Raw genomic sequence first — 139,627 nt, 5'->3', positions numbered from 1 at the left:
CATGGTTATGCTAGGCAAGATCTGCTTGGACAGGAAATAGGTTGGATCTAGTCTTTTTAGAATGCAAAAGTGAGAAAAAAGATAAAGAAGTTACAACACCAAGAGAAATACTTAAGAGCATATGATTAAAGTTTATCAAATATGTAATGCTAGCAACTGTAATAAAGACACTCATTTTTAAGATGCAAAAAACCAACACTTCCTGTCTTACCTGAATTAGTTTGGAGAATGAGAGGCTTGTGCGTGAGGACGGCAAGTTCTGTTCGACTGCCACCCACTTCTTACAGCCAAGTGAATTCAGACAGCCAAGAAATAAATACGGTGCCCTTGTTCTACGTACTTAAAAGCTAGTGGGCAGTTCAATATCCAATGAGTGCTTTTGATAGGCTACATAAAAAAGATTGCATCGGCTTCTGTATACTAGGCTCGTATATTTAGTTGTACAGTTGCTGTCTGCCTCTCTCTAAACTCACACAATTTACTTGCAAGTAGATTTGTATTTACAAAAAAACCCCAACATTAAAATTCACACATATGCATTGTTTGTGCAGCTTCCTGAGGGATGATAATAGTTTTTAATACATAAGATAATTGGAATATAATTTCCCTGGAAATCTATTAAGAGACCTTCTGTATGAATGATAATTTAGTAATATATCTTGGCTGTACTGCCTTACTGGATAATCAGAATAGTAGCTTTTTGTAAAAGCCAACAAAAAAAAGCTAGTATGATAAAGCAGTTTTAATGCATTTTAGACAAAGGTCAAAAAAAACCTTCATGGAATAAATGCACTCAGGCTAAACCACAGCCAAATGCTGAAAGGAGGTAATTTTCTTCAATTCTTTTTTCTCCTGAAAATAAGGGTTTACTTCCTGTAAATAACCATTTATTCTGCTAGATATGTTTTCAGAATTCATGTCAAATGAATGTGCTAGCTGTAAAACGCTCAGCTCTAAAACGAGATGTTATTGGTTTCCAGAAACTGTTAATGTTTAGAGTTTAATTGTTGCTTTTAGAACATAGTAAAGCCACACCAAACGATGGAAGGGACGTTGTTACCAGCAAAACGTTTTTCAGCTGTGTAACCCAAGAATTCTCAGGCTGTGATGCCTGTAGCTCAGTAATAATTTAGTTGCTTCACTGGAAGTAAATGAGATTCCACCATGGCTGCGTGCTATCTCCTGTATATTTGTGCAGTCTAGCATAGAGATGGGTGCTTCCAATGCTCTTGCCGTCTCCAAAGACAGGAGGGTGGAAAGCAGATCTGTCTACTCCTGTGCACAGGAGTAGACTCTGGCCTGCTGATTCTGGCACTGAGATACAACACCATCCTTCCACAGTGGTAATACTCGAGCAATATTCAGGAGTCCTAGGGATGTCAGTAAATAGATTCCTCTACTGGTTCACCAAACCGACCCATTTTCAGCTGAGCCCATACTAAGTGGTTTATAAGAAAAGGGACAACCCCTATTGCAGGCTCCCCCTCACACTCCAGAGCTTCAGAGAACATAATGTTTGCATTTTATTCAAGTGCGGCTTCCTATCACTTACTGAAGGAGCTGTTCTTAGCAGGGATGCGCAGATGACGCAGTATATAGCATAGAATATGTCTGTCCATTGCATTTGACTTTGGTATCAGAACATTCTCAACCATTTAATACAAGGGAAAGTTACTTGCATGCACATTCGTATACATATGTATCATCCATATCATTACAACGAAAAGTAGTCTTGGTTATTTTTAATTGTATTTTGATGTTTGGAATCTTCACAGTTGAGTTTTTTCAAGTTGCCCTTGAGCAAAAGCAAAAAGCTTCCCCCCCCCCCCCCCCCCCCCCCCCCCCCCCCCCCCCCCCCCCCGACTTGAGCAGAACCACTGTCTGAACCACTCATTCTTTCAAGTTAAATGCAATGACTCAGTTTATCTTGTGAAAAAGAAACAAAGCAAAGAACCATTCAAGCTAATCAAACTGCCAACTTTCCAACTGGCCTTAGTGCCACTGACCTGACAAAATCTCTCTGCAGGGGAGGAAACATTCATCACATGTTCAGTGGGATTTCTCTTTGCAGATTCCTTGGCAAGCAGTTTCTGCTGGTACACATATAACCATTCTGGCTGGATGAGTTGTTCTTTGTGAAACAGCACAACCCAAAACCCCATTATTCTGATGCATCCTTTTGTCTCCGCATCCTGATTGTCCACCAGAAAATGTGAAGCTGTATGTCTAGAAAGCCCAAGAGGGAGTAGGCAGGGTGAGCCTGCCTCTCTATGCTAAGGAGATCTCTTAAATGCTGTATTTGGGACAGAAGTCAGACAGTGTATCACAACTCTATACTAGAATCGCTCACTCTTGCTGAAATAGTGATTGCAAGTGTAAGTTAGGATAGAGCCCTTTATATAGTTTGAGCGAAGTGATGCTTGCAGTTTTCTCTGTGTTTGAACTATGAAAAATGAGCTAAAAACTAATGTGGGTAGAGCAGGTTTTGTATTTATCATCTGAAGTTTCATTGTATTTCTGTTGCATAAATCACAGAAAAACATGAGAGACATCAGTTTAGCTAAGCATTTGATTTAAAACACTTGTAGGTGTTGAGTTAAACTGTTCATGTTACTCATCTTTCATATCAGCAACCTTTTCTCCCTGTAAGAAACCTCTCTTGGTCTCTAATGGCTATGACTACATTACTGTTCCGGTTTTGAGCATTAACACAGTTTTGAAAAAAATCCCTGGTTAGCCTCATTTACGGTGTGTAGAGTCAATGTACAGAGGGGTGTTATGCTTGCAAACCGGACTTTTTTCAGAGGAAAGTGCCCAGAAGCTCTGCCCCAGTGCACTCTGACCCTTTATGGTGGCATAAAAACCTGAGCCAGCAGTTGGTTATTTGGACAGATTTTAACAGATGTGGTGAGGACTTTTAGTCTGTGGGACCTGACTAGTCTGAAATAAAATCCCCTGAAATCCATATAATATAATACAATACTGCTTCAGCACCTACTGCTTTTATTTATTAATCTGCTTTTGTTGTGCAGAATTACTTAGACGATGTCGACATAATCTATGAGTTTTAGAAAGAATCATGTGACAAAACAGAACAAGTGAAATGAATGTTTCTCTGTCTTGCATAAGCTATTGTATTTTCAGCTTTAGAGCACCAGGACCTAGATGTACTTGGAAGTAGACTTAAGCAAGGTGCCAGCAACCAAACCCGTTTGTTTAAACACTGACCTAGCAAGCTTTCAGGCTATAGGCAAAGAACATCGCAGTGCTTTTTGGGAAAATCGTGTGAAACTTGATGGACTCAGTTTTTTACTATATCTGGGCAAAATACATGGCTTCAAAGCATTTTCATGTTGAGTTTTAATGTTACGCTAATCCAAAAGTGAAAGAGGAAAAAATATTACAGTTTATTGTTCTCTGTAAGTCAGGAAAGCCGGAACATTTGTCTAAGTCCTCTACAAATAAACACTGCTATACTAAGGAGTTATTCTGAGAGTCAAGCCATCTTTTAGATTTGTGTATTTCTAATTAAAATCTCCAATTCACAACGTCTACTTCCAGCTATAATTTGATCTAGGAATTCCAAGGCAAGTTAGGCTCTTTTTCAAATATCTGCATTCACCAGCAGCTGTGATTCATTTCTTATTTTCCCAAGGATTCTCAGTCCAGTGTCTTAGTGAGTAAGATGACAGCCACTGACATGTAGCAATCCCAGAGGTGATGAGCAGGCTACAATAGAACTTACGCAGTCAGCCAGCAGCTGTTTTTAAGGCTGGCCTATCAGATCATCCTTGAGAATGATCAGACCTTGGAAATAAATGATCAAGTAGTTTCACTGGTTCTCCAGGGACTGGTTTTGTTCAGGGGCTCCAGAACGTGCTGGTCAAAATATTGGCATGCACTTGAAGGCAAGACAGCGTTCTTCTTCTGGAGAGTCCTAGAGCATGACCACTAAAAAGACATTTTCTGTGGTGTCAAAGAACATTCCTAAAAATCAGACTTCTTGCTTTTGGAAAGGTAGCTGGTCCAAAGTGAAAGTCTGTTTTTTAAAAAATCGTTCAAGACAGCTTTCCAAGACCTTAGTCATCAGTCACAAAGCTAAACACTAAGCTCTGTTTTCTGCCCTGTGGTTTTGCTGGACTTTGCTTAGTCATATTAATCTGTTGTAGAGAAAAACAAATCGATACCCCATTCCATGTTTTTTCCTGTCGCCTTCCCTTGTTATCTTGGGTTTACTACACGCAATAAGGACAGTATTTTGGAAACCCTCTTTCATATTTAATCACTAAGAAAATGCTCAGTTTTAATAATAATTTAATACTTTGAGAACCAGGTAAGCTTCATATAGGCCACTAAGTACAAATAAAAACTAGCCAAATGGCTGATCTTGAACTCTTAGACCAGGGTTTGCAGGAAAGATTACTTCCATACCAATTGCAGCTGACTACACGTTTTACAAACTTTTGCCCAGTGTCTACCTTACAAGCAATATTTATGAAGAACAGAATAATGGCAAAACTTAAAAAGCAACACCAGTGTGCAAAATAACTGAAAAGAGGCAGTTTTGCACCTTTGAAAACAGGCAAAGAACAAATAAAACCTGAGTTCAGAGCTATGGGAGGGGAGGCAAATCTCTTACCTGGATAGCTTTTTGACAGGAATGTTCAGCTCTGGTTTTGCACGTTGGAATGAATGAAAGTCTTCAGTCAGGCATTGCTCTATTTGCATAAAGGATAATTATTAGCTAAATATTCCTCAAGGGAAGAAGGGGTAGTTAGGGAGTTTTGAGCTTGCTGCATGGTAGTGTGTTGTCACTTGTACCTCTCCGAAAACTTGGATATATATGCAGCACTCGCTGAGGATTTGAGTTTAAATAATGTGTAAGATTATTAATTAACTAACGCTGATCCAAAAATTGTGCTGAGTTCAGGCTAGCACATCTCTGACCTTTGAAGCTGTTTCTCATCTGAGATTTGATCTGATTTATGCATCCTCGTGTAGCATTAGCTTTTGATTTTACATATTCAAAGTGTAAGAATAGAACTGTAGCCTTGCCTGAGATCTGTGCATTTTGCAGGCTGGAATAAGTACTGTTCTGCTCAGCGCATAGGATGAGACTGCTGGAGGTCAGAGTTCCATTCCTACACGTCAGCGCATTCAGATCACAAGATCACTGTTGCTTCTGTGCAAACTGAAGACTGTAAAATGTAGACAGATCAGCAGGACAAAGACTGACTTTCTGTTCATTCTTTGTGAGGTATATAAATGACCAAGTCCCCTCTCTGTTACCTTAGCTCTCTGGATAGGTGTAGACCTATCCAAATGACAAATAATCATCCATCTCCTCTTCTTGACAAAGGTGATAGGTAATCTTTAATGGTTACTAAGCAGTGTAGATTAACAGATTGGACATTCAGGAACTGCATTCAGTTGGCCTACAAGCTAAGGGATGAGGGGATGTCTGTGTTTCTCAGCCAAGGAAGAACATGAACATGCATGCAATAAGAATCTGAGATGGGAGGTGCGGGGCCTGAAAAAGGCCCTTTTTGCTGGATAGACAAAGATGGTTCCTCCTTCCCTGCCAGCAGGAGTGCTTGCAGGGGGATGCAGTGCACAAGCATGTTTACAGAGGGCCAGGTTCCAACATCGTCTTTTATCCCAGTGCAAAAAGTTGTTTGTTGCTCTTTAAAAATAAAAAGAAAGCATGAAAATTATGGAAATGAAAAGTCAAAACACCAGCATGAGGGTGGAACAGAAAGGGAAGCACATCTCACCTCTGTGATGCTAAACTAGTCATGGATTCTTAAAACTACTGGCTGTTACCAAGAACTCAAACTTGGTGACAGTAGTTGTGACATTCTAATCCCAAAAGCTAAAGAAGGTCATTTAAGTCTTACTAAAATCTTCTTTCTTGCTTCTTCCCTGTAGAAAGTCTTGTCAAGCATTCCTGTCCCTTTGCCATTCCCAACGTAGATCTTAGAATAAAAGGGAAGCAGTAGTGCACTTAACCTGCATCATGAATTTTGCACACTGGTGGCAGTAAGATAGTGTGTCTCTTTGGTCTTGTGCACCACAGAATAGAAAATGGCTTTATTGTTTCTGTTAATTTCTTTTCAGGCCTGCGGTATTTCTTTCTTGAAGATAAAGTGACTTAAATGCAGTCTCTCAAATCTGTCCTTTCATCCATTTTACTGCCTAATTCTTAGAACCAAGAGTCATCTTCTCTAATGACCTCTTAAAATGTGCATGCCATCTGCTTCAGGACCAAAGTAAGCTTGCGTACTCTGTTCTCCTTTACAACATGTTTCCAATATTTGGAAACTCTGCAACTTCTAGTATTTGCAATCCAGGAATTTGCAGAATAATTGGGTTGTGCCCCACTTCACATTTTTTTGAAAGAGACCTCTCTGCATTTTTCTCCAACAGCACTTTTCCCAATATCAGGCTCCTAAGAGTACTACAGGATGTTGAGGTTATCACTTGACCCCTACCATATAGTCAGTTGTAACTTTGTTTTGCCTCAAGCTAGCCTAGAAATAACACTTTCTGAAATTTTAAAAGAAAGAAATTTTCAATCAAAATTTTTGAAATATGTCAACACTATTTAGGCACAACACCATTCAAGTGAGGCTAAATATCTCTGGACAGGACAATTCCATGTGGGGAAAAAAGTGACAAAATGAAGCAGTCTCTTATTCTGTCTCTAGGAGTTGTGAAAATAATCTAGTTTTGAAGAAACTACATTTTATAATGAACAAACTTTACTTAACTTACAGAAGTACTGACAGCAGAAAGTTCATCAGTGCTTTTATTACGGAGATGCTAGTTCACACTCCATAGCATGAAGCCATTCATCAAGGCTTCAGTCTAACAATAATTCTGAGTGGGCAGCTTCTGGCATCCTGGTTGAGTTCCACTGACACTAACAAAGCAGGACTAAGTTCTAAAAGGACTGCCTTTCCATGTCAAATGCTCAATTGTGTATTTAAGAAACAATGGTAGTTGGCCAAAATAACCAAAAGACATGCTACAATGAAACACCTATCTTTAAGAATAGAAACTACATTAAAAAAAAAGATGACCATTGACCGGTAATTGAGAGTTTACAGATGGTTTTCCTTTGTGTGACTTACTATTTAGCCTTACGAACAGATGCCTAATATTAACTGGATTAAGAAAGGTTAAAAGCGAACTCTACCTGAGGATATTTATGGAGTAAATGCTGTAAAGAGATAAAATATGTTTGGCTTTGTTGACACATTTACTTGAGGATTTCAGAAGATTTCAGAACAATTCACAACATTACTACATACAATTCATATCTGGTAACCTAATTACATACTTAAAAAAATAATGCTAAATTAGTCATACAGGGAATGTTAATCATAGAATCATAGAATCATAGTTAACAGTGTTTGTTTACTGGGCTACAATCAATAACATCAGATCTTCAAAAGCACATAGTGCAAATGTAATAGCCTTGTTCTTCCTTCTGTGCAAGCATTTGAAGTTCATAAATTCAGTGAATTATAAAAAATACTTAAGCCTAGTGTCTGCATTATTTAAAATGCCCTCAAGCCTCAGTTAGTCTACAATTTACCTTTATACCAGAGCAACCAGGTGATGTGCCTAAAAAGCACACATTGGGTTGCTATTTAATAGGAAAGATGGGAGCACTAAAAATAAGCATCCACTCTTTTAAAAGGCCCTATGTGCCACGCCTAACTTTCCTTCTCTAGCTGTGGCAAGTGTCCAGTGCAGCTGAAAATGATGTGTATATGGGAAAATGATGTGTATACGGATGTGTATGGGGAAAGCATGTTATTGATTAGCTTTTTTTTTTTAAAAAAAATCTTCTGTAGTCCCTGCTGCAGGAGAAACTCTGAGATCTGCAAAGTTTAGTGCAAATGTATATATTCAAAACTGAGTAACACTGTCCTTTACTATGCATCCCTCCTTCTGTTTCCCACTACAAAGGTAGAACGGATTGATTAGCACTTACCAAAGGCACAAAGTAGCTGCAGTAGTTCCACAAGAGATTTCTTATCAGCACACAGTAGCACAGTTCCTCAGGAGCACAGCTTTCTACAAGAGTAGATTAGAAATTCTGTCGTGATATAGTCTTGGACAGTTTGGGTCTGTCCAATGATATTACTCCAATGGTGTTTACAGTGAGATAACATAAATAAATAGTAGCAATGGAAAAAATCTTTGTCCTGTAGAATGTAATCACACTGTAGAGTGTAATCTAAGATAAGCTTAAAATCATTACATTATAGGGGCTGGTAATCTCTGCCTTCTTACTCATCCCTGCTATTCTCTTTTAATAGAGCCAGTTGCACTATGTGGAGATCAAATAGAAGTGCAGTCCTCACTTAGCTTTAACAGTTTCAGGGGTTTTGTATACTTACTTCAATTAGACAAAAGAATACTCTGATGTGTTAAATGGGATTAGGATAGGCAGTGCGTGGAACTGTCCTTACACACAGTGTTGAGCTGTCCATGGTCATTAATGGAGTTGTGTCCTTTGAAAAAGGATTTTTATTAAAATACATCATGGAAGGGGCTTGGCTAGTAAATCTTATGTCTAGGAAGACTTTACGTACCTTCGGCTGCCATTGAGCGTAAAATGTCTGAGCTTGTCTGCCTCATAAACAAAACTGCCTGTTGTTTCATCCCTAAACAGCCGGAACTGTGGAACCAAAGCCTGCTTATTGACTGGTTTAGGATGAATGTTACTACTGATATTTGTAAATCTTAGAGGCAAATTTGCTGTAGCAAGGATAGTCTCTCAGGAATACTGAAGCTTCTTCACCCATTCCTTGCATTCATGTGTAGTCTTAACTGGATATTCAAAACCTATTTCTGTGTGCAAAGAAAATAGAGGATTTCTTACTGCATTGTGAGGTAAATTTTCATGTTTCATAAGCACAGAATATAATGCACTTTTATAGTGAAAAGGGAGGTATTTTTCATATTAGTGGAAGTTGTTTGGGATGGGGGAAGAAAGAAGAAAAAAGGGTTATACATGAACATGAAGACCATGGAGTGGAAGAGCTATCACTGCCATATTTAATAATACATCACTAGCCTGAATTGTAATGTCAAAACCAGGTTCGGAATAGAATTATCGGCTCTCAGTTTGAAGAGACGTGTACGTTTGCATCCCATTGAAAACTGTCTATAAATGCAATTGGTTAGTTTTACCGTCTTAATTGTAAGAGGTTTTGCTATATTTTACATTCAAGAGCCAAGAGCAGACACTGGGATGCCATTTAAAGAGCTGCTCTTTCCAGATTGGGTTATAGTGCTCATTTGTCAGTTCTGAAGTATTCAGAAACCACTCATCACAAAATTCTGCAAGATTAAGAGCAAGACAGTGGATGACATATTCATTGTGCCTTTTCACCGTCATAAGTTATTAAACATCAGTAAATTAGGAAATGAACTTGGTATCATTTAGTGAAGACCTCTTCTATTTTTTGTTTTGCAAATAAGTGATATATTCAAGTTGGACATACAGTTGCCTGTGGGCACGCAAGGACTGATATAGAAAGACACACCTGCAAGTACATCTGCCATGCAAATAGATCCAGGAGCAGCTGGACTCTGTCAGACACCATGTGCTATCTGTACTTTAGACATTAGAGAAGTACATCAGCTAAGAAGACTAACTGCAAATCTTCACACCTTCAGTATTTATCTCCGTGTTTTTCTTTTCTTAGACTGTTTGTAAGTTGCCCCTTTACATGCTCCTCAATACAGATCTCACCAAGTGGAAACAAGTTTTGAGAACCATAAGATGGAAAAACTTAAACACCTGATAAAAGTAGCATGCTGTGCATTAATGCAAAATTTCAGGTCCAGTTACAGCATGTGAGTGGAACCTATGAGCAACCTGAGTGCTTGCAAGATGTACAGAGCAGACTAAGTAGAGCATTGCTGAATTTGGTTCTTGTTGCTTATTTGGCAGCAGGGAGAACAATCATTCCAACTCCTTGTTGTGATATTATACAACAGTAAATAAGCTATGTCCTATGCTATAGTAGGATTCACATACTTTTGAACTGTATTTTCACATACAGCTAACAGGCAAAAGAATAGAAGGAGCATGAACAGAAAATAAAGATGTAAAAATGAAGGAGTGACAATAACAGTACTGTGAAATGAAACCAGTAAGTCAAATAAGTACCATGGAGACTCGTTACTGAAGGTGCAGTATTAGGCTGGGTGCTTGAATTAGAATGCTGGATGCATACAGAGAACGGTTTTGCTGCTGCTTGGAAAGAAAAGTTCAGTGACAGCTTTCCCAGGCAGTGCCAAAAGGAGTTACGTGCTTGAAGCAAGCTAGTTTTAGCACTTGGTCATCATTCCTGTTCCTTGTGCATCTGAAAAGTCACGCTTTAATCTTCATTATGGATTTAGTCTCCCTATCGCCTCTTTCCAAAACGTCTGCTTATAGATGACATTATTTGGAGTTCCATCGTCAAGGGCAGCATAAAACCACAATGAACATTTTATTTGTAGCCGTGTGTTATGCAGGAGGAAATCACTTCCATACATCAAACTCAATCAGAAAGAAAGGTGTCCTCTAGCAGCTCAGCTCACATATAGTGACTGAGCCTACCTTTCCATCACTGACTGAGCCTTTAAATTTGTAGTGAAGAATCAGTCAAAAAGCATTTTCTGCTACTGGATTTGCCTTATCATTATTTGATTACCTCCCTTTGTAAATGAATGTAGACACAACAGATCTCAACAAGGGATCACAACAAGATCTCACAACAGTCTAAATTATCCATGCCTAGATGATCTGATTGGATATGTTTGCATGTCTGGAGAGGCCAGATACTAAAATACCTTATGCCTTTGCCTAAATTGCTATGCTTTCGTAGCCTGTTTCCCCTTTTACATCTTATATTTGTTTTAAAAAGGGGAATTGGGGGGGAAGAGACACAACAGTCTTAACAATATTTTCCTAGCAAGCTAACTCACCTCGGTACAGGAAGCTGTTGATGCTTTGTCTGCCTCTCTCTCTCTTCCCCCACACACAGCACGCTCATTGCTGAAAGAAGGACTGAGACTGTGCTCACAAAAGCAGGCTGAGTAAGAAATGGAAAATAATAGGCCGTGATTAGCATCAGCTTGAAAGCATTCATTGTTTGCTTGCACTTCTGTGCATGTGAGTTCTAGCCACATCACAAGGATTTTGTGAGTAGCTTCACAAGGTAAAGGTCAAATAACGCTGATTTCAAAGAGGAAAGAAGCTAATTGAGATGCTGTATAAATCAAAGTCAATTCTATTTTTATATATTTAAAAAAATGAAAAGATTCAGCTGAATGCACAGCCTCCTGGCTGGCTTGTAGAACAGGCAGTGATTTCCAATAAATAACAGATGTCGTATTTTGCATTTGTGAAGCCAGTTTGTTCCTAAACCACAAAGATTCATACCCATCCTTCTTTTTGCGCATGTATCATGCTGGTTGGTTGTATGGATGGATTAACTGTGACAAGCTGTGACATCAGCAAGGGCTGGATGCTGCCTGGCTGTGTGGTTTTGTAATGCATCCTCCTATTATTGCTGGACTGACTCATTCACGCTGTAGAATGCGTGAATTATGCACAGTATGGGCCCAGCATGGACTGAAGTCTTCGGCATTGTGCTTCTGTGCAGAAGCTGTGCCATAATTGTAAAGCAAGCAGATTTTCAATCCCCGCTTACACAAATGATATAGCTAGAAGCAAATGCAGAGAAGTATTAATGCTAATAAATAAACCCAGAAGTGATAAAATATGCCAGTTCTTTAGCATGGGTGCAGTAGTCTTTGGCCTTGCAACTTTGAAAAAGCCTCTGAATGAGGTTTTTGGTCTGCAAAGCATGTGTGAAAAGCACAGGCTGTGTTTTGCCTGGGGACTGCCAGGGAGGAAGAATCAGTGTTCATGAACGTGCAAAAGGTCAAGCAATTGTGTGGTTTTTGGGATATGGGGATTTCATGGAAGGGAGCCAATTTACCATACCTGTAATAATCATAGGAAGCAAGAGCGAGTGGAGCAAGAACATGGTAGAAGCAGCTCTGGTGTGAATGAGTCCTGTATTGTCAGCTTCCACTGAATTCAGAAGGGGGAAGTGTTGTTTATTAATAACCCAGGAGCCTGCTGATTTCATAGTTATTCATTAATGATCTTGTGCTTAAACCTGAAGTACCAATCTAGTAGGATTTTTTTGGTTGACATTGAGGAAACCTGGATCAATAACTGCTGAGAAGGCAGCCTCTGGAAAGGTGAATGCTAATGAGGGCTATTCTGCCCTTCATGTACTCTGAGGTATCATTTGCGTAGTGCTCACAGTCCCTTAGGACCTCCTTTTAAGGTCTGGAGGTTTTTAAAGTACTCAGCAGAACAAGAAGCCTATGTAGACAATTGGTGGTTTTGGAGCAAACAAGCTCTTTGTTACAGCCTGAACCTTTAAACTGGCTTCATTTCATTCCTCATAGCTGCAAAAGTAAGTAAAAACCAAAGAGGCAGGATCCTTTTGTGTTGTAAGAGGGACTTGGAGAGCAACAACTTGCCCTCTTGGAAAAGATAAACTTGTGACATTTCCTGTCCAGAGCTTTTGACCTTCCATCTTGAAGATGCTGTTCTCACAGCTTACATGCTTCACTGTTACTTCAACAGCCTGCTCTCCTGGCTAAAGAAATAAGACAGTTACTTCTGAAGACAGTTCCTTCTGGAGGACCTGGTAGCAGCAAGAGTTTGAACTGACATAGTTTATCAGTGTTTGTTCCTGCAGCTTTCCAGTGAACATCTTGGCTTTGGACACTGAGCTCTTCTCCCGGTTAGATGGGCACTTATGTCTATTCTGGAGTTTTACGATCCCTAAAATGGCATCACGGACTCTAGAAGGGCGGTAAGCAATTCCTTGGGACACTGTATCTAAGGATGCTCCTGATAGTAGTCACCTGCTGCAACAACTGTTTACTCTTGATTTACTCTTGAGAGGGGGAATTTAATTATCATGCATATTTACACTTATCAGAACAACAGTGACTGTGTTACCATTGGTCCACATCCTGGCACCATGGCCAAGAGAGTGTATGTTTGCAGGAACTGGCTTACAAGGCCAGACAAAGATGGTCTGGCACACAGCTAAACATCTCTATCAAATTAATAGTGGTATGTAATATGATCATTATCTCAGCAGACACCATAGCAGGGTACTATCTTAGACTGCACTTTCACTTCTAAGACTGTAACACAGAAAACCTGCGATGGAGCCGGGTCTTTTTTAGGTGGCTCCGTCATGGAGTGCACCTTTCAAGTCTGAGGTTGGCCAATACCCTGCTGAAAAAATTTGTTTACTGTTAAGTTGTCATTGCACTTCTCTTCTGCCAACACCTTGTGCCAGTTTTCTGTTCCTATTTCTTGGCTGCATTTGCCACTAGGCGAGCAGTCTTTCCCAGCAGAAGCTCCCAGTGAGGATGTGAGCAGGCTCTGCTGCCTTTGGAGTGGTGTTAGCCAGCCACTATGGCCAATCTACCAGAAGAGAGGCTGTTCTCAGACATTGGTGAAAGCAAGCCAGATTGTGTTAGCTTCTGATGTGTGTGGTAACTGTGTCCACCAGAAATGCAAAGGGAGGCCTCATGAGCTGAGTGAGAATGTCAGGATGAGAAAGGCACTACTCCAGTATATAGATGTTTCCTGATCATATCAATCCTAGGCCAGACAAAGCTCTCTTCAATAGAATAGCTCTGTTGATGGTTACCCTACATGTTACCTTTGAGTTCCTAAATGGGCTGTGACCTACTGACAGGGGTCAGCCACAAGGCTTCCTATCCCAGGAAATTTTGTTCAGTACATTACGATAAAGTTTGATAAAGTTAGCTAGACATGTTATCAGAGATTCAATACTTGACTGAAGATTACCCGGAACTGAAACACTCCCTGCCTGTGTTTTTCTTGCTCTCTTCTCTGTAGATAAGATATTTGGTCCAATGTCTGTGTGTGCACTTGCTTTCCAGGGCGTGCAACTATATTCCTGGACAGGATCAGCCCAGGAGAGAAGAGATGCAGCAGATGCTGGGCACAGGAGGGAAGCTGTAGCTGTAGGCTAAGGAGCAGTATCCACAGCTGTGCTAACTGGAGCAGATCTGGCTGCGATGCAGGGTGCTGACAGCCAAAGCTAGCTTACCCCTGCCCTCCCAAGAGATTAAGTTCATGAATGGGAGTAGGCTGAAAGTGGCATGGATAAGAAGCACGACATGATTATCTTACAACACTTTGGCAAGCTATCCAGTAGCTGCTTATGCACCTGAAAAGAATTTCCCACTGGAAAAACCTTACTCCAGTAAAGGGAGGCAGTGGAAAGCTGTTAACATGGGCCTGTAACCTTTGACTCAGCAAAGGATGGCCCACAAAGCAAGCCTTTGCAAGGAAGAGAGCAGTAAGATTTTGTGACAGCCAGTGCACTCCCCTCTGTACTCATCACTGCTCTTCATGTTCACAGCACGGCTGTTGCTCTAAAGAGACAGCACATACAAATGGGTCTGGAACTGAGACCATGACAAAGACTGGAAAGACACCTCACCAGCAGGCAGCAGTCTCTGGCTCATAGCAGCCTCAGGGCTGGGGCTTATAAGGGCATTAGTGCCAGGATGCCAGTAAACGTGCTTTAGTGTAATGGCTTGTTATGACTGAAGATGAGAAAGGCCTTATCCGGCAAGTCTCCCAGAAAAAGCCCAGTTGAGGAACATTTGAAAGCCAGGCACAGACTGGACAGTGATTGCCACTCCACATCAGAAATACCCAACAGCACATGATGAACAATCCCAGTCTGGCAAGCACTCAAATGAAATGACAAGGACATAGTCTTCTGCATGTTCATAAATGAAGACAGTGGTGTCTAGAAACCATGCCTTAAGGGCAGAGAGATCAGAAGAGGAGCAAGCAAAAAAACGGTAGAAGACTGTAAAAGTCTGTGAGCTTGCTACCAGGGGCCCAATCATAGGTATGCAATGCTGCACCAGCAGGTCCTAGGTCAGATGTACAAAGCTGTTTTGAACAACTTTGACAATGTCAAGTGAATTTATCCTGGGTCAGGGATTTACCTTGTCACATGCCTGTAACAGTTTTGATATGGTCTTCAGTGTCCTAAAATTACATTTGTAGCACTCCTGGTAACAGCCTGACAGTTGAGCCAATCTTCCCCTTGCAGAATGTTTGTAAATAATACTAGCTTGTGAGGTTTCTGCTGTGCCTCACGTGCATGGCAGTCAGCATGGCTTCCAGACACTGCATGGCATGCAACCCAAATTCTAGTAATCCTGTATAGATTATAAAAAAAAGCATCAATTTCACATCAGAAAAATAGTATGGGTAAGGATAAGATCAAGATCTGAGAAAGCAGCAATCCTATTAGTCAAGTAATCATTTTATTAATAGGAGCATACTGCCTAATCCATTTGCAAGCAAGAAAAGATTCTCATAAAGTGACAGATCAGCCAGAAGATGTAAGAAGTGCCTCTACACCTACAAACATAACACAGGGTCTCATGTGCCGTCACTTCAGTCATGGCTAGCAATGGCATTCTGTTTTAAATGTTTTACTTCATTGATACAGGAGGAAAAATGTAGATGTGCTGGGATCTTAAGTGTACATGCATCAGATAGAAGGCCTTATTTACCCATATGTTCTCACATAGTACTATGTAGACCTTAGACTGGAATCAGGAAGACACTAATTCCTTTGCTATTATCTAAATGGCATTACGAAGTTTTTACAAGACAGTAGAGTTAATCATTCTTACGCTCACTGACTGTAAGTGTGCATGTAAGCAAATATTTCAATAGAACACAGGGTACAACTGGAAATAGTTAATGGATCTGAGGGAGCAGAGCTACCTTTTGCAACAAAATATTTGTCTTTGAACTTTGGAATAGGACTGTCCGACTTTTTTTTTAACCTCTGTCTAAGCCAAAAAACCCCCCTAGTTCCAAATGGCCATTCTTTAGTTCAACAGTAACTTCTAAAATGCTCTTATGGATACTAAAGTAAATAAATATCTTTCTGCTATTTGATTCTTTCACAGCTGCACCATTTGACTCTGGCAGGAACTGCAAGCCCATCAGTGGCTGCAGACATGACAATTTCTGTCAAGGTCATAGGACATACTTTAAAAGAGAAAAGCCAGCTTCAGGTCTTTGGTAAAAGAGTGTGACCATGCTGGGGCTAAGATTGCGTGCTTGGTTACATCACAGGTGGAGCTGGTACAGTGGATATGGCTTACATTACATCTGTTTTGCCTGTCCTGTTTTCCTCTTTTAGATCATAGTCATAGATGCTGATGGCACTTTGTCCTCTTCGGGTTGCACAGTTCCCTTCTTTATTCACTAGGCAATTCTGTCAGCCCTTCTTAATCCTCTGAGAACTTCAGGATTGCTATTACAGGTTCTTCACTGGAACCTTCCCTTGGCAAGAAAGCACAGAGGAAGAGCCTTAATCTAAAAGGCTCAGAAATGCATGGGAAGACACAGAAAGAAAGACGTTCTGGGTCTCAGCACAGAGCCCAGCATTGATTTAAGAGATCTGCTGACTGCCCCATTCTCACTTTTTATCCTGTGTGCCCAGCGTGCCTTGCTAGCACTGATCAGTTACAGGAACTGTAAGTGATTGTCTCTTCCCCTTCCATCATACCTAGGACATTGCATCTGCAGTTCACTTGTACAGCTTTCCACCCAAGTAGAGGCAAGGTGCCTAGGAAGGAGCAGGCAAGACAGCAGAGCCAGAGTTCAGGCGGCACTGTACCAGAGAAATTAGGTGTAGTGCTCTGGCAAGGCTGGAGAAATCAGCTTTGAGAAGCACTGGCAAGACCCTCATCAGCCCTCCTGTATGACCAGGACTGGACTTACCTCAAGGGTGCTTACAAAGCCTTTTGCTCAGGGCATACTGAGGTCAGAATTTGGGCACTAGGCCAAGGCTTGTGGCTTGGGCCAAATGGCAGTAAGTCACGCTACCAGAATATTGTCAACAGAAGTTCATTTTTAATTCCTATTTGGCACTTCATACTGGCAAAACTTCTCCCGCCCTGTCAGATTTCACTTAAATCAGGCCAGAAGTCCAGAAGTTATGGGAAATCATACACTGACCTACATATTACATTATATTTGTTTTCACTGGGTATCAGGCAAGAAAAGCATTTCAGGAATTCAAAGCATATCTTTAAATGTATCATAGATAAATTGCAAATGCCAGTTTTCATCCCCTGGGTAAAAGAACTCCAGTGTTCCCATGCAGATGCATGCCCAAATTTTACTACCTGTGCTCCTGCAAGGTTCACTGACACAAAGGGATGCATCATGGGGCTACTCCTAAGTCTTTGAACACATGTATTCAAAGCTGGGTAAAAGGATTGCAGCCTGAGATCCTGGGAGCACGGGAGAAATAGTAAGCAAATGCTAACGCTTGAGGCTAAAACAATGAAGTAAAAATTACAGACATTGTGTGTATAAATTCAGCATTCTTTGGCAGATATAAAGTTATTTCTCAGCTGGACCTAAACCCATAAGAAGCGCTACTAAGAAAGCTGTATTATATATTGCAAATTAACAGAACATTAAGAAAGACAGCATATGAGACAAGGTGGAAACCAGCTGGCCTAGCAGTAGGTAATCAAATGGAAACTGAAAAAACAGCTTAGCCGAAAAAAGTCTAGGTAAATTTCACTTCAGCAAAGAGTTAGAAGTCTTAATATTCTGTTAAAAACTCAAAATCCAGCAAGCAAATTCATTATATTGCTCCTGTTGCTGCTGCTGGAATAGGAGAAGGGCATGGATTGGACAAGAAACATGACTCGCTTATGGTGAATACACGTTACTTTAGAGGAAGGAAGTTTGTGTACAGTTCCAAGAACCCTGGTTGCATGTAAATTTTGAGAGCCAAAAGAAGGCAGCCATCTGACCCGTTATCTGCAACCAAGTGCCACCTTTGCTATAATATTTACATTTGTGCTTTTTATTACCTGTATTATTCAGAGTGATGAATGGGAAAAATCACTACAATTTTACTGCCTTGGATAACCTTATGGATCGCCTGTGGGAAAATAAGCTAATTCCAGGTAAGGGCAGCTCCCTGCCTCCACAACTTGCTACATCTGTTTGCCCATATTGTGCAATCACCAGAAAATTCATAGAGAGCTTTGCCAAAGCTAATTTTGATAAAAATTCATTCTTTTCCTACTTGCCTTTACTTTATGTCTATGTAAATGTAAACAGTGTGAGCAAAACACTATTACGGCAATTAAGACAACACAAATGGTTTTACATTGCTTTCAACAACAGTTCGAGATGTATGAATTCGGAAATGAGATCTCTTGAAGAGGAGAAAGCTTTGCGCCCATTAACATGTACCTAAAAGGGCCAGAGAAGCAGATACTCAAGGTGTAGCTTCCCTTGAATTTCTGCAAACATCTACTTTTTAAAGTTCCCTCTGATCCCTGAGTTTATGATGGTAAGTATTAGTATTGATTACTATAGTCATTGACAAGTAACAAGTGTGAGCAACCTCAAATCTGAAATATTCCTGGTGGGGACATGTAGAAACAGGAAAGAAAGCCTATTTAATGATGCTTCTTCATTAACAAGTTTGTTTCAGGTAATGCAATAATCCCTTTGTTAATCAAAAGGAGATAGCATTCACAAAAAAAGGAGACCAATGTTTTGTGTCTTTTTTAGGATTTGAATTGATGGGGAATCCGTCAGGATATTTTTTAGATTTTGAAGATAAAGAACAGGTAGTAAGATGGAGAAACTTAATTACACTTCTGGCCAGCAGATACATAGGTAAGTTCCGAAAAAAAAAAAGAAGAAGAAGAAAAAAAGCCCTGTTATTTATTCTATTGTAATCCCTTCTAACTACCTTAAAAAGTTCTGTGTATTGTGATCAATTTCATGACTCTGGATTTCAGCACAGAACAGGAAAAAACCCATGCCAGAACAGGCAATGGGATAATAGCCCCTTTTTTTGCTGATCCATGACCAACATCCTGAATGAGTAGTGTGTTCTGGGTAGCACATTTGGCCTGCCTCTGAGGACTGACTTTTAACTTCCTTATGTTGTTGCGGTTGTAAACTACCGGCTTGCACTAGGACATGATAACCTGAATACTTCCAGCATGCCAGCTTCAGATATCTCTAATGAGACAGAAGCCTCAACCTGCATTAAGGCTAGGTGAGTGCCCTAACCACAAGGCTGTAATTCACATCACCTCCCTCTTACCTTTCATCTTTTTCAAATATTGCTGCATTTCATCGAAAATGAGAGATCATTTTGAAACTACCAAAATCACATTTCCCTCATTATTAAAAATAGGTAATACTTATACCCTGTTGTAGCTCTGGATGTTGAACCTCACCTGCAGCCCCAATTGATAAGATTGTCTGGATCAGTGACTAATTGATAGGATTGTCTGAATACACAGCTCACTGATAAATGAGGCCTCTCCTACAGATAGGTACGGATTGGAGCATGTTGCTAAATGGAATTTTGAAACGTGGAATGAACCAGACCACCACGACTTTGACAATGTGTCTATGACAGTGAAAGGTAAGCATGTTTTGGAGCACTTACTAGTGTAGTAAAGTGAGTCGGCTGGGTGGGGTGGGTGGAGGGGTGACAGTGAGAAAGGAGAGATGCTGGCAAAGAAATAACATAGATATAGGAGAGATAAGGAATGTGAAAGGTATACCTAGTCTGTTTTGCTAAGGTCATTTTACTGACTACACTTTGTTCCCTGCTTGGACATCAGTATAAATACAGGGATAGTAGAACAGGGAAAACAGAACAGGAGTTACACTAAGAAGATGGAGTTCATTATTTGGATGTAAAGTGAGGTTACTGGGGGCAAGGGGCTGAAGGGTGGAGTAAGAGGAAAAATGTTCACTGACAGATGCATGCTTTGGGAACCTGTCCTCACAAGACCTTTGGAAGAACCTTGTGAATGCAGCTGAGGTTTTGATGTCTTCTTGTGTTGTCAGTGCATAGGAAAGAGTAGCCCCAGTTTGTGAGGTCCTGCCAATAAATGCAATAATAGAGTTATAACATCTCCCTGTAGTTTTAGATCAAGATTCTATTTTGAGTTATCATCTTTGATGTATGCATCTGCTTGGACTTCAGGGTTTCTCAACTATTATGATGCTTGCTCAGAAGGATTAAGAGCAGCCAGTCCTCTACTAAAATTTGGAGGGCCTGGGGATTCCTTCCACCCCTTACCCAAGTCACCCATATGCTGGAGTCTTCTGTGTCATTGCTACAATGGAACCAACTTCTTCACAGGGGAGACTGGTGTAAGGCTGGACTACATCTCTCTCCATAAGAAGGTCAGTCCAAGATTTCAGTTTAAGGCTATTTTTTTAATCAGTTCAATCCAAGTTACATTTTATTCTGATTTATGAAGTTGATTTCCAGATGAGTGTCCAGCCTGTAGGAGGAAGCATGGCTACTTATTCTAACGAAACTTTGAAGATGTTCAGTTGCAAGACTTCAACTCAAAGCAAATTTGCCTTTGCTTAATTCCCAGGGGGAAACAACTCCTCTGCCTCTTTTCCATTTTATATTCTAGGAGGAGCTCATGCAAACAGCACGTGCTGTAATGGATTAGGTAAAAATACTAATACTGTCTGGCCCACAGCTCCTCAGGGACTCCAGGAACATGTTTTCCGAATACGTTTATGTCTGTATGTTATGTCTGTGTGTTTGCTCACTTTCACTAAGCAGATATGAAATATTGTTGCAGGGAGGTGGGAGTTCTCTCTACATCTTGCAACAAGAAGTAGAAGCAGTTGAACAAATTCAGAAGCTGTTTCCAAATTTTGCTTCTGTTGCCATATACAACGATGAAGCAGATCCAATGGTTGGATGGTCCACTCCACAACTGTGGCGAGCTGATGTGACCTATGCAGCTATGGTTGTAAAGGTAACTCAGTTCATTGACAGTCTTGTCACAGTAGGGTCTCCTGATGTGTTAATGCAGTTGCAAAAGTAGACTTACAGTCAATTTTTAAGAAGCTACTCAGAATAATAGATCCAACAAAAGGAGAGCTCCCTATTGATACAGCTGGGGTTTCCCTGAACAGTATGTTTTCAGTAGCTTTATTTAGTTTGTATTAGTTTTCTTGATCTTCCCTTCAAAAAAAAAGACAACTGAGAATTAGCCTTCCATGTGTTGGAGAATGTGTCAGATATTGTATGCAGTCCCCTAGTTAGGTCCACCTGGTAAGACTATACCCACACATCCTCTCTCCATGTAATACTACTGCTATCATCTCACTACTGCTGGCTATCAGCTCACTTATGTGAGACATTATTTCACAGCTCCTTTATAAGTTTATCTCATCAAGAGACATCAGGTATAATTAAGAAGTCCCTTGAGCTCTCAGCATAAGCCCATTCTTTGATTTTCGATAATGACTGTACACGTGGTCTTATTAATTACTGCTAGTAATTACTGCTGTTGATCAGAAAAGCAGAGGGATAAGAGAATGCTCAGTCCTGCCCCTGCAGGAATTGTAGCCTGGCCCCAGAACAAGCTCGGCTCTTGCCCCTGCATAGCAATAGTTCCCCTGGCAAGCCTGTTGCTTTGTGAGCCACTACCTTATACAGCATCCAGAGTCCAAGCGCTCCTGCGCAAAGTAGTAATTCCCAAACCTGGGAGCATGTATGTCACCCACAAAAAAAGATACATCTTACCAGCTGCTCCTGTGGAGACAAAGGCTCCCAGCTCCTTTAGGCTGCATACAGAAGCAGTCTTCTCCAAAGCAACAAGTCACTGACTGCATTACAGGGAGTTTGTGAGAGCAAACAACAGTGTTTATAATGACATGGTGATGTGAAGGGAGGAAAAAAGACACATCCAACAGAAAATTAACACTTGGGTGGATAGGAGCTGGAGCCCTGTGTTCCTTCAGGGACACAATTACGAGACCTTTTCAGTTATCAGCCTTCTGAAGTTCTGTTTGATTCTGATACTTAGGCACAATCTGGTAAACAGAGAGCTTGGGAGCTCTGACATTTTGCAGGAAAGTAGCACAGCAACCGGTGAAATACTGGGAGAACTAATTCCATGTTAGCACCAAGTGGGTAAAATGACTCATTGAGGAACAGAATCCAGAACCAGCTCCCAGACACTCATGTAATGGGTACAAAGTAGCTCCAGAATTGGAGAACCATTTAGATTTAATTCAGATGGTAAATCCAGATTACTAATTTAATATTCAAGACAGAGGAGCATCATTTGTACTGCAGCAGCCAAGGAAATATATTCAGAATTTATGCAGAGTACTAGTAATAGTTATTCAGAGACTTTTTACTGGCAAAACTGTGTGGATACTTCAAATTTTCCAGTGATTAATGTATCATCTGAAGAATAGTTTCTCCAAGAGTTGTGAAGAACAATTTAGTTCTTCAGACTTTTCTAAATGGCAGAGTGACAGCTCTTTTCAAGAAGCTGTAGAGATTTTTAAAAAATACAGACATTGTGTGTTTGTTGGATTTTCTCCAGGGTGAAGTTCCATCTTCTCTCTGACTTTGCAGGTAATCATCCAGCATCAAAACCTGCTCATTTCCAAAGCAAATAACACCATCAACTACACACTGCTGAGTAATGACAATGCCTTCTTGAGCTACTACCCCCATTACTTCACACAGCGGACTCTGACAGCACGTTTTCAGATGAACAATACAAAGCCACCGCATGTCCAGATGGTGCGGAAACCAGTGCTGACTGTCATGGGCTTGCTGGCACTGCTAGGTATAGTAACCACTGATTAAAGAGCACATCAATAACCTCTTCTACCTAGAAGCTTCCTGCCTAAGAGAGATTATTCCAGCCATCTCACCATTGATAAAACCAGGATTTCTCCTACCCTCTGTTTACCAGCTGTGTTAAGAAAATGAAACTTCATTTCCTCTGAGAAATTAATAGCTCAGGAGGTGTTCCTGACAGTCTGTTATCCATTTGATTTAATTTGCTGCTTTGTTTATACCCTCTGTATGCCAACCATTCCTTTTTTGTTGACTGGTACTTCCCTCTTGTACCATCACATCAGGCTGCAAATGTCTTTAAGAAATCCCCACAGCTGGAAGACCCATGCAGCATACTAAAGGATGATCCTAATTCACTGTGACATGCTTAGATGTTGCTAGCTGAACTGCTAAGCATAAGAACTGCTGTAGTATGTGCATGCTCCGCTGTTGTAAAATAAGCCTGACTGAATGCTATACCTGGTAAAATAAGCTAGAACGTAGTTCAACCTATAGATTCCCATCTTTTAACTCTTCCTGTATCAGAAGTTGATACAGGACTGACTAGCAGTGATGCTTACAGAGTTGTCACATTTTTTAAAGGAGAAAAGCAGATTTTTGCAGAAGTGAACAGCAGTGAAGGCGAAAGCACTCAAAACAGCACAATTGGTGTCCTGGCATCTGTGCACACCCCAAGTGAGATGCAACCTTCAGACTGTTGGCAAGCTACTCTACTGATGTATTCAAGTGAGGATAACAGGACTTCATCCAACATCAGCACTGTCACAGTGAACGCCACCCACTTCCCCAAACATAGAGGTAAACAAACATCATGTAGGCAGCTCACATAATTGGTCTTTAGGATAGAACATCTGCTGAAACACTTCTGCTGAGTTGCCTTTCGTTGCAAGAGTGAGTTTCATTTGCTAACTTTCTCTCTCATCTTTTGGGCACTCCCAGATTTTCTGAGATATGATGGTGCTCTGTTAGGAGAAGTTCTTTCCTAATGCTTGCACTTTGGCTGTGCCTTTAATGGCAGCTACAAGTGCTTCCTTTTTGGAAAGCTATTAATCTCAGTGTCCTTGGCTGGATATTGCCAAGGATGACTGGGATGACTCCAAGACAGCCAACATGACCACATGATTACACAGCTGATGCAGTTGTCCAACAAATGTATGCAGCACCTGTGCAAAAAATAACAGGGTTTCAATTCTGGTTATGGAAGTAATAGCTTGAAATTTAAACTTGGCAAATATAAATTGTAGAGCCTTGTAAGAGTGCTAGCCTCATGACTTTCCAGTGGAAGCCAGGCTCCGAAGTGCCAAAATCACTTTTGAGAAGGTAGACTTAAACACCTTCTGATAAATTTATTCTTGTTAATCTTTAAATCCAAGTAAAGAGTTTACTCTCTTTCATTTGTGTTCCTAAAGAGCTGGTGTATGTGACATATTACCTGGATAACAACCAAACCAATCCTTACCTGAAGTGGAAAAAGCTAGGAAGCCCTGACTTTCCTTCCCCAGAACAGTTCCAGCAAATAAGGGATGCTGAGGTATGACCATGTGTTTGCTTGAAGTGTTGTATGGGTAAAGTGCTTGTGAATTGGTTAACTACAGCTAAAGAGACAAGAAATCAGCTCAGGTAGTCAAAATTTCCGTAGCCCAGAGTCACGCACATCTCGTATACGTATGAAAATGCACTTGCAGTCACGAAGAGAAATGTAGCTGATACACAACTGATACCTTTGCATTTATGTTATACAAGAGACTAAGTGTAGATGACCAACTTCTTTGCTACTGGCCTAACCTTAACTAGGGAGGCAGAGTTGCTCCAGAACAAGTTCCACCTTCTCTCTGAAACTTCAGTGAGCTTTGACACCCTTTCTGTTCTGTCTCCCCAAGTAAGTCACATGCGCCTGTATATATTACAGAAGGGCCAAATTGCTGCATTAGAGAGTTGAAATGAACCCCCCTCAATAACAGAACACAAACAGCTTCCTGAGGTGGAAACTACCTAGTGCAACTTCAGAAGACACTTGCCTGCAGTCTCCCCTCATCCTCACCAGTTCTGAATGCACTCCAGAGGGGACTGAGGAGTAAGTCCTCTCTGAGGATTCTTCCCTACTGAGAAAAGCCATGCCCAGATTACTTACTGTATGTGAGAATATGTGAGCAGCCTGTCACTTTAGCTCCCTCTCTCATAGTTCCCCTACACGTTCAGACCCACGAGTTAAAGTAAAGGAGGCCACTTTTATCCCCTTCGGGGCCCATAGACAGTAATTGCTTTCTGACTTTGGTGTACAGTGCTATGTGTTCTCTTCCCGCTCACCATAACCCACTATTGCTAAGGCCTGTGAGATACTGTAGGAGCCATCAGATCTTCCTTCAACAGGGCAGCAGCAAGGTTTTAGATACTCTTGGCCATCTGGTGAAACCTCATCCTCAGAGACCAGCTGAATGGCTGTTGTAGCTGGCAATAGCTTTCACTGCACACTGGGAATCCATAGCTAAGAGACAGGGGTGTGGTTTGTAAAGACCACCAGGCTGAAAGGCATCCGTGACAGATTGTGCCTAAAGGGCATTTGTGATCAACCCAGTTTGTGAGATGGACAAACCTTCTGTTTCCTGAAGAGCTGGAAAACAGGCGAGATGATAGAAAAGTCTCCCAGCTTGAAAACTTTGATGGCTGTAAGCCACTTATCAGCACCAACTCTATTGGAAATTTACACTCCCGAAGTCTGTCACTTTACAGTCACTTTACAGTCACTTTACACTGATGTAACAGTTGGCCTTTAGGTGCTGTAATGAATGATTATTCACAACACTTCTCTTTGGCTCCACAGGACCCAGTGGTAACAGGCCCATTCCCACTTCCTGAAGGTGGCATCCTGACACTGAAGCAAGACCTTCCCATTCCCTCAGTCTTTCTTATCCACATCTGTGCAAGACCCAGATCTGTTCCTAATCAAGTATGTGTTGTATTCTACTGTCAGATTCACCAAATTAGAAACTCCTTCCTGCTTTAAGTCTCACTAAGAAGAGCTGGACTAGCATTTGGGCCTATTTCTTCTCTCCTTTGATGAGAAGGCTCTCCAAGGCATAATTCAAGATAAAGCATTCCACAGCAAGTGATAAGAGCCATCACTGAGATAAATGCAAGTTTATCCATGGTGAGAAAATAATAATGGAAAGTGCAGTATCTTTTTAAAAATCACATCATGTGCTACCAGGCTTGACAACAGCTCTCCAGTTAATAATTGATAGCTAAAAATAAAATGGAATCATGGCTGTTGTAGATTAGACATCTGTATCTGCTCATTCAGTCCCATCCATGTTCATAGCGGTGCCCAGAGCCTCTGAAGGTCCCCTGCAAGGTTGACAGCTTGGAGACATAGGCTACAAAGCCACAGAACCAGGAATTCTGTTTTTTCCCACCATCTCAATGGAAAGAATCAAAGCAAATAATTAGTAAGGAAGGATGAACACAGAAATCTGACCTGGCTGATTGGTTTGTACAGTTTTCTTACATGAGCATGTGTCTTTGGACAGGTGACTGGTGTTCGTTTGATCCCTCTCACAAAGGGGCAGGTCATTGTGTTGTGGGATGATGGCTGTGTAAATTCAAAGTAAGTAGCTTTTAGAATAAAATGGGTATAATTGAGTTACCAGCACATTACACCCTAAGTTGCCACCAGTCCTACAAAGTGAAATGAGTTCACAAATTAATGACCACTTGCTCCTTGAGAGATGCTACAATGCATTTGTCTGACAAAATGAACTGTAGGACCTGCATGCAGTAAATATGGAGAGCAACCCTGACTAATTTGTGATCTGAGCAAGGGAATCTGCCTGTTGCTCAGCAGCATCCAATGGCATTTTTGAGGGACTTGCCTTCAGCATAGCAGACAGGAAGATCCATGGTAAAAGTTATATTAGCAGCAGGTGCCTAGGTGGGATCTTGCACATCCCTCTAAGGGGTATGAGCTGGAAGAGAAAAGCTCCAGTTCCTTGTTCCAGCAAGTTGTACTAGACTGGAAGCCCTCTGTAGGTGAACTGTCAGAGGCAATCCAGTGTACATCCAGACTCCCTCTGGAAGCACTGACTCAGCTGCTTTTCAAGCCAGTCTCCCTAGACTCTTCAGCCTTGATAACCCTGGTTTGGGAGTAAAGATGCCTAACAGTTTGTGATGCTGCAAGTACCCGGTATAGCAAGTCAGTCTGAGTGTTCTTCTGTGGGCTGTTGGATCCGTGGTTCTTCCTAATCCTGACAATGCATGCCATCCTACATTTGGTAGGAATGAGTCAGCTAATATTTCCTATTTTTGGCCTTCTTTGTTGAAATGGCCCTGAGATTAGGATTTGATTGCTCACTGCATTATCAGTTCTGTTTACGGAGCTGTCTGGTTTTCTTTTCTAGATGTATAAAGACGTTTGAAGTGGAGTTCTCACCAGATGGAAAAGCATACCAGCGGATTAATGCCAAAGACACAATATTCACTCTCTGGGTCTACAGTTCAGGTAAGGCAAGAATACGCATATTATGTAATCTGTCATGTTAATAGTGCCACTCATGAATGTGTGAAACATCATTTAGTAACTACTGAAGGTATGTAGCTTGCTAGTGACATACACTCCCATCACAAATAAGAGCACATCCCTTCCTTTAGGACCACGTTCTCAGTGAAAGCCTTATTCTCAAGGACAAGCACTAATTGACAAATAGTCATGAGGACATTATTAGTAGTATTCCCATGAGTAAATTCCTTGTCACAGAAGCCAAAGTTGCCCAGATGCAGGCCTGGCAAGCTCCCTGAGAGGCAAAGCAGCACTTTTGTCTCTGTTTGTGGCTGGTGTAGAAGCATACGAAAACGAGAACAAAAAAAATTGCTCCACATGACCAGAGCTTGGTGTTGTGCTCTTCTAGTAGACTCACAGCAAGGCAAGTCTGAGGTTTGGGCTCAGTCCCACAGGTATTGGCCATGCCTTTGCCTAAATTTGTATAATGCTCTTGGGTTAGGGCAGTAGGAGCAAACTGCTTGGTAACACTTGCTTTGTACCACTGAGTCTTGAGGTGTTAGACTGCCTAAGGCTATGGCATCAACACACAAATAAGTGGGAGGTGACGTCCACCTTTCATGGAGGGGTTGGTTGTCTTGCGTTTATTGTGTTCTGAGCTGCTCCAGGGGAAGGTCGCAATTCTGCTCTCATTGTGGTCACCTGTCCCTGTTCCCATACCCTTTTATGACTTGGCAATCTTAAGCTACTGAGGTGCTCCCTCGTAAGAACAGGAGAGGTCCTCCTGTAGGACAGTTTGTCCTGGCTATCTGAACACCTAGCCAAGGAGAGACCCCTCTCTGCTGTTTCCTAGAGCTTTCTCTTTAGCCCTGACTAGCTGCCTAAGTTTTAGATGTTTCACATTAGAGGGCAGCGAGTTTCATCTTTGTCAAAACACAAAGCTTCTCCCAGAGCCTGTGGTCATTTCTCCTCAAGTACAGCCTGGATGCCATAGAAACATACCCAGATGAAAAACTCTGAAGGCAGGTAGTGATGTTTTCTTTGGGTATTTTTTTGTTGGTTTTTTGGCTTTTTTAACCGAATGTGGTCTAAGCCACAATGTAACAGTCCAACAAATATTACTAATAAGCACTGATCAGAGCTGTCTGAAGCACAGACAGAACTTGCCTCAAAGTGATACTAATAAAGAGCAATTCAGAGAGATTTTTGCCAGAAACACAGGCTCCTCTTAGCCTGAGAAAGGCTTAGCATCAGCAGTGGGTGCATAATAATGTTCAGAGCTATTATTGCAATGTAAAGGCCACACAGGTAAGCAAAGACTGTAAATCATGGCTAAGGCAAATCTCTGAAATTAGGATTCATTATCATCTAGTGCTGCACATCTGGGGAACCTACCAGATTTAATCGTTTGTTTCAAAAACAAAAAAGAAAAGACTGCTTGAAAAAATCTCACTTCTCAGCAGCCTTTATTGCTAGGTACTTCCTTCTCACTGATTATTTCTAGCATTCTTTTTCTTTTGGAAAAAAAAAATTAAGTACTAAAGCACACATAAAAATCAAGTAAATAGATGAGAAAAAAACATTTATATTGCTTATGAGGTTAAAGACTCTGTTAGTGAAGGCTGTGTTCTTCGAACTGGATCAAGGATGAAAACCAGCAGAGCCACAGAACAACTCACATACCTTTGGAGCAAGTGGTGCTGCTTCTTGAGTTGATCAGAGGGTTTTCAGTCAGCCTGCATGCTTCTTGTTCTGCTTCTTTATTGATCCTGTCCCCACATAACCTGTTCCAAAGGCACAATTCAGGGAGAAAAGTAAGTCAGAAAAAAGGAAATTACTAGTTGTGGGTTGCAGAAGATGTCACAGCCACAGTCGTAGCTGTACTTGCAAATCCTAATGAGGAGAGAGGAAGTCCTTGGTGCAACAAAGAAAAAGAGCCAGTACTTGGCCATGAGGAATTTATAATAATTTTTAGTTAGACAGGCACAGACACACTTACATAGGGTGCAGAACTGATTTCACCACTTCCCCAGCCCATTCCACAAACCTGCATTTGATAGGAGTAGTGTCTGCTCCACATCCTCCAAGCACCACAGGTGTCAGCCTTTCACAGTGACCATTTCTAACCTTTTCATTTGCAGGAAGCTCAGTCTCCGGCTTTTACAGAGTGCGTGCCATTGACTACTGGGGCAAGGCAGGCCTGTCCTCTCTTCCTGTGGAGTATGTTGAAGCTTTCAAGTGACTCTGAAGAGTGGCGCCTCACTTGGTGACTGAGTGGTGTATGCTCCCTGCAAATGACAACTCCCTACAAAAATAAACTCCTCCCAAGCTGAGGAGGGAGTATCGAAAGGACCTGATGAAGCAAGTTAGGAATGCAAGTTAGAAGCAACTGCGCATATTAACTCTTCAGAGCTCAAAAGACATCGTTATCAAACAGCCACAACTGACAACCCAACTGGTACAATTGTAAGAGGCTGCTGTAGAACTGGGATTCAGCTTTGTAACTAGGAATTATGGAAATAAATATTTATTATTCCCTATTTTATACTGAGCTAATGGCCAGGACAAGCAAAGATTTATAGAGGTCACAAACTGCAGCAGGAACAGGACCATTGCTTCACTGTATGAGTGAGGATGGCAGCAGAGGCACAAGGAGAACGTGCCTGGGAGTGAACTGCCTGCCTCAGCTGCCAGACTGTCTTGACATAATGGTTTGATGGAAAAGTGCACAGCAATCAGACACATCCAAAGCATGAAGTGAAGAATCTCTACTTCCCCGCTGGTTAGTAACACATGTTCCAGTGGGTTATTTCAGAGCACTTGCTATGTCTTCAGGTGTATGAGGTGGTTCACCCTCTCACAGAGGGGTTTCCACCCAGCTCTCCCTGCATTTGTGGCTGCTATTTGGATGCCAGAGCTATTCCCCTCACACAGGCAGAGCAATGGGTAGCAGCTCATCCTCAGAGGGGAAGAAGGCACAGGAAGCTCTAGCCTCCAAACTTCCCTGCCTTTTCTGCTTTCTGCTTTTGCCCAAGTCACCTGTTGGCACTGTGGCCATCAGCCACTGCCTCTTTGTGGTGGAGGCTCTAACCCTGAAACCTCCTCTTTCTCTCCATTTCTGTCACCTGGCCTGGCCTTCTACAGCCCTTACAGCTAATGTCTCTCCCCAGCATGCCTCCCCTGTCAGACTGTAAGTGACGTGAGGTTTGGCTTTGGGTGGCCAGGAGAAAGCTGAAATGCTAGTTAGAGCCTTTTGTGTTTTCATATTATAGGAGAGCACACTCTTGAATGTAACAAACAGGGCTGCTACTGACAACCAGTTAGGAAATGAACCAAGAACAGTTTGAGCTTCTGTGCTTTGCAAAGCATGTGCACAAGCGTGTGATAGCCCCAGACCATAGGCTGCAGAACACCCTTGGCTGTCCTTGCAGCTGCCACACACTTTATGTAACAGCAAAGTTCCCTGAAATTGCAGGGGTGTTTTTTTTACTCTCCCCTTTTCACAACTGGCACAGTTTGAACTATGCCTTTACAATGCTTGTAGAGGGAAGGATAATGCCAGTGAAAACAGCTGGGGTGTTTTCCATAAGAAGAGCAACTTTGTCGCACAAACAAATCCCCTACTGTTCTCTTTGCTGACATCAGCCACCTCACCAACATAGCAACAAAGACTGCATATTTGATGAAACATTCAGGTCTCAGACAAAAAAAACAAGTTTGCACAGTAGGAGAGAGCTAAACTACCTCAAATGGCCTCACTTTTACAGCACAGAAAAGAAACATACAAAAAGTCAGTATATATGAGAAGAGGCCTTGTATCTCCTTACCTTCTGGTTACTTGTTCATGTGCTTATGCTGAAAGTTAGCCTTTAAAGATTCATTTTGTCGCAGAATTCAGATGAAATATTTCTTGCCTCACTGAAGTTTGAATAAGGAACACTTGTCACATCCTAATCTGCCAATTCCTTGCCCGTAAAGGCTTGTGCAGAACAGAAAAGGGCCATTGGAGCCTACTTAATTGATAACTTTCTCAGTTTCAAAAAAGTTAGTGAGAAGTTCTACTTGGATGGAGATAGTAAAAATACATTTCAAAGCTGTTATAACTGCCTCTCAGTGAAGAATCAGAATACGCAATTAAATAAAATCTAGCAGTTAAGACATACTGTTTTGCCGGTATGGGGTGAAACCACAGGAAAAATGACTTTTAGAAATATTCAAGTATAGGTCCTTGAGAGATTTCAGTGCGTCTGAAGCAGGGGAAGATACAGGAGCTTGAGAGGACCGTTTACCCTGATAGGATGTCCTATTTGAGTAGCCTTCTGCTTTAAAATTTTCCCACACCGGCAATCAGAATATAGCAGTCTCTATCAAACCAAGGACCATGCACTAGTTACAGGTGTTTCAAAAAAAATGAAGCATAGCTATCGTGAAGAGTATTGATTTTGCTACACAGGGATGTAGTAGAAAATGTATAGGTGTGCAAATTGTGAAAAATAGAAGATCAAAAATCACTGCCCTGCTTTATTTAGCAGACAAACTTAAATTACACCTCACACAAGTAAGGTCAGTAATGGCATATATGAGGCAAATGATGCAGAGCTGATGAGTCCTGGTGGAACGTTTGGCTTTTGCGAAGGTGCAGAACAGAGAATGGTGATTCACTTACTCTTTCACTGTATTGAAGTCTGTCCCTATGGCAAGTGATTTCCTTTAGGGCAAGTTAGCATCTTTTAGCAGATTTTAGGCTGCGAGTTCTGCTGGCCCAGGATTTCTTCTTCTCAGCGGTGACAGACATGAGGCTTGCAGCTGCCTCTTTGTAGTGGTTTGTATGGTTTTGTCATGCTTACTTTTTTTGTCTTGTTCAAAAGCAAAGTAAAAGTGCTGTTTTCTTTAAAGTTTCAAGGTAAAATTTCATACATTATTGTATTGCTTATTGAAGGCACAAAAAAGCAGAAATTTTATCTGCAAGGGCAGAGCTTAACATGTTGTAGATGCAAATAAAATCCAGTTTCTTAGGGTCAAGTCCAGCCACTTTGCTCTTCAAGCAACAGCTTCTGAGGCTATGTAACAGTTTTGCAACTGTGTTTGTTAAAATGAATGCTAGGGAAAAACCTTTCAAAGGAGTGTTTTATATTGTCTAATTGTGTATATATTGCATTTTTTACCATCTTTTGTGCTACCCAATAAAACCAGTTTTTAATCTTTCGCATCAACCCTGTAAAAACAGGATCTGATCATTGTGTTCTGGAAACTGCTCAAAACTCTTGTGTCAACAACTTAATCTTTGGAAGTAAAGCCTGTTCTCAAGATATAAAAGATAGCTTGATTGGTGCAAGTTCCAACGTTACATAAAAAAGAAGCATGAAGGGAGTGTGACCATAAGAAATTTAAAGGCTGAAGTAGGAACTTAAATGCATAGATTGCCTCAGTTACCATAGCCCAGGGAAAACTGGTCTAACACAACATGTATCGTAGCATCTGATCTCAGGACTTGCAGTGTCCTTGCTGGGAGGAGGTTCACTGGCATGTGAAGGACAATATCCTTGCGGGGTTCCTCCTGCTGTTGCACAGTCTTAGCCTTTCTGCCAGCACTAAAGGACCTTCTGAGGACAAAACAACAGTCCTTTTCATTCGTAAACAGCTTTTTCTTTTCTCTTGTTAGTGGAAAGTTTGTGCAGGACAGAGATTATGACTTAGGACCTATAGATGCATTTAAAACGAGGAATAATAGACTGGTTCTCATCAGCCAGCTCAAACAGCAGACTGAAGTGTGTCTGCCTCTAGACGTACCCTAGATGCTTTTATGTTGAACTCAATGGAATAACAAGAGAAGTGTAAATCAGATCAGAATACACTCGTAGCTGCCTGCCCTATGCTACCTCGTCTTTCGCATTTCGTGCAGTCAGTGGAGAGAAATGGATATGAGCTAACTCCCATCTGTTTATTAACTCACGAGATCCTTTGATGAGGGCCTGCATGCAGTCCTGATGGGAATATGTTCCCGCAGTTCCTCCAAGAACAAGGCAGATTCCTGGGGCATGTATAACTCCGTGGTGTATTCTCCCAGAATCACCACTACCCTCCTACGAACCTGGAGGCACAACCTTGTGTGGCTGAGGAGGGATTTCACTGCCTAACTCATCTGGCCAGACTATACCAAGGACAATAAGGATGCACTTGGTCCTGCATGTAGATCCTTCTTGCTAGAACTCCCATCTGCTCTGGTCATACAGTTAATAATAACCATAGACATTAAAAATCCCACTTCTCTAGGACTGGTAGTATTGGTCTGAATGTCCTGGCCAAAGGCCAGGCTCCTTCAGCTAAGGGTTAGCGTTGTCTAATCACTTGTGATACAAGTCCTAAGTTCACAGATCTCCACCCCAATACTTCCTCATGGGAGAGGGAGGCAAGTGGTGAACATTCAATCAATGTACTGACCTTGCACTTAGTCCAGCACAAAAGGCTGATATTTTTTCTACACTCAGTAGTCTCTGTCTGTGTGGGGTTTTGTGTGCATTGCCTGCTGCTGCTCTTCTGTTTATGTCCTTAGCTTTAGATGGTAGTTCACCGTCTTGTTCCCATCAGGGTAGCTTTCCCTAGACCAGAAGAGCAAGGAACATCTTTATTCAATGCTGGCTGAGAGCCTTAGGAGTCCCACCTGGAAATCCTGGGAAATGCAAGCTTGAGAGACTTCCCTGCATCCCTGGGATAATGTCTCTGGCATTGGTGAAGAGTCTTTTGTCAGTGGTTTTTAATGCTCCTTCCAACAGATGCAGTAGACAGATAATCATTGGACACTGTAGATAAGATTGTGCAAGCATCATGCAGAAGCTGTTTTATAGTGTAGTGCTCTGAAGGTCTTCACTCAATATTAGCCTTATGCCGCATACCTTTTGAAAGCCTCAGGAGCGGGCACTGTTCAGCTTGGTCTTCCCTCTATGCTTGGTAATCATGACTTGTAAAAATTTGTGTTGCTGACAAACTGCAGGGTTCAGCAGGGTGCTGGGGGTGTTCTGGACTGGTAGTTTTGTTCATAGGAAACATTGAAAGTGAATGTGATTTTACTAAGCAAGCAGTGGGAAATATATGTCAAAAAATGCTGACTCGGGTTACCTTTTTTCTGCATGGAGTTGTCTAGATACTATTCTTTTGGTTCCCTCTATCTATGAAGTTCTTGGACCTGTCAGTTCTGTATCTTTCTATACCTCTGTATCTTTCTATACCTCTCAGATACTGGAGGCTGGATTGTGAAGGCAGTGGGGAGTAAATTACTGCTTATGCCATTAGAAATGCAAGTAACTGCTCATTTAAAGCGATGTCCCAGTGTTATTGAAAGGAACATCTGCTTTATTGCATTTGTGATTCAGGGGCTAGTTAAAAATACTCTGTGCAGACTTTTCAGTATTCAGATGTACCAGAAATAACCACAAGATACTACCAGGCAGCAAGGATCACGCTATCATCAGCCTCATCTCAGAGCTGTTCAAGAGGATTTCTTAACTTCAGAATTTAAATAGAAATGTAGGTGGGAGAGGTACGTTGTGTATGCCAGGGCCTTGCAGGGACCCGCAAGCCTTCGTTGCTTTGCGCAGCCTCACCTGGGACCTCCACCCACCTTCCATGGTCCACAAACCCTCTTCAGCTCAGCCCAGGCCCCTGCCCCCTTGGGAGCCTTGCTGCAGGTAGCTCTGCCTCTGAACCGCTCTCCAGTCCTGTTTCTGGCTGGAGCTACCTCGCAGGCATGCCTGTGCCCTGCCCTGTGCCTTGCTGCCCTTGCTTGCTGGCTGAACTTCCCAGGTGAACCCCAGACCTACCCTGTCACCATGTGTTTGTCTGATGATCATCGCTGTCAGGGGACCTGTCCTTGTCACCACCCCTGCCCTGCTCCCCCTGCTTGGTGATGGGGAGGGACATTGCTCCGCCTGTGCTGGGGCCACCCTTGGCTGCCATCTCACCTCCCCTCAGTGAGCAGCCCTGCTCTTCCTGCTCCTTGACAGGACAGCAGGTAACAAAAAGCAGTTCCAGAGGTTTTTTTTTTAAAAACTTTTATTGACAAATGCCACGTTAGGTATTCTCTTGAAAATTCAAATATCGATACTGTATTACACACAGTTTACAAAAACTCCAACATTTTCATGTGTTTTTCAGGAAAAACACACTAGTCCATACTATGATTTTCTTTTTTTATTAGCTGAGTGGCAACTTCAAGACCAAGAGGTCTGGTTTCTGTGCTTAAGGATAGGATCAGAAGTGTACTTTCAGCAGGCCCCTGGAAAGAAAGAAAAGTAAACTTTAGTCCTTCTAAGTAAATTTGCGAAGTGCTTTAACAGCCTTTTAGTCTTCAGTGAAGCCGTAGCTAGGCTTCCTAAGGTACTTCTGAATCACAGTACAAGATTAGGATGGAAGGGTGCAGAAGTTGCCGTTTGCATCGCTCTCTGTCTGTTGGCATAGCACTTGCGCAGCCTTTGCTAGTCCCAGCTAGCAATGAGTTTTCAGCTTATGTGAGCACCTAGGCGTGAGCCCACAAACCAACTACCCTTCCTCTGCTACAGTAAGCAATACGGAGGGGCATGGGACAGGGATTCCCATACCAGTCCCATAACCTTGGATGATGCCAGCACCTGCTCTGTAGTGGAGGACTGGCTCACACAACGATGTGCTGTTCAGAAGGTTTTAGCTGCTGTTTCTTGTCCAGCAGCGCAGAATGCGTGTTACTGTGCAGTCCCCCAGTGCAGGTCCTCAGGCCTGGCTCAGTGAAGGGCCAATCTCCACGCAGGCCAGTGTGTGTGTGAAGGGTGTGGGCACTCAGCTGCCAACAAAGAGGAATTTCTGCCTCCAGCATAGCCCTAAAAAATTATCTGCCTATCTCATGGACAGCATATGAGCTAGAAGATCAGCTCCCATGCCTCCAGAAAAAAAGTTCTCTCAAAATGGGCTTTAGACATACTCTGTTCACATGTATGTGATGCAACTGCTGACTCGCACTGCCAGCAGACAGTCAGAACTGCTGCTCAGAGCCCCTTGTCTCTGCTACTCAGACTGCCCAGGACACAAATCATGGTGGAGCTAAGAAGAGTGAGGGTGCTCCTTCCTGGAGGCAGCTTCTCCTCCTTTCCTTGAGGACAGTGCATAGACCTAAGGTAAGATGCTGTTATCCAGGTGGCAAGACAAGCATTTCCAAGTGCAGAAACACCAGGTGGTTACACTCATCCCTATCCTATCTATTAGAGTAACAAAGCTGATCTTCCTTTGGTAGTGTGCCAGCTTCAGCACACAGGATTCCTATAAGGGCAAACTTAAGGCTGCAGAACCACCCTCTAACAGGCTCTCTCCCTTGTGTGGACTTCCCTTTCCAGCTATTTTCTTATTAGATATAACATTTAAAATAAGTTGCTAAAAGAGTACAACTTAGTTTGCTACGGTTCTGTCGCATTTACAGCAAATGCGATCACCTACTCTACAAGCTGCCAGCGCAGCCATTTCAGTGAGTGTGCTACTTAGTCCGAAGTACCTGACTGAAGCACAGGCTGGAACTGGCCAGACATGCAGATTTCTTCCTGCTTCTGACGTACAATGCGCTGAATAGCTGGGGGGAGGCCACGGGGGTTGCGTGAGAAGATCAGGGAGTAGCCATCATCACAGGAGCCGTCCTCCTTGAGACTGCGGCAGGCATAGGTAATGGCATAGTTATCATAGTCGGTGTCAATCACCCAGTAGTTGTCCCCTGAAACATCAGCACACATGTGTTTGTCACGGTGGGCAAAACAGAGCAGAGGTGGACCTAGTCATCCTGCAGGTTGACGCCTCACTTCAGCACGTGGCAGGGATAGCTTCCCAAAGGATCTAAAGTCACCTCCCACATCCCGCTTACCTCCACAGCATGAAGTGAAGAATTGGGACAAGCACAGGGCATCTTGAGACCATGTTGTTCCCCATGATGCTCAGTGCATTTTCACCTTTGGTTTCTTAGGCTAGAAGTATTAGGAGGACTAGGACTTTCCAGGTTTTCAATGACAAAAAGTTGCTTTATGTTTCTCGCTCAAGCATGGGGGGTGGGGCATACAGATGAAATTTTGGCCATACAGATTACATTTCCTATACAAGAAGCCTCAGCAAAACATGCTCCTGTTTTCCAGCCTTGCTCAACTAAGTGCATTTTGGTGTGACTTCTGCCAGTACTAAGTGAATCTACTTCTTTCTTATGCATTAGCAGGCCAAATCCTGCCCAGCTTCCACAGCTGGAGTCCCACAGCTATGGGAGACTCAGGCACAAAGTATGGGGTGTGCAGGGTGCATAACTGAGGTTCAGCACGAGCAGTTTCTGCAAGGAGGACTTCAGTTAACAGCTCCATTTTGTGGAGTACAGCTGTGTCTGTCCGAGAACTGCACCTTGCTGCTGGAGTGCAGATGTGGGTCCACGTGTTGCCTCCCATTAGCTATGAGGAGTACAAGGATGACTGACCCTCAGCGCCTTTATAATGCCCACTGCAGGGCCCAGGAAATAGTGCTTCCCTAGGTTCAGCACCCCACTTGGCTGTACAAAATCTATGCGTGTGGACCATTGCCTCATGTGGCTGCATCCTCCCTGTTAATATATATGGTGTATAGGTGGGGTCTCTGGGGAGTCTCTCGATCCTGCCCCTTCTGTGGAGATAAAAAGCACTGCTTGGAGAAAGCATCTCCCCAAAAAAGGATCCTTTGTCTCTGCTTGGAGCAATCTGAGCTCAACTGTTTTTCCTGCTCATATACTGAAACACACAAATCTGGGCAGCTGTAAGCTATCGACCAGCACTGGGGGGCTGGAGAAGTTCACTCACCACCGCTGGAGAGGTAGCTGGCCAGGCCCTGGTAAGTCATGTACATTTTTGCTGGAGTGGTTGGGTCAGGTACTGTATACTGAGCAGCCATGTCGGCACAGATCACCCAGAACCTGCAATGAGATCCATGAGACTGAAGGTAAAACCCTGCAGCCTGTGAGCTTCAAATAGGTGTCCCTCACTCAGGACTCGGGCAAGAACGAGGCTACGGTTTGGCACAACTGCCTCAGGCATGGGCATGGCCTTTCTTAGTGCAACGTCACTGTTTGTCATTAAGTAATACAAACCTGTGACATCCCCCCATCACTGACAGTGCATTGCTGCTGCCTGGTCCCCTCCTCTGCTGTGCACCTACGCCGCAGCTGGTGCAGTGCCCTGACCCTCCTTCAGCTCAGCAGGCTTTGTACCACCCATTTCTGTACAAGCAGACAGCCACCAAGGAAAATGATAGGCGTTTCTTGGCTCCCTGCTAGCAGTTTGCAGAGTGAGCTGACCTGCATTTGGGCTCATTTGGGCTCATTTGGTGTGTCCCCGGGCGGAGGTGGGGAGTTGGCTCTCCTCTCTCTAACCCTTCCTAGCGCTATTGGCATAGGGATGTCTGTTACAAGCACGGAAATAATTACAGCCACTCTGCTGTCCAAGCTAGTTAAAGGCCTTCACACAGGCTGTGGGAACCCTGTAGGTGCCTGAACAGCCTATCTTCATTGTCCATTTCTTCTAATGCCCTGCTCTGGTTGGCATCTGTTTGCTTTGAATACCACCTGTGTCTTAGCACAGTTTGTCAAGTGTTACCTGGATTTGTGAAACAGTGGAAGGGTCTTCATTCCCTTCCTTGCACAGGCTGTGCTTCCCCTTTACCCTGCCATTGCAGAAATAAATTCCCAGCAGCCTTGAGACCCCACTTCGTTTCTGAAGAGTCTTTTCAGTAATCTTTCCACCCACACTGTGTGGCATGCCTGCAAAGCTTCATTTGCCCCATCCCAAAATATCCTGGACTCCTGTGCTGTTAAGACTTATAAGGTTCATAGCCACCTGCTCTATTCTATTATTCATGCAGTTAGACAGGTTTTGGTAGTTAATGCACAACAGAACTACTGTTAGCCTACTGGAAGCCCCAGATTTTCTTTTCTACACCGTGTTAGCCTACTGGAAGCCCCAGATTTTCTTTTCTACACCCAGAAAGCTATTTAATCCCTTTACATGCTGTAATTCCTTATAGTAGCCATGACCAATAGGCAAAACTCTTAAGCTTCCTTCCATCTGCCTATTCAGGCATCTCAATGGCATCCAAGAGTTAACCACGTGTTTTCCTTAGAAGTCCATCCAACACTGTGTTGAAAGATCTGTGAAAGTAATGCTCACTTACACTCCTTTCCTTCCCCTGAACCTCTCAGTGAAATGAGAGCTGTCCTGCCCTTGCAGCCCTGCAGGCTTCGCTAGCGCCTCTCACTTGATTGCAATTAATTTACCTAACTGCTCAGTCATTCAAGATTTGACTTTATAATTGACTTTATGCAGTAGTTTTGTGACGGACCCAGACCAAAGCCAGGCTGAGAAGTAACCCAGGACTCAAAAGTGTTTAACCTCTGGCTTCTAATATATTACCTTGATTGAGCTTCCCTTTTTGATGAAGAAAACCGGGTTGTGTTGTGTGCTCAGGATAGATCACCATCCATGTCTCCCTCCTCTAGTACCTCATGGCAGCAGCTAGAGCTGAAAGTCAAGAGGACTCACCCAAAAAGCTTCACTCGGCCTTTGGAAGACGCTGTCATTGTGCCATCTTCCTCCACGGTGTATTCAGCAGAGATGTTGTCCTGAAGGAAAAGGCCTTCTGGATCCTTCTTGGCCAGGGCATACCATTTCCCTGCATACTAACATGAAAGACTATTAGTATCTGGATTAATCACCATGGCAAGATTAGCACAAAAGCTTTTTTGTAAACATAGTGCCCTTCTAACTACCCATTGCCTGGCCTATGGAGAAAGTCTGAGTGTGGGTGGGTATGTAGCACACTGGTCCTGCTACGCTGGCTGATGAACCCTTGCCTCTGTGCCAGGAGGAGTGGGTCTAGCAGCTCTGGACTTCTGTGTGCATGTACTTGTCGTCATGTGAGAGGTTCCTGTCACAGTGACCGCACACCGAAAGCTTCTCCCATCCTGAGATGCCTGCTGGAAGTCAGGCTGGTTCTTCCCCGTTCCTGTTCAGGCCCCTGCTTTCCTGCGGAAGGTGCCATCAACAGTACCAAATTGCGGCCACAAAGACCTTAGCAAGCTGGCTGGAGACACTCTTGTGGCTGCCGGGGGCCACAGTTGATCTCTGATGGTGAAAAGGGTCTACCTAGCGAAGCAGAAAGCGATGACTCTGTGCACTATGGAGAAGAAAGGATGTGCTGGGGAGACTAGCAGCAGGGGGAAGTGAAATGAGATTAAGGGGAAGAAAATTTCTAGGAAAAAAATGGGTCCCTGAAAATGTACAAGCAGTATCCAGTAAAATGAAAACAAGATCTAAACACGTGACTGAGCGACAGGAAAGCTCTCAAAAGTTAACATTATTAGTAGAAATATTGAGGAAAGCAGAACTTAGCTGTGTTAAATTTGATTCTTCAGTGAAGCTAATGAGATCTGTTTGGCAAGTTACATGCTTAAGCCTGAAACAGAGTCCGTAATTCCCAAATACAGGAGCCTGAGAAAAACTTTGACTTTTTAAAACTGGGATGTTCCCAAAGCTCTCCCCAGACATGGGTTTGTTTCCAGCAAAGCCCATCTTGTATAGAGGAAGTGCTGGCCCCACCCCAGCTGCAGCTGGAAGTGATGTTTGCTGAGGGACAGTCAAAATAGGTACTGGCACACCTGTTTGGACCTTCCAACACCAAGTTATCCCTGATTTCCTCCTCAGAGGCAGGCAGATTAAATGCTGTGTTTAAACAAGAGTCAGTCTGTGTTCAGAATATCCAACTAGATGAATTTTCAGTTTGCTATGACTCCCAAGAATGGCTGGTGGTGGATGCAAGTCCCCCAGGGCATGTGTTTGGGCTTTCTCTCTGATGGGGATCTAAATTGTTTCATTCACGGGACCACTCAAAGCTGAGATCTGTACTGAGCTGCCAGCTAACAGAAAATGACGTCTAATAAAACAACATTCCTGACTTTCAAGGCTGTTTTTTCCATAATGCTCAGAAGGTTAAACAGTAGTGAGAAAAGCAAACTACAGAAATAATGTCTGAGAGACAGCATACAAAAGGAGTTAACTTCTTGGTGAGGAACCCCTTTAGATTAACACAACCCATAACCTGGAAAAACAGTTTATATATGAAGCTTCTTCACATATACTGTTGAAGTAACCATAATTACCCTTTTTGGATCAAAATTGTCTTTCACAGAGAAAGACTCCACTGCACAGGTCTGAGCTAGGCTATATTCAACAGTGGAGAAGATCGAGGCCAGGAAAACATACTGTGCGTATTTCATTCTGCAAGACAAAAGCAAATGTGGAGTTTTATTTCATGCAGTAGGTGTGGGTAGCTAGTGCTGTGCCTACAGATACATTCCCCTCATTTTAAAACTAGTTTCTTTCCATGCTGAGTAGACTACCAACTCCTCCACCGAGAAACCACTGGGTCATTGTGGTGCCTAAATCCAGCCAAAACTGAGCATCAATGGCAATTACTTTGCAAGAATATTTTGCTTGCCAGTAGTAGTATTGCAGTTCATGATATTTTTACATTATAAATCAAGCCAGACTCTGGATAAGGTTAGTAAGAATTGGTAAAAATTTGAAATTTTTTGAATTTTTGTTTTCACAAGAAGAATAATGTTCTGATGAGCTCTGGTAAAGCACTGTAGGTTGTAAGGATGTTGTTTCTAATTATTTAATGGTGAGTGTCCGCTTTGCTTTCAAGCCAGCAAAGCTGTGTTCTTTATGACCAGTTCCCATCACCAAAACAGGCTCTTCCTAGCTGCCTACTCTAATGGCGAAATACATCTTGGTATTGTCTGCCCTCAGACCATTCCCTCTACAAACATGACAAATAATATTCAGTTTCTAGAGGCTTGATCTGCCATTGCAGCACAGCCACAATGTGGCCATGGCTTTATTTGTCTCCTCAGGTATCCCAGCTCATTCGTATCCCAGCATATTTATTTCTCACACTTTGGGAAGAAAGCACCTGCATATACATTCTTGCAGAGTATTTGACCCTGAATACCTGTTCTGATGCCAAGATCAAACACAGTACCTGAAACTTGCCTGCAGCATCCAAGCTGAGCTACCAACCCAGGACTTCCAAACACCCGAGCAGCTACTCTGTTCCCAGCTGCTGCCGTGCACGCTGCACTTCCCTGCTGCAAGAGATGCTAATCTGGCCCACCTCTGCTGAAGAGAGACCTACCTGTTGTGGTAGAGATGTTGGAGATCCCCGAGACTGCTCTGCTTCACTCTTTGGGCTGTGGTCAGCAGGACAGTTTTGTGTCAATTGCCCTCCAGCTGCCTTTAAATAATGAATCTGCAAAGTCACTAATTGGTTATTTTTGCTCGTGTGCCTGAATAAAACGCTTAATCTTGGATAATCCATTATGTAAAAACCAACTGTAATCCTCACACTGGTGGGTCTGACTGCTATACTAGTACAAACACAGCTTTTACATAATGGAAAAAGCTGCCCAGAAAGCTAATAAGTCTGCGGATGTGATTGTGCCACACCTTTGTCTCATTGAAGTCTTTCTGCTTCTAACACGTGTTAGGAGAATAAGCACAGAGCATTAACCAGAGAAACTCATGGACTGTACATACTCATCTACATAGGCACGTGTTCATATTTGACAGCTTGCATGGGGTAGATACATAATTAGCTCTTCCAATGTCTGCATCATCAAACTAAGCTGATCCTTGCAAGAGTTAGAAGGATGTTATGCATTATCTACTGGGGGGAAAAAAAAGTGCAAAAATAAAGATTTTGCCTTCATGTTCACGTCAAAATCTGGAGTCCCCTGTTCACGTCAAAATCTTGGAGTCCCCAGTTCTCCTGTGCAATGAAACATCTTTATACACATTCTTCCCAGCTCATCTTGTCAACGTTTCCAGTTACATAAATACTATAGCTCTCTCCTTCCAAGATGTTCTTCCTAGAAGACTTCCATGGGGATGCAATAAAGCACAAAAAGATGAGAAGGCAGAAGTGGCTAGGAAAACATTTTTGGTGGCAAACCGTGCCTGCCATTCTTACAATTTCCCCAAGTGCCCAAAGAATTTCCCTAACTGCAAAGGTTGCCCAGGTACTCTTTCCACCCAGGCTCATCTGGGAGATTTAAGACATCAGACACTCATCTAGGAGTTGCCAGCACTACCACTTACTTCTCCCACTGGGCTACTGGGTGCTGGGAAGCCTTGGACATACCCACTAGGGATGACACTATAGTTCCTACAGAGTAAGTCCAGGGAGTCCTGAACCTCCTGATACTGATCCAACAATCTGGACATTCAGAGTAAGGCTAAAGCCTTCTGGATGTGTTGGACTTGCTGCAGAGATCACTTACAGCTGCTTGCCCAGGAATTCCTGAACAGAAGCATGCAACCTCACCCCACAGCTGGTGTGAACTGTGTTGCTTTCCAGGCAGCTTGTTTAGGGTTGCCCGTTATCTGGGAGAGACAGTCCTTGCTTGCTGCCAGAGGAAGCTTTGATTTGGGCTCTGTGCAGCTTCCACTTACACTTTAGAGGGAGGCAATGATACTTTGCATGCACATGTCTGGCAGAGGGACTGAGCATACCCTGTTCACACCATCTGCATGGCTTCAAAGGCAACCTGGGCAAGTTGACAGGGGAGTGACTTGCTGTTAACTGGGACAGGAAGGTGAGAGCATTCATGTCAGGCTGGAGGTGACCAGGACCAAGTGCCACATCATGCCCCCTCCACCTGATGGAGGGGCTGGGTTCAGCCTCCATGCCCTCCCCAGCCGTGGTGGGGCCACACCATCACACCCCGTGCTCTTGGCTCTTTATAAGTGGCTTTCTTTGGGGCAGGTGGAGCACTTCGGGGCTGGCCAGTGCTATGCTCAATGGCGTCTTCTTCTCACTGGGCATTTTAGCTGAGTTTATCCAGGAACACCAAGACCTGGAGGTGTGGGGAGATGGCACACACCCAGCTGCTGCAGCGAGGTACGGGCTACTTCGTGTCCTGGGCAAGGTGGATCTACCTTGTCCTGCCTGCACCCCTTGGCCTGATTTTCTAGAAAGATGCCAAACAGTCATTTGCCAACCTAGTCCTTCAGCTACAGCTGTCTCCTCACCATATGTACCATGCTCCAGGGATGAGCAGGGTCCCTGAAAGGATTGCACAGGGCTAGTGGCCTCCAGCACCAAGTGTGAAGATAACCAGCTCTGTTAATTCAGGCACAGCTCGTTACCTATGGCCTTGCGCACACACTGTGCTGCCTACCTTCAGCTCCTCTGGCACACGCTCCTTGTACTTGTGTCTTCTCCACGAGCAGCATTTACTTCATTTAGAAGTGAAATGAAAATCAACAGAAAGCCCATTTAATTTCTTTAAATGCTTGGCCACTTAAATAATGACATAAAAAGTAACTGCTTAAACTGCTTTTTGAGGGCTAGATGCCCACTAGATTTTCAAAGGACTTTCCCCTGACGCTGAATCCAAGTGCAGAAGTGTGCTCTTCCACCCTGACACAGGGATTTGAGAGAGAACAAACTGCAGTATTGTCTGTAAATTAGAAGGGCTTTGAAATACTTATCATTTCATCTGTTTCCAACAAAACAGATTAGTTTATGTCCATGTGAGACATAGGTGACACTCGAAGCCATGCTTAGGTGACCACTTAATCCCCTGGGGATTAGAGACATGCTAATAATAGCTAATCACAGCACAAGATTTTGGTTGGTGACCATAACATCTGTCACTGCATTATTTGCTGTTTCGAGCAAGAAGAAAACAAAATCAAACTAACCTTCATTTTCACAGTATTATGGTAGTTTGTGCTGGGCATAGAAAAGAAAAAGGAGGCATCAAAGCACTGAAGCATATTCCTGGGCCTGTTAAATTTGATGTAACATGAAACGGATCTTATAAAAACAAAGGCGCACTGCAGGGTCTGGTAGTCAAAGAAGATATCCAAGGGCCTGTTCCAGACCTGCTCATCAAAACTGGCTGTTTTTTAACAGAAGAAGTGGCCTGACCAAATAAAACATGTAGTCAGCGTACTGGACTCAGCGCAAGAGTAACTGGTAGTTTCAATGGCCTGCAGTAAAACAGGTATGCAAACGAGATGATTAATCTTATCTTCTGCCCTATCCTATGAAATACAGCAGCAGCAGTTTTGGATTTCCTACCCCTAGCAGCCCCCCTCCTTCTGCTTTATTATCGGAATAAGCATTGGGTAAACTGCTCTGGGAATTACTGCAATTGCACTGCCGGCTCAGATTTAGCAACATATGCTAGCTCAGCAGCCGATGGCACAGTATGAGATCTCTAAATAGCCTCCTGCATCAGGCATTAAGTTCCCTGCTGTCCATCAGGCAATCAAGTTGTGGGCTTGTTTACCAGGGTGCTGGAGAACAACTACATGTAGATGTGTTTTGAGTCGCCCTTGACAGCTATTGTAGTGGTTATTGCACTGTAAGCCGGGAGGATTTCCTGCTCTAGCTTTAGATCTAATTCGTGCTGCTGAGGATGCAGGGCTTCCTTCTGGGGTGTCACACACATGTGCCTGCATTGCTGGAGGACCCGCGTCCCAGTCCCAGGTCTGCCAAGGACTGAGAGGACAGCGATAGTCTGCTCTACTCCCTCACCAGGGCGAGAGGCAGGAGAAATAAGGCTTTCCCATGGTGGCGCACCACATGAAGGCCGTTGGCTAAGAGGTTCTCAATTTCTGTGACTTCTGCTCAGAAATGCTGACCTTTCCCAATGAAGAGAGTGATGCAATACAGATGAAGAGGAAATCCTTTGAAGTTTGTTCCTCTGTGGTTCAAGGGTAAGGTTCTTGGGTGTGTTACATCATTAGATAAAAAAGCATCATAAATAACTGCCTTATGACTTTCAAGGCGCCATTCAAATACCTCACAGCTTTAAATGACATAAACTGAAAGGCAGCTTTCGCTTCTGAAGTATGATAGTGTCATTCTTGGTAAACATATTGACTGACAATTGGTAGAACAGGGGCTCACATGCTCCCGTGCACACAACACATCTCAGACGCAGCCAGACACACGTCCCCCCAGTTCTCAAGCGAAAACAGGAGGCTGCTCAAAGCACGGAGGAGTCGAGGAGCCTCAGCTTCTCTGTCGTGATGGGTAGCCAGGCCGGGAGGAACGGTTTTCTCAGGGCCATTGTCAAGGGCTTGGCAGCAAAACTAAGTTACAGCCTCTCTCCCAAACCCTTCAGCATCTTGCTGCCTTGGCAGCACAGAGGGAATGCAGAGCTGCCTAAAATATCTCCTGAAGTGGGATTTTAACATACAGGGATCTGCCAGCCAAAGAGGCAGATCAGTTTTTGTGCCATCTCCAGGTTTCTGCACAACTGTATGGACGATGGTTGCAGCTTGATCAATGAGCTGCTGGATTTCACTCTCCAGGTCATAACAGTTTCCCTAATGGCCTGTTGCTACTCTGTACCAAAAGACCATCCAGGCCTGAGGCAATCTGATGAAAAAGAGACCTTTTTTTGACCATCAAATAAAGAGGTGGACATTTTGGTTGTTGTTTTCTCGTATTTACTACTAGGCATACTGTTGACATATCTATGTACATATCTAGTATTTACTACTACTGAACTGGTCCATTTGCAGACATTGGCAGTTTATTCACTTTACTTACAACACTTGTTTAAAGATACAATATTTGTCTTTTCATGCCAACCCGCCAGCTCCTGGAGGGCAGAGATCAGCCCTTTCAGCACAGGAAACCTGGAGAGCCTGCCTTTTCAAAGTGGGCAAGGAGGGTGGCATCTGCAAACATGAGGGGAGTTCAGCTGTCTGGGGCTAAGGTCTTTGCACTTGAAAACAGCTGTGGGGTATCTCCATGGCTTGATCCTGTTCTTCTTCCACGGGAAGGCAGGAGGAAGGGATTTGTTCCCTTGACGCAGCCAGTACCTCCTGTCACATTTTGCAGTGAGGTAACAGACCAGAATTTATTTAATCCCTGTTGTTATTCCCAGGATGCCTTCCAAAAACAAGAGGCGCAGAGGGTATGTGAATATCCCTGAAGGTGCAAATCATGCGTGTAGTATTCTAAGTCTGGTTCCTTTTCTGTTCATGCAACAGAAGCAGCTTAACACCAAAAATTTAGGAATAAATCTATAGGCTCTAACTTGTTGCAAAGCAAAATGTAACAGCAGAACATATGTCCTCCATTACATATTGCAGACAGTAAGTGCTGCCTCCAGATTATTGCTCCAGATTACTCCAATGGGATATTTACAGCTCCTTACATGGCATGAATCTCAAGGTGCTTTACAAAAGTGATACTGCTGGCACAGAGCTTGAGTAGTTCTGGATAAGCCAGGATGTCCATGCCAGCCCTGATGATGGACTTCAAAGCTAAAACCAGAAGCACAAATTACCAAAGCCAGGGGAATCTGTATGTGCATGCAGCCAAAGGCCATTAGCCAGGCACCTGGCCTTAGTAAGCATTAGAGGACACAGCTTCCATCTGCAACAGAAGGCGGAAACAGACTAAGGAGCACCTTAGGAGTTTAGGTCAGAGGACCTCTCTGCACTCCACGGAGAGGGCAGTTGTGAACGTGAGGCTGATTAGTGTGTCACAGAGCTAGGGAATAGGCCAAAGGCTTTCACATAAAACTGCATTTCAGCCTTCTATCTCTGCTTCCTCTGTGGGAGAAAAGGATGGACTTCATTATATTGCTCTGGAGAAGGGAAAAGAACTGTGAGGTTTTTTCTAAGCTATCAAAAATGATCAGATTATTATTATTATTTTTTTCACTGAGGATTTTGTTTGTTTATTTTATGCTTTAAACAGCTGATTTCCTTTGAAGCTGCAAGACCTGAGATGATAGAGTAAATCTTCCATGGATAGGAAACTTCACCATTTTCACCATGGCATGCTTCTCATCAGCTGAGGGCACTTACATAGCAGAGCGATTTATTTTACAGAAGGGCCCAGAGGTTCCAGTTGACTCTCAGGGTCCCAAAGTGTTACCACTTCTGTAAACTTGCAACTGGAATACACTTGACCCAAAGACCAAGCTTACATCCACTTCAGACTGAGCAAGAAGCTGGAAACACTGAAAATTGCAGTGTTGCCTCAAAGAGATAGTTACTAATGCCCATAAAAATACCATCACTGCAGCAATCTCTGCTGCAGGAAATGAACATTAAGCATCCCTCTGCTCACAAGGAGAGAAGGAAGAGGAGACATGCTGCAGTGTGCCCAAACACCGTCAAAACCTCTGCAGGACTTAGTGCAGTTCTGTGCCTGCAGCCCCACCACAGGGACCTGTGGCCACTCCTGTTATGACCAGTAAAACACCTCTATGACCAACCCTGTTGCTGATCTCTGGAATATGAGTACTTGCTGCTTCTTTGCTGCAGCCTTGTACCTGCCAATGTTGCACCCCTCTTTACACTGTTCTTCTCTGTGCACTGAGACTACACGGTCTCTCCCAGCTTATTCTCATGATTTCTTGGCTTGACCTCTTCTTACCCATGGTGGCTACGCTCGATACCACACATCTGGTTCCCCAGTTGTTCATAGTAGTCTGTCCTTTTTGTTAAAGCCACTTTCTGTAATTGCATCCCTTTGCCCAGTACTGTCACCTCGTCCTGGCAAGGCCTATCCCCGAGCCACCTCCATCTTTATTATCTCAGTGTGCCATCAGCCTTTTTCTAAACTCACTTGAACATGTATTTCTCTGAGCATCTTCCCAGCCTGGTTTGGTTGTCCTGGAGTAGTTGTGTTGAGAAACATTCAGTATTACCTGTTGCTATCTGAGTAGCCAAAAGAAAACTCTGAAATATTCCCTGTAGGACCCTTTCAGCCTTGATTTCCCCCTACCCAACAGCCCACCTGGCTTGCAGAAATGCTTCTGTCCCCTGGATCTTCCCTGATGAGAGGCCCAAGGACTTTCCTCAATAACCAGTTCCAGAAGCATGGATGGGCATTTTCTGTTGCCTTTTGCCCCATGGTCCTCCTGGCTCATCACCACTCTTTTTAATCACTGTACTCTCCATGCTCTCCATATTCCTTCCCAGTTTTCAGTCCTTGGCTTTTTCCACAGCTTCTTATGGACTCAATAGCCCTTTTCTTCTTCCTCATTACTTTATCATCTCTTCTGCTCTTTCTTTACTTTTGAACTCAGAGTCAGTTTCTCTGCTCCACTCCTTTTCTGCTAAACAATCGTATTCTCTGCCTTTTTTTTTTTTCCCCATTGTGACCATGTTTCCCACAAATCACTTCACTCATCTGGGATGCTGCCCTCTTGTTCTGCAGACATTTGCAAACCTTTTCTTAGAGCATCTTCTCTCCTCTTCATCATTTCCCCCTGACACTGCATGAGCAAACCTGCTTCTGGGTAGATCTGAGCACTTAGATTGTGTTATTAATGTTCCTTGTTAAAGTTTCATGTGTCCTACCATTGTGTTTTCCTTAATTCCACGCCCAGAGTATTTGGGGAAGATGGTTGCAGAAGGAGTGCACATGGTAGAGTTTGGGAAGAGTTTAATGATCTTTTTTGTTCTTCAGATTCACAGGACATTTGACCAACTAAGTAATCTTCTTATTCAAGGTTCAGTGATTTGTGCTAAGAGCTTTGGATACAATCTGTCAATTGAAAGGTAATAAACTCATGTAGTCTTATTGCAGAAATTGCCATTGCTACTGTATTGTAACAATTTTTTTAACTAAGCCATCTCTCCATAAAATTAAGAGGAAGAGAATCTGTGCATGTTTACAACGTCTACAAGGAGGATAAAGACAAGACGGCACACCACCAGGTCTGGTGGACTTACTCAAGGCTCAGGTACACTTCCAGTCCTCTGGCATGGCAAAGATACTTTTTCTCGTAGATGTTTCTCAAAAAACAACAGCCAGACTTGCCAAATCCCAAACTGACTTACGTGCTAGAGTGCAAGGGAAGGGCTGCCACTTTCGGAAACCCAGGACTTGTCCTGGAGCACTGGGCAGTGCAGGTCCGGCCTCTTACACACTACCATTCCCTCGAGTGAAGTACCTCCAGTATAGCAGGTGCTCTTATACCTCCTCTAAACAATACGCAATTATTTAAAAAACAAACAAATAAACAAACCCCCCTGGCATTTATTTTAAAAGTTTGCAAGATTCTGCATTTAGGGAGAGGGTTTTTTTTTCAGAAATAAAATAAAACAATTAACTGAGAGCTAGCCTCACATTAACCTGAAGAGTTATTTTTTGTGTCTTATCAATTTATGGAGCTTGAAAGCATTTTGGCAAGCTAACTCAGCATGCCTATTGATTGTTGCTTACTCAGAACACACTACTATCTAAAGTAAAATTTTATATTTATATGTGTGTCCATAGCACCACCCCCTTTCTGCAACAGCCATTCAGATTCAAATCTCTGACTGTTTCCTGCAATTCACTAATGCAATACTTAAATCAGTATGCTAGGTTTAAAGTAATTCTACAACAGAATTAATAAGAGGAGGACTGATGTTCCCTGCTCATGAGAAGATGGAGCCAACATTCTGGCCAAAATGGAAGCAAAATTTTCTGAGCGGTGTCCAGGTACTAATTTTGACTCTAAAACACATTGCTCACCCTTTGCAATTGAACTGCCAGCAGCACACTTTCTCCTGTTCACAGTAGTGCATGGGATTTATACTTCATTATAAACATTTAATGATCCTGCTACAATTCAGATATCACCTATCCAGTCAGCAAGAAAATAGATCTCTAGCATAACCAGCTACTGCTCAAGCTGCATTTTCTGCAGACCTAGGATTGTCACTAAGCTGTGCTCCTGTGCTCCACTGCTGTATTTCTGTGTAACAGCCAGATTACATTAAGGAAAGTATGCAGCTCAGGCTGCGCTCATGCACACGCCCCAGCTGACACACGTCCCCGTTGCTGCCATCCTGCACCTCTGTCGGGCTCCTGCCAGCCAAGGGCAGGACTCGGCGCTTACCCAGGCTGGGCTGTAGGAGGTTCCCAGTACCTGTTTCTCCAGCCCCTGAGGTCCCTCTGAAGGGCAGCCCTGCCCTCTGCTCCCCCCAATTTGGTACCATCCCCAGACTTGCCTGAGTGCCCTCCGCCCCTCGTCCAGCTCCAACCGCCTTGCCCACGGGTGCCCGCAGGGAGGCTGCAGCAGTTTCCCACCCGCTGGCGGCTCCACTAGCTGGGGCTGCACATGGGGATGGGGCTCCGGCAGTGCCTGGCGTGGGGGGCGAGAGCCCAGGTGGCAGGGTCATGCTGTGGTGCCATCTAAAGGTCCCCGGCCAGCTGTGGAGGTGAAGGAAAGGCCAGAGGAGGATGCTGAGCAAGAGCCCTGAGATTTTGCACGCTAGCCCTCCGTGCGGCAAGAGACAATCTATGCGTGGCTGGAGGAATGGGCTGGACTTTGGGGGCAGAAGAAGACCCTGGCCCAGGAGGGGTGAGTGACACGGCTCTGATCCTCGCTGGGCTCCCATGACTCCAGGCAGGAAAGCTTATTCTTGGATACAAGCAGGTGGCATGAGAATATTACTTGGTAAATCAGATAAGCTGCAATCTCGTTATGCCAACAGATGAGTGAGCCAGAAAGGTTTGAGTGTAGCTGTCAATACAGCATCCTGTAAGGATAATGTCTAATCAAATTAGTCACTTGCAGCTCCCCTCCCCACAGCCTCTTGGTTAGGAGGAAAACATTGTTCCCATGAAGGAGGGGCAAAAGCATCTTCAGACCTAACATCCCCAATGCTTGCCATCACCCTTTCTGCTTTGCAGGCAGTATCTGCACTGTCTGCTTTGGACACAGTCCCATAAATGGCTCTAACAGTACTGCTTCTCTTGGGCAGTATGTTTTGCACCACATCAGCTGGATGATTTTACTTCACAATTGGAATTTTTAGCAGTGTCCATCCTAGGACTGGGGAGATACTGTGATATGAGTTGTTGGGAGGGAAGGAATTTTATTCCCAGAGACTCCAGCTCATTTTCCCAGCCACCAGCCAAGCCTTCAGGGCAGCTTAAGCATTTGAGGTTTCCATTTGAAACACCGTTTAAAGGACATCCACCAACACCCAACAAGGCAGAGGTCTTATGCCAACTCTGCAATTCAGTTTTAAAGCTATTAAAAACAAATGTGTGCAACCACACGTGCTCAGATAGTGTTATGCTGTGTGACACCCTAGTGCAAGTTTCCTAAAATAGTAGCCTCATCCTCCTCCAAAATCCTCCATTCTCTGCCTAAGTCCAATCAAACAGCATTATCCTGTTGCAAGCTTAGACTGTATCCACCTCAGTTATCACTGGTATGCCAGCCATGGCTTTCATAGTTGCCACCTAAGTTTTCCTGAAGGCCTAGGGAACAACTGCAGCCTTTGCACCACACTTTAAATTCTGGGTATGTCAGCCCACCACCCTTCTCCAAGGGGTTTGCTCTGGCACTGCTGGCTCCCTTTTCTCAGTTGATTTAGATTTCCACCCGCCATTCCCACGTGGTTTCAATTGCACTGCAGTTATACAGCCCTGGCTTGGCTTAACCAATATTGCCTCAGTTTCTCCACTTCTGCAGCTATAAACTTCAGTACTTTAGGACCTTTATTCTTTCCCCTTATTAAGGGGAAATCTTCTTGTTAAGTTTCAAATCCTGCATGCAGAGGAAGGAACTGAGCTTGGATCTTTCATACTTTGACCCTGGAGTGTCACTGTTGGACACTGCTTGTTTTTCTTACAAATGTTTCAAAATAAAAACATTTATCTTGAACTGAACACAACATTTCATACCAAACAAAGTGCGAATATCTGGGAGGTTTGGATCCAAAAGAGTGCCAATTTTGATTCAATATGAATAGTTCACTCATTTGCAGTTTTTCACTTCCCAAATCACAACCCAAAACCATGTACAATGATTTGCATACGCCTTAATACAGTCACCAAACCTGTTTATGCCAGCTTATACATAAAGAGTGAAGCCATACAGCCTGGAAAACACCATATGTTACTAAGCCCAAGGGACCTTCTGTTCAGACACAGGGCATCCTGAGTACATCCTCCCACTGTATAGCTCTGTGCTGTGATATCCATTCCATACACAGCCTGATTCCTGGACATTGAAATAATTCAGAGAAGTGGCTATGAGCTCCCAGGAGACCTCCTCTTCTTCCATAGATCTGACCTGGCACAAGGTAAGTAAGTCCACTAGATCAGAAAAACTGCCAGGCCACAGCATGCTAGACCGTAAGAGGAGCTACACTTCACTTTAGACCTTCTTCAAAGTCCAGGTGATAGGAAACTTCATTCTTTTGGGATACCAGAATCCAAAATGCTTTAGTCTCCTGGCAAGTTTTTTAATTGGTTTTATTTTACCCAGTCCTTTTTCCTCCCCATCATTGTGGGATGAAATAAGGCTTGTACTTTACAGTACACTGGAAGGGCCCAGGTTGATACTGGGGTGGAGGCCTTGGAAGGCAGAAGGATGCCTCCAGCTTTCACTGTGCATTGATCGTCAATAAAATTACTCCCATCTGGCAGGTTTACACTGCTGCAAATGAAGTTTTTCCTGGTGTCCAAGCAATGGTTTCCTCACGTATAACTGGCCTGAGAGGCTGTGGACTGTGGGAGGCTGGACCCACAGAAAAATGTGTAGCCCTCCAGCTATAAGAAGTTGTTTGTCCATACCACTTCCAGCAGGCTGGTGTCATTACATGTGCATCACTTCTGACAAGAGGTGTTCACTGGGAAAAAGGATGGTGTCTCTGTTTCCAGGGGTAGCTGAGATAAGGTGAGAGCCCTCTCTTCCCACTGTTGTGGAAGCCCTTTCAGTGCAGATCTGAAATCTCCTGTCCTACATGACTATGGAGAACAGACTGTTCCCTTTTTCTTAGCAGTAGCCTTTTATAAAATCAGGGACTGTTTTGTTTAGAAAAGAGCTCAAAAGAGACATGACAAACCTCAGTCTGTCCTCAGAGGTCACTTTTTCCCACTGTCTTCCAGGTGACACATCTATTTAGTACAACTTGGCATAATCTGTTATACAATAGAAGGTTCATCCTAATGGGTGTACATCTCCTTCTGCCTGGTAGTGTTGACACATGTTCAGCCTGTGATAAGCCCAGATAGTGACTCAGCCCTATGAATTCACCAGGTGACTGTTCTCCACATAAGTAGGGCTTTCCACGCACCCTTGGTGAGTTCTAGTCCTCTTCTCCTGTCCACACCTGTCTGCAATTTAGTTTTAAGATGGTGCTCAAACACATTTACAGACACCTGACCGGGGCTCATACACTGGCTTAATATGCATTTTTCCACCCATCAGTGGAAATACTGAGATGCTCTACATCTAAGACAGCCTCCGCAGAGAATCCTACTCAAGAAGTTCTTACATTTCATTAGTGAGCTGCTAACAACAACTCTTCATCTTCCAAATAGATTTGCCACCACCTTTTAACTATTTCATCTAAGCCCTCACCTTAAAAGACAGAATATCTTGTGTGTCATTTCCTCATGAGTCAAGACCTGTGACAGTCGTCACTTTCCTTCTGTCCACAGACTTCTTACTCTGGCATAGAGGAAATTATGCCAGTATGACAAGTTTGCTCTCGACAAAACCGCACTGGCTGTTACTTATATCCTCTACTTATTTACAGAAACATATTTGTTCCTGTATTTTCTTAGAAGCTAGATTTAAAGCAGTCTGTTGTGGTATTCTCCAGTTCTTCCTTTTTCCTGTTTTGCTGAAAGAATCATTACATCTATCTTTTCCTAGCATTTCAGAACCTCAGAAGATCCTCCATTAATTGTCAGAAAAAGGCAGTAACAGCTCAGAGGTTACTTCACACAACCCTCTAAGCACTCCAGTCCTTCAATACTTTCCTTGATATTCCTACTCTTCCCAATATGATAACAGAAAATGCTCATTGCCCTTCATGTTCCTAATTTAATCTCATTTTGGATCTTGACCTTTCTGACTTTCCATTTTCACTCATTCTTGGTATTTTTATACTCATCGTCAATAATTTCGCCATGCTTACACACTTTCTGTCTGTTTTTCTCTTGCTTAAGATTAACAAAAGCACATAATTTACAAAATGGCCTGTTTTTTCTAGTTTCAAACTCTCATTTCATGGTCTCACTCACCTGAATTGTCTCCCACCTTCAAGTTCTCAGCTAGTTCTTTCCCTTGCCTCCATTCAAAACCAAAGAAAATTTCTTCTTGCTCTTTCTGCCACCCTTTGTACCCAGAAAACTGCTGCAACATGCAAGACCTTGCTGAAAAGCCTGCAACCTGAAGTGTTGCCATCCCTACGGATGTCAGGCAATTAAAATTCCTCACTGCCACCAAGTCCTGTGCTTGGGACAGTTCTGCTTGTTGCTCACAAAAAGGCTTCATCTACCCCCATTCTGGAGACCTGGAGCAGACCCCACCATGCTAGTGCTGAGCAGCTCCATTAGAACACGGATGTTGGAGGCAGTCTATGCACCCCTGGCACACATCACCTCCTCCAAGTCTTCTTGAGCAATAATTCTATTTTAATATCTTGACTATGAGAATTACCAGAGCAAGTCTCTGCCACACTAGCATAAAGGCATCTAAGACATTCAACCACTTGACCCAACAACTTTCCTACTGCATCTCCAGTGATCCAGTGAACTGAAGACGCGAACAGGAGAAAATGGAATTATAAATAATAAATTTGTAGATCTTTGCCTCGGTTTCCAGTTTTACCTGCAATCTTCTGAAAGGATTTCTTTCTTAACTCCCTTCCCCTACACTCCCATGCCTTTGTGTGAGGGTGTTCACCTCCTGTTTCAGGGGTGGACACGGATGGATCAGCAGCTATCTATCTGTTCTGTCATCCCTGCTGATGGGACCCAAGGCCCTCCCCACCTGTCCCCCTCCTGAGCTCCAGACCCACTTGCATAAGCATTTCTAACACTGCCACCACAGCTCCTTCTCTTGTCACCCTCCTCCCAGGCACCCGCATTCACATTTGGACTGGTTAGCACCACTCCTGGCAGTAGTGCCAATGCTCACAGGGACAGGCAGCCTGGACATTTACTCCTTGAGCAGGTGAGCCTTGGTTATCTACCAGCAATGATGTGGTGCATGGGACTTACCCTGTTCCCCACTGATGAAAACCGTTGTACATTGTTTAATTCCCCTGAAGCATAGTGGCCTCCATGGCATTTTGCCTCCCAGCATGACATTGACCCTCACCTGCTGTTTGCACAGCATGGTGGCTTCATTGATGTGAAACAACTTCTGTCCCTCACAGCCATAATTCCCACCCTTTCTGCACTGATAGTGATGAAGGAAATTTTTCTTCCTGGGTGTTTGTGTGGGGTTTTTTTGTCTGCAGGGCTTCCCATGATTCCTCAGTGTTTCAAACCAGCCACCCCAACCTGAAGTTCTCCAGATTCCCTCCTAAAGGGATGACACTAAGAAAGAGGCATGTTTTCCTCTCCTGGTTCATGCTAGCAAGAAGAAAAGGCCACAGACCTTGCAAATTAAGTTCAAATCTTGGACTAAAGCATTCAGGATTGGTGCTTCCATTTGAGAACAGCCCTTACAGCAGCAGACAGAGAACCATGCAATAGTAGAGGGAGCCCTGAAAGAGCAACATTACCTCACTATTTGTGTTCTGACCACTATGCTCTTTTGTGAAGGATGCACTTCCTACTACTGCAGGGAGCTGGGAGAGCAGAAATAATAAGATGCTCACCTTGTTAGCCAAGGATTAAGCCCAAGCAGTATATATTTAATTAGACTTTAAAGAGCTTATTTCAATGTTAGGAGATGCACTTCTTCCCTGTTGCTGCTGCCTCAATATAACTGTTTCAATAAGTGTTCTGCTTATCAAGAGAAAGGAGAGTGTTTTCAGATATTGTGAGTACTCAGTTTTTGTTTGCATTTAGATTAAGAAGAAGAAAGTTGACCCAAAGCTTTTGTAGAGGTCATCTAATCTGTTTGGTTGAGAAGATCTGTCCTCCCACAGACTCACCTTCAGCACTATAAAGGAATACCTCTTCCTGATGACAAGCTCTCTTTGCAGTGTTACCTCACCTTTGGTCATTCTAGAAGCAACACCTTCTATTACAAAAATTTAGGAACTACATTGGAAATTAGAGTGCTATTTGCATAGACCACGTCTTTGGACTACTACCTACCACAAGACCCAGGGCATTCACAATGAGCATTTGTGAAGACGACGTGGAGAAGTTTCTTGATGGCAACCCTGCTTTTGCCAAGCAGTACTTTGACAAGAAACTAAGAACAGAGTCCTGCGATAGCAATGAGAGTGAAATCCTTTTTGAGTTGATCCAAGACATGCAAGAAAGCATCAACATGGAGAAAGTTGTTTTCAAGACCTTGAGAAGAATCAGATCCCTTATTCACGCTGACCGCTGTAGTCTTTTCATGTACAGGCAGAGAAATGGTACTCCTGAACTGGCAACAAGGCTTTTCAACATCCAAGAGGGAAGCACCCTGGAGGAATGCCTGGTCTCCCCAGACTGCGAGATTGTCTATCCATTGGACATAGGCATTGTGGGCTACGTTGCGCAAACCAAGAAAACCATGAACATCAAGGATGTGAGTGAGGTAGGTTTGTAATTTATTCATTCACTCAGTAGAAGAAAGGCTCACATGCTTACTAGTACAAAGGGGTCAAGAGGTAGCAGGGCATCTCAGTGCTTGGTCAAACCTCTTGGGGTGTAATAGCTGTGTAGTGGAAACCAAAGCACCAGTAGCAAGTCTGTAAGTTGCTTCCAGTTTCATTTATGGGGTGAGGTGAAGCTAAGCACATTAATTACACTAGGTGCTAATGCCTGCAAACAAGTGCACTGTAACATCTTGCCTGTCTAATTAAAAAAAAAAAAATAAAAAATCAAAAATCACGTCTAGTCCAGCAGAGAAGAGAGAGTGAGGTACGGTCAGATCTGCACTGAACGCACATGGAAATTCCCACACACATTTCTATTCCATGAGTAACTGGCAAAGAGAGATAAATCCTTTACAGTGAGTCCAGAAAGGGTCTTCCACCACAAATGACATTTGAAAATGTTTGCTGTCTGATGAAGCTTGGGCCAAGGGCATTGAGAAGCATTTTTATCAACCGGAGGGAGTGGACCTCAGAGCAGGTGGGTTAACTGCAACCTGTGTATGGATGATCTTCATCAGAAGCAGCAAGAGACAAACTTTGACCAAAAAAACTCTTTCAGCAAACACTACACACTGCAATACCAGGAGGGATCCAAGGAATTTTAATGTTTTATTTTTATGCCTTCATGACAATATTTACCGCCCATACTCCTGGGTTGAATCATGTAAACCTGAGTGGCAGCAATGACAATCTGCTTGTTCTAATCATAGGTATAAAACTAAAATCCATGTGACCCAGATATAGCATTTGGGATTACTCCATCTATTGTTTGCTAGTTACAAAGAGACCATCTGTTTATCCATCCATTTGTTGCTCAATACGGGCATATCCAAATGCTTCAGCAAAAATTTCCTTATCCTCCACATACTGAGACATTTATTTGGTTTTGCAACCATTTGGGAGAGGGGAAGCATCAGAATGTGACTTAAACTTTTTAAAGCTCTCTGGCTTCAGACATTTCTCCAAGAATATGGAAGGATTTCAGTGCTGCGAGCCAAGTGCTGCACTCCAACTCTAGTGCTTTCAGGCATTGCCATAAGGCAATTCCTTTGAAGGAGACCCAGAGACTAAATGCTTGGTCTACTCTAACTGGCAGGAAAGGCCAGCAGTGGGGGAAGTATGGGGAGAAGGTGCCTTAGGGAGCGATTATTCTTTCCGGTGCAGCCTTCTGAATACGATCAGAGCTGTGGGGCTTTTTCTAACCCAACTAGAAGGACTTGTAGCTGACAAGTTATTCGGCTAAGCAGGGAGAAGATCTTGGGTGAGCAAGACCATCCTTGCACTCCCTATTGGCAGGTGATGATGGTGTCAATAAGGCCAGGTGCAGGCGACGTGATGGGCCATCTGCCTTCCCCGCACTACCCTTTCTCTGCTTTGTTTTCTTTTGGGATGGGGGGCAGTGACATTCACATAAGGAACAACTGGACGGGTTCCCTTTGTGCTGCCCCTACAGCATGACCTAGCGCTCTCCCAGTGGTTTGAATGGTGATTCCCTCATGGGCGATGCCCTGGGCAGCCCAGTCCATAGCGGTGCTATCTGCACATTGCAACCGCTGCCAAAATGCTCCTGGGGCGGAAGGGGGTTGGTCACTCTCAGGGGCAGGGGGAGAGTGCCAGGAACCACACACCGCTGGTGCCAGCTGCATCCTCCATTGGGATACCTTCCCTACCATCTACCATCCCATGCACAAAGGCCCAGCAACATGGGAGGGAATGCTTGGGAGAACAATTTCAAGAGAAACAAGGGGTAGATGGCTTCATGGAGGCTGCAAGCCAACAGCAGCTTCAGGGCCCAGGCAAAAGCAGAAGAAAAATGAGGGTGAGTGAAGTTCCCAGTGACTGTACCAGACAGCACTGGTTTACAAACTGTGGCTACACAGTGTTGCATGGTAACTGGCTGTACCCACTTCACAGTGTTAACAAGAAGTCAGAGGTAAGGATGGAGGAGGTACTGTGAAGGATGTCAACAATCTGAGAATAACCAGAGGACACCCTCCTTGTTCTGAAAGAGTTTGACATGTTAAAGCTTATGCTTTGCAAGATCTTTGCAAAAAGTGAAAAAGTGCACGTGTTGCAGTCAGAAGCCACAGCCAGTTCTCTTGATGTTAGTTTTACCACCTGTGCATTGTCCAATTTTCTGCTAACTCATTTCTCTTTTTCAATGATTTTTTAAGCAAAACTTTCTTTAGGCAGCTTACTTTGAGAGGCTGTGCTTTAACTTGGTTTTAAGACTACAGACTTCATGGGAAATGCTTAATTTGTAAATTCTCTATTGAACAGTGTGCCCAGTTCAGTCCATTTGTTGATGAGCTCACCGACTACACTACAAGAAGCATCCTTGCAACACCCATCTTGAATGGCAAAGATTTAGTTGCTGTCATCTTGGCTATTAATAAGCTGAACGGCCCATACTTCACCAGCTCTGATGAAACAGTAAGTGGTCAGTAGCTCAGTTTCTATCAAGCAGTTGTCGCTTTTGCCATGTAACACAGACTCTTCTACACCAGGGATGTGTGCTTTAGTGAAGCTCCACTGGCGCGAATTTCCCTACAGGGGACTCACCCTCTAACAGAAGAGGCTTATTATGAGGATGCTTATCTCCGAAATCTTTCAGGGAAGTCACAGTGGGATAAGCCTCATCTCACACCAGTGCAAAGCAAAGTATTTATCCAGGGGAATTACCATGGTATTGCTAAAGGGGTGTTATGAAATCCAGTATATACAAGGTTGCTACTGCATTCCACTCAATCTCATTGTTTGCCTTTTCAGCTTTTTCTGAAGTACTTGAATTTTGCCTCCTTGAACTTGAAAATTTATCACTTGAGTTATCTTCACAATTGTGAGACTCGAAGAGGCCAGGTAAGAGTGAAAATTCAGATTGGGCTGTATCTCAAAATCAAATGAGTGCATTCTTCTGATTTCAAAGATGTAGCTGATCTGCTTCAGAGATTTGTGCCTGAAGAGCAGAAAGAAAAAGGTGCCCTCATCTGCTTTCAGATACTGCTCCTTCCCCAGAGTCCTTCATTAGTCTCTCTTCCTGCTGCTGCTGGCAAAACTGCAGGAGCTGACAGAGTGGCACCAGCTTCAGCAGGACTGATCTCCAGTTGTTTTGTTGAACTCAGGCTATGAAACACTCCCGAGGCATTTAACCACTTCAGCCAGCAGCACCAAGAGATTTCCCAAAACAATTAAGAATGCAGTATTTTTTCCTTATCTGCTTATTAAAAAGTGCTATTGAATTTCTTCTTAGTGCCAGTGAAATGATTCTCTTATGCCTGTTGTATTGGCCTCCCTCAGTAGGAATGAACATAGATGAGGGTTTTAGGGTATTCTGAATTGAAACAATTCAGCCACCATTATTTTCCATGACTTGGGTTATGAAAGGACTCTCAAATTTATTGGGATGTATGTGGATCCATGCAATCACTTTCTGCAGCAGACAACGGGTTGCCATTGAAGAGGACATGCAATTGCATCTATGCTTCATGGCAGCCATGCTCTTGTCTCCAGTGGGGGTTCCCGTGGCAGATAAATGCCTGTTTCAGAAAAATCAAAGCAGAATGAAAGTTTGTTTTAGAAGCTTTGGGACAGCACTTATACTTACTAATTCATTATTTCATGTGCTTCGTCTTATTTTTTCCGTAATCAAAAACATGAACGATGGTCAGGTAATAGAGCCATCTAGCAATGCAGAGTAATTCAACTAAAGTAAAACTAGCGAAGGTTTATTCCTGTTGAGGACTCAACAGTAGGACTGAGGGAGGTAAGGAAGGGGCTAGAAGACAAAGTGGAGTCCCAAGAGGTGGAAGGCCTAATGTTTCCCACAGGGTGCTCTGGTCTGGGCCTGAACCCAGGAGTCCTGTGTTCATATATCACTGCTGCGTCAGCAGGTCCCACAGAAAGGGACGAAAGCGAGAACGAGATGCAAGACACACTGCTAGTTCTACCAACAGTTCAACTGGCAGACCTTTGGCCATCTAGATCTAAAGGTCTGTGTGAGAGTTAACACGGTTCATTGTGTTAGACTTAAAAGTACTGAAGTACAGAGTGAGCAAATGACATTCTCAAAGGTGGTCTAGGATTTTAATATTGCAAATCCCAACTGCAAAGACTGGGGGATACTGCAAGTAAAATGGCTTGTGCAAAGGCAGTTCAGCCTGCTTGTGCTCAGATACTGTGTAAGTCTTATTAGAAGACCATATAACACATTTTGCCCAACTCCTTTACATCATTCCATGAACTGGCCATTCTTCAGGTGTTTTTTCTGTCCTCCTCACTGGGCTTGTGCCTTCCAGTATTTCTTACTGCATGCTGTAAAATGCCAAAAATAAACCATTGCTCATTTTCCTCTAATGGTTTGTATGACAACACCACTATCCTGTCTGAGGGATGCTCAGAGGCCAGTGACATTGAACACCTCAGACTTTATAGGAGTGGCAGAGTTGTCCCAATTTACGGATTAGAAACAGAGACTGATGCTGCTTAGAATTGTCAAAGATATCTACTAGTGCCCAGTGAAGAGGTGAGACACACTTTTCCTGATTGTGGCCCTGTAACTGTACTTCTTGTTCAAAGCACAGGTCCAGTCAGCTTCAGGTAGCTGCTCTCAGTGCTTCTGAAGCACTGCTCCTCATGTCTCTTGGGCTCGGAAAGCAAAGCACATGCACTCAAATACAGGCACACATGCACTAGCTCAGCTAGGCAATTGCATAGATGGCTTCCTTACCATTTCAGAGAAAATTAAGTTCTCCGTTAGGCCCACAAAGACCATCGTTGTGCCACCAGAAATACTTGCCTAATTAGCTGCATAACCTCCATTTTTACAAATGAAAAAGCCTAATTAGCAACAGCTTTCTTAAGGGTACATCTGTGGGGCACAGGATGGGGAAAAGGATCATAGGCTGATGCGAACACAAAGCAGCTGTGCAAAGGCTTTGAGGAAAGTGTTAATTTGGGTATTTCCAACTCCAGCCTCTGGAATTTGCAACACTTTTGGTGTTAACTGGTTTTGGATGCAAGATTTTACTTATGGGTATAAAATGTAAGTAGGGCCATCTCTTTATATGGCACTACTACTTTTTTGTGCCACATTTGTAAGACTGGACTTTTACATAGCACTCCATGATGACCTGACTCTTCCTCAGAGTGCATCTTTCCCTAGTAATTCCCAGTGTGAATAAGCAATACTTTTACATTTTGCAGTATAGGTTCCTATTGCACTTTTCAGGAACTGTAGTATAAAAACCCAATTGTTTCCTTGTTACTCTGAACACATTTGGGAAGCCCAGCTCCCAAGGAGAGGCTATGCTTACACTTGGATTTTATCCTGCAGGTGCTGTTGTGGTCAGCTAATAAGGTTTTTGAGGAACTGACAGACATTGAGAGGCAGTTCCACAAGGCTTTTTACACAGTGAGAGCATACCTGAACTGCGACCGGTACTCAGTAGGTCTCCTGGACATGACAAAGCAGAAGGTGAGCATTCACATGTGTGTTGTACATCCTTCTGCATTGCTGCTGTCCACTGAGGGGTGATGTGTGGAGAAAAGTTTTACTGGGGCAGCCAAAGTGCGAGCTAGCTTTGAGTTGCTTATTCCTGCTTTGGTTGGCATTTTTTTATTCCATTGTGCAAATGAAGAGCCTGGGATAAAGAAAAGAGAGGGAAAGGGAAGAGCTTATCACTGGAATGGGGCTGTCGAAGGAGCCAGAGGCTGGGAGGACAAAGGAAGGGCAAACTTGTCTCACCATGGCAATCCTGGTCAAAGCCTGCAAAATAAGCACAGCCTCACAACATCTGTGGATATCAGAAGTACAGTGAGATACCTGTGGAAACCCCCAGCAACAAAGCAGCCACCTTCCTCAAGGACTCATCCATGTGTATGTTATCCAGGCATTTAGGTGAAATCTGGCTTCATGAATATAAGCTGACAGAAGCGAAGTAACTTCTGCAGCTCTGATTTGGTCTGATTGTTTGCACCTTTGGTAAGCTTTATGTGAGGGTTACACAGCGTCCTTGTCATAGGAGCCCTGCTTTATTCCATGGTCAGGCTGACTGAGGCTACCATGAACTTTGATCTCCACCACGTTGCCAGAGCCTTTAGAGTACACTGTCTTGTGAAGAGGTATATTAAAAGATCATTAGTGTGCTAAAGACACTTTGATGAGCATTATAATGCAGCCTAAGAAAAACAAAAAAAATTCTTTCACTGTAGCAAGCTAGCAAGTAGTAGATCAGCCCTATGGTCCCACTCTGGAAAATGAAGAACACATAAAACATTGACACAGCCATTTGCTCTGTGAGTACAGCCTGTGTTGTTCAGTGAAAGAAGCAGCACCCTGTGTGTAGGCAGTATATGACTATATACAGCCATATAATGCACCTGATACTTCCTGATTTAGATTTACCATTCTGCTGCCTAGTATTGCACTAGTCTTATTATTTCATGCCTTGTTTACACAGTACCAAAACCAGCATGGTAGAGCAGTGATTACTTTGAAGCTCAAGGCAGAATGCACTTTTCTACTCTAAAAATACTTCTTTCATTTTAAAACCAGGAATTTTTTGACCTGTGGCCAGTCCTGCTGGGAGAAGTTCCCCCCTACTCAGGACCTCGCACCCCAGATGGCAGGGTACGTGAGAACTAGATTTTTTAAACTCTTTGCTGTCTGGCTGTATAGCCTCACCACTAATTTTAACACTGCTTTTCTTTTTATTTGTAGGAAATAGTTTTTTACAAGGTCATTGATTATATATTACATGGAAAAGAAGACATTAAAGTCATCCCGTAAGTGTCCAGTTTCTGTATGCTAGGTACTGACATAGAGCGTAGCTAAAACCAAGGTTCCGCATGATTTAAAGACGTTCATGAGGAGATATGCAAAGGGCTGATAGAAGACTGAGTAAGAGAGCCAGAATGTAAGCTGGTGCTTCGACTCACATTTCTGCAGGACAAAAATATTTCCTCCAGGGTACTGGGATCCTGGCTTGCAAGTCAGGCTCCAAAAGTCACTGCAACCAGTGATTCTTTTTAGATGCAGAAGTGAACTGCCTTGACTGCTCGCAGTTTTGCCACTCTCCTTGCCAGGCTGAGGCATCACTCCTCCTTGGTGCCTTCCCTGTGTCACCGGGTGAGCCCATCCAGGTTGCCCTTGTGTTGAGGTACCCACTATCCCAGCCCTGCCCCTCACCCCTCTGCTACCCTCCCAATCTCTCATGGTCATTCCTGCTCCTCTGCCTGTCTTCCAGCTTCCTTGCTTCTCTCTTATCCTCCGGTCACTGACCCCATCTCAAGGCTACCTCTGGCCTTTCCTCCTCTCTTGACACCACACTGAAACTCTCTCTTTCTGAAAACCACCCTCTCTTCTTGCCATTGAATTTTTCAGAGGAGCCTTGGGCACCTTGGACAAATCTGACGTAACAGGAATTTCGCCCAGTTCTGGTCACACTGCTTTGCATCGGTGTAAGTGCTGCAAGGAAGGCCCCCATTGTACAGCAGTGTTCAAAAGTTCAGGCTGGCAGACACTCTTAGCCAGGAACTTTCTTTTATCTTTCTCTGCACTGGAGGTCTGAAACCTCACAGGAATGACTTTTTCTTAAGTCTCTGCAGACTGTGATATTTTATGAGTTATTCTGTATTGAATCCTTGAAGGAAAATGTGAAAAATTTTTGCTTGCACACATGGATCCTTTGAAAGTAACAGGACCATTTAGTAACTGAGGGTGAAACATGTAAATGTGGATTGTGCAATCAGCTGGATACATTTCAGCTCCATGATCATTCTTCAGTAAACATATATCCTTAATTTCTCTTATGCGTTTTTCTTTTATTCAGAAATCCTACCCCAGATCACTGGGCGCTAGTTACTGGCCTGCCAACCTATGTGGCTGAAAGTGGTTTTGTAAGTACTTAACTTAGGCTTCACCAAGGCTTTCTGAGGTGAAGTCATACTAATGCTGCTTTCTCATCAATTCAGTTTTTTGTTTTGGTATTTAAACTTCTCATTGCCCATATTATAAAACTTTTTCTTTTGTGTGATCCCCTAGATTTGCAACATTATGAATGCTGCTGCAGATGAGATGTTTAACTTTCAGGTACCGTGAAAACTTCCAGTCCCATCAAGGATTCTACTTTGTTTGCAGAAATGTAATTTCGAGTCAATATTAGGCATATAAATATTTCTTTAGCCTGTAGTGTTGATGTAAAATGGGAGTGCTCATGTATTTAGAAAACATGTTAAGTACATGGTGTCTTTCTACTTGCTATTGCTTCAAGGAAGGTCCTCTAGATGAATCAGGATGGACTATCAAAAATGTTCTCTCCATGCCAATAGTCAACAAAAAGGAAGAAATTGTTGGCGTTGTCACATTTTATAACAGAAAAGATGGGAAACCATTTGATGAACAGGACGAGACCCTCATGGAGGTATAGTTCCTTGCTGCGGCTGGAAGTAGTTCATATGGGTGAGAGAGGTCGCTATTGGTCATTGTACACCTGCAAAGCATCCCCCAGTGTTTTGCAGCTAAGCAAGTTTCTTTGTTGCTTATAGAGGTGTTATGCATCAGCTTGAAAGTTTTGAAACCAACTATATGAAATACTGGGGATTTTCGGTCTTGGAAGCCCAGCTGTGTTTGCATCATTTTGTTTCAGCATTCTTGGATTGGACACCTAGCCATGAGCAGTTACTATGTACTAACACGACCATTCTGACCTGTGTTCACACACGACAGCTGGCTCACACTGGCTGGGCAATTCCCTTGAGAAATTACACAGAAATTGTCTGTGTAGCTAAGATACAAAGGGTGGTCAGCTATTGAACCTACCAACAGCAGCTGTAATAAAAGACTTTGCTGCTTAGAAATGCTCCTATGCTAGTTTCAATCCAATATAGGCGTTCAGCTCTTGGCATCTGTTATCGATCAGAACATTCCCTGAAATAGACTTTTCTTATCAAACAAAAAGATTGGGGGAAAAAAATCAGTTTGAATTGGCCACTGGACAGCAAACAAGTTGAGAGCAAACACAGGGTGTGAGTAAACATGTGAAAGGCGGTAAGACCACCTTGCTCTCCCTTGATAGGAGGGTTCCTGACCTGCTGTCACCATTGTGACACCAGCCTTTCCACAGGCATGGAGACAATTGCAACAACACAGAAATAGCTTTCCATATGCTGAACTGGACAGAGGGTCCTCAGACCTCCACAGCATGGATGCTCTGGAGGCCTAGGCAGATTCAACAGCTGGAGAGCTGCTCTGCTGAGGAGAAAGCAGCAGTTGGGAGCAGTTGCTCATTGCTAGACTTGTGGCCAAAGTGGAGTTTGTGTTTCTCTAAAATATCATGCAGTGCTATATTTCTGTGTCTTTGAGGAACAGATGTTTTGGTTATTTCACTGTTTCCTTCTTTTCCTCACCAAGTCCTTGACACAGTTCCTGGGTTGGTCTGTACTCAACACAGACACATATGATAAGATGAACAAGCTGGAGAACCGGAAGGACATTGCTCAGGATATGGTGCTCTACCATGTGAAATGTGACAAGGATGAAATCCAAGAAATTCTGGTAATGCCTCGCAACGTGCAGCACACACCCAAGTGTACTGGCCTGGCCTGTGACTTACGGCACAGACACAGGTCTTCCATCCCCCAGAAATGCTTCCAGCCACCATGGTGTCGAGGCAGCACCCGGGGGCCCAGTTACTGCACAGTGGCAGAACAAGTCTTTGTTTTGTCTCTGTGGTCTGCCCTCCACCTCAGCATGTTGCCACACTCTGTCCTTTCTAATTTCCTCAGCAAAACCAGCCCTGGAGGTGGGCTTACACAGGTGCTACTCAGGGCAGGGCTATAGGGGTGGAAGAGGAGCTGATTCATTCCCCAAGACCTCCTTAGTGCAGAGGATGTGGAGTTAGAGGATCCAGCTGGGACACTGGCTCTAGGGGGACGTTTGCAAGTGTCGGAAACACAAACCAAAATCAAGGAGAGGGAGAACATTTTTACCAGGAAGAATGGGTTGAAAGATGAGAAATAGAAGTAAGGTCCAGGAAGAAAACACAATCTGCATATAAGAGCTGCCCTAGATTGCCCCAAAGCTGTACAGTGCAAAGTCCAGTGGGGTTCGGTCGTCAGTTTAACATGTCGATGCTCTTTGCAGCCAACACGAGAAAAGCTGGGGAAGGAGCCAAGTGAGTGTGAGGAAGAGGAGCTGGCAAGCATCCTGGTAAGAGCAATGTACCGCTGGAATGGACAGCCTTGGTCAATAAATACTGCCTGGGTGGATGCAGGGAAGAGTTCCCAGTGTTGGCACACTGGTACACATCGACAGGGCACCTGGTGAAGGGTGAAGGCAGAGTATACCCTGCCCTCCTCTGCTGTGTGAGTTTGAGGTTATTATTATCAGGTGGCCCTGAATGACTTCCCCAGCTCCTAGGGAGTACCTGCTCTCTGCCACTTTATCTCAAGGGGTTCAAAGTCCATCTGAAAACACATCAGCCACCTTGACTTGTCACACAGTTTGTTCTCCAGAGTAAATATGGAGGGCTCTAAGTCTTCCCCTGTAAGACCTGTCAAGTTTGGAGCCTCCAAACTATATAAAATCAACAAGAAAGGTGCTTAACAGAAAACAAGCAATATTTCTTGCACTTGACCAAAAATGCCCTCCCTCTTCCCCCACTAATGGGGTTATCACAAAAAGCTGCATTTCAGTCTATTTATGTGTTATATTCTAAAAGGAAAAGTTCCCAGCAGTACCAGACTGATAAATTTTTATTAAGAAAAACCCATTCCAGGTGTTTCTAGGGGTGGCATAAGTAGCACAGCAACAAACCGTCCCATCTCTCTTACAGAAAGAAGAACTCCCGGGGCCCACCAAGTTTGAAATCTATGAGTTCAGGTTCTCCGATTTTGACTGCACCGAGCTAGAGCTGGTGAAGTGCGGCATTCAGATGTACTACGAGCTCGGCGTGGTGAAAAAGTTCCAGATCCCACAGGAGGTAGGAGCTGGCAACACCCAGGGACTCCCGTCTTGGATGGCCAGCAGACTCGCTGCGTGGCTGAGGTCCCCATGCGTGCCCTGCGCAGCTCATGGAGCGGCCAGAGGTCTGGGTTCACGGGGGCTTGGAGGGAGAGGGGCGTGCGTCCTGAGCCCCCTCGCCCAGCTGAGGGCAGGGAACCCCCTTTCAAAACCCTTGGTCGCTACATGCGGGTTTGGAGCAAGAAGCTGGCCTCTTCTGCTCTGCACTGTCTGCTACAGGTGTGGGTTTGCTATCGGGTCTATATAGATGGGGGCTACACCATGCAAAAAATTGCTTGCATTTGCTGTGTCTCATGCCACTCACAGCCACAGTGTAAAAGCACAGTTTCCAGGCAGAACATTGGGCAGTGCAGACTTGTGTGCATGTTTCGTTTGCTATAGTGTGTACCCTATAGCTTTCAGCCAACATATGCTGAAACCCACACTGGCAGGTCCCTCTGCTTTTCTTCCCCCTGCAAACACAGACGTGCCTTCATTTGGTGCAGTTGGTACCAACTTCCTGACTGCTGGCGACAGGAGTGGTGTGACCCTGTGGGAAAAAAGGACCCTATGGCCCCTGATACGCAAGTTCACGGCTTTTGCCACAGTTCGACTCCTGCAGGACTCGTGAAATTGGCATTTCAGCAGCTCTGCTGCTCCCGAAAGGCTCAGCACATCATGTGAGGTTTATTTCCATCTAGTGGGATTTGGAGGTAACTGCAGGAAGAGTTTTCACCCTGGAAAGGCAGGCTGGGAAGTAGGAAGGAAGTGGAGGGCTCTGAATGGGAATTACTTTTACATTCTGAATGGGACACAAACTAACATCATCTTCCCCAATTTGCAGGTTCTGGTAAGGTTTGTGTACTCCGTCAGCAAAGGCTACCGGAAGATAACTTACCACAACTGGCGCCATGGCTTCAACGTCGCGCAGACCATGTTCACACTCCTGATGGTAAGATAACACCACCCCAGTTAATTCTGTGGCACGGCTTTATTTACAGGAGGTCTTCTGTTGCGCCCTGGAGATATGCAGGGCTCCCTGCACATACTGGTATAGGATAAGAGTTTGTCACTTCTAGCACAGGTCCTGCTAAATGAAGTCTCCATTTGCCTCAAGTGACAGTCCTTGCATTACACTTAAAGCCACGGCCAATACTGCCCAATGAATGGAGTGCTTTAATTCTCATAGGTACAGCTGTGTATGGTGTTGAATAGTCTCCAGATTAAATCCTTCTGCAGGGTAGGGGAGAGAGACTACAGGACTACCCTTCCTCCCATAGTTTCTGACAGTAAGAGCCAGACTGAAGTTAGCTGGCTGGGATGGAGACAACGACACGCTTTCCATTTCCAGGCAGGACAGGCACAGGTGTAAGTCTATCGCTAGTGTGAATGTGGCAAGTGCCATTTCTCACAGCTTCTCAGGGCAGCAGGTGCCCCAACAAGAAAAAGAGGTGTCAGACTGCTGCTCCACACCAGGGACGGACCAGCACCAGGAGCCACTGCAGACGGTATGGCCCACACAGCTGGCAGCTGTCCACCTACCACCCCTGGACAGTCCTTTGGGTGATTCAGCTTGGAGACCCCATTGCCCAGAAAGATGCAGAGCCCCTTCGCAAAGTACTTTGTGTCCAGTGACTGGAGGTGTGCTTATGAGGACCCAGGTGTCCCTAGGGCACAAGGCTACTATAGCAGCGGGTAGCCAACACCACAGGTTGTGCACATATGCACAACACGCATGTCTACCTGAGTCTGAAACATTTCATTTCCAGCTGCTTCCCCATTTTAACCTAAGTGTACCGTGTATTGCATTAAGCTTCACAAGTATTTTCTGTTCTCCTGGACTGTTTCAATGAGGAGATCTTCAGCACAGAGCAGTCATAGCTCAGTATCTTTTCCTGTAATAGACACTAACAGATGACGTGCAAATTCTCACCCTCCAGACTGGCAAACTGAAGCGTTACTACACAGACCTCGAAGCCCTTGCAATGGTAACTGCTGCTCTGTGCCATGACATTGACCACAGGGGAACCAACAACCTTTACCAAATGAAGTAAGCACTTTCCTACCACTTCAAACCATTTACGGTTGCTCTTGCGTGGAGTGAGATCAGCCTGTGATCACACCAAACTCCAGTACAGCTCTGTTTTATACACAGGGCTAACAACCCTCTTTTGCAAATAACCTTGCTTTTCAGCTTGCTACAGGACTTGGGCTTATGCTTTGGCCAGTGGGAAACTGAAATTTTGCGGTGCTCTCTGGGGCTTTCTTTACCTGCTAGCCAACCTCCTTTGGTTAAAGCAACACTCTACGTTACCATTACAGGGTGGAACAAGTGCAGTGCAGGCATTTAGTAGCCTGAGCATCATAGGAGACTCAGGATGCCACCAGGAGCATCCTGGACATAAGAAGCCTACTTTTTGCTGGAAGGTATCTATGGAGAAAGCACCATGCATGGCACTGCCCTCACCACCTGCAGAAACAAAGCACCTATGAGTATGAGGGTGCTGCTCTCAGTAGGTCGTTACTAGCTACAGAAAAACAGTTGCATGATTTCATTGACCAGTCAAGCCTCTGTTGCTCACTTAAAGTAGTGTCAGATCACAGCTCTTCTGCAATGCTTGCTGGCTATATTGTCTTACTGTTTTCTGGAGCTTTGGAAAAATGTAAGTGAAGCTGACTGGTGTTTCGGATACAAGAGGGTCTTGCTTTTCAGCTAGGAAAGTGTCCAAGGACTGCTGGTTTTTCTGTTTCTATTACTAGATATCAACATGTAGTTATTCAGGAATTAAACAAATATACTATGCTGAGTAATAACTGTCCAGTCATAAACAACATTTTGGGTGAAATTTGTAGTTGGAAGACTGTTTTATACAGTGTCCAAATAGTTATAAGCAGTGTCACAAAAGTCTTTTACTAGACTGACGTCATTAGCTATTAAAACTATTACTCTTAAGCCTTTTAAAATGAGTTGAACTTGTGTGTGTGACAAAATTAAATATAAAATGGGACACTTTATTTTTAAGCAAAAGTGCTGCACTAACGTCTTTAATTTTTTCTTTATGCATCCAGATCTCAAAATCCTTTAGCTAAACTTCATGGATCCTCAATTTTAGAGAGACATCACTTGGAATTTGGAAAATTCTTGCTCTCTGAAGAGGTTCGTAGTGAACTGTAATGTAAAGACATGAATAATTTACTTTCAGGGAAATTTTTCAGCAACAACAGATCTGTCAGCACAAGACCTTTCTCTGGTTTGGATACCTGAGGAACTGCAGCTGCGTCACTCCCCAAGTACTCTGTGTTCACCCAGGACCAAAATGCATAGGCTTCCTAAATGCATGACCTGTTTTTTTCAGAAGCCATATTGTTATCCCCATAGGAATATGTTAAATACAGGATTGTCCTGCTGTAGCCCCTCTGACAGGGCCAAGGCTGACACTGTCCCCCAGCTAACTTTTCATTTCAGGCAAATTCGCACTGGGGCCAGGGGACAGGGTTTGGGCACAAGCTGTGTAACAAGCTTCAGGGCACTGACCCTGTTCAGTGAACAAAAGGGGAGACTAGGCAGCAACATATGGTGACCAGGGCTCACAACCCTTGCACCATAGGGGAGCAAGCTGAAGCTATTAAAAAAAATCAAAAGGTGAGCACATTTGAGAAAGGGAGATGGCCAGGAACTCAGAACACAGTGCTTGGATTCTGCAGCTCCCTTTCCTTTGTTTTTCAGTCGCTGAATATATGTCAGAACCTCAACCGCAGACAGCATGAACACGTGATTCACCTGATGGAAATTGCCATTATAGCAACAGACCTGGCACTCTACTTCAAGTAAGTAAGTCAGTCACGTACACCGTGTGTGAAGGGCAGAAAGCATCTGGTACTTTACAAAGGCAAAACGTGATGCTTTGCTCTGAGAGCCCCCTCATGCAGCAATCCTCTTCACAGGCACTGCCTCTGGGAGGCTGCCTTTAATACTGACATCAGAGCTGGTGGGGAGAACTCAAATTGTTCAAAAGAATTTTGAACTTTTACTCACTAGATCACATATGTGACTTTTTAACCCTCTATTTCCAACAAGGCAGTGCTATATGATCCCCTAATAGAAGGAGGTGTCTGGTTTTTTTTGTTTACCTAGCACTTCAGCACTAAAAATACTCATAAATGGCGAATAGCCTGACCAGGGCTACATTAACTTCTCTGGGAGAGCAGCACAACCCAAATAACAAGTGGTCCATTGTAGGTGAATATCCAGTTCATAGTCTATTTCACACCCAAAAGCCAAAATGCCAAACATCTTGGAGCAGCATGCGCTGACTTCCTGGGACATAAGGCTGGAATTCAACAACGTATGACTTCCTAATTAGCAAGGAGCTTTCAAAATGTGCTTTCAAAATACAGTGCTGAGACCAGAAACTGCTTCTGTGTTTTGCACTGAAGAATGATTATGCAAAATATAAACAGTCCACAAAAGAGAAATATGAGGGAGAGTGCAATACCCAGTCCTCTTACTCCAGAGGTAGGGTGGCTGTATGGGAGCAGATACCACCACTTTCTTACCAGGTGGGAACAAGCCAGTCTTTGCCCTCCTTGGTCCATGGTCTGCAAGTGAAGGCTTGGTTGAGATCAGACCCAGGCAAAATGATACAGACAGGACACGTGCACAAGTCACTTTGTGGATCTGGCCTAAATGTCTTCTCTGCTAGTGTTGAAACAGCAGATTTTTCCAGATTTCAGGCCACTCAAAACATGGGTATGTTGTGTATAAACCCCTCCCCAGAATTTGCTACATATATTTAGGTATATAAATAAGGTTAATAAGGTCAGACTAAGTATATAAAGCCAAGTAGCTTTACAAATACTCCAGCCAGCTCTAGGTTTCCACAGTTTGCTTAACATTCAGGGAAAAAGCCTTCTTGTGCTGCCAACAAAGGTGGAAGCATTTCTCAGCCGACATAACTTGCAATAGCTCATACTTTCAAGTTCCTGCTCATGTCTCACCACTATACTTACTTTTAAGTCATTTACAATCGTTTCCCCTACTTAAGAGAAGCAGGTGATGGTGCTTGGTTTTGTTGGGGGATTCCTTGAGGACCTAGATGCCAGGACAGCAACTACTGGAAACCCTTCTGGAAGGGTTATCAATACCAGGATCAGCCATCTGTTTTTAACACATTTGTTTCCTTGTTTTAGAGCTTTTTCTTTTTTTTTCCCTCTCAAAGAAAGAGAACAATGTTTCAAAAGATCGTTGATGAGTCCAAGACGTATGATAACATGACCGCCTGGGCTGAATACCTGTCTCTGGAGACAACAAAGAAAGAGGTTGTCATGTGAGTAATCGGCTCTGGAAAGGTTAGTGATGCAGTCACCTGGTGAGAGCTCCAGAACATGCCTTGCACTGCACTTTTAGTGCAAAATCAGCACGTGATACATTACTGTCCACTCAAATCTCATCTTCTGGAGAACCAGGGAAAGAACAGTGAAAAAAGCTTAAAGGGGTTCTTCATCCAGATAAGTGACTGGTTTTGGAGTGTCCTTCTGGTCATATACTCGTAACAAGATGCAGGATCCCTTCTGGCCATATACTCCTACCAGACCACCCTGTAGGCCACAAGCAGGGGCAGGCTGCAATGGCAGATCTACAGGAATCTAATCCCTTAGTTGTTCTTCCCAGTGGCAACCAATCTGAGTTGCACAACACTGCTGTTGTGACCAGACAGACGCTTTGCAGGATGCTTTGCGCTGGTGATGAAGTGCGCCCACAACCTCACTGCAGTCTGCACTGCTACACCTCCATGAGGGAGCCAAAGATGTTACTCCAAAGTCAAGAAGGTCAGCCCAGCAATGACTAAAGCAGCAAACATCCTAGTGCCAGAAGCAAGCAGTTCCCTAGCATAACTCCATTTTAATCAAGAGAGCAATCCTTGATGAGTGTCCCAGTCGGAGCCAAGACTGTTACAGCAACCCGTCTTTCTTTATCTATCGCTTCAGCAGGGACCAGGGGATACCTGACACAGTATTGGGGCATGAGCATCCTGAGCCTGCAAGAGGTAGGGTGCACATTGTAGAGAAGAAACTAATTTCTTTCTTGTTTTTAGGGCCATGATGATGACTGCCTGTGATTTGTCAGCAATTACAAAGCCTTGGGAAGTCCAGAGTAAGGTCAGGTGCTTGATATACCCTTAGATTTCTCTAGCTTATACTTCAAAGTAATGCAATTTCCTAAGCTGCCTACAAGCTGAATCAAAGTCTCTTACCAAAACTACCAAAAGGACTTTGGAATAACTATGGTTTTGATGGATAAACCAATCTTTAAGATTGCAGTTGTGAATTCTGTAGAAAATTCTTGTTTACCAAAACAGAAAAGGAAAAAACCCAGGTATTTAGCTTCTTGGATTACAGTGAGGTTTTTTGCAAGTAACATATAGGTTGGGTTTTTTACAGCAATACCTGCTGTTTACTCAGTTGTTTGATTTCCTTTATGAGTTCCTTCCTGAACTGTACTTGAGCAATTGCTAAGTAAGGAACATTAAAGTTTAAAGGAGCATAAAAGAAATAAAACCCACCTTCCTCTTCAGCATGGAGAAATGACAACTGAGAAAATCATAACAGGCAGCCACAACTGTGACCAAGAGGCAAATCCTTGAGGGGGACACATTGGAAACGTTTCTTAATAGATGAGCGGTGGACTAATAAGCTCCAGTGCAATAAGGTTGTTGAGCTGTCACCTCATGGGTGCAATCCCATTGCCACTGCTGTCCTTCCCAGGAGAAAGGCCGGGGCTGGGGTTGGACACGAAGTGACAGAGGGGCTAGAAGTGAGATTTGCTTCATGGTGGAGGCCTGAAGCGCATCAAGTTATAAAGCCGAAGTCAGTGCTAACTTTTCTTTTTCCCTCCTTGGCAATGTAGGTAGCTCTCCTGGTAGCAGCTGAGTTCTGGGAGCAAGGAGACTTAGAAATAAGCGTCCTTCAGCAACAGCCTATTGTAAGTACCATGCGAGAGCCAGACAGTTCAGTTCAGACAGCAAGTCTCAGCAGAGACTTACTACAAGCAGTCCTGCTCTCAGAGCGCTGTGAGTCTTCCTGAAATCACCATGCCTGCCAAAATCCATTGGAAAAGTGGGTACTCAGCTAGGGAAGACCCTCTGTGACAGAAACTCTTGTCCAGCTCTCCATATATAGTTATATAGGCCCCAGTGGCTGTGAACCAGCAAGGAGTGACTGTCCCCCTGGGGACTTTGTGCTGGTCCCTTACAGAAAATAAGGAAAATGAAATACATACATTGTAGAGAAAATCAGAGTTTCCAATAAAGAGAAAAAGTACAAACGCAAACTTCGCAGAGTCCAGAAATTGTTTCTGGTAAATGGAAGTGCATTAAAGCAGTGTTTCTTAACTATTTTTTCTGCTATAATAACAAATACTTAAATTTGGCATTGAAAGAGCCGAGTCACTCCTTGATGTGGCCTCCACCTGTGTGGTTTGGGTTTTCTTTAAGTAGGCTTTCATACACCCCCTCTACCCACAGAGGCATCACAAATGATACAGTAAGCAAGAAGGCCTTATAAGAATATAATTTCATGTTCAGTTATGTTTCAGAAAATTGAAAACCTCTTCAGTACTTTATAACATGAACTTTCTCTCAGGTATCTGGTTGAGAGGTGCAAGGGAAAAACTCTGTCCTCCTCCCCATCCATAGACACTGAAAGAGCTGTCTAAAATTTCTGCTAAAATGGCAAAGGAAATGAGCCCACTTCACTCCTCTGCAGTGGAGGAAGAGAGCTGTGACAACAACAAGGCAGTTTGGGGGAGAAAAGAGAGGTGTGTTTTTCAATGAAGTGTTCTCATAAATCATGGTGAACTTGTGTCCTCCCACAGCCCATGATGGACCGGAGGAAAGCTGCTGAGCTTCCAAAGCTTCAAGTGGGTTTCATTGACTTTGTGTGCACCTTTGTCTATAAGGTAAGCAAAGTGCACCCTTGCACACCCCATCCTTCTCAACAGGGGTTCAAATCCGAGGTGAGTGAGTCCCGGTGCAGCAACAGCACTCATGGGGAGAAGGACAGGTAGAGCAGACAACAGCTGCCCCTCTCCAGGGCATTGCAGCATGGTCCCTCTTCGTGCCCTTAATGGTGTCCCTGCATGAGCCAGCCTGGGTGGTGAGGTGTCAGGGTCCGTCCTGCGGTATGATGGACAAGCACTGCCTCTGTGCTGCCTTGTGCTGACAGGTGTGTTTTCATTAGGAATTCTCCCGTTTCCATGAAGAAATTCAGCCTATGCTTGATGGGCTGCTGAACAACAGAAATGAGTGGAAGACTCGTGCTGATGAGTATGATGCAAAAATGAAAGCTCTGGAGGAAGAGAAGAAAAAAGAGGAAGAGAAGATGGCTGCAAAGAAAGGTCAGAAACAATACTTCGCGTTTCATTCCTAACTCAAAAACATACTTATGCACTACTCTCCCAGGTCTGCAGCAAGCTTTGCTGACATGGCAGGGAGTCAGATGCCCAGAACAAGTTTCCTCAATGTTGCTCCACTGGCAAGGTTGAAGACGCCTTGTCTTCAAACCTGACAGCATGACAGGCTGTCAAAAAGGCCACTTGCTCAAACGCCCAGGAGCTAGTGCCTGAGAAACTAGCGAGACTACATTCAGCATGAGCACCCATGCAGCTGGGGACAGCAGACAGTCCTTTGCAGTTTGTCCCTAGAAAAGAGGACGGAGACATCCCTTTGTACACAGGGGCTGTGGCCAATGTGCTGTCCCACAGGTCATGAAGCAGAAGGAGTTAAGAAAAGCTAACACACTCCTGGGGAGAACTCTTGAGGAATTACAGTTCATCCCATTTCTAGCCCAGATTAGGTACTACCTAGAAGCAAGCAGTAGTAGTAGTAGTACCTAGTAGCAATTTATTTTGGTTGAATCCATTTTTCTTCTTCTGTGGGCCCAGCGTGGGTTGCACTGAAATCCATCAGCTGCAGTGGGTGCTGGGTGAAAGCTTGTTTGACAGCCTGAGGATTTGTTTGACTCTCAGAAAGGTGGAAGCAGAAGGCTCTCCTGGCCTCTCCCAAGTGTCTGAGCAAACATCTGTCAGAACTTGGTGCCTCCACTCCGCAGAGACTGCATCTGAAGTCTCCTTTTTTCCCAAACTGGACCAAAATCCCAACAGCCCATGGGGTGGACATTCCTCAAATGACACAATTTGGAAATTATTAGAGCTGTCTAGATGTCTTATCTCAGTTTAATTCATAGGAATTAACTTAAAATATCCAAAGTAAGTGCTTTAGCTATGATTTCGAACATTTCTGAAGAATTATTTCCTGACTAAGTAATTGGTATTTAAGAGAGGAACGTTTCTACTAACTCTAAAACACTCTTGCCAAGCAGCCTTACATGTACGATTACTTTGCACAGCAGTCAGCTCTAGATATGGGTACTATAGGTATGACCTACTTTGATCACTGGATAACTTAAAAGTGCTAAAAAAATCCTGTAATGACTGACAAGGACATTTACCACTGTATGTCTAATTCTGTGTTTCTTTTTATATGGCAGATGGAATAACCTGTAATGGAGGAACAGCTCCAGCTTCCAAAACCTGTAGCATACTTTAGACCTATTATCAATGCAATATATGCCACCCAAAATGAGAATGCCCATGTTTTTAAAAAAAAAAAAATATCATGGCATACAAATACATTCCTGATTGGACTGTCCTGCTACTTTAATTAGGCTTATGACCAACCAGGGAAGGGCTAGATCTTGTTTGCCTTAATCGCATCTCTTCCTGATGGTGAGGAGCCAGTTCTGTCCTGTCTCTTGCTCCATTTAATGCGCCTGATGTCAGATGGCATATGGCAAGTCAGAACAACATTTGGCCCAATAAATCAGGTTGCATGACTATGGAAGAGCATTTCTCCTGCACTGAAACGCTTCTTACCCCAAAGCTGATGGGGCCAGTTGAATTCATATCCTGCTCCATACAACCCCATGTGATTGACAATGCGTGCAACTATAGCCTGCAGATTAGGAAAACTGAAGAAGAGCCAAATTTATCATATCTAAGCCTGTATCTGTTAGGATATCAGAAAGAAGTCTGTGGGTAGGGATAAAGCATGAAAACTGACCATAGTAAACCTTTGAACTGCTCTAAAAAGTTACGATTCCATGTAAATCCAAGAAACACAGAGATAATAGTTCTGTACTCACTTCAAGAATTTGGATAATTTGCTGCTCTAAAACATGGAGCCATTTGTGCAACACCCAGTAGCTGCCATCTTCGTGAGCAGGATCCACACCGTGCACTAACCAAAACTTCGCTCTGTAACACGTGATTGTAAGAAGACAGTGTTGTCATTACCCATTACAGTTACAGCTGCAGTTACCCAAGCAACCTGAATCATGGCATCTCCTAAATTTGTTCTGTTTTGCCTCGTAATGCCAATGTTATTTAACACAGTCCTCTTCCGATCAGTACCAACTCTCCTTCCTTTCCTCCTGTTTTGAGATGTCTGTTTTTTAGATTCCCCTTCAGACTTTGAAAGACTGATGACTTGTACCCTTTTATTTCAGATAAAAGTTAGTTTTCATGTTTATTCATGCAACCATATTAGAACATTCAGTTACACTCTTGTAGCAGTAGAGACACCCTTCTCTGCTCCTCTCTCTCTCTCTCTTTTTTTTTAAAGTGTTTGGAGATCTGTTTTGCTGGGGATTTTCTTCTTCTTCTTCTATTACTCCTGCTACCTTCAGTGCTTTTACCCTTCAGAATCTTGTTTTGCATTACAAAAATACTGTAAGTAAAAGGAAAACTAGAGCTGTGGTGGTACCTGGTGATCATTTATCAGTGTCTCAGTCTAGTAAGCAAGATGTAATCCTCTATCACTATGCAGCAATTCTATGAGCAGCAAGTTGTCTTTCAGGAAAATAGAGAAACCTGTCCACTTGCATGAAAGCTAAATATGCCACTAGTAATGACTTCATGCTGTATGTCTCAGTTTCATTAAGAACCATGTAGGAGGCTTTCATCATACAGCATACGAAGTCAAAAAAGTCATTTTTTTCAGTGGGAAAAATGCCACAAGGTTATCGTATTGCAGAGTGGTGAGCAGTGGGCTTTTAAAGATCACCACAAGCCACTGTACACTTAAATGCTGAGAAAAGCTCCTTATGTCCTCAAACATTTTCTGGGAAATAAAGCCAGGAGGCTAATCTTCCTGCCCCCTGTTCCCAACATGAGGCGCTCAGAACGCCGCAGGGCACTCCAGCAGGGCTTCTCACAGAAGGAGCACGGAGTGCCTGCCCAGCGCACCCCGCAGTGCTGGCAGGACCCGGGGCTGTAGGTGGCTGTGCCCCAGCTGCCTGCATGCACCTGGGAGCGCAGCTCGCCCCGCACAGCATCAGGGCGGGCCTGCTGCCGCGTATTTCCAAGGGGGACCATGCACGCATGTGGAGGGGTGTCCGTGGACACACAGGGTGGGGTGCCAGTGGAGGAGGCTGTTTCTCAAGGGTGGCCCAGTTCCGTGGGAGCAGAAGGGTCTCTGAGGCTCCCTTCTGCAACGGTGGTGCTGGGGCAGCCCGGGAGCCCCACTGCAGTGGGGACCTCACGTGTGTGTGCCGCAGGAAGCTGTGCCCCACCGGTGGGGACAGAGCAAGCCTGTCTCCTGTCTCCCCCACCAGCTCCTTTGTCCCCTCCCGCCACTCCCCTCTCTGCTTCTGGCACCTCAGGCGCCCCAGGCAAAGCACACAGCTCTGCTGCCCATCACCGTTTCGTTGGATCATTTCTGTAGGTCAGTGGTCGTGTGTCCTAGCAGCTCTGCAGCTGACTGCCTCTCATGTCGCTGTGGGAAGCCACATGCAGCAATCAGAGGGCAGTAAAAGAAACAGCAAGCCAAGACCTTTCATTTTCCCCTTGTACTGTATCTGTTTCTGATGGGATACAGTCTGTAGGTAAAACTTTTTCCCTGCAGCTTAATCTCAGGGGCTGCAGAGTTCTTGCCTGTCTTCTGCACAGAAGTTGCATCCCTCCTGGACAGTCATCAGTAACTTCTCCTTTGAGGGGAAAGACCTGTGACAGGAGGCAGAAGTGATCCTTGCAGGTCTGTAGGCAAGCAGCATGTCTGCACTGGTGGAACTGAGAGGAGGCACAGGGTTGGGTGAAAGGACCAGTGAGACAACATACAGCTGCAGTCTGAGATTATCCAACAGTAAAGCGCAGGGTAGCACTTGTCATTCATCCAGGTACCCTGGGACAGGCCCCGACCCCTCGCCTCCCAGGCTGGCTCATCCAGGGAGAGCATTAATGGCACAATGCAATGCCCCAGAGAGGGGCAGCTGGTGGGAGGAAACCCTTCCCTCCCCACACGGGGAGACGCTGTGATGAGATGCTTCATCTGCTGCTCCCTCTGTCTTTTCGTCTGACACACAAGTCACGTCAAGCCACAGAATGTGCAGCCCTGAGCTCTGGGCAGCCTGCCCTTCCCTTCTGCCCCTCACTGTGGCTCTCACTCCCACTGCCTAACACACGCTGAGTGTCTGAGGGGAACACTGACTTTCTCGTACTACGCAGGCCAGGTGATGAAATTAAGTTGGGGTTTTTTTTTGCAAAATAGTACCATCTAACCACATAGCCACTTTGCCAAAAGATTGTGACCACTGTCCTATCTGGTCAACAATCCCGTACTGACAGATGTTTCTACATCTTGTTGCACCATTGCAACCACACCATTTGCAATTTGCTTCCCACTGGAGGTATTAGCCAGTTAGATGCAGGTGAAACCTGGCACGGTTCCTGCCCGCAGTGCTCCCCCTTGGCAGCTGGGAGCTGGCTGCCCGGACTTATTGGGCATGGAGAAGGCAAGGGCCAAGAAACAGATTTTTCCAGCATTTTCCCAGGCCTGAGAGAAAAGTGATGTCATTGTAACACAACTTCAGGAGAGGTATCCTGACCAATCAACTCCCTGCTGAGTGCTGTAGAGTAATTCACCTCTGCCTCTGGCATATTTGCTGATACCCCAGGGAAGTGTTTTCATCTCTGGCTTGATGCAGCTCTCAGGTCCAGTGGGAAACAAGAGGGGGCCAGTTTTGTAAGTACGTGCCTCACTGAAGGAGGCACTGTAATGCATACAGACCTCCATTCTTGCTTTTGAAGGCACGGTGGTAGGGAAATTAATATCCCTGTGAGACTGGCAGGGGAGGTTTCTCAGAGAGGAGCTCAGGGGCAGAGAGTGAATTTTCCCTCCATGCAGGAAAAGGGGCTTGCCTGAGTGGGGAGCTGCCAAGGGATTTTTAATGCTGCAGCGTGGCCATCATCTGCTGTCCCAGATGGTAGGACAAGCTGACTCAAGACAGGACCTCTTTGCTGTGCTACCGAAAAGAGCATGTGGGTTGGGTACCCTTCAGCTGATCCCTCTGCTGGAGCCTAGCCTGCTGCTGCTGCTGCTGGGTTGTGAGTGGCGGTGCCCGACCTGGCACTGCCACAGATGTGGGAGCACGTACGAGGTCTCAGCTGCTGGCAGAGCTGTGAGGGTGGCAGTTCCTGCAAAGAGGGAGGGGAAAACTGCCAGGGAGAGCGGAGACCGTGGTCCTGTTTTCAGCCACCTCTCACAGATCTGGGAGAAGTGCTCACTGTCTTTTCCCAGCTGGCCACAGTCTGACTCCCACTAAGGCTAGGAAGTGCTGCTCCCCTCCCAGGGAGGAAGGACAGGAACAACTCATCTTCCACTCAGCTCTTCAAAGGAAGAGATGGTATTGAACACCACAGGTGGGGTATGGATCCCCACTCCACCCTCCAGGCAGATGGGTTGCATGTCTTGGCGCTCAGCAGAGTGGCTTTGTCCTTCTGGCAGCTCTAGATCCTGTGTAAAAAAAACTCCATGAGAGACCAGAGAGTACTGGATCCAAGTAAGATTTTATTGCTGTCTGGGCTGAATGTGGCTTGCATCATCTATCACAAATGCTTGCAAGAGAAAAATCTTTTTTCTCTGTACCTCTTCCTCTACTCATTCCACAAAACCTTAAGGTGGGGTATGGGAAAGATTAGGAAAAACATTCAGTAGAGAGAAACTCCCTCTCAAGCAGCAGCAGAGCACTAAGGAGTCAGAAAACCTAGTTCCAGCAGAAGAAAAGGTGGCTGCAGTGTTTTCCAGACTACAGAGCAAACATGGGGGATCTTCTTTCCCATACCCTTTGAGAGGAAAGGCATTTTCTTATTGCTTCCTTCCTCATCTTTCCGTTCTCAGACAACTGGTCTCAGGTTGACTTTCTGCTCCAGTTTTTACCTCTTTCCAAGAAAAAGTTGCTTTTTGACAAAGCTATCTGCCTCCTCCCTGCTTTCTTCATCCCTTGGCACCTTACACTTGGGCAATGCCAACTGGGGTTGGATGCTCTGTCTTTCCTGCTTTCTCCTCTGCACCTTTCAACAAGTTGTGGTTGCTGTTACTTGCTGCTGGGCGTTGCAGTAGCCTCAGGCTCAAATAACACAGCTCCTTCTCCAATTATCTCAAAATCCATTGCCAAACACAACTTTCATCAAGCATGCAGTCATGTGGCCAAGAATTGGCCTCACTTACTTCTCAGTGACAACAAATACTTATCAAAGGCTTATTTAACACGTCCACCCCATTTTTTCTCTTATCTCTAGCAGTCTGGAAAAGAATTTATGCCCATTCTTTCTGCAGCAGTCTTTAGATGTATCTGCAGTCCATCCTCACATTCCCCCCTTCCTCTAGAGTCAATTCCATCAGCTTTCTCAGGATTGCAGGGGCTAAAGACTGGGATTGAATTCCCTCAGCTGTGAGGGAATGCACCACTCAGGAAACCACCATTCAGCAACACTGCCTGACCATGTAAGTGCTCTTAGTCTGCCACAGGTGCAAAACCAAACTCTTCCCTTTTGCAGGTTTGGATCACTGCTTCCAAAACTGCTTGTGCACAGTCAGACGGATTACCTTTACTTTCCATGGGCTTGCCTCTCTCTTCCGTGTCTTTTATCAATGAAAAAATGAAGCCTTGGATCCAAACACCTGTATGAATCCTATTCATAGGGCATGTGTATGTAATGGAGTAACCAAGCCTGTGACAGAATCAAAGAAAAAAATTATCTGGACTCTTGTTAAAAGTCTGACCACCCAAGTTGTCAGAGTTTCTCTGTACTTGCTGCAACCCGTGTCTACTGCATCCAGTCCTTTTGCCATGCACCTCTGAGTACGAGGCTCTCTCTCCCAGAATCTCCCTTGGTTGACAACAACAATTAATTCACTCCTTGGCCTCCTCTTAAAAAAAAAAAAAAGATTATTCATCCATTTCAGTCCTTTTGCATGTTAACCTTCCTAGGTGATGCTGTAAGATGTATTAGTGTTCACAAGTACCTTAGTCTTGCTGCAAATAGTGTTAAACTCACTACAGCTGTTTAGCATTGGCTTTTTTTGGCTCGAACCTGATAATCATCTATTGCCTAGCCAGAATGGGGTGGCAGAGGAGTTAATTTGGTCACTGTGGGATGGCGGTAACGAGGCTTGTGGCACCTTTCCCACCCACATGGGAATTTATCCCAATGTAAGATGTATTACAAGGACAGCTTTCTTGCCTGGCCCTGCAGCCAGGTTTTGAGGACTATATGGAAAGGATGGCACTTCTGCATCATCCTGCGTGTGGGATTCTTGTGCCCTAATCTCTACAGATCTGACAGACATCCTCGGCTGCAAAGGAAGAACCTGTCCCCTTCACATTTAGAATGCAGCCCAGCATTTATCAGCTAGGTTACAAGAGAGACATGGACCCCAAATGCAGGACAACTTCCAGGGGAAGCAGGGTAACTAAGGCACCAGAAGAGTTCAGATTGAGTCATTTGTGGTCCTAGAGCTAGGCAAGACAGCAAAACTCCAGGCGGCTAGTGCTGCAGAAACCTCTGTGTATGGCTGCTGCGTTGTGTCCTCTACGAAGGAGAGACCTCTTACCCCACTGCATGGGCTGGGGTCCTGCTCTGTGCACTGCATTTACTCACCAAGGACAGGCTCAGCTCCGCTGGGAGCAGTCACGCTGCCCTCAGTGGGGACTAAATCATTGCTGGCATAAACAAACACCATGGTGGAAGTAAAAGGAGGGGAGGGATGAAACTCCTCCCTCTGGCACACTCCACACTTTAATGAGGTGGGGCAGTAGAGGCAGGTGAAGGTGAGCACATTTAGCCCTCTGGAGAGCAGCAGGCCACAGCTTTTCTAGTAACCGGGTTCAGCTCCAGCAACCCAAAGATAAAAGCAGTACCTACCTCTACAGCCAGCCCTTAACGGAAAAGCAGTAAAGGTGTTTCAGCTTGAAATAAATAAGCATCCTGTTATAACCACATTTTGCTTAAGCACTGAGTCACAGCTGAATCCCAAGTGTTGAGTTTCAGTGGTTTTTCAATAGCACTTATTCCACATAACCACTATTTGACAGGTTACAGACTAGCACCACAGACACAGGCTGAGCACCAGTGCTTTAAAACAAAATTTTCTGGCAATTCAGATCTAATTTACAGCTCCCAAAAATAAGAGGCTTTTGGAAGAATACTGGCTTTTAAGTATGCAACACATCCCATTATCGTGAGAGGCCGGGATATGATGCATTATTTCTATTTTACAGAAATAGAATTTTAAACTAATTCGCAGTCTAGATCTTTACTTTCATTAGCATCACCTACTCATTTCAATACCATGAGGTATATATATTTCAAGCCAAGAAATAACTGAAAACCCAGTCATGACAACATGTAGCTAATTTTCCTGTTCCCCTTTTCTCCTTGAAAATATCCCATCTTAACCCCTTCTCCCTGCAGTTATTATATATGTTACACTTTCAATTCAAATCCAATTTTGTTGTATTTCATTTCCCTATACTCCATAGGACTGCTTTATTAGTTGAGAATGTGCACTGGTAGTTAAGGATTTATTTCTTCCAAAGCATAATCTAGAAGAGACTGTATATTTATTAAGAGCAATTAGTTTAATAAAACATATGACAATGTTTCCTGAAAGATTGCTATCACTCAGAAAGATTTAGATCTGAAATCACTGCTTCAGCTGTCTAATCTGCAATGTCAGAAAAAGGAAGCAGTTATCTAAGTAAGGAACCAGAACCCCTGAATCTTTGAGAGTGTTACTAGTATTGTTTACAGTGACAAAAAAGGTAACAAAAAACAAGTCACTCAACACCACAATCTACAGGGACAGGCTTTTTACCTTTTTCCGGGACATCTGAGGTCTGTACAGCTGAGGAGGTGCCTTAGCAGCTTACATGCTAAAAGCAGACTTAATTTCACATTAAAGACCACTAATGTCAGACACCTGCATAGCCAGTCACTTCTTGTAAGAGACAGACTACCATTTGACTGTAACTTGTTCTTAGTTTTGGGGAACGACATTTGATCATTTGTTAAACCTGTAAAGGTATGTGTTTAGAAATGTCTCACTAGTGAGTCAGCACCAATTCCTCAGATCTCAGCATGGCTTGACAAGTCACAATCAAATTTGACTGCACTGTCAAACGCAAGAATTGTGCAATAATCCACTGTGGTATCAAAGCTGAAAAAAGATGACAGCAACTCCCCGGTCAAGCCATTTAATAAATAGGTTCAGGCAGCCAGTGCCATGCCAGCCTCCCCTATTTAATAAATAGGTTCAAGCAGCCAGTGCCACGCCGGCCTCCCCCACCTGCCCATATATATTAAATTGTATGTATTTTCTAATCACGAACATTACCTATGAGTAATAGATGTAGTGACTAGCTGTTGCTGGAGGAATACAATGGAGTGCTGCAGCCGCAACAACGGCCAGCTTGTGACAAATGCTTCCTGTGACATTCTGTAATTACTTCTGCTGCTGTTCTGTGCAATTCACTCAAAAAATACCAACTGAAATGTTGCAAGTACTTTATTGATAGAATAGCACGCAAAGTCCACCAACCACTGAACAGTTCAGAGTCTAGCCATGTATTTCCATGTGTGAAATTAAGATCCAATCTTTTGTTCATTTCAAAATGGAGTCTTCACTTGCTAGAAGGGAAGAAAAAACAAACATAGTTAGGACTACTAGTCACTCCCATGCAGTACTACAATATGCAAAGCATTAGTGGAATCAAAGGCTACCTTTAAGTATGCCATTTCTGTCTAGCCAGTTTTTATGATTCCTGCTTCTGTTTATTCAACATAAGTGTATTCCGTTGCTTTGGGGTAAAGGCACTTTTTTGGCTTACTCATTAGCAAATAACAGTTTTCCGAACTGACAATTCAAATAAGCCCAGAAAAAGCTATCATTAGAGATGGATAACTGGACGTATCTGTAAAGAACAATCTTCAACAACTGCATTGCACTGAATGAAGTTTTAAACAGTTGTTTTTCTAACTGGAAAACCACACCAAAACCACTGTTGGGAAAGCAGACCGGTCACCTGTGTGCCACTTTTAAATAGATTCAACATTCTAAAGAAATAATCACAGAATTCCATTATTAAGTAGAGTAGCAACACCGTAGTACAGCCTCTATCTCCAAAAATACAAAGTTTCAGCTAAACTAGAAAACATCTAAAAGACCCATTTATTTAGTCCATGACCAATGGAGACTATGTATTTAAGATGGTAAAACAGCTGTGCAAAATAGCTTTATGTATATAGCTGTGCAATTTAGCTTTTTATTTATAGCTGTAAGCAATACAATTCACCAACTTGCATATTTGATTTTATATATGTGTTGTTAATTTAATTTTACAGGGGTTTGTTCAGCACTAGTCTTGTTTAGGACAATGCAAATGCCACAATTTCCCAGGAAAATAGTTACTAAGTGTGTAGCTGCACCAAGAACAGCTTGAGTTATTAATTTTCTTAAAGTTCTTCTTAACTGTAAGTCCATCTAAAAAAAAAACCTAGGTGAATTCAAGCTAGAGAGCACACTCCTCTAAGGCAGGGGGAGGAATCCTCTGTTAGAAATGCACAGGGGACCCAAGAAATAATCCTAAGGATGAGGGAAAGCATGCTGCAGCAGGAACACTATAGGGTGGAAGGGAATGAGAAAAAAGAAGCAGTACTAATCCCAATTGACCACCTTCAGCATATTCTCTCCACGTGAGACAACAAATGAAGCTGACCTCTAACACTATGCTAGTGAAACCACTTAAAAGTTTGAGTTGCAATTACAGGCAGTTGCCTAAGACTTCTGGTTTAGATCATCAGTCACATTTGTGAGATTTCTGTATTGCATAGAAGAAAGGGATCATAGGTTTCCTGCATCCAGCTGCATAAGGGATACCTGAGTACAGTTAATATACAGTCCCAGTTATTCGTCACAGAATAACCAGCAGCTTTTAGCAGTTTGCTTTCTCAGTGGAAATTCAGATAGCCATTTAACAAGTCCTGTTCAGTTCCAAAAGTGTTTTTAACTCTTTCTCTACTGATGCTTACATTTTGAAGAGCTTGACAGACAGCAGCACTATTTACCCTTCACACAACCCTAACCACTGCTGCATGGATCCACATGGGTCTGCAGCCCACTGGCTGTAAGCCTAAATTTTTCCTAAAAACACTGCAGTAAAACGGCTGTCCACCTGCAAGCCAGTGTGTGCACTTCGGCATGGGATGCATAAATTAAATTGAGGGACTACCTTCTGCAAGCTCTTTTGCAATCCGCTCAAGTTCTTCACGTTTCTTTTTCTCTTCAGCCTCTATTCTTCTCTCTTCTTCAGCAATAGGCTTTAGGTAGTCTGTCATTAACACATTTGCTTTAAAACACGATTTCTACAACCCAGCAGAAAGCTCTGCACCTGCTAGCTCACTCAAAGAGGAATAAAAAACAATTTCGCTGGCACAAAGGCACATTTCATACGAATCTGTGACTTCAAACCAGAAGAGCCCGTCTCTGAGGGCCACCGCGGCAAGGCCTAGGCAGCGGGGAGGAGGGAAATGGCGGGCGGGCCCGCGGCTGCGCGGCCCGCACCGGCCGCCTCAAGGTGCCCTTGCGGGCCGCGCGGGGGAAGGGGAGAGGCCGCCCGGCGCGCCGCACTCACCGTATCGCTTCTTGCCGTAGATCATCCCCACCAGCAGGGCCGAGTACCGGGTGAACTGCGGGAGGCAGAGACAAGGACGCGCCCTTCGTTCAGCTCACACGCACCGCCAGGCCCGGCCCGGCAAGCCCGCCCCACCGCCGCCCGCCCGCCCGCCCCGGCCCCGCCCGTCGAGGCCACCGGCCGCCCCCCCGCCCCAGAGCGTAGCGGGACACCCGCGCGGCGCCGGGACGCCCGCCCGCCGCCCTCACCTTGATGAGCGGCGAGACCTGCACCGGCGGGATCATCCTGGCGGCGGTGGCGCGGCGGCCGGAAGTGACGCCAGTAGAGCGGCGGCGGGACGGAAGGAGGGGAGCGCTCCGCCCACCGGGGGCGGGGCTACCCGAAGCACGGCTCCTGTCGGGGCCGGCGGGGGGGAAGGTGAGGAATGTTTCGTGACGTATTTTGGCCGCCCAGCGCAAGATTTCAGTGTCTGATCCCACGTCATCCAGGAGCGAGGAGCCATCACGTCACGAAATGGACCGTGCTGGTTCCCCCGTGACAGAAAATGGAGGAGCCGTCGCCGCGGCCCGTCCCTCGGCCGCCGCGGGAAGGAGCGGACTCGGCTTCTCCTCTTCGCCTGAGAAACGCCCGGCAGCCGACGGGAGTGACGCTGGGAGCCTTCAGTGTTGTCATCCTCCCGTGCCGCGACGGGGAGAGCGGACGGCGAGGCGCGGGGAGGCGCCGTCAGCCCGTCCCACGGCTGTCTCCGCAGCGGCGGGGAGCAGCGGGCTGCGGGCCTGGGCGGAGACCTCGCCGCTTGCGCCCTGCGGACACACTGCTTTCTGCAGGCACTGGTCCCAGAGAAACGGCGTTAACGGCATTTTACGTGTTTGATCCAGAGGGCGAAGGACACATCAGCAACGACTACGAAGTATACTTCTGTGTTTGGTTCTTGAACCTTAACAAAATCGTGTTGTTATGTGCCAGGCAACTAAGAAGTCTGGATTATGTTTCATATTCTCTCATAAAATTAAGGAATCTGAATCTTAGCTGACTGCTCGTTAGTGCCATCATTTTCAAATCCTTGCACAAAGTTAAACATACGCAGTGAAAGGGTAAGGATATCATTAAACTCCCTGGAAGCTAACTGCCTGTGCTATTTTCTGCTGCTCAGGCCACAGGTAATTGAAATTCTTTCACTAAAAGAGGTCTGAAATCTTTTTCTCTTTAGGGACCCTGCTGGAAGATTCTCAGTATTCCATTCATTTGTAATATCAAGGTTTTTTTAATTATTGTTGTGTGTCCTATATCAGTAAGACATGAAAGTGCTTTCATGGATGGAATGTGTGTAACCTATCACTTTTTTTTTTTACATTTCTTTTTTTACTTACTTTCAGTAGCAAGAACTCTGAGAGACACTTGGAGCATTACAAATGAGAGGTCACTGCTGGGTGGGTATCACGTTAGTTCCAAACACCAGTATCAGTTGTTAATGCTGTAGTAATTCACCACAAAGCTCAATGCCAAGTCAGTAACAAACCAGTGAAGTTACTAGCGGCACAATGATTGCCCATTCAGCTGCTTTTGTCCAATGCATATCCAGATGAGTGTTTTAAAATCCTTAAATACCCGACAGTGGCATGATTTTAATTTAATGTTATAAATATCCCAAACACAAAGCAGCACTAGTATAACTAGGAGTCTTTCTGCTGATCTGTGAAGAGAACACACACTGACTTGGAGAACAGCACTTGGAGAACTAGAACCCAGTCTGGCATTTCTCCAGATGCTGGTATACCAATTCAAGTTAGATCATGTATTAGCCAGAAGTGTTTTTCAACTTAATACTACAAAGACAAAAGTTGCAAACTGTGTTAGTCTTGAATTACTGCATCACTTATTTTGAAATAAGGTAACTTTCATCAGCCATGTAACTAGCCTTTTCTGGGTACCACCAGCCTGAAACGCCTTCTGATGACCCAGGCTAACAAACTCAGTGCTGACTTGGTTTTGTCGCTTACGTGAATGTGAATGCTAAATACAAATTACTTTTAAAAAAGGGAATTAAGTCCCATATGTTAGAAGTTCCAAAATCCTAAGACAGGGTAAGAAAAAAGAAGCATGTTTTTACATCTTTCTAAAAAAAAATCAATTCTAGGAGTATGTCAGTAACAGCAGATACTCTTTAGGCAGTGCCTTTACGAATTAGCACTAACTCATTTTTTGAGCTTTTGCTTTGCAGAAGTGCTTTACTGAGTTACTGATTGAGCTTGATTTATTCAAAGCAACAAAATACTCCATTTTTTAATTATTTTGAGCAATTAAATGAATGACATCCCTATGCTGGATGTTTAAACAGAAGGCACTAAAGCTCTGAGGAAAAATCACTACTGCTCTTCATTTCTTTTGATGATACACAGGTAGAACAGACGTTCTGGTCTTCCCCTACTGATGCAGCAGGCAACTTGGACTACACGTCGTGATGCTACACCATCACACATGGAGAAGAAAAGGAGGAGTAAATGGCACCATGTCGTTACCTGGAATTAAATCTCAAATTGTAAGCATTGAGAGATCTGTGTGTTTTCTTCTCGCCACAAAAACATTCATCTTTGTGCCCCATTCAACAGTAGCAAACAAATAGGTCACAGTTACCTGACACTGTCCTGCGTAAACCCACAGGTTGCCAAGCTGAAGGCTGCAAACCAAGTTCCTACAGTGAATTTAAGCTTTGCACACTACTGTCAAGTACCCTCACACTGAAAAATCAAACTGAGCAAGTCCAAAATGCCTGGTGACTGACTTTATTTTACTGAAAGACTCAATTGCAAGAGCTGCTCTTGGTTTATCAGATGCCAAACAATAGCTTTGACTATGTCTGCTCCAAACTTACATGGAACTTCAAGTCGTCGTAAGAAACAGCTTCCTGATAAGGTGTAAGAGAATTATTTCACTAACTCAGTTTTCACATAAAACGGAAAAAAGTCGTAAAACATTTACAATGTTTATAGTGATTAAACACAAATCCTGCCTCTGCAAAGAACTCCAGCTATGACCATTACTCTTTTAAAGTACATTAAGAGCTCTGTATGCTCATCATTATTCTGAAAGCTCAAAACTGAAACTGCATCCTTCAGCAGTCTTTAACAGAATTTTTCAGCTAGCGCTATTTGTTATGGAAGGCAGAGATGAGAGTGCTGCAAGTGGCTGTTATCATCTTCTAATGTCTTGAATGGATTAATCTTGAACATGAATCCATTATCAAGGCCAACTGGTCTGACAAAACAGCCGTCATTATGGAATCACAATTGTGAACTGAGAGACAATGGGCTTCTCAAATACCCTCCCACGCATGACCACGTTTTGTCCAACCTGACCTATTCAGTTTAGGAGGCAGTTGTTCCTGACTGGCAGTACCAGTACCACAGGCAAAAAATTTCAATGTCATTAGAAGGGAAGCTTTACTGCAATGTTCTAGTGCAATTTTACTTCTTCGCTTTCAGGAGATTTTATTTAATTAAAACTATTATTCTGGCAAAGGTGGCCAGCAGCCTCCTGGACTTGGGAGAAGTGCCACTGGCAGGTCAAGGGAGGTGACTGGTGAGAGCATATCCAGCGTGCGGTGTCCAGCTCTCCCCTCCCCAGTACAGGAGAGACGTGGACATTCTAAGGCAAGTCCACTGAAGGGCGATGGAGACGACGCAGGGACTGGAGCATCTCTCATACAAGGAGAGACTGAGAGAGCTGGGACTATGCACCCTGCAAGAGACGGATCAGGGGGATCTTACCGATATTTATCAACACTGGATGGGGAGGAGCAAAGACTGAGCCAGACTCTTCTAAGTGGTGCCCAGTGACAGGATGAGAAATACAGGAAATTCCTTTTAAATGGAAAAAAAAGGAAAAGAACCCTTTTTTTTTTACTCTAAGGGCGATCGGACATTCAATCAGGTTGACCTGTTGAGCGTTGTGGTGTCTCCATCTGTGCAGATGCTCAAAGTCTGACTGGACACAGACCTTAGCAACCAGCTCTAGCTGACCCTGTTTTAAACAGGAGGGTTGGACTAGACAGTCTCCAGAAGTTCCTTCCAACATCATCCATTCTGTGATTCTGGGATTATTATAATCATTATCAGTGTTTCACTTTAATTTTTCTAGAGACAAAAACCTGTGGTCATTAGTAATTCTGTAAAGAACAGCGAGTTACAGTTAGATTTGGGAATGTTCTTTCTACTTGAGAATCACACAATTCAAATTAATGCCTCGTTCTGAAATGCAGTTTGTTTCTCCAGAACTTACCAAAACTATCAGAATGATCCTAAACCAACTCTGTTTATACAAAACCTCAGGTCAAGTTTGCCCTCAAGTTTAGGTTCTGAGATATTACTAAATTTGATTTGAATAATGGTATCTTGACTACAAGCAAAAAAAAATTGTTCTTTCTGCAGAACAAAGTACTTACTTGCAAGTGGGGTTAAAAAAAAAGGAAAAATGCATTATTTAGCCAATACAGTTCCTTGTAGTATTCATACATTGCAATTCACTGCTCTTCAAAGCACCCCTGTAAACACTGGAATGAAACTCCTTGGTCAGATTCAGTTTCAGGTCTCATTTTCTTCCAGTACCAACAGAAGTAGAATCAACATTTCTTTACATTACATTAAAAGCTTCTGGGTGTTTCCCACAAAATCACAGAATGGTTGAGGTTGGAAGGGACCTTAATGATTTTGAAGGAAAAAAAATAACATCTGTCCAACATCATTTTAATTGTAGACATCAGATTTAAGTTTCACCTGCAGAGCAGAAATAAAGGGCTAGAAGCTTCATTTTTTCACTGACTGGAATTTATTACAAATACACATATTCACTGTTTATTATGTGCCCACTGCACATTAGAAACAAAACCATATAGAACCAAAATGCTTTTATTAAATATCAGAAAAACCCTGTGATACACAACACAATGCAGAATCCTACTGCAAGTCATTTAACCTCAACCAGGTATAAAACCCCTTGAATATCTGAACATACTCCCTCACAAGATGCAATACTACCAATTACATATTGGTACCAAGGTGCTTCAAACCAAAAGCACGAGTGCTTTCAAGAGTGATCTCAACTGAAACAAGGTATCTGAATTTGTTTTCACTAACCATTACTCCAGGCATACTTTGCCACAGTATTTTAAATTTTTTTTTAAGAGGAACAACAAAATCCCTCAAATGCCTTTAAATATGGCATTAAAGTCATCAGGCACTAAGACAGTTCAAGACACAAACTAATGGCTCTGCCAAAAAGAAGTGTAAAGGCTTCCAGGGCAGCCAGAGGCTAGATGACTTTGCCCACTCCTTCTGTACAGCTCTCTGCAGGGTAATGCATAAAGCTTATCAAACTGCACATAAGTGTAAAAGAAATTCAACATGCCATGGACTGGTACTTCTACAGGGTTAGGTTTTTTTGCTGTCTTGACTCAGAAATCTGTGGGATCCCTTAGTTAGCCTCTACTTAGGGGAAAACTCAACTCCCTTACCTGATGGGGAAATCTTACACATGGCAGGAAAGTCTCATACTCTCTCTGAATATGACATCATGCCTTCAGAATAACAGAAAGATATTCCTTTCAATGGGCATGAACACAGACACAAAAAGCCTGAGAAATCCAAACCTTTCATTTCAGATGAGCAGCTGCTTCAGAAGTGAAAACAAATTTACCTCTAGTCCTACAGTTCTTTGAATCTCTTCTCTGGGAGATACCAAAACTAGTTCAAACTTTGGATACATAGCCCCAGGAATCCTCATTTGTTAAATACATCCTTTTTTAAAAGAACAGATATACCTGAAGAACTTGTGTTCAGGTAGCCTGAAAGACTGCATGTGGGTCACAACTGCAACTCCCATCTAAACTCATGCTCAGAGCCACTCAAACACAAGTAGTTTTCAAAATGCTATCACAAGTTTGTGACTATGCAGAAGAGACATTGTAACCATTAAAAAAAAGGGGGGGGGGGGGGAGACCAGCAACCTGTATGCACAAACATTCTACCATGATGCACCATCCGGAAATCCAGAGGTCTCCATGTCTTCCAAGCCTCACTCCCTATCTTGCAGTAGCACAACCAGCTTCTATACCTGTATTTGGCTGCCATAATGACTGCCATATGTCAGAAAAAAGGGCATTTTGCTGGGCATCTGTTTGTGCACTTCTTAATCGATCATCACTGCACTTACATGTCAAGCAGCATTTTTTCCAAAAGGGTAACTCTAAAGGAAAGGGAACATGCTTTTCTTTGTATCCCCTATTTACCCAATTTTTTCAATTACAGGTTTTGGAGAAAGAGTCTCAAGCATGACCAGCTAAAACTTAAATATGCCCCAGTTACGGCCAACACACGCTTTGGTTTAGATCAATATAATCCACACATGAAGATAATGTGAGTTAGAAGAACTGAAGTTAATGTTATAACTTCACATGCACTGAGCAGAAATTTAGGACAGTGTTTCAGTAGGAGACAAACATGCCTCCTCTTCTTCTAACAATACAACCTTCCGTCTGGAGAGAGACATCACGGACTTCATGACAGTTAAAGAAATTCTAACAAAAATGCGCAGGGCAAGAAAAGCAAATGGGATTACAATCTGCATAAGATGGAAAATTGCTGTGCTAAATTCACTTAACAAGCATGTTAGAAAGAAGGCCCCAAGGCTTACACAAGGGTAGAGAGCCAGCTTGGCAAACATGAAGGCATGCTCCTTGCCACCATATCTAGCAAAAGGATGCAAAGTTTCCCTTTCATGGAGGAGGGCTGTAGTCCATATTGCAAACTGAAATATGCTGGCAAAGAAAGTGATAACACAGCTGACCTGAATGGCTTCTATTTCATTGTGAGACTTCTCTGCAAATTCACTGGTCAGCTGGTAAGCTAGCGGAAGCCCACCAATGAACGCCAATGAAAGTATATTAAGCAGTCCCATTAATCGTGTAGCTTTTGTTACATAAAGGAAAAGTGAGTGATGGACAAACCACAGGAGACCAATTGTTACAAATGAGCCAAAGTAGGCAAGGTAGTTTGGCCCATATTCACTTAAAGCTTCAAGAAGGCTGCCATGGAACTTCTCCTCAACTTCTCTGGGATCAGGGACGTTGTCTTCACTGTGGAGAGAAAATTTATTTTACTCTGCCTCTTATTGTTATAAAAACACACCTGGAGCAATACTGAACTATGTTGTTTTACTCTGAGCAAGTAAGGAACAACAGGCATCCACTTTGTAGTTCTCTAATTTGTAACTTAAAAACAGCATTTCAAATAACAGCTCTGCAAATAAATTAGATATGAAAGGAAATCTGAAAGTAAGTTGGCATTCCTTCAGGTTACTGTAATAAAGTTGCCACAGTGACTAAACAGCTTTTGTTGGTAAAAGTCTTTTATCTGAAAACATGACTAAGCAAAAAGGAAGCTTTGTTCTTCAAGACTCCCCACCCCAACATACATTAAATAGGCTGATGATCACTACTGCTGAAATGTGGGTGTTAGAAATCTTTTGTTTGTGTTCTGTATCTTTCCAGAAAATCATACTTAAAGTAACGACTGCAGGTTTTAGAAGTCAAAGACAATGTTTGGTTAATTTTATTTCCTCAAATATTACATATAGACAAAAGTTAATATTATATTTAGCAACACAAAGTGTAAGAGGCAACACAAAGCCTTACCATATATCCAAAATGAGTAGGGTTGCTACAATAGCATAGACTCCATCACTGAATGCTTCTACCCGTTCCTTACTCAGAGGCTCACTGAGGTAAAAAGTGAAGGTTTCTAAGCTATGGTGTTCCTCCTCTTCACCTCTCTGACCTGGAAACAAATCCAGATGTTTACTAATGAAAGACAAAATCAGGTAGTATAAAACAAGGTAGTTAACCTACTGTGACCTCCCTTTCCCTTTCTCCCCATCTGCCAAAATCTTTCTGTAGAAAGAAGGGTGCCATTCATCCACACAGGCCAGTCACTCCACTTTTTTGGCAGCCATGCCTCTCCCTGAAGTTCCTGTTGCTTTCAGGACAACAACTGCTTCAGGGACAAAAAAGCCCTGTCCTTTAAACTGTATGGCAGATCATTTCCACCAAGTGAATAATGACTCAAAGCTGTAATTGAACAAAACATTTGAGCTAAACAAATATGATGCTGTGCCTTGGGAAGCTCTAATAGCTGTAGGTCCTCTAAGACAGAGTGGAGAACTTATACTGCATGGGAGAAAAAACTCACTGGAGCATGGGGATGGCACTGGGACATCAAATGGCCTGCTTTAAAATAAATCCAGTCTTTCATCAAAAGGTGGGGCTCTGGAACTTTTATAGCAAATGTCAAACACATCCCTAAAGACTGGATTCTCTACTGCCCAGCTAGCCAAGCGGTACCACTTCAGGAGTATAGGCTGGATGAAGAAAAAGCTTACAGCTTCCAGAGGAAGTAAGGAGAGGAACTGAATGAAAAGCAAGTATAATCACAGCCATCTGACGGGACTGTGAATGGCAGTGCCTCCATTGCAGTAAGCACAGGCAGTATTTGTATGTGTTTATTCTCTGGCTCTGAGAGCCTGGCTTTAGCCATTTCAGAGCATTTCTGCCTCCCTGTCTATTGTTGCTGCCACATGGGGGAGTCAAAAGTATGTTCCCATTTGCAGTGTATACAGACGGACTTGTATTAGGCTGAACAGCAGCAGCAGCAGCACAAAGGTGCTATTCTTCTGACTCACCTCGGGAGTGCGAATTCCAAAGACATGATCTATTCAATGGTTTTGTGGTCAGTTTATATTGCTCTCAAAGAGAGACACTCCACCTTTTCGCTAAGTAGGTTGCATGATACCACCTTCTCCTTTATTTTGGCACTGGCAACCTCCTTCTCAGCAGAGTTTAAGAGCAGCTCTGGCTGTTGGTGTGGTTGTGCAATTGTTAGTGCTGACACAAGGAGGGCAGAAAGGACATAAGCAAGGAGCGTGAGGGAAGGAAGCATGGATTTAGGCTGACTTAAGCCATGTGTGAAGGCACACCTTTAGACCACAGCAGCTAGATTAATGAGATGTAACACCCTAAACTGTTAATTACCCTGAAAAAGTTTGATTTGTAGGTGCTTTGCTTGCCAGTTTGAAAATGTGGGACCATACAGTATTGCTGGGAAGCAAGTGATACAGGCATAGGGCTTGCTTCCTATATTCTTGAATCCCCATGCTCCGTTTTTAGGAGGGAAAAGGGATAGATGGCCTGCAGCCATCATTCATATACTTGTGTGTGTGTGCATGCATGTGCATATTCAGGACAAACCAGAGAGGTTTTGCACTCAGAAATGATCTCTGAATGCATTGTGCCTTACAAAAATCTAGTCACAAATTAAGGGAAACCAGAGAGCAAGGGAGAAACCGTTTGGAAACACAGCAATAAACTGCAAAATCACTATGTTCTAAGACTGAAAATGGAAGAAGAACTAAAATTACTTCATTCCAGGCTGTTTGGATAACATGTTGACAACCTAATAACATATCTGAACATACTCCTATGAATATTGTTACTCACCAACAATCTTGGTTTTACACCATGTAATGAATCGAGTGAGATGCGGAAAAACGATTACGAGCCCAAGAAGTACATAAGACTACGGAGAGGAAAATGAACACAGTTTAAATTTAGTTATCAAAATATAAATTACCTGCCAAGTTTAATATGAAACTGTTACTCTCAATCTTTAGGTATAATCACATTGATAAAAACAAAACTTGACTTTATGACATGGAAAAGGCTTACCTGAAATGCACATGCACATCCTGAATATTGCATGTGCAACCTAGTACTGCTTTTTGATAGCTAATTTAGTACCAGTAATGAAGCAAGCTAAAACAAGAAGGGAAATAATTCTGCTAACGAAAATACAGTAATGGCTTCTTTGGAATTGGAGAACTATCCCATGTGATTCTTAAGGGTCCCTTCCAACTTGAGATATTCTATGATTCTATGATTCTACTACTTGTGTCCCAAAGACACCTCAGTGGGTCATAAGTGGTTCACAGGCTTTGCACAGGTCTAAGCACAAAAGCAACTTGGAGACTAATTTCACTGTTATTAATATTAAAAGCAAATATACTAGTGAAAAAGGTGAGGGAGAAGAGGGAAGTAAGGGTGTAAGAGGAAAACATATTTTCAGCTAAAATTAGGCCTTTTCACATTTGGACTCGTAACTGTCCTTTTTATCAACAGCAACCTGATTCTTCCCAAATTTGGGGATTATTTAAACACTGCTAATCCCCATGGAATCTTTCTCAAAATTCAGTTAAATCCACCTTTTTCTAAAGAACAAGACAAAGGAAAGGAAGCTCAGGACACATCCAAAACCTAGATTTCAGTTCCAAGTGGGGGTTCTGAGAAAGATAAAAGCTATTAATAAGTAGGAGCAACTCACTGCCATTTAATAAAGATGGCAGAGAAAAAGGCTGTGTAAGAGCTGGCCTTAGCCAAAAACATTTGTTTTGAGATGCAGGTTGGCTAACTGGTCAGCTTATTCTATTTGCTCTTACACTCTGAGTTAGTGCAGCAATTATACTCACTTGTCTGCAGTTTGTGCAATGTGATGTTTATTTCATGTAACCTTCCACATTATCTCACCTACTTATGATGAGCAAGATCCTAAGTTACAGTTTAGAAGACCTGCTTCTAATTAAGAGAAGCATTAAAAAAAATCAGGCAGAGCAAGTAAAGCAAATATTGTAGCAGAATATTCTTTCAAAACTATCCAAAATCACAGATCAAATTATGGATTGGTATCTGTGAATCGAACACCTTCAATGCAAAATAGCAACCATGATTACAACACCACAGAACTGGCAACTCAGAAAGTCTGCGTATTTAACATGGACATCATTATTTTAATACACAGTCCTAAATACAACTAATATAAACTGCTACATCAAAGTTTTTGGTTAACTGGGAGAACTTACCAAAGGAATAAAGAAAAAAGAAAAGATGGCTGCTAAAAAGCATAAAACTGGTCCTCTTAGGATAATCTTTAAGATATGACGTTTATAGAAATTCTGATTTTCAGACACCTGTATCTGTTGATTCAGTAAGTGTGGGTGATAGAATCCATACGCTACTATCACAGCCTGCAAGGAGAAGAGCATTACTGAAGTCATTATGTACAAGTATATGCAGCATTTCAAATATAAAACTGTAAAACTATAAATCAACAAATGCCAAAACACTTTCAACCTTATTCTTCACTCCCACATGGAGGGCTGGTCTTAGAAACTCTGAGATTTCACAGTACACTACATGTCAAGATTTTAGTCTCCTCTGCAGAGCTTGCCATGACCATGGATCTTATACGAAGAGGAATGAAGACCTCCACAATAAGGAACAGAAAGCAACAAGGCACTGCACCAGGAGAAAACCAGTGCCATTGGACTGAGGCTGAAAGCCCGTGTTCACTCAGCCATTGTTGCATGGCTCAGTAAGAAGCTCAGCAGGAAAAGTCAATTGCTATTTCCCCAAGGCATTTTTAAAGAGTGGGAAAGGAAATTACTATTCTGTGGACTTCGAGATCAGCTGGTTTAGTTACGTAAATCAGGTTCACAGGACAGTGGCAATGCAAACTTTCATCTTATACACAGATACTATATTACCACAACAGGCACAACTTTGAAAAAGAATGCTATACAACAAAAAAGACATTTAGCAATTTATACCCATAGTTAAGTAATTTTAGTTCTACTCAAGAAAATCTATTTAAAAGTGAAAATGTAAATGGATAGCTCCAATACCTGTATAAGGCCAATGACAACAGCACAGACACTGAACAGGAAAATGCCAAAAGGTACCTCTGGAAAGGAGGCCATTAAGGAAAACTACAAAAAAATGCAACTAGATCAAATATTTAATTAAGAAGAAATGTAGGAATAACAGTAGAGAAACGGAAGCACTGAAACTCAACCCCCTAAATAATACTTTGCATTTCAACATAATTCCACTAAATGCAATTTCTAGCCACAAATACACGCAGGCATCCCAACCAAAGGCATCTGGAGAGATAGCTTTGCTCTCATGTTGATACTGCAAAGCCTTAGTTTCTCTGACACTATGTCCCTGTAATAACTACAGACTGGCTTGTAGCTGAGCATAAAGTTTAACAGTGTTTTCCGTGGACAAGATGTTCAGAGCTATGAAAATTCTTGATATTAGGATACCTTTTTGAGCCTTTTAATTTCTCTACCTCCATGGCTCCCTGTTGTATCAATTTCTGCAGCTTCATTGGGGGGGCAGAAAAAGCAGGGAGTAGTATTAGGGTAACATTGACAACTTTCCAAAAATTATTTCAGCTTCAAGGCAAAGTAAAAAGTATGTGCTCTTGGTGATAAACATTGTTTTACTGACCACAGCCTTATTCTTTGCAGACTAATATATAACACAGATATATCCACAGAGAAACAGGTGCCTGTCATATAAAACTGTTCTACACATACAATAGAAGTCAAGATGCATTTTAAGCAACTGTTTTGTTCTGCTAATATGGTGTTCAGTTGCAAATATTCTTGCTAGGTCTAAAGGTCATCTGACCAGAAATTGTGCAGAACATCAAATTTGCAGATGTAAAAAATGAATGATTGGCTGCCAGAATCAACCTTGCTGGGTAAGTCAAAAATGATACCAAAAACTCTGTCTAGATTACAAAACAAAAATGTTCTGTCATCTTCAAAGAGGACTTTGAAACACAGCTTTAGTTCCCTTACAAAAAGCAAAATTCTCATCAGGCCACTTTGACATTCTTCAATACAGCTGCTTTTTTAAAAGAAATCATGGGAAACTATGACTTTCCATGATTACAATTTTTCTTCTAGAATACCCATTTTCTGCCAGGTCTATGACACGCAGTAATTGAAGGTTGTAACACGTCCTCATGAATTTTAAAAAAGTAAGGCTTAACTGTTACAGTGGATTCAGGGTTTATACTATAATAACACTTTCCTGGGTTTCTGAATACTTTGGTAAAGTCCTTCCAAATAAATAAAGAAAAAAACCCTGTAATTTAAACATATGTAAAATTTTAGAAAAGTACTTACTGTGTATGGCAAGAAAGTTATGATCATCATACAAGCCTAAAAAAGAAAAAAGCGTACTGAAACACTAGGTAAAATACAAAGCAAGCAATTCCCTCATTAAAGATGTGTCCAGAGAATGCAACACAAACAGATCAAATGCTCATACTGCATCATGAAAAAAACCCACATTTCTGAAGTTGCTGAGCTTTGACTGTAACAAATGGCTAGTTCTGTACACATCTTCCATGTTTGCTATACAAACCGTACAGGCTTATTTTAGAAAACACTACAGTTTTGTTACCAATACCACGGGTAAAAGTTTTGCTATGGTTCTTAACAGACTTCTTTCTGAAGTAGCAATGCCAAAAGTACCACACCTCCTAAAGAGGTGTTTCTGATTTGTCAAAAACATTAATCTCTGATCACAAATATTTAATATATAAAAAAGCCAAATTAAAAAAAAAACACCTCAAGCACAAAGAAATGCATTGTTTTGAAAGCTACATTAGATAAGAATTACAAGCCTTAAGCTAGCCCTCTAACATAATTTCCTGTAGTGTCATCTCATGGAGGTTAAACTCAGTATTTTTATTAACAAAATTAAATTAACTGTGTGGTTGCATACTGTCAGAGAACAGAATTTTAAACAATATAGCAAAATACAAAGCTCTAGCTGAAAGCAAGAATATGTTCACCATTGCAGCAACCCATTACAACTATTAGTAACCAAGATATTACAGGCTGGCTCGTTAAAAAACATACTCAAATAAATGAAGAATTTTTAAGATATAAGATTTAGGCAAGAGTAAAGCTCAAAACACTGATTCAGAGATTGGTCTCTCAGTGGTAGTTTTTGAAAGATCATATAATCCTCTGTTTCAAATAAGCTTCAGAATGAATTTCTGAGCAACTTAAACAAGGAAATGATTGAACACATAACTGTAATTCAAACCTACCACTACGATTTTTTGCCACAAAAGACATAGCATTTCATTTTCTTAAGCCTGGAGGACAGATACTTCAGCTGGACACAGATGAACAGAGTCAAAAGCTTTTGCCATAGGCGCCTCTTCAGTTCCCTCAGATGAACTTCAGACTAACCTGTTGCAGAGCTTCTTTTGGCTTATAGTAAAACACGTGGAAGTTAAAAGTAAGTTAGTTATCAATCAGCCACTTTGGCAAGGAGGAATTCAAGCTCTTTGTATCTTTCTGACTTGGAAATTTGGCGGAGTTATCCTATTTAAATTAGAAACTTTTGGATATGTACATACAGACTTAAGAAAAAGTGACCTGTACTTGCTAGTTAAACATCCAGCATGTCTGACAAGACTCACCAGATTTAGAAGAGCAAGGACATCATCTATAAGCTCTATCACCTGAAACAACCTGTCAAGGCAAGGCAAGATATCATGAACAAGCCAGATCCCAAAATAGGTTTTACACCACTGTATACAAATTGTACGTTTGTGATATTATAGGGGAACTTGATTTCCTTTGCTCCAGAATTTATACAAGCAGTCCAGGTGCTACCAAAACTCATTAGCTCAAACATGGAAGTAATTTGTTAGAAAAATTTGAAAAGTGAAATACGAACAGTCAAGTTCAATCATGGAGCAGTTACTAAGAACCTTGTTTCTATTTAAAGGACAAGTGGCATATGATGTGGTAAACTGGCTTCCCTCCCACCCCCACCCATCCTTCCTCTACACCTGAAATTATATATTTACTTTGAAGTCAATTTCACCATTGTTAACAGCCAATTCATCTGTGAAGAAGTGATCCAGATGTCAGTTCTGACCCATCAAGTCACACACCAAAAACCTAACAAGGCAGTGAGCTACAAATGGATGTCATTCCTTGGAAAATGGAAGATACAGAGGTGATTCGGGAGCAGGAGTTGATGACGGTTCTTTGGATGACTTGCCACTTCACTATAGGATGAAATGCAGACAAGTCACAGGGCAGGCTACTGGTTTGCCTTCTCCCATAGAAGTTTTGTTCCAGAACAGCTCTATCTTCTGCCACCTGACACACCCAGGACAGGACAGCCAGCAAACTGCTAGTGAGCTGCACAAGGCTTGAGAGCCACAGGACAACTATCATTAGCTGTCAATTAATCACCTATTTACTTAAACACAGGCAAGGCCCAGAACTAACTGGAGACTGACAGCCTGTGCTCACTGCTCAAGCAAATGCTTCTGAAGCAGGAACAAAGGCAGACTTTCACCAGCAGGCATTGTTCACTGCTCACACAAGAACATGAACAAGTCCATTTGTTGCTCTGATGCCAAAATAAAAATATAGGCACCAGACTGACTTTTAGCTTGTCAGACGAAGCAATGTTATGTAGGGATCTGAGTCCTGCAGTAGCACTACACAGATCTTCCAGAGCAGATCCAGATGTTCAGAGTCCATCCAGAGTCTCAGATTTTTCTGTCTCATATGCCATTGTGAAGAGCTATTATTTTGATTTTCTCTGAGTTTTACTTGGGAGAACAGAGGCAAGTTCATGCTGTTAGGGCTAGAGTATTTTCAGAATTTTAAGGCTTAAAACTATTTCTTCTGAAGATACAGCATAGTTGTTATTATGCAAAGAAAATAAGCTTTTCTTCCAAACTGCCCCACACCTTGTTAAGAAATTCCTGATCCACAGAAGTGTCACTTAGAATCAATAGAACCAACCAACCTCCACAAAACCCTAAACTATTCAAAGACTATACCTCAGCATTTACTTATGCAAGCAAAGAAAAACAATGTGATAAAAGCACTGATGTGAAGTATCAGCTTCAAGTACTGAATTACAGGTTGCACACCTCTATTAGAATGCAGTCAATCCACTTACTTAAGGAAAGAATATAGTATCATTTGTAAATTTCAAAATTGAAACAAAACCTGCCCCAATTCCAGTATGATGCCTGTATGTCAACTTCTTTTTAACTACCAAGACCCGGTGGCTGTGTCCACAGCTCTATAAAAAGTAGCATCTGCAACATTACAATTGACTTTGTGAGAAGCACTGCTGAGGACTGAGAGAGACAAGTTTTAGGCCAACTGTACTATAACAGTTCCTCTATTTGTGTAGCACACAAGTTACAAAGTCATGCTTTTTCAGCATAATTAGAAGTTTAATTCCATCTAGAATATGAAGTAAAATGAAGAGTAACTAATTTGAAAGATATATAATGCTTGTTTTTCTCTGTATCACTGTCAGTGGTATAAGAGTACAATTATTCACTCCTTAGCGTAGCATTTCTTTACAAGAATTTTTTATATTATCCAACAAAAGACAATTCAGAAATATATCAGCAAGACAGAAATGTATCAAACACATGGTTATCTCCTGTCCTCTTAAACAACAGTTTTTCTTTAACTTTGGCGTTAAACACTGTGTTCCTACCTGACATGAGCTGCCCATGCCACTGTGACTATTAAGAAGGTCATCAAGTAGACTGCAATTTTTGCTAGAAGAAGTTGCTGAACACTTTCACCTAGTTTCTGAAATAGAAAGTGACACCCAGAGACGGAGAAAGGAAAGAGAAAGTTAAATGTTACATTGTGAAATTATTAGGAAAATCTGCAAATGAGGAAGGACATGCAGTCATGCAATAGTTTTTCAAAATGCCTGCCAAGAATGCAGTTCTCTTCCAACAAATCTTTTTACTACCATGCAGAGGAACTTGCTTATTAGACACTTGTAAGTATGCTGAAATGTGTAGTTAGTGGCATATGATGTACCAACACACCTCTTCAATCTGTAAAAGGGCTTCCCAATGCTCTGTTCACCTTGTGATTCATTTATGCACTCTCCCATCACTGTTACTGTGATAGTACATTTCAGAGGAGGGCTGGCCACAAAATGCCTCTTTTCTTTTCTTAGCACTGACTTCTGGAGTAGAAGCATCACACAGGTTTTCATGTCATGATTGTTAACAATGAGGAAGGGGAGGGCTTAACCACAGCAAACTTTGCATGTACTACCACAAAGGCCTAAATAGACTCATGCTGCGTCTTTGCTGTGTTATGGATCATTCTTGTTTCCTAAACTAAATGAGACAAAATATTTCTGTCTAGGGCTGTTTTTAAGAGCAGAAAAATAAATCATGATTAAAAAAAACCTGTAAACTTTCTTAAATGACTAATTTATGTTTTCTAACATTACTGTTTCTTTTAGAATTAGTTTTTTCTGTAGTCTTCTTTTTCCACCTTTGCTTATTCTGATTACATTTATTATTAACATGATTTTAAAACCAGCATTCAGCTTGCACTATAGAAGTGGCTTCTCTAAGTGACGATGTATCACCAAAAAGAGCAGATGCTTTCTGATATTTTGGTCAGATGGGCAATTCATTTTTCATACAAAAGTAACTGGATAAAATCTATGGCCTACAATATACAGCTCATTCGGGCTTTATATAACAACTTCTGCAGACTACACAGATCTTCAGTATTTAAGTTTTTCACCCCAAGTTCAACAGCTCCTCCCCCTAGGGGAAATTTCTGTTGCCTTTAATGTTACTTAATGGTTTCGGCTTTTTGAAAGTCTGGAACTTGAAACGAAGGGGGGTGTGCTAAATTAGGATGTTACATGTACTTGCAAAGACACGAGAAACAACAAAACAAAAGACATATGGTACCTGATCAGGATGTATTTTTGTGTGAGCCACAGGCAAAATCTGAAATAACAACAACTTATTAGTATATGACATTCTTTTCCTTATTGAGAGCTTTATTAAATCTAAAAAACTTAGGTGGCCGCGAATATTCCTGGATCACGTAGCTGCTAACAGCCTGCAGTTCTGGAAGACAGAACCACTCTTCGGCCGCCCAGGGACAACGCCGTTACCTCCCCCCGCCACGACCGGGCACTGCTGCCCGGGGATGGCCCGCCGCGCTCGCCGGCACACGGCTCCTAGGCTCCGGGACCGGCGCCGACATCTCGGGGCAGCGCTGCAGCAACGGGGCGGGAGGGGAACAGGCGAACGCGGCTCCCCGAAAGCGCCGGGCAGACAAGCGCACGGACAGGGCGCGGGCGCAATCCGGGACGCCCGGAACAAGCTGCGGTTGCTCGGGGTTTGTCCCTCACGCCGCCCAACGGCGGTCCGCGGGCCTGGCCGCCCTGCCGGGCCTCCCCGCGGCGCCAGCCCGCCCCGAGCCCCGCCACCCCGCCGCCGCCGGCCCGGGTTCCGCGGCGGGCAGGCCCCACGCCGCGGCTGGGCCGGGCCGGGCCGGGCCGGGCGCTCACCATCACCGTGGCGATGATGGAGAGCAGGGCATCGCTGTAGGCCAGCAGCCGGTGCGACGTCTGCGTGCTGCTCCCCAGCTCCAGCTCCAGCCCCCGGCCGCGCACCGGCACCGGCACCGGCTGGGGTTCCGCCGCCCCGCCGCCGGGGCCCGGCGCCGCGGCTCGCGGAGCCGACATAGCCCCGTTGCGCTCCGCCCGCGGCGGCAGCGGCGGCGGCCGTTGGGCGGGGCGGGAGCGGTGCTCCCCCTCCCGCGGCCCGCTGTGAGGCGGCAGCCGCCGGCCTCCTCGGGAGGGAGTGCTCGGGGGTCTCCCGTGCAGGGCGGTGGAGGAGCGCTTCCAGGGGTTACTCGTGCTGCTGCTGGAAATAACTAAATACGTATGAATTAAGGGTGATTTTCCTTGCATCTGGCAATGTCTGTATTGGTGTCTTGAAATCTTAAAGTTGATGGCTGATACAGGTGACATGAGTTGGTGGGCTCTGGGGGAAGAAAGAGTGTTATAAATGATGTGTTATGCGCCAGCAAAACTCTTTACAGCTAATGTGTATACACCAAAGATTATACTTACCAGAGGCTGTAGTGTCTGGAGATTCTCGGCTTTGTTCATAAATCATATTTTAAAATCCGTATCTGAATTCCAAAGAAACTTTTTCCCCCCTTGGTTTTTGTTTTGGTTTGGTTTGGTTTTTGTTTTGTTTTTTTTACTAGCCTAACCAACCTTGTCCCATCACTTCAAACCATTTGGCATTTGTTTTATGTGCCACCTTCTGTCCTTCAGAGGTGTGAGCTGGAGACTTCTGTTGGCACACTTAGTTCATACCATAATGATAGTCTACTTGGAATATATAGGGCTTATAGTTTCCAGTCCAGTTGTGCTCTATCAGAAGTGATTCAAACACTGTTGCAATGTGGTTTTATTGCAGAGAAATGGGTGCATTTTTAAAGTCTTGCTGTAACTGAAAGAGAATCAGTGTCTTCAAAGGCATCATACCTGAATTTGTGATAGGTTTTTGTCTGGCAGTGTCTATGTCATCATAAACTTTGTGTTTTCAGTTTCTAGAAAGGCTATTCACTAAATAATAGATTTCATAAGAGAAATCCAGGGACGATGCCAAGAATTCAAATATCATGTGAAGAACTCAAATTACAGAGAGAAAAAATGCACTCTGACGGGGTGAAAATATTCTAGGTTTGCACAAATTCCAGTCTGAAAATACATTGAGAATGCAGTTTAATTCATAAACAGTTGGCTCAGCTTACTGATGGGAATTAGATATCCAAGATGTTCTAGACTGAAAAACATCACAATACTGCATTCTTGTAGCACAGGATACTGCTGCCTCCAGTAAACGGCAACTGATTTTCCTCAGTTCCTGTATCAACTGAAGCTTAGAGTACAGATCAGAAATACTCAGCTGAGTACGTACTACAAACTTGTAACAGACTTTTGGGAAGGAAGAGTGCAGCAGATACGCTGGAACTGCTGTGGAGATCTCTGAAATTCATAACTAGGAGTTGGAAATAATACAATATGATGTAGTCAATAGTTGGAATAAACTGTGGAAATCACTCAGCTGTGCCCCAGACTCTGCTCAAGAGAGGTGTTTCTACGTCTGGTGGAAGTCAGCTCTTAAACCTGTTGGGGTCTGCAAGAAAGTGGGTAGATGCTGTAGACCTGCCTATATGCCAGAACTGATCAGCCTGAGAGCGTGATATGCCTGAAATTTCGAGTGGTCTTCCTGGAAAAAAGAATGTGAGAAAAGCCAGGAATCTTGGCTGCACTCAGAAGCAAGAAGAGGCCAGAGGAAAGAGCTGAAAAGCTGGGGGGCCTCACCTGGAAAAAAGCAGCAGCCAAGTAGCTTTTTAACATGCGTATGGGGAGACTCTTGTCAGGCACTAGCAATGGGCCTTAGCAAAGAATGGGCTGGGAAATCACCTTATGAGATCTTGGTGGAGTGCCAGAAACAGTCCAGAGAGAAGGGCCTGAATACATTTGCCCATAAGAACAGCATTTGTTCTGCAGAAGTCTCCTGAGGCAGGTATGTGAATGAATGGCATTTTCATTTGGGGCTGACCTGAGAGGTCTGAGCTGGAGCACACGTTGTTGAACTGATTACAGAAGTGACTGAGACACAAGAGCCACTTCAACTGTGAGATCTCAGAACTCAATCTCTTTTCACAAGCAAGTTGAACTGAAGTATTGTATAGATGATGAGAGAAAATAGCAGAACTGTGGCAAAAATAAATTTGTAAAACAAAAAGGGGCAAGCCTTTGGCTGAAATACTGAATTGGTGTGCCAAATATAAGCAGAATATGCGTGGACTTCAGTTGGGACAGGTACAGTTCTGTGGCTCCAACAGTAATTTTTTCGTGAGGTCCTGGGATGCAGAGCAATATTGAAAGTTCAGCTGCTGAAGTGATCCCATTTTTAAAAGGTCTTCCAGTTCATCTCTCCGTTTTCCATAGCGGCTTTCTGAATCTGATGACACTGATGGTGTTTTTCACACTTGGTCAAGAAACATCAGCAAAAGAGGCAAAGGAAAACACGACTTTTAGAGGCGCAATTGATATTCCTCGAACAAATTCACCAGTGATAGATGACTCTTGGCTGGGACAGCTGCCTTGTAAAACACAACTCCACTGTCACAGGCAACGGAACAGTTTTGTTGCAGGGAATTTGACTTAATTTATTGCCAATTAACAAACTTTTAATGACTGATTCTAGTATTGAAAAATAAAGAAGACAAAAGATCACTTAGGGAAAACACCCCAGCTTCCCTCTGGACACCTCTGCTCCCCACTTCCTGGCCTCAGTCCCTTGGGTGAGGCAATGGGGAGCACGGAATTGAGCTCAGTGTGTTGTGCTGCTTTTCTTTTGCTCCTCCCTGTTTCTATCTCCACTCCTCTGGCATGGGCTCCTCTACCATCGGCAGACCCCTCGGAAGCATACCTGCCCTGTGTCTTCTTTTCTGCGTCAGCCCCTGCGTGGGTGTCTCTCTGTTCTAGTCCTGCTCAGGCAACTTCTCTTGTGCCTCTTTTTTCTCCAGCAGCATCCTCCCTTCACATCTCTCCTGCCCTGGCACCTCTTCCCTCTGCTCTGGTGTTTCTTGCCCCCATTTTTTTGGTTTCTCACAAAGGTTGACTGTTCTTTGTATCTTTGTATTTTCTTTTTTTCTTTTCTTTTACATTCAAGGCTGGGCTTGGAGTATACATATACCCTACATTATAAAACATGCTGAGGAGCATATGTTGAATGAGAATAGTGTGTAAGACACAATGTAAAGCACAAGTATTTTGGAATGCAGCAAAATATGAATTCATGATGGAGGAGACTGAAATTCTTCATATGAATGTTTTTCTATGCTTTGTATGAAGTGTTTTGTTGAACATGTAACTTGAGCTCAAAGCGTATTTATTACACAAAGTTGAAATACCTCCAGGCACAAAAATCTCTGTAAGACTAGTTTAGTTTTGTATTGTATCATAATAAATTCTGAAGCTAAAGAAAGGCAATGAAATAGATGAGTTAATGGATTTCATAGGGCACTTCTGATAATCATTAACTGTGGTTTAAAGTCTTCCTCTTTATTGCTCTCCTTCACACACTCCTTAAGCAATCATTGTCCTCTGAGAACTGGTGTTTTTTGGTGTTATGTGCTGAACACTTTTGTTCCTAGGATAAAAAAAAAAAAGGCAAAACCAAAAGGGGTGCAGATGGTCTCTTTCCTCCAACCAAGTCACCTCTTCATGTATCACTCTGTAGACTGGTGGTTTTCACAGAGGGTGGCTGGCCTGTTGCAGCACACTAGCTACCACTTGAGTTACCACAGTTAGGCAGTGCCTTCTCCAGTCATTCTTGCAGCTGAAATACAATTTTGCTTTTTTTTTTTGAGGGTTGGCTTTGCCTTCATTACTGCTTTTATTACCTCATATACCTCACTACTGGGAATTGTCCTAAAGTGAAGGCATGCTGCTTCCTAGCAGCGAAGACTTCTTTGCAGAATGAACACACATCTCTTGTGAGATGTTTGCTGGTGGCCTGGTAGGGGATGTGGTTTGCTTGTGATGGCCAGTAGTAAAGCCTTCACTTGTAGCTGAAGTTGTACCTGCATCTCAGTACCACTCTTGTTACTGTTTAACATGCTTATGGAGCAACATTTTCAGAAATGACTACTGATTTAGAGAAGCTGAGCTCAATATAATGTATTGCAGCGGTGTAGAGCTGCTCAGCAGGACAAGGGTTTTTAAGACCAGACGCACCTGTTGTCGTTCCTAGGTAGCTCTGCGACACTGTGCTGTACTCGGGTGCTCCGGTGTGCTGTTGTACTGCGTTCTGAAATAAGCCAAAGGCAAACAGTGCTTCCAAAGGGGCAGCGCTTCTTCTCTTAGTTTAGATACTTGAGTCCAGCTGTTTCCTGCTAGTATCTCTTCATCAAGGCAAATGGTGGGAGAAAAGGGGTCTGTAAAATGAATTGTGAGAGCCTGACCATTGACAAGGTTAAGACTTATTGATCTAGGGCATAGCTTTTAGTCTCAGAATTCAAGGTAACTTATAATGAACCCACTGTCTTCATCGCTGTTTCTACAGAGCATGCAGTTGGTTCCTCTACAGCTCCTCACTTAGCCACTGACACAAATAGTATTCAGGAAGAAGAGCACAGCTTACTACCTGAAGCTGTTACGAACATCTGTTCTCAAAGAGAGATACATTTCTGCACAGTTCCCTACTGCAGCTGAGTACAACATATGGATATTATGCCCAGGAGAAGGCATCATTTGCCCTTACAAATTCAGATAAAATCTCTGTGCTGTGTTACTATTTTGAATTGCTTTTTAATTAGCACTTAGAAGAAAGAGTAAGAATGGAGGCTTGGGGAAGTGTGCAAAAGCACTGAACTCTGGCTTAGCTGTGTTCACATTTCACGTCATGATAACACTTCTGGAGAGTTTAGCAGGACCACGGTTAACCAAACACAAAAGTCTTAATGAAGGGAGTTTCTGTAGCAGTGCATTGTAAAATCCACACAGATCAGTCTTAATCTGTTGAACTTCCGAGGAACAAACATGCAGAAGCAATTACATCAGCTGTTTGCATAGATACGTTAAACTTTCCACTTCACCTTCTGCCTGTGCTTGTTCTGTAGTCCAGTTGCTTTAGGTCTTTCTCATTTGGAGGCTTGCTAAAGATACCAAGACATGTCAATTCATACCTCAAAAAAAGAAAAACGATTTCTTTTTACCTCAGAATCTGTTGCTGAAGGACATCCTGGTAAGTAAAAATGCTGATTGAATCTTTGCTTTTATTAATACTTGCACTGAAGAATGCTATCTGATGAAAGTTCAGTCATATCTCCCCCAATGTAGAAAAGAAAGAACCAATTAATTATTTTGAATAGACTTCAGATTAGTGTCTTTGTTTGCTTGACAAGAATTTGTCTTATTTGTTTAGTATGCAATATAATCAGGCATAGACAACTTTAAACTTTTACTTGAGAGAAAAAAAACATGGAGGGCTCTTCTGCAGGTAGACTTGGAGCTGCCACATATAGTGGAATTACAATTTCATTTTTAATTCTGTAATGAAAAAATATTACTTTATGCACATTTATTATAGTGATCGTTGAACTCTGAATGTCTGAAACTTTTGGAATACTAAGCATTGATTTTCATCAGAGCTGCATTCTGGATACTGCTGTAATACTACATATGCCTCTTTGCCACATTGCTCTCCCTAACACAAGTTTACATATGCTGTAGGCTGTACAAAGCCATTGTGTTTTCCAGGTCTGGGACTGCAAGGCAATGCTTCAGCTCTAATTGCTGTTCATTAAATTCAGCTATTTTTCACACAGCTTTGTTTACACAAATACGTATCTAGAAGCTATGTTAATTGATGGACTGGAGGAAGTTCGGACCTCCAGCAGACATACTAGTGACTCAAATTTACAGTAAAGGTAGCAACAGTTCCTTTTATGGCGGAACGTTCAAATGGAGCATTTTAATGTTCAGACTAAAAATAACATTACCTCTTACTTTCTCCATAGTAGAAGGAAAGACAAAAAACCTAATAGTGAGAAAATGACGTTGGTGTCAAACACTGAAGGTTTGCAGCCAAGTTTTTCTTGTGTATCTGTATTCTCAGGATTCTTATTCATTAGGTGGGAACGGCACAGTATGAGACCAGTTATATTAGTCTGTCTGCCCAGCCCCTACTGAACAGTCCAACAGCTGCAAGACCACTGCAGCGTGTAGCATCATATCTTGAACCACCACAACCACAACCACTTGTTTGCTTTAAAACACTGCACTGTATGTTGTAATGCTGCAAATAGCTGAAGGCAATAAAACTTATCTGTTGTTCCAGGTTATGCTATTCCTGCTTCCTCACCCTCTGGTGTGAATCAATTTTGCAAACTTCAGGACTCAGTTTGCCTCAGCGTTGTTGACAAAGTAGCCAGATGACAAACTTTGGAACTTGGCATTACTGATTTTATACTTGATTGCACAAATTATTTCTGGGTCTGAATTTATGACCACATGATGTTTCTGTCTTTCATCTTATGTCCTTGTGTCTTCAAACTGTGGTCAATTTTTATCGGTGAAGGTGCAATATAACTTATGTAACTGACCAGGATTCTCATTCTCTGAGTTAATATACTAGCAAGAAATTTCAGGAAGATAATGCTTGAGCTGGGGATCAATGCAGCACACACAGCTGAAGACAGGCTTTACAGCTATCAAGCTGGCTTTCTTTTGTTGTTGTTTTGCTTTTTTCCAAACCTCTAAATTGTTGGACTTTGCAAATGCTTATGAAATGCACGGTTAAATGTTTACCTTCAGCTTGATTGGGGAAAACACTAGAAACCGCTACCTAACCTAGTACCATAAAGGTACGGAAATTGCTGATTCAGACTGTGAAAATTATGCCAGTGAAGAAGAGACCTGTGCACCTCCACAAGCAAATCTCATGCTAACATTGAAATCACTGTACCCTGTGTGAATAAAATGGGCACATACATTTTTAGCACTTGTGCTTTGCTTTTAGCCTGTTTTTAGTTTGTATTTGAGTGAGGTAATATTGATGGCAAAATGGCTCATCCATTCAAAGCTACAGGCTAGCATGTTTCACTTTTCCTTGCTTTTAGATTGTACTGGAAGATATTACTCTACAGTTCTCATACTAAAATTCAATTTGCATTTAAACTTTGCATTGAATTACAGATCTTTTGGGGTACAGAATAACTCTACTCTTACCTTATAATTTCATTCTGATGTTTGTTTGCTTCCAGACCAGATTATCTTTAAAAGTAAATAAGTAGCATAAGGTGGACATTCAGTTATTCTTCTTCATTGACTTCCTCTTTGGGCCCTCGAGTCTACGCACATATGTAACGTTACTCACTCCTGCAAGAGAAGTTATTTTAGATTGGCAATTACATAGATGATTATATAGGCTGTTTCAAACAATGTAGGCACCTGGCTTATTGACATAGACAATGTTGTAGATCCAGTATAGTTGTGTGGCTGAACATATTTTGGATACTTTTTTTGGTAATGATGGTGGGTGGAGATTAGTTCACATTCCTCATGTTTGTTCTGCAGATACGCAACCTTTCAAACCTGTACTTTTGAAAAAATAATATGGATTGCTTTTACCTGGTTCAGTTACCCTGATGAGACAAAGAATCTCAATTTGTCCCCTAAATTGCTCATTCACTTTTAACAAACCAAATGCATTTGGCATACTCAGGTCTTGCTTGGACAATAAGTCATAGGTGCTAAAGACAGAATAAGTAAAACCTTTTTTCTCCAGTGCTTTTGTCCTAAAAAAAAGACCGAAACTCAGAAATATAACTGTGGAAACTTGTGAGTGGCCAATGCTTGTCTCTGAGAGAATGTTTGCAGATGCTTTTTTAAACTCAAATGAACCAGACAGTTGTGGATAATTGCAGGAGTGGACTTCAATCTAATGTACCTGTTTGTAGGGAGAGCAATGCCTCTTGTCATCCAAAACAGTTGACACATGAGATCTCAGAGGTCCCCACTGGAGGTACTGAAGGGATAAACACTGCCTTACGTGCAGACCTCTGACAGTTATAAGATGTAGATCAGAATAGGTAATTCACACAGAGAATGCAATACAAAGTTTAAAATAAAGAGAGGAAGAATGCAAAACCCCTACAGAAAGGTCTTAGCTTAAATGCTTCTTCCAACGTTACTACTTGTATCTTCTATTCTCCTGAAACTAATATTTCAGGATGCCTTTGCAGGCCTTTTTCATTGTCCCGTCACCTGGGAGGCTGCTGGCCTGTGCAGATGATAGTAAAATGTCAGTTAGGATTGACTTGAGGAGAGGAGTGAAAGGGTAAGACATGCCTTTCAGAATATAAGTTGCTAAAATTGCCTCTTGGCAGATGGTCTATAAACAGAAGTCTCTTGCCCACTGGAAATGAAATTTTATTAAGAAATCACTTTTTTGTTTTTATCACAAAAAGAAATGTGTGTCTTATTTTTATCTTCTAGATAAGATGTGTGATCAGATACGTGATGCTGTTCTAGATGCTCATCTCAGCATTGATCCAGATGCCAAGGTTGCCTGTGGTAAGTACAATACAGATAGAAAAACAGATTGATGAAGTACAAGTAATCCATGTGGATATACCATCCCATGATCCAAAATTCTTGCCATAGCTGGCTGGCAGTCAACACTTCCACAGTCAGTCAAGAGGCCAACTCTGGCACACTGACTCAGAGGAGAAGGGAAGGCAGGAAAAAAGCTGAAAAAATGAACAGACAAAAGGAAATACGTAGTACTGCAGTACAAATTAAAAATGATGAAATATAAGAAATAGATCAGGAGAAGCCAGTGGTATCAGGGAAAACTATGGTTGACAGGGCTAATGATAATGAGGAATCTAAGAAGATCAGGGAAAAAAAGAACTGAGGAAAGATATATGTCAGGATGCATTTCTTCATAGACTGAGTAAAAGGTGTTATTAAAACTCAAAATCCAGAAGTGCTAAATAGATATTTACTGTGCCTTTACAGAAGCAGGGTGATGCCTTTGGTTCACAGGAAGGTAAGTGCACAGTTCATTTGAATGTGATTCTGATCAAAGTGGCTTGCCTTTTTCGTGGGACTTTCTATTAGGACTACCCTGTATTCTACATGGATGTTGTCACTAGCAACATTACCTCTTCCAAAGACTAAGAAAATATCACCAAATTGGAATGAGCTGGGTTGCCGAGGGGAATGGACACAGAAGGGGAATGTGTCTAAAGAGCTCTCCGAATGCAGTCATTTTTTTCTTAGAACAAGCCATGGAGGCCATAGTTACAGCACAGAGTCTAGCTGCGTCCCACAAATACAGTGATCTGATATGACGCTTAGTCTGAAAAATCTCCTGTGATCCTTGATGCATAGATGTGAGCAGTGAGGAGACATGGGGGGAGGGTTTAGCATATGTGTTAAACTTGATGAAGCATGTATTTCAGTATTGCAGGCAGTTATGCTTCCAAAACTGCTGAAAAGCTGGAAATAATAACAGAAATGCTGCAAAAATGACAAGAAATGAAAAATGTGTCATAAGAGATGTGAGAAACATGATCAGTTTGTCTTACCAAAAAAGAAGACTGAGGTGTGACATGATTACATAGATAAATCCCTGATTTCTGTAATCTGTTGGGAAAAAAAGGTCTCAAAACTGCTGATGGGAGTCAGAAAACTTGAGTATAACATTAAAGCATAAGTCTGGAACAGATAAATAGGTTGACTAGACACAGAGTTTGCTAAAAAAGTAGTGGGCTGGGGAACAGAAAGCAGTTATGGCACTCAATACAGGGTTTACCAGGTGAAAATGAGAATTTCTGTTTAGTTGTGCAGGCCTTGCCTCAAAGTCTCAGAAAAAAATGTCAAAGTGTTATGTAAGTACTAAGTCACTGTAACACTGTATGTTACAAAACTATGAAATGTAGTTTACAGAGATGTTGAAACTAGATTCTATCCACCAGTAGAAAAATATATCTGTGGTTCTCTAAGTTTTATTTGCTGCTTGGACTTTTAGGCTCAGCAAGTTTTGCATACGAAGTTCTGAATTATTACACTAGCACTACTTCATTTCAGCAGGACAGAGCTGGTCTCTCTTTGTGCTGCCAACAAACTGGGTAGCAGTAAAGTCAAGCAAGAGAATACTGGCTGCAAGTAGCATAAGGCAGAAGGCAGAATAATTATTCTACTTCCTCACTGATTAAGTGAAGCCAAATGCTTTCTTGAAAAAAAAGTCCTTCCCGCTGTGCCCAACAAATGAGGGTCAAGAAAGAAAATTTACCAGCCATAAACCAAGACAGTACCAAAGAGAATGTGGAAGTTTCTACCTACTAATGGTGCTCAAAATATTCTTTTGGGGATACTTAAACATGTAAGAAATCACCCTCCAGTGAAAAGCCCAAAACCTTATACAGTAACTTTCTCTTGGGTAGAGCAGATGGCAGTGCTGCTTGGGCTCACTTATAAGTTGCTGCTATAGCGCAGCTCCTGAGCTGTGTTTCCTTTGGGTTGAATTAAATTCCAGTCAGGATGGAAAGCAGTCAAAGGTAGGAAGATTAATCTTTCTTATCCTGATACTAAAAAAGCATCATCATGCCGTTGAAATCTTGCATCACCATCAAGCTTTGCTTGCTTGTAATGGGCCTGGGAGAGTTTCTAGGGACTGTTGGTGGTAACTGCAGCCTTATTCTTCCATCTTGCTAAGCCCCAGCTCCCCAACTTTGTGTTCTTCCAGAGACACTTCCCCTTTTTGTAATGACCACACTGGAAAAGCTGAGAGCCGTTCTTCTCTGCCTCACACCTGTAATATAGGTTCTTTTCCCCCAGTGCAGGATTCACAGCACCATATGTGCCTTGCACACATAGGTGGTCTGCTAGGGTGTAGCTGACAGGAAGAGCTCTGCTGGTCAGTAGAGCAAGGGCACACGACTGAGTATGAAAATAATGGTACCAGGACTGTGATACCACTGTGATACCACTACTGTACTGTAGTATTATGGACTCTCACTGTGTCCACAGTGTAATTCCAAAATACCATGCCAGCTACGATGCAGTTTAATAGTTCAATATAGGCTAATTCCTCTTGCAGACAAACAGAGAAAGCTTGCCCTGTGCTAAATTCTCAACTGCTTGTCTGGATTATCTAAGCTAAGTTGCCAATTAAAACTAGCTTGATTATCTTTATGTGATGCTCCAGTCCATAGTTGTGCAATTTTATAGCATATTACTGCCTATAATACTTAATCTTGAAATCAAATAAAACTATTCAAATGAGATGGTGACTGGATGATAAAAGTGATGGATTAAATTCAGTGTAGGCTAATGCAAGGGGGAAGGGAGCAATCCTATTCCCATGTATAGAAAGTAAGGTTTGCAGTTCACTGCAAGCATTCAGAAGAGAGATTGGGGGGTTGTAATAGGCATATGTTTCTGTGAAAAGAGTTGGTGCTCAGCAGCAGTAAAAACCAAGCTGACTGTTAGGGCTTGTTGGGAAGGAATGAAGAGTGGAACTGAGAACATCATTAAGTCATATAAATCCATGGTTGCCTGTCTTGAATACTGTGTGCAATCTGTTTCTCTTTCCCCATCCCAAAAAACGCTGCAGTAAGATTGTATGGCAAGAGTAACAAATACGATCATAGCCATATATTGTCTTTCACTGAATAGCCTAGGCCTTCCCAGTCTGGAAAAGAGAGGATTCAATGGGATATGAAATATAGCTATACAGTTGTAGGTCGTATTGATATGATGAATTTTTTGTGATTGTGTGCTGTATGTTTTAACATAAAACGGAAAAGTTTGGAGGCCAGGTGGACACTTGAAACAAACAACGAAATAAAATATGAAATGATTCTGCACAAAATTTGTAATGAAGTTGCATACCTTCTTGCTTCAGGATCCTGTAGACGCTAAAAGTTTTCATGGTTGCCAAGGGCAACTGGGTGAATTACTGTAACAAACATCTGTCAAAGACTGGTAATGCCATCTGTTAATAAATGATGTCCCTTTAGCTTCAGGAAGACCCTGAGCTGAAATTGTTGGAGACCAGGGAAGTATTTGGAGAAATAGCACGATATACTTGACCTGTTCTTATAGACGTTTGCTGCTGGCCACTGTGGAGATAGGATAAGTGGGTAAGATGGAACCCCTCCCCACGCAGGCATTTTAACGTTCATACCAGCTGAAGAGAAGAGTGGTTGCACACAGACCTATATGTATCCTAAGGCTTTACACTGAGTTTCCCCTATGACTAATCCTTTGTTCATAGAACCATCTTCAGGATCTCCCTGTGTAACGGTAAAATAGTAGCAGTAAAATTCTGATGCTTCATCTTTTTTCAGCAGATTGTGTAGCAAAAACTGTAATGATTTTGCTTTGCGGAGAGATCGCATCCCAGGCTATAGTAGATTACCAACAAACTGTAAGAGAGACCCTTAAGAGGACAGGGTATGATGACCCTTCCAAAGGTGAGTGCGATCCTTCATGTGTTCATTCTTGGGTCTGTTCTGCATGTGGCCAAAGTCATGTTTTTATGATCTTCTGGAAAATAAAATGAAATGTGTATCCAGGCCTAGGAGAAAACTGCACAGATGTTGATATGCATTTTTCAGTGCCTGGTACTGAAGGAGCTATTTTAAGCTGGCACACTTGTAAAAGACTTATTCTTGAAAGTGCCAGGTACCTCGTGCTTCTCTGATGCAGAAGAACTAGTGTTTGCACAAATGTCAGAAGGTGGTTACATCTGCAGGTTTGTACAGTGAAAGCTTTAACACTGATGTTCCTTGTCCTTGGGGTGCGCTTGAAGTTCACATGCAAGGGAATTCTTTACGTATTCTTAACATATTTCCCAAAGTAGCTTCCTTTCAGCAGCTGAACCCCTTACATGACTATTTCCCTTCAGTCTTCCCTTTTTATGCGTGATATATACAGCTTTTCTCTAATTCTGTTGAACCCTAGAACCTACTACAAGAAAAACTGAATACCAGTTTCTGGTAACATTTTCCACACTCCTCTCCCAGCTTTAATACCTAAATGGTTTGAACCCTAGTCATCATAAGCAATGTAACAAGCTTTGGTGGGGCAGCTGGCAGGATTACGCTTATCCTCTCAGTTTCAAGAGCTCAAGTTTGAACTAATACCACTAACTTGCCCACATCCTCAGACTGTTATATAAATGTGCTGATTGTCTGCTTCTATTAGCAATACAAAACGTAGTATAGGAAGCTTACATGCTTGGAGTTTTAAAAGTTTTAGCCAAGATAACTAGATAATCCCTAAAAGCTTCTCTAGCAATTTGTGAACTCTCAAGAATGTATGACCTAACTTTACAAAACTCCCTTCACTAGGACTGGACTATAAGACTTGCACAGTTTTAGTGGCCTTAGAACACTGTAAAGAGATCAAGCATGCCGTCTCCCATGTCAAGAGTGATGATGACATTGGAGCAGGGGATAGGTAATGGGACTTAATTCCAGGCACTTACTCAAATTTAGTTTATGCACAAGCAGTTAGAATTGTGTCGGACTAGAGCCTTTCCTTAAAAGCTATTGTGCAAAGAGTGAGAATTAGCAGCTAAACACTGTGCACTTTCTTAATCACCAGAAGTGCAAAAAAGTAACACGGCCTTCACTAGTTTCAGTGAAAGTGGTTTTTCCCGTATCCAGTGGCCTTACTGGATAGAGCTACAATTAAGCTTTTTATCAGTCGATGTCAGTTTCTGGTCTTTCAAGTCTTTTGGGTAGCCTGGTTTTACTTCTTAGGCATCAAATGCTGTGTTATTTTAGTTGTCACATGTGGGGAGAAGACTGAGCAGTCTTTATGAGCTTTATGTCTATTAAGCCTTTGCAGTGGATTCTTACGGATGCTTAAGGCAGAGTCATTCTTGGGAACCACACCCTGCTGTGGCTCTGATTCTTGTGCATGCAGATACATAAATGTTATTTCAGGCTGGTTATATGTCAAAGTGTATTCACTCTGCATGTTACTGCTGCCTCTTTCTAGGCTTGGGTGATTTTAAAGTACTATGTGGCAAAGACGGGTGCAGAAATGCAATGAGAACATGGAAAGAAGTGGCTTATTTCCTGTTTTTTCAATGCAGTTCCTTGTTTTTCAATGCAGGGTTTGATGTTTGGCTATGCCACTGATGAAACTGAGGAATGTATGCCCTTAACAGTCCTCCTGGCACACAAACTGACTGCAAGCATAAAGGCTCTGGAACGGAGCCCTGGGTTAGACCAGATGGGAAAACACAGGTTCGTAATGTAGATGCATAAACCATAAGGGTGAGAAACAATAGAAATAATTTCCTCTGTCTGCTACTAAATCAGAATTCATGTTTGTCAAAAATGGTGCTGTCATTTTCACATTCCAGTGTGGTGTGAGTTTCGTAACGTGCATTTGTATGTAGCACAAATGGTTTGTTTAAACTGTTTTATCAGTGTCTTAGCAGTTTTCTTCAAAATAACACTTCTTTTTTGCTTCTTTTCCCCTGGAGATTAAGAGGATTAACAAATTACTGACAATCAGGGGTTTTTTTTCCTGAATAAATATCAGCATTCCAGAAGCATGGACTGGGATGGTGCTATGGTTTATCGTTAAAACAGAGCTGTTCTTGATTCAAACCTCAGGTATACTATATTTGATCAGTGGTCAGAGCCACTGACAGCTGTGTTGCAGAGCTGAGTGGATGAGTCACTGAGCCTACTGTAAGAGTGATACACTTTGGCAGTCTCAAAGGCCGTAAATTCTCTGTCTTCCAGGCTGTGAAATCTGCAGGAGAGGAAAGGAAAGCCATACATGTGGCATTTCCAAGACAGCAAGGTGTTTTAGTCTTAATTTCCGTTGCTTAGTGGGGATGAACTGCATTGAGTTATACTGCTGCTGTTGTTGCAGTGCAACATGGATTGTGTCCCTACCTTTTGTCAGCAGTGCATAGAACATGTGAATAGACTGATTTCTTTATGAAGTATCTATCCAAGCATTTTTGAAGGGTAGGAAAGTAGAGGCCTTCTTAGTCCGTAAGAAAACCTATACTAAGGATGGAGCAATGCCAGGATATATTTGCATGTACATAAAAGCCGTGCAAAGGATACAGTCTATCATATAACGATCTACAGTTGCTCATTTTAGCAGCGTCCTCCAAAGTTATTTTGGCTTTACTTTGGTGATTCACTATTTAAAGTTATGTTAACATGCCAAACAGTGAATGATTTTAGCATCTGCCAGTAAAATCTTAGGCTTCTGTAGCTTTCTTGTTCTTATTTTGCTTCTCTGTGGCGATACATGTAATATCCTTTAGTTAACTCTTTTGGTAGTGGTACTTCAGTACATTCTGTATTTATTTTTTTTTTCTTACAGTGGTTTTAAGCATCAGCAACAATCCATAATTTTTCATCCCATTTCCCTTCATCTGTTTACTTTTTGCTGCAGAAAATAAGTGTGAGATTCATTTTCAGTTTTCAAACTGGTGCTCTTGGCCTTGAGTGTTCACTGTCCTTTTTTTTTTCTCTCTAGGTCACAATGGAATACAAGGAGAGTAATGGTGCAGTGGAGCCCATCCGAGTGCACACAGTTGTGATTTCAGTACATGCCCTGGACGTACCTCTACAACAAATACAGAAGGAGCTAATGGAGAAAGTTGTAAAAAAGTCATTCCAGAGAAGTATCTTGATGAGGGCACAATTTATCATCTCCTTCCAAGTGAAAAGTTTGTAGAAGGTGGTCCTAAGGTGTGGTACTTTGAAAGAGGACAGCCTATACAGACTTGGATTCTACTTTGCCACATGCTTCTAAATGTTCTCTTGAACAGAAGTGCAATGAACTGGTATACATTTAACCAAGCAAGTCTATACATTTTTAAGGAAGCTTCAGTCATTTCTACTGGAGTTTTCCTACTGGACAGCTGGCATCTCAACTGAAGCTGTACCTGCTTGGACAGCCAAACGTACAGATTCTTGGATCTTTGTCTTGCTTCCAGAAAGTATTTTAAATGACCAAAAGCCAGCCCTTAAGTTATATACTAAAAATGCCTGACTGGAAGTATCTCTTCACTTTCACAGTAAAAATCAAAACCAGAAATAACAACAGATCTGATCTTCTACATTGAAATTATTCAGAAAGCTGAACAAATATTACAGGAGACCTTAATGTATTAATTCTTAATAGTCATTGGAATTTGACAGTGTTCTGCTTTCCAGGTGCTGGTACTAGGTAAGCAGGTCATTGCTGTGAAATTGTAAAAAGTTTTGGTACACAAAACTGTCTAGTTTTGTATAAAGAGTTCAGTGAAAGATTAAAACTACAAGGTATGCTTATGATCGCACTGGGTTGATGTAGGGATACCGCTTTCATTGAGGAATAAATGTCAGCTTTACTCGCATATTACGTGGGGAATTAAAATTAGTGGATTAATGCAGTTTATCCTCTTTCAGGATGGAGTTTCTCAACACTCTGGAGTTCATTTATCAGCTTGCAGTCACCAGCTTTGCTAATCTGACAGAAAGGCAGTAATTCTCTGCTGGTTGAACAAGTTGGATCAGCTCATCAAGTTGTAGGAGGCAGACAAAAGCCCATGCAAGAGGGTGGGACTCCATTATCTGGGGCACAAGCAGGCAGGAAGAAGAAAGAAGAGTAGTACCAAGTGGTCCTTGTGCCACTAGTGAACCATTAAGGTGAACTCAGCTAGAATTTCTCAGTACTCTTGTGCTGGCAGCACTGAGTTGCAGCTCTATGAAGCCCCCGTTTCCCCTTTAGTATGCGTATCTAAGTGAAGCTTGTTAACCTTTTAGGTCATACATGATCTGTTTTTCAGGAACGCTTCTGTCTCTCTAAATTCTTGGCCTCCATTAAGTGTTACTGAGTGAAGTCATTGGCCAGTAATCCAGAGACAGTATTTCATGGTTGCTGATTTGAAGGGAGCACACTTTTTGTGATGTTTACAGTTGTGCCACATTCTCATCAGTCTTCAGAAGTGACTGCAGCACAGACGGCTTAGTACATCTCTGAAAAATACTCCAGTCGCATAGACCTCATTCATTAAACAGTTGCATGTGAAGGCGAACACTGTGACCAATGAGTCATATCTGTGGCAAATAATACAAAACAAAGCTGTACCCAATAACCTAGTATGGGATTGGGTAAACTGTTGTGTCTAATGCATGTATTCAATTGTTTGTCCTGCAGAGTGATGCTGGACTGACTGGCAGGAGGATCATTGTTGACACCTATGGAGGCTGGGGAGCCCATGGTGGAGGTGCCTTCTCTGGAAAAGATCCCTCCAAAGTTGATCGTTCTGCCGCATATGCAGCTTGCTGGATCGCAAAATCTCTGGTGAAAGCTGGTCTCTGTAAAAGAGTATTAATCCAGGTAAGAGGAACTGTGAAAGAAATACACCATAACAGAAATTCTGTCTCATGTGTGATCACCCCCTCAGAATACATACTACCATCACAGCCCCACTCCAGTTTCAGAAAAGCATTTCTCATGCTAGAATGGGGCTCCAGGAAGTTCCTCTTGGGGGTGTGTTATTAAGGAGCCCTGTGAGGCAAGCCAAAGACACAGGCCAGGACGGTCCTGAAACAAGAAGTGTGTTCTCAGTAGTATTCTTTCTCCAACTCTGTTGCCATCCCTGGTCTAGGTACTTCTTTGTATCATCCTTGCTTTTACTTCCAGCAACTCTAGTGATCCTCTGCACACACATGCATGCCCAGCACTCCAACCTGGGCTGCACAGCGCATTACAGACTATTATGTTAGCAGCGTCTAGACGTAGTTGTGCAACCTGCTGTACTATGTAGTCATATTAGTTGTAACTTAAACCATTTTAAGCCGTGTTTGAAATTACCTTAAAGTTACTATGAGTTCTCTACTGTGTGTTCCTAGTATACTGCTATGGTGTGAGGTGTGACTAAAAGCAAAATTCAATTGTTTTTAAGAGTTTAAAACAAGAACAACTTTCATCAGTCTTATATGCTCAGAAGAAATGCACTTCCTTCCTTGTGCTTGAATTTTTGGGACTACTAAATCTAAGAAGTCAAAAGAGGTGTTTCCTTGACCCCTAGACAGTTTCACCATTAAACATGAACCCAATGTGAATGCTAAACAATTGAGGTTTGTCTAGGCAGTTTGCAATACTAGTTTATACACATAGTTATTCTGAGCAGCTGCTATGTAATAACTTTAACCCAGTACAACAAATTACTACAGTAAAAAGTAGCAGTGATCTGGCTGATGTTTTGCTGCAGAGGTGTGTTTAAAACCTTTTACTTGCTCCGTGGACCAGAGGAGAGACCCACCGGATGTGGTTATGATCAATGACTTAGTATCCAGACATCCCAATTAGGAACAAGGCCCCTTGCTTTAGATGTTGTGCATGTGTTTGATACCTGATTAAACTTAAAGTTTCGAGTTAGTCAAGGAAAGGGAAGATTGGGAATAAGCCAAGCACAAATAGTGATGGTTAGCAAATTGTTGATAATTTTTTTTTTTTTTTTCTGAGGGGACAGAAGACAAACTTCCGATTTCTTGGTATGCACATTTTGACTGGCATTTATGAATACATACATCGCTGTCTTAATTCTTGAGTTACGTGGGAATGTTGTTACTCCCAGACACCCTCCTTAAACACCTGAGCCTGACGCTAGACAAGGCAAGATTGATCTCGTTAACAGCAAACTATGGAGATGTCAGATATTAGCAATGAAGGTAAGATGGGAGGAGAGAGGAGGATGGGAAAGCAGAAAAGCAAATGTCCTGTGAAGTCATAGAAGGGTGGATTAAAGATCAACAAAGTGGAAATGCAAAAGTGTTATCAGCCCATTAGTGTCTGTGTGCTACAGTTAAGACCTTGCCGGCCTCCACTGAGGCTGACAACTGAGCTGGCTTTGCTATGGATATTGTTTCCGTGCTAACCACCTTTTCATACTGAAAGGGCAAAATGGATAATGGAGGGAACTGCAGACTAATTAGCTGTATATTATCACAAATACCATGTAGGCTTATTTAGTGTGATACAGAATTGTCAGCTTATTGGTTAATGAAAAACAGACTTAGCATGATCTCAAAATTAGCTAAGGGGAAGATAGTTGTGATTAGAGCAGTTTCTAACAAAAATCAGTTCTTGGTTACTAAGAAGAACTGAGCCATTGGACTATTACTTCTTGAAATCTGTAGAAAGCAGATACAATGAGGAAGAACAGTGAAAGCCACAGAACGGTTTGCGTTGCTTAGTGACATTCAAGCAAAACATAGTTTCATCTGAATACACCATGATGGAAGAAAATGAAGAGTATGTTAGGCTATACTGCAGCAGGACTGTATTTTGGAAAGGGCCTGAATAATAAAAGCAAATAAATTTCAGGAGAACCTGTTGGTGCTGTGCTGCACAGTGCTGTGTTGGACAACAGAAGCTAATGTGATTCTTGGATGTCAGAAAGGAGCTATAGAGTTCCTCTGTCCTCCTTTGAATGAAGTAAAATTACAGGGAATACTTCTTGTGTTACTTTGTCTACTTCTGATAGCTGTGTTTTAAAAAGTACATAGATGAAGTTCCAGGGAGTGCATGGAAATAACTCACTCCGGGAAAACAAGTCTGTGAGTGCTTTAAGAACATGGAGCTTTTTCTCATCTTGTCCTAGATAATCTTTGCTCTGCCTCAGCCAAAAAAACCCAGAAATATTTGTAGATCTCAGAGTCTCCAGTCTCAAAGGCATGAAATCCTTTGAGATTTCTATGTCAATCCTTTCTATTTCCATGTCTAGCCGAGGCTGAAGGATGCAGAATGGCAGTATCTAAGGATGATTAGAAAGTACCGCTTTTGCTTTTAAGGAATGTCACTTAGGTGTGATATTTGACCAGGCTGAGCATTCTCTGAGGAAAACAGATACTTTTCAAACATAAAAGACAAATAGCAAAACCATATCTCCTAGCTTTCTTTATGCAGAAAAGGTGTGGGTAAAATCTTCCCCTGATACATAAGATAAGCCTTTCCCTTCTCTTAAGCAAAAGTAGGAAGGACTGTTTTAACTGTGTTTGGGTTGTATGCATGTGTTCTACAGCTATCATATGCTATTGGTCTGAGTCATCCTCTTGCAATCCCAGTGTTTCATTATGGAATGTCAGACAGATCTGAAGAAGAACTGCTTGAGATGATTGTGCAGAAAAACTTTGATCTACGCCTTGGAGCTATCATCAGGTTTGTGTGCTGTTAGTATTTACTGAAGGGAATCATATTTTTAATGTTCTCTTTTACAGTTTCTGGCTCCTAACCTCATGAAAGTCATCTTCATCATAAATCTATAATTGCTGTCATTTCTGCTTTTCCCTCACTCATGCACCCAGTACAACATACAAGGGCCAATTCATAAATCTGGTCACAAAATGTACTGAATAAGTAAGACTGGCCTAAATTATACCATGTTATATCTCCCAGTAACCCTGGTATTGTGCTACGTTGCAGTTCATTAGCCAGGTGGTAGTCTGCTTGGTAAAGTAGAATTAAAATTTAATATTAGATGTAGTTAGGCTTTCCAGTCTGTTTACAGGGTGTGTAAGGCTCCCAATCCCTGCCTCATCTGGAAGGCACCACAAATATTGGCTCTTTCTGAAAGAAGTAGCGGGGTAAGTATGGTCTCCCTGCCTTTGATCTCTAGGTGGCAACAACCTGTGAGACAGCTGCCACAAGATGGAAAGGTTCTGGTGCCCTCACTTCACAAGCAATCCCACTGAAATGAGTGGGAGGTTATGTGCTGTCATTTGCCCTTGCTCATGCACAGAAGCTGAGTGTTACCCTACCAGAATAGTTGCAGTATGGTGTTTGCTGTTGCTGTTCTGGGGATATTGGCCATTAGCCCGGAAGAGAAGAGAACAGCCTTAAGTGACTAGCTTCTTCATGAGGTGTAAGCGTAACCTACCTTCTGCATTAGAAAAACTGAACACTGAGAGCCTGTCTCTAGTTGTTATGCAGTCTTGTACACCCTCTTTGAAGTGAACCAAACTTAATTAAAAAGGAATCCAGGTTTCTTAAATGCTCTCTTAAGATTTGGCAAGCCATTGAAATATTGTATGTATTTAAAAAACAGAACAAGAATAAAAATCCCACCATGAGATGAGCTGTCTTGAAGTGAAAATTCCGTTGTGATCAGAAGTGTCATTGAGGCTACCATGCAGTCAGAGAGGACAAGAAAATCCAAACCTACTTACATTGCCTCCTGCAGCCAACCCAGCTATACTCCTTTCTGGAATATTTCTGGACCGGAAAAAGCAGGTCTTTTAGACAAACATAATCCTTACACTTAAAGAAGCATGGGAATTACCCTTTTTTTTGAGAGAAGAAAGGGCTGGAGGAGAGAAGCAGATCAGCACCTGTCCTTATCAGCAGTTACCCACCTACATTCCAGAGAGCTGTAATTTGACCCTAGCATTTTTCCTTCTTTTTCTCCCTTTCGTGACTAACTTGTATGATTCTTTATGTGAACTTTTAGGAGGTAGAGCTTCCTGCCTATTTGTAGTACAGCTTCCTATGACCTAATGGTACAGACTCATCTTCTCAGTCTTGAAGAACTTTTGAAAATCTTGGCTGATTTTCACCAAACTTGACAGGCTGGACTTCTTAAAAGTTTCATGAAATATGCAACTAATGGAGAGAAACGCTACCTCTTTTCTCTTTTAAGGGAGCAGCCACACTGTGGGTTCACCCCTTATTAAACTCTCTGAAATTGACATGGGAGCTCAAACCTGAGATAGATACCAGCAAGAACTTGACTCCATGCACAGAGGAACCACTTCGTCACTTTGAGCAGTGCGGGTTTTAAAACCTTTGTTCTAAAACGCTAAAACATACATGTTAGCTATCTCATTATTTGAGGCAAATGCTTTTAATTATTCACTTCTCTTTTAAATCCAGAGCTATTAATATCATTCTAGTCTCTATATTCCAGAGGAATCTTGAGCGTATTTGACTCTAAGGGGAGAAATGTCAACATGTTAGTGAATTTTTTCCTTAAAAAAGGAAGGACATTTTTGACAAGCTGTATCAACATTTTGCTGGTGTGGCCAGCCTTTTGCACACCTTTTCAGAATGTTTCCTGAACATATATGCTGCGAGTAGAGCCGATATATCTTTAATAGTCTGAGATAATGCAAGGCGTTGTGGCAACTTCTGTTGCTCAGTAATGTTTTCCAAGTGTTACCAGTTCACAAGTATAATCAAAACTCCTCTTTGCCTTTGTCATTATGGCAGTTCATCGCCATCAGTAATTTGTGTGGTGGTTCCCAGAGACTTTCCTTGATTTGGTGTGCTCAGAAATGCTGCGTTTTTAAAATACATTATCATAGCCCTGGAAGTGGTGAAGGCAGTAAGAAGGGAAGAAAGCAGGCAAAAACATGAGCATTGTTTAGTGAATATTTCCGTGTTAAACGTTACCTCACAATTTTTAAAATCCTGCAAATGGTGCTGGCCATCCATTCTAATCAACTATGCACCGAAGTACTTCATGATGTCTTACTTTTCACTTAGTCAGTGCTCACATTTTGATGGCTTTTATATTAGGGTCGAGCACAAATGACTGTAGTAGCCATTGGAGCATGCGATCATGTTGCACAAAATATTACTTGAAACAAGACTTAGCTGCTGTACATCATAAATCACCCCATAAGTGCGAGAATGTGTAAACTCTTCACCATCTGAAACGTATTCATTATCCTGTTAGTATTTGTGCTTCTTTCCTTACTTTGCCATTCCTCCACCAATTTTCTCTCCAGCAGCTTATGATGTGAATCATCTACTTTAAATGTGCTTTCAAAGATAATTAAACAACATAATATCAAATAGAAGAAAGCCCAAGTAGAAGAAAATGTTTCAGGCCTTTCATGAAATGAAGAGAAACTTCTGTGTAGATACCTGTGGCTAACTATTTAGCACAGCTGCAATCCGCTATATTATGCAGGCTAAAAAGCAATAATCATGACTTGCACCTTCATTATTTATAGAGTCATAATGAGTACTAAGCCCTATTCTAAATAGTGACTTTGTGCATCTATATAAGCAGTTAAACATCCACAGTTACTCAGTCTACTAGATCATCATCTTTGGCTGCTTCTTTCGAGATCATCATTGTCTTTCTGGCACAGTAGCATTAGAAAATATTCTATATTATACTTGCAATAACAGAAAACACATTGATGGTTGCACAGATATAGCTGAACTTTATTCCAGTTGTAACGCTTATAAAGCCCAACTGCATACTTACCGCATCTCTGATACAGTTGAAGAAAGCTGACGGTTTCTAGTCACTTTGAAGTTGAAACCATCAGCTCACTACCTTTCCTGCTGTAAATCATGGTGATTGGGCAAGGAAACACCACCTAGGCTTTGTTGTCTTTCTTCCAGGGATAAGATGTACTGATTATCCCTCTGAGGTGTTGTCGTGATTTAACCCCAGTCAGCAACTAAGCACCACGCAGCCATTTCCCCTTCCCCCTCCCAGTGGGGTGAGGAGGAGGGAAGCAAAGAAAAAAAAGTAAAACTCATGGGTTGAGATAAGAACAGTTTAATAACTAAAGTAAACTATAATACTAACAATAGTAATAATGAAATATAATAATAATAGTAATGAAAACGAATATAACAAAAAAAGGAAGGGGGGGGGGGGGGGGAACAGTGATGCACAATGCAATTGCTCACCACCCACTGACCAATGCCTGGTTAGTTCCCGAGCCACGATCCGCGCCTCCCGGCCAACTCCCCCCTGTTTATATACTGGGCATGATGTTCTATGGTATGGAATACCCCTTTGGCTGGTTCAGGTCAGCTGCCCCAGCTCTGCTCCCTCCCAGCTCCTTGCACACCTGCTTGCTGGCAGAGCACGGGAAACTGAAAAGTCCTTGGCTTAAGATAAGCGCTACTTAGCAACAACTAAAACATCAGTGTGTTATCAACATCATTCTCACACTAAATCCAAAACACAGCACTGTACCAGCTACTAAGAAGAGAGTTAACTCTGTCCCAGCCGAAATCAGGACAGGTGTCTAAATCATAATATACGTTAGAGTAAAGTGTAAGACTTGCTTTTTTTTTCTTTTCATTAAGGGAGCTGGATTTGAAGAGGCCAATCTATCAAAAAACAGCATGCTATGGGCACTTTGGGAGAGAAGAATTTACATGGGAAATACCCAAAAAGCTTGTGTATTAAGCTTTTCAGAACATTTCATGTAATTGACAGGTGGTTTAATAATCAGGTAAAACTTCAAGCTGTTCAAGAAAAGACTGTATCTACTCTTTTTAAAATTACATTCTGTAGTTAATAGATTTAATGAAAATTATTTGTGTTTGATTTCTGACTTTCGTAGTGGCCTTACACTTTAAATGCATGCTTCTGTATCTAACATACTCTTCAGCTTTGCCTTTGGTAACGTGTGAACAATTTAGGCCTTTGGCTGCGATCAGATATTAAGTGCACAGATGGTTGTGGAAGTTGAAGTCATTACTGTTCTGCCAGGGAAGCCCACTTCTGCTTACCCAGTTAACTTCGTACTGAAGTGGATGAAGTTGGTGAGGTAACTTCCAACAGCTCCCTGTGAGAGGAAAGCAGTAATAGCACAAATTGCCATAATTCTTTGGGCCAGGACTTCCATGACTACAGCTTTAGTTATGGTCCTTCTAGTCCAAGCAAATCAGTAAAAATACCCATTTCAGAACATTGTTCATTGTAACCCTAAATATACTTAGCTATGAGGTAGTGTTATCTGTTTGCTTTTAACATTACAGTTTTGTAGGCGTATCTGTAAAAACTGATGAACTCCTATGTTGTAATTCTTTTACTTATTTATAGTTACTCTTTCTCAAACTGATATTTTCCGTGTCTGCATGAATTGGAATTGGCTGTATGAAGTGTCAATTAGGTTTCATTTGGCCACTTCTGAAATGTAAAAAAATTTTGTAAAAAACACTCGGAGGATGTTACCTTCCTTTGATATCTTGGAGAAAGAGAATTCAAAATCATTTAGCTTCTCTTCAAGGACTAGAGAGGATGAAAAGGCTTGTATACAGAAAGTGGCAATTCTGGCAAGCAAATTTATCATCAAATTGTAAACTAAGCCAGAATGTTGGAACATTGTAACTGCTCTTACTTAATACTAGGGAATTTTAATAGACAATTAAGCAATATGGCTACCCTGTTCCCAATAAGGGAAAAATACAGGCTTCAGTGGTTAAGTCTAATCAAATATAAGTAGCTGAATATAACATTAGTCTCGAGCAAGTTTTAAAAAGCTGCTTCCTTTCGCATAAAGACTGATAGATCCACTGCTCCTTTGATAGACCAGAGCTGAAGTGAGGTCATTGTACAGCTGTACCTGCGCCTTACCCGGCCTGGTACAGTTAACCCCATCTAGCACAGTAGTGCTGCAGTCAGTCTTGTGACCTACCAAAAAGGCTTTTTTTTTCTTCCATAAGAAAAACAAATTTGTTCCTGGAATAAAAGCTGCAATTCTTTTGTGGGCTTTTTTTCATTTTTTTATTTAATGGCAAGTTTTCCTTTTTATTACAGGACCCTGGACCCTGTCTTTGCCTGAAACTAATCCAGTTTAGTATGCATATAGCCATGTAGGCATAAAGCATGTCATTAATCTTTATTAAAATTTGTTCAAATTGGTATTGTCTAGGAAATAGTAATGCAGCTTGTTAAAAATTTTGAAATGTCAGAATAACTTCCACTGTTAGTAATATAGGGGTAAAGTGTTTAAGTGGCAAGGGATTGCAGACATCACTATACAGTAAACTGACTATAATGACCTTTTGAAAGAGATTTCAGTAAATGGGCATATAGTCTCAATTTTACAGCTGCCTCAATTACAGCTAGTATCAATTTTACTGTCATGATACTTCACCCTTCCAAAGTTGAATAGTACTTTGGTAAGAAGCTGTGATGCTTTGTTTGTCACAGACCATTTTGATAAAGTCTTTTGTTAAACTTAACAAGGAAATGATTTGTTCAATGGAGGTGTCTCTTAATCACTGCTCATTGTAAAAAAAAAAAAGCAGAGCTGAGGCCTTTCTAACTTAGACAGCTGGAGCCTACAGGAGGCAAATTGGACCACAGTGTATTTCAGACAGTAAGAATGCATTTCTGCAACACTTCTTTCACGTTGCTCTCTGGCTTCCTATAAATAGACTTGAGATCAAAGTTACACACCTTTTCTTCAAGGAGTTGGATAGTCTCTGTCTCCAGACTCCAAACCTTTCTTTCCCCTTGTTGTTGATTTGTGTTTCAAAGTAGCCAGGAGCAGCAGCTTCAGAAGAAATCCCTAATGACAGGTTGGAACAGGTACAGTATACATCCAATCTCCAGAGATCCTGTCTACAAATTTTAGCAAGTTTTCTAATAACTAGTGAATTAATTTTATTTACATAGGGTAGCTAATTTGCCCTATATAAAATTTTCCTCAAGAACAGCAAAAGACATATGCCTTGTTTGAAACAAGCAAACAGAGAAAAGCTACCTCTGCGAATTTGTAGTGTCTAATCTGAAGTCAGAGAAAAAACTATTGCTCCACAAAATCAGTGAAGTAAATTTTTTCAAATGATTGGCATGTTTTCCCATTATCATTCTAGAAATGAATCACTTAAACTGGAACCTCAAAAATAAAAAAGGGTGCCCAAATCAGACATAAGCATTAAAATGGTAGTTATTGCTAAAAGTTTAGCTAAATTATAATGTAGACTACATACAGGGATCAGTCAAATTATTTTTATTTCAAAATGTTGCAACTATTGCTTTATTTAACTTGTTATTTTAATATCAAATGAACAGGCTCTTCTTTGAAATATGTGGTTACAATATGTTACAAAAATCTCCCAAAATATAGTGGCTCATAATCTGTGTAAGAAAAAAATTATAATTGCACATCAGAAGAAGAACACAATAGTTTAGGCATTGTGTTTTGCAACTTCATCCAAAGTAGCTGGCTGTACAGATATTCAGTGAATACAGAAAAGCTACATGAATGAAAAATTTGTATTGCAGAAAATTACTTGGGTGTACCATACACTGTAACATGTAGAGGTATTAGTGGCTGTTCTAGAACACAATTTTTTCAAATAGTGAATTTGGATGGGCACTTCCAAAAGCCAATGAGTCTTGCTGGATTGTGTGAGGCAGAATTAAACCTAAATCTTTCAAAAGGGCATAGTTTCACTCAAACCTAGACCAGCCAATTAGGGAAGAAAATGAATGAAACAGAAGTGCCAGCTCGGCTCTGAAAGTGCCTTTCATATCTTTCTGGTCTCAGACGAGATGAAGGGTCTCTGCATGCAAAATGAAGACATTAAATTAAGAAAGGTCAAACCTGTTTTGTTTGCTTTGTGTCAGGATTAGCTTTGTGACTCATGATTTCAGAGTACATCACAAGAGCAGCTGCACTAAAAAAATACAAACCTTGGAGATGTATTTACTCTTCCTTCCAAGATGTACTTCTGAAATAGATTTTCAGCTGTGCTGAACCTAATAAACCCTATCTAGAGCCCTGCAGACATTATTATATATGCCATTTTCCTAGCTATATCTCGATTAAATGGTATATAGAGAAATGCAAAGTACAATGCTAATCCATTACTATTTAATTCATTTAATTCCTAAGGAGCTGAAAGCAATTCCTGGAATGGAAATTAAAGTGCATATCTTTACTACATGCTAATAGACAGAATCAACTTTTCATTTAATAATTCCCCAGTTTATAGCTCTGCCCTGCCTTGACCTTATGATACAAAAGGAAATCCCTTCTTTACCACCTTCCCCCCAAGATTTTTGGCCAGAATGACTCTTGGCTCATTCTGGGTGAGGCTGTAGAAGGAAGAGGACAGTTAAAACAGGAAGGCCAGAGCAGAGCTTTCTCATTAGGAGCTCAACCATCCTGCAGCAGTCCAGTGTGGCTGTCAGAACTGGATGCAGATTAGTAACAGATGGCACAACCTTGTTTTCCTCTGCTTTTCAACAGGGATGATGCCAACATATAAATGGATAAGCCTTACTGCCTTTAACAACTTCAAAAAAAATCCATAGGCCCCTGAAGCTGCATAAATAAAAAGAATACATTGCTCTCTTTGGCCAAGTACTGTTAAAAACTGGAGCATTTTACCACACTTTTGTCTCAGCAATAAATAAAAAGGTCAGCCCCACTAATGGAGAGCCTTCTAGACAGCTGCACACATTTCAAACCACATCTTACTTAGTGGTCTGCTTGACCTCTCCAGTATAGTCCTGGATATTTAAAAAGACAGGTCAGTAAAATATTACCCAGGCATTCTTTTAAACTTTTTGGCCAGAAAAGCTGTATCTACATCAAGGCTTTCCTAGCATACCGACAGTAGTTGGAGTGCCAAATCCATCCTGATTTTTTCAAATGTAACGTTCCTGCTTCCTGTCCTACATTTTTTCTTATACTTCCTTCATGTGTTAGTTACTGCTCCTGCAATCCTTCTTAGGACAAACTCCCACTGTAAGCTATGACTGTCCTATTTGAGCAATTTCAAGCAACCAGAGGAATTGTACAAATCTTCAGGTTGAGCTTTTAGTACCAGACCTCACACTTGGTGCCTATGGGCATATGATTTTTGGACTGAAATTTTGGATTATTTGTGCCAAGATCCTTTCTCAACAGTCAGATTAAATATCTCTTGTGTAAGTAGTAAAACCGCCAAGTTTTAAATACAATCAGTTTTCACTGATGGAATTTTATTACCTAATTTTTATACATTAAGAACGTACACATTGATAGAGAATCAAGATTCTCAGACAGTAGGTTTAAGGGCATTTCAAGCAGGCATCAGCCTGTACTGCTGCTGAAAGAAGTAAATAGTTCTGCTGCCTTGTCACCATCAGCTGTTTCTTCCAGTCTTTGGGACATGTCTTGTGTGTGAGGCTTAGCAGTGAAACAGGCAGGGAACTGGCCATGTTAAAGCTGGTTAGCAAAAAAAAAAACCCCCAACCAACAAACCCAAAAAAGAGGTCATTTTAGCCCAGGTCACTCAATCTGTTACTGAAGGTACAGCAGAAAGCACAGTCTTCATTTAAGCTGAAGTATGAGTTTTAGTTGCCTCATATTCCATGTGTGACAGAGTCCTCCTTTTGGGAATAAGGAAGTTGTGAACATAAAAGGTAGACCTTCAAACACAGAAGGATTGCTTCTGTGGTTCCTTATGAAAGATCCTGTTCCTTTTCCAGTGCCCTTGTATGAATGAGTCTTTGAACAGGAATATGCAGGTGAATGATAGGACAAGAGACAAGGAGCAGAACAGTATGGTGTAGCAAGCCTAACCACCAGTGTTTGTTCGTCCAAAACAATTCCAGCCTTTGCCTGAAAAAAAGCTGGAAAAGTCAGAAACCAAAATGGGATTGAAGGTAGGATGCTCCTGCTGTGAATACAGAGTCTGCTGTTCTCAAAGTGGTGATGGTTGTATATAATAGCAAAAGAGGTTTTCTTATAGGGAGAATTGAAAGAGAAAAATAGCAGTTGACCTCTGTTACAGATAGAAGGAAGTTCTCCATATAATCTGACTTTTATAATTTAAACTTTTTTTTTTTAATAAGAGATATAAAAACATGGGATCTCTGTACAAACCTAACGGCCTTCAAGACTTCTTGACTGGTAAGGCATTACAGAACAGTGAGGGAAGCACAAGATGCCATGCCCTGTAATTTACACAGTAGCATGAAAAACAGCAAGTTCTTAGTTTATGGAAGTTGATTGAGAAATACAACTCATCTGTGCAGGAGAAAGTAAGCATGGCTACCTGAAATCTTACGGAATTTGGGTATGTCTGGGATTGGCTCAAAGTGATGGCAGACTGCAATAGCGAAGAGACATGACTTTTTGAGGGAGAGTCCTGGCTAGCAGTATTCTTTCTGAAACAAAAGGTTTTAAGACAGCCTTGCTTTTAGTGATCTGCTGTCCCAGGTCATACAGCCTTATGCAGCAGACAGACAGGCCTTACCAGTTAAGTGATCTGCCGCTGCAAACACACGGAAAAGTCAGCCTTACACCTGAACACGCAGGCCAACGCTCCACGCGGATTATAGCCATTACCAATATGGCTATATTGTATATATATGGTATTACAGTACCCGCCGTGCTGTGTGACACATCGAGAAGGCACCACCACCACGTTCTCCTGTGCATTCCGGTGCAGGCAGTGGGGATGCAGGAAGGGCAGGGGTTGGCGTGTCCGGCTTGCAGGGAAAAGTGAAGGAGGTGGAAGACCCCGAGGGCAGGTGAACGGTGAAACGATTACAGCAATACTCTGTGGGAAAAGCGCACATCCTGCCCAAGTGCCATCTATGTAGGCCCGAGTTACTGACAGGAGGAACGTTACCTCTCGGTGACTGCCAAGCCGCCGAGCGTTCACAGCGGGAAAAAACCTGCTGCCTAGTGAATGACGTCCCTTCTCCCTGCCCGTGCTCTTCTCCGCGAGTGCGGCCCAGCCGCCCCGGCCCGCTCGCTCGCAGCGGCCCTCCTCCCGCAGGCCGCGGCGACTCTCCATCGCAACGCCCCTCGGGAGGCAGGCGGGGGCGCCTGCGCCGGCCTTCCCCGGGCCTGCGGCTTAAGCGGCGGCAGATCCAGTGCGCCGCGCCGCGCCCCGCCGTGGCGGGGACCCGCAGCGCGCTCGGGCCCGGCGGCCTCACCCCCCACCCGCCGCCCCGGCGAAAGGCGGCGCTGCCCGCGGGGCGGCGCCAAACACCGCCTACCGGGCGGGAAGGCGAGCTCCGCCCCTCACCACCCCGTCCCGCGACCGCCAGGGGCGGGGCTACCGTCCCGGGGGGGCGGGGCCGTCCGTCCGGCGCCCCGGCTGGCTGCGGCGGCGGGCGGAGGGGCGGGCTGGGAGGAGGTGGCACCGTGAGGTCCTAAATGACGCAGCGCTCCCGGAAGCAGCCTGCAGCGGAGGGAACGTCTGCGAAGGGAACGGCTGGTCTCGCGCCGCTGCGGTCGGTAGCTTGGCGGAGCCGCCCCTCCCCTCCCCCGCTCGCCGGGCTCCCGTCCCCTCCCTTCCCCTGCCCCCTCGGCCGCCGCCGCCCCCTCGCCGGGCAGTGCCTGCCGGGGCCATGTCGCTCTTCCAGTCCGCCCTGGACTTCCTGGCGGGCCCCGGCTCCCTGGGGGCCGCCAGCCGCGACCAGAACGATTTCGTGGGGCAGACGGTGGAGATGGGCGACATGAAGCTGCGCATCAAGCGGGTCATCGCGGAGGGTAAGAGCGGGCGGCGGCGGCAGGCCGGGGCCGGGCCGGGCCGTGCGGGGCGGGCGGGCCCCGCCGCTGCGGGGCTGGGCTAGGCGTCCCCTCGGGCCCCGGGCCTCCCGCTCCCCCTTACCACGTCTCCCCTTTCTTGGCTGGGAGGGCTTCCTTCTTGGCGGGCCGCGCCCTGCGAGGGGAGGCCTTGTGGGGGCGAAGGGGCGGCGGCGCCTGCGGCGGTGCCCGGGCGGCTGGGGCCGGCGGCTTCCTGCTGCGCGGGCAGCCGGCCTCTCCGAAGGGCTTGTTACCTACCTCCTTGTTGCTGCTTTAATTAGGGGTCATGGGTGCACTGAGTTAATGTAAGTGCCACGGAAGGTGTTTCGCGAGGAGCGGGTGTAGGAGCAATGCTGTTGTTGTTAGCCCACTTTAGGAATACCCATAGAGAGCAAGTGTGTTGTGTGGCAACTTCTTCACTTACTTTATGATTTAGAATACTTTCACCATGTAACACAATTCTCAAAGGAGTTTATAATCTACCTAGGGCCTCATGGAAATACTGGATTGCATATATATTTTTTAAAAAATGATAATGTATAATATTACGTCAAAGGTGCAAGTTTGCCAGTACTGTTTTGGGTTGTTTGGAAGACTGAAATGCGGGAAAGTATGTTAACTTTAAACACAAGTGTCAGGAGGCTGATCTCATTCTGCATGTAGGCTTTGCTGGAGTACAGGAATTAAATGTCCGGGCAGTTTTCAGTTTCAGTGAATTTTTGGGTAGGCATCTTGATGCACCACTTACTAGTCTATTTTAAAATAGGTGCTATGTTGGGTGTGCAGATTACTTAGAGAATGGCAGAAAGTTGGACCTTGTTGCTTGTGGTCAAAGGAATAATTTTATTTCCTCAAGCAGAAAAGACATTGAAAGCTTGTCTCAAAAGACTAAAATGTGAATTTGTCCATATTAATGCAGTTACATGATTCAAGAACTTTGTACAGGTGGTTGATGTTATTTAGGTTAAATACGCCAAAGCTCTATTCAGAGCTCCTTTTCCTTTTTGAAGTTATTTTCTGTAGTTGCTTCTTGTAATTGTCTTGTATTTAAGTAGTTTTATAAATA

General features: G+C 43.0%; 5 protein-coding genes and 1 long non-coding RNA gene across 8 annotated transcripts; 3 read left to right on the top strand and 3 right to left on the bottom strand.

The window, feature by feature from the left end:
* Window positions 1-18,019: 18,019 nt before the first annotated feature.
* IDUA (alpha-L-iduronidase) lies at window positions 18,020-32,517 on the top strand. Of its 3 annotated transcripts, none has more exons than XM_050913683.1 (12): window positions 18,020-18,111; window positions 18,728-18,835; window positions 19,503-19,598; window positions 20,169-20,371; window positions 20,788-20,967; window positions 22,584-22,800; window positions 23,397-23,612; window positions 24,224-24,345; window positions 25,636-25,761; window positions 26,342-26,418; window positions 27,209-27,309; window positions 29,448-32,517. In XM_050913683.1, exons 1-12 carry the CDS (start codon window positions 18,033-18,035, stop codon window positions 29,546-29,548), a joined length of 1,626 nt encoding a protein of 541 aa, XP_050769640.1. In that variant the 5' UTR covers window positions 18,020-18,032; the 3' UTR covers window positions 29,549-32,517. The 3 variants fall into 3 exon arrangements, with proteins under 3 accessions (XP_050769640.1, XP_050769641.1, XP_050769642.1); XM_050913684.1 differs by having other exon boundaries at window positions 18,728-18,839; window positions 19,507-19,598; XM_050913685.1 differs by lacking the exons at window positions 26,342-26,418; window positions 29,448-32,517 and having other exon boundaries at window positions 27,209-27,291.
* Window positions 32,518-35,540: 3,023 nt separating this feature from the next.
* LOC127027658 (purpurin) lies at window positions 35,541-41,593 on the bottom strand. The gene is made up of 5 exons (XM_050913461.1): window positions 41,477-41,593; window positions 39,861-39,997; window positions 38,127-38,239; window positions 36,821-37,033; window positions 35,541-35,578 (listed from the first exon to the last, which is right to left on the bottom strand). Exons 1-5 carry the CDS (start codon window positions 41,591-41,593, stop codon window positions 35,568-35,570), a joined length of 591 nt encoding a protein of 196 aa, XP_050769418.1. The 3' UTR covers window positions 35,541-35,567.
* A 15,861-nt stretch (window positions 41,594-57,454) lies between these two features.
* Window positions 57,455-78,530, top strand: PDE6B (phosphodiesterase 6B). Its single transcript, XM_050913335.1, has 22 exons — window positions 57,455-57,865; window positions 60,207-60,359; window positions 60,696-60,785; window positions 63,259-63,399; window positions 64,480-64,554; window positions 64,645-64,709; window positions 65,756-65,822; window positions 65,968-66,015; window positions 66,197-66,346; window positions 67,336-67,479; window positions 68,068-68,133; window positions 68,759-68,905; window positions 69,770-69,877; window positions 70,866-70,975; window positions 71,995-72,082; window positions 72,653-72,753; window positions 74,145-74,252; window positions 75,021-75,084; window positions 75,833-75,907; window positions 76,799-76,882; window positions 77,164-77,320; window positions 78,472-78,530. Exons 1-22 carry the CDS (start codon window positions 57,455-57,457, stop codon window positions 78,528-78,530), a joined length of 2,511 nt encoding a protein of 836 aa, XP_050769292.1.
* Window positions 78,531-86,807: 8,277 nt separating this feature from the next.
* On the bottom strand, window positions 86,808-89,261 carry ATP5ME (ATP synthase membrane subunit e). The gene is made up of 4 exons (XM_050913248.1): window positions 89,199-89,261; window positions 88,951-89,005; window positions 88,549-88,647; window positions 86,808-86,947 (listed from the first exon to the last, which is right to left on the bottom strand). Exons 1-4 carry the CDS (start codon window positions 89,232-89,234, stop codon window positions 86,922-86,924), a joined length of 216 nt encoding a protein of 71 aa, XP_050769205.1. The 5' UTR covers window positions 89,235-89,261; the 3' UTR covers window positions 86,808-86,921.
* Window positions 89,262-89,682: 421 nt separating this feature from the next.
* Window positions 89,683-91,539, top strand: LOC127027709 (uncharacterized). Its single transcript, XR_007767829.1, has 3 exons — window positions 89,683-90,110; window positions 90,327-90,380; window positions 91,350-91,539. It is a non-coding gene; the product is annotated as an uncharacterized LOC127027709 (long non-coding RNA).
* A 3,411-nt stretch (window positions 91,540-94,950) lies between these two features.
* On the bottom strand, window positions 94,951-107,366 carry TMEM175 (transmembrane protein 175). Its single transcript, XM_050913296.1, has 10 exons — window positions 107,249-107,366; window positions 106,641-106,679; window positions 105,404-105,501; window positions 103,341-103,392; window positions 102,028-102,063; window positions 100,732-100,815; window positions 99,910-100,074; window positions 98,495-98,573; window positions 96,638-96,779; window positions 94,951-96,079 (listed from the first exon to the last, which is right to left on the bottom strand). Exons 1-10 carry the CDS (start codon window positions 107,249-107,251, stop codon window positions 95,416-95,418), a joined length of 1,362 nt encoding a protein of 453 aa, XP_050769253.1. The 5' UTR covers window positions 107,252-107,366; the 3' UTR covers window positions 94,951-95,415.
* Window positions 107,367-139,627: the final 32,261 nt, after the last annotated feature.

Source organism: Gymnogyps californianus, chromosome Z (assembly GCF_018139145.2).
Source record: "Gymnogyps californianus isolate 813 chromosome Z, ASM1813914v2, whole genome shotgun sequence".
Classification (NCBI taxonomy): Eukaryota; Metazoa; Chordata; class Aves; order Accipitriformes; family Cathartidae; genus Gymnogyps; species Gymnogyps californianus.
This window is presented reverse-complemented; position numbering and strand designations above follow the sequence as displayed.

Coding starts and splice junctions, on each gene's coding strand:
- IDUA (XM_050913683.1), top strand. CDS start 18,033: ATGAATGGGAAAAATCACTACAATTTTACTGCCTTGGATAACCTTATG. Junction 22,801..23,396: donor GGGCTTGCTGGCACTGCTAG/GTATAGTAACCA, acceptor CATTTTTTAAAG/GAGAAAAGCAGATTTTTGCA. Junction 26,419..27,208: donor GATGGCTGTGTAAATTCAAA/GTAAGTAGCTTT, acceptor TTTCTTTTCTAG/ATGTATAAAGACGTTTGAAG.
- LOC127027658 (XM_050913461.1), bottom strand. CDS start 41,593: ATGAAATACGCACAGTATGTTTTCCTGGCCTCGATCTTCTCCACTGTT. Junction 39,998..41,476: donor ACAATTTTGATCCAAAAAGG/GTAATTATGGTT, acceptor CTTTCATGTTAG/TATGCAGGGAAATGGTATGC. Junction 37,034..38,126: donor CAGCTACCTCTCCAGCGGTG/GTGAGTGAACTT, acceptor CTGATGTTTCAG/GGGACAACTACTGGGTGATT.
- PDE6B (XM_050913335.1), top strand. CDS start 57,455: ATGAGCATTTGTGAAGACGACGTGGAGAAGTTTCTTGATGGCAACCCT. Junction 65,823..65,967: donor ATGTGGCTGAAAGTGGTTTT/GTAAGTACTTAA, acceptor GTGATCCCCTAG/ATTTGCAACATTATGAATGC. Junction 72,083..72,652: donor AATTCTTGCTCTCTGAAGAG/GTTCGTAGTGAA, acceptor TTTGTTTTTCAG/TCGCTGAATATATGTCAGAA.
- ATP5ME (XM_050913248.1), bottom strand. CDS start 89,234: ATGATCCCGCCGGTGCAGGTCTCGCCGCTCATCAAG. Junction 89,006..89,198: donor AGGTCTCGCCGCTCATCAAG/GTGAGGGCGGCG, acceptor TGCCTCCCGCAG/TTCACCCGGTACTCGGCCCT. Junction 86,948..88,548: donor TGCAAAAGAGCTTGCAGAAG/GTAGTCCCTCAA, acceptor CTTCCCTTCTAG/CAAGTGAAGACTCCATTTTG.
- TMEM175 (XM_050913296.1), bottom strand. Junction 105,502..106,640: donor CAAAAATACATCCTGATCAG/GTACCATATGTC, acceptor TTTCTATTTCAG/AAACTAGGTGAAAGTGTTCA. Junction 96,080..96,637: donor CTACTCATTTTGGATATATG/GTAAGGCTTTGT, acceptor TTCTCTCCACAG/TGAAGACAACGTCCCTGATC.